The 144179-nt window shown below is 42.8% G+C and overlaps 1 protein-coding gene across 1 annotated transcript; it reads right to left on the reverse strand.

The window, feature by feature from the left end:
* Positions 1-17587: 17587 nt before the first annotated feature.
* On the reverse strand, positions 17588-107044 carry prss59 (serine protease 59, putative). Its single transcript, XM_068041647.1, has 11 exons — positions 106978-107044; positions 93654-93920; positions 87233-87441; positions 77376-77557; positions 71566-71798; positions 64299-64434; positions 44054-44168; positions 41047-41248; positions 38751-38841; positions 28398-28594; positions 17588-17845 (listed from the first exon to the last, which is right to left on the reverse strand). Exons 1-11 carry the CDS (start codon positions 107042-107044, stop codon positions 17736-17738), a joined length of 1809 nt encoding a protein of 602 aa, XP_067897748.1. The 3' UTR covers positions 17588-17735.
* Positions 107045-144179: the final 37135 nt, after the last annotated feature.

The raw sequence follows: 144179 nt of genomic DNA on the forward strand, positions 1-144179 counted from the left end.
GTGCATATAAAAATTGATAGTGAAAACAATATTGAAAAAAAAAATGGAAATTTTCTTTATAAAAAGATTGGGACTGTCTGATGGCTAAGCTGATCAAGATAGTGGCCTAGCGAGCCACTCAATTGTATTAAACTGCTACAGAAAAATGGAAAAAGAATAAAACTGGATGGACCACTGGAAATGATAAAGGCACACCCTGCCCAATCCACCCTGTAAAGTCCTCCTCACTAACATCTGGAGACTTGTGCAAAAATTGGGAAATCTGTCCCACAGACTAGTCAAGCAACAGCCTGACATAATCAAACTCACTGACTCGTACCTACAGCTAATACCCCAGACTGGGCATCCCTGGGTATGTCCTGTCCCACTGATAGGACAGGCCCACCAGAGGTGGCAGCACAGTGGTATACAGTTGGGTGTGAGTGGCCCTGGGAGTCTTCAACATTGACTCCAGACCAGGTGAAAATTCATGACATCAGGTCAAATAAGGGCAAGGAAACCTTCTGCTGATTATCAACTACCACCTTCCCTCAACTGATGAATCAGTTCTAGTCCATGTTGAACATCACTTGGAAAAAGCACTGAGGGTAGCAAGGGTACAGAACGTACTCTGGGTGGGAGACTTCAATGTCCATCACCAAGAGTGGCTCAGTAGCACCACTACTGACTGAGCTGGCCGAGCCCTGCAGGACAGGTCTGCCATACAGGGCCTGCGGCAGGTGCCAAGAGAACCAACAAGTGGCAAAAACCTACTTCAGCTCGCCCTCACCAATCTACCTGTCGCAGATGCATCTGTCCAAGTTAGTAATGGTAGGAATGACCACTGCACAGTTCTTGTGGAGATGAAGTCCTGTCTTCACACTGAGGATACGGTCCATCATGTTGTGTGGTAGCTCACCACCACCTTCTCAAGGGCAATTTGGGATGAGCAACAAATGCTGGCATTGCCAGCTATGCTCAGATCCCATGAATGAATAAAAATATTGACAAGCTGAGCCACAGATACTTGGAATGTCCCTGGTTTGATGGCCCTGATCTCAAACAGTGCTGTGATATGTGTGCTTTAATTGACCTCAGTGGCTCTGCCTTAGGGAGGGGAAAGAAAACTGTTGGTTAGAGTTCCCATTCCTGATCACAATTCAACAACATCTGCTAGAATTATATACATGGGGATGTGGGTTCAGTGATTGGGTTCAGTTGTGATGCCCCTGTGGATGAGTTGTCTACCAGAGCTCATTCTGTCAGCTCATCCGTGACAGGTAGCCGCTTGACCATTAGAGGTGGGGGACATGGGTGAGGCATGACTGCGGTGGGTATTGCATATACGTGTTAAGGGAGTGGTCACTAAACTTTAGCCACACTCCTAATATTGGAATAAAATAGAGTATTGCACATGAACAATTGGAGGAGTTCTACCTAAATTCATAACGGGAAAAGTGTCTGTCTTTGGGTGGAAGGAACAGAATTGTTACTGAAGTGGCCTGAAAGCAAGCAAATTGAGTATATAGGATAGTGAGGGCAGTGAGATAAATGGATAAAGTAGCAAACAGACTGCAGAAAACCAGATCTATCCTGAATGGAAAGTTCTTCAAATGCTGAGCCACTCTCATGTGGTGCCTAGACATTTGTTACTATTGATGACCAGACCATCAGTTATGTTTCTGTGATACTGGATATCTGTGAACGATGAGGCAAGGTGAGGGAGAATGGGAAGAATGAGACCCCTAGAAGGAACTGGAAAAGAGTTTGTGAAATTGACTAAATGCAAGTTTGAAAAGATCAGTCTGAAAAGGGTTTTGAAAGTGGGAACAGATGAAGATGGAGTGATCCAGAAAGAGAAGCCTAAAATACAGGGCTGTGATGCTGAAAGTTCTGCCACTAATGATGAAGCGAGGGAGAGAGGATGCATAATAGTCCAGATTCAGATTTTCAGGCTCTTCATGATACACTCGACATATGTTCCAAGGCTGTAATGCGTGTTGGGACTGGGTTAACATTCATAAACATCTAATGCTTTATGCTCACAGTTATGATATTATCTCAATCCCTGATGTACAGAGATTACATGTTGGGACCAGTGTTTTCTGACAAATAAATCAGAGTACTGGCTGAATCCACAGATATAGGAACATAGGAATAGAAGTAGGCCCCTTGAGCCTGTTCCACCATTCAGTTAGATCTGATTCTTAAATCCACCTATCTGCCTTGATCCGTAACCCTTAATACCCTTGCCTAACAAAAATCTATCAATCTCAGTTTTGAAACTTTCAATTGACCTAGTCGCTACAGTTTTTTTGGGAAGAGAGTTCAGAGGCTGGATTTTCAAAGACTGTTGAGTGCAGGAATGGAGGCGAACACGATTTTAAGATCATGTTCATGGAACTCAGCATTGGATCCTGCCGCCTCCGGAACGCTACGCCATTATTAAAGTGCCGACAGCAGCGAGGGAACAGTCCGGGTGCATGTTTCTATTTAATTGCCTGCTGAGCTCATTAAAGAGCTCATTAAGAGGCTTGTCAGAATTAGTTCACAATTTCTGAAGGCTGGAAATGGGGAAGACACCATGGGGGGAATATGGCAAGGTTGGGAAGACGTGAACAGTGTGGAGGGCCATGAGGGCTATAGGAAGGTGTGATTGAAATAAAGCAGAGGCCGCAAATAAAGTTCAGCTACTTCAGATGTGCCTCAGTGTACCTATTGCTGCAGCTGGAGGAGTTGAATTTCTCATTTGTAAGTGGCAGGAAACTGGAGAGGGACATAAGCCTGCTGGCATCACAGGGGCAGGTGAGGTTGGCCTGGTGAACGCACAAAGCCCATATGAGGGAGTTCAGAGGGGAACAGACATTGGACAGAGCAGCCAGGATGGGCTGTGGCAGGTGCAACCTCCTGGACACCTGGAGGCCAGAGGAGCACAGCGGAGGCTGCAAGGGGAGGAAGGCATGAGCCAAGACATCGGGTGCACAGCCCAAGAGTCAGCTACCTGCAAATGACAGAGCATCAGTGTTATAGGAGGCTGTGCCTATCCAGGCAGATGGTCTAGGATCTGTGTGCACTGGTCCACAATGACCTGAGGCCTCGTGGCCCCCATGGCAATCCCCTACTTGCAGCTGTCACCGTTGCCCTGAACTTCTGTGCAACCAGTTCATTCCAGGGATCAGCTGTGGCATCTCGCAGTTGGCATCTCCTTAGGCAGGTCACTGTTGCTCTTTTCAGGAGTGCAGGGACTACACCCACTTTGACACAGATGGGCCTGTGCTGGCACAGAGGGCATTTGGGACCAGCCTCCATCACTAGATTCCTCCAGGTGCAAGACATCATTGATTGTGGCCATGTAGCCAACAAGGCATCCAGTGACCAGCCAGTGAGATCCAACAACAGGAAGGGCTTCCAATCCCTCAGCGTCCAAATGGTCCAAGGCCACAACAAGAGCTTCCTCCAATATAAAATAAAAACAAAATGTGTTGAAAATACTCAGCGGGTCCAGCAGCATCTGTGGAGAGAGCAGCAAAGTTAATGTTTCAGGTCAGTGACCTTTCATCAGAACTCCATCAGAAGAGCTTCCTCTATGCATGCACTTTCCCGGCAGCTGTCATGACTCCCTCCTCCTCTGCCAGTCCAGGCTGCCTTGGTCCTTCACTGCATCCCCAAAGTGCATGCATGGCTGGCTTCAACAGGACAAGGGAAATCCCTTGAAGAGATGGCTCCTGACCCCTCTATGGGAGCCCCAGACAAGATGCACAGAGGCGACACAACCAATGCAACCTGCTCAGCAGGCCAACCATTGAGCAGGCCATCGGATTTGTGAAGATGCGATTCTGGTGCCTGGATTGGTTTGTGGCACCCTCCAACACCCTCCTGCAAGGGTCTTGGTCATTGTGGTGGGCTGCTGTGCTCTCCATAAGATGGCCCTCCAGAGAGATGTGGACCTTGAGGACAGTGAGGCCCTGGAAGGAGACAGCTCATTGGGGGAGGAGCAGGAGGTAAGAGAAGAGGTGGAAGATGCAGCGAATGGTATAACACTGTACAGAGAGGTTCCCCTGCTGCAAGACTAGGTGGCCTCCTCTTGCCACCCTCTGGGAAGAGGACTTCCCTCCTGTCCCTCATAGTCACCAACAATGGTACAATGTTAGCAGTCCTCCAGCGCCATGCCTGTAGCCTTCTTTAAGCCACATTTCAGTAATAACTGTGATATCATACTTCCAAATATCTATCTGTGCCCTCAGCTTATCTGACTTATTCACTAGACTCCTTGCATTGACGTTTATGGCACTAATCACTGAACAACTTCTTCATTGTCTGCTTTCTACTTTTTGTTTCCATGACCTTCCATACTTGTTCACTAATTTTCTACTTTCTATTTCCTTGTCTTCCTTCTGAATCTTCGCTCAAGCTCCCACACCCCTGCCAAGCTAGCTTAAAATCTCCCCAACAACACTAGCAAACCTCCCCACCAACATGTTGGACTGGGCCCTCTTGAGGTGCAACCCCTTTGGCTTGTACAGGTTCCACCTCTCCCAAAACTGGTCCCAATGCCCCAAGAATCTAAAACCCTCCCTCCTGCACTATCTCTCACAGCCATGCATTCAGCTGTACTATTCTCCTATGAGTACTCACCAATATTCAGAATTGAATACTGGTTGGAGAACAAGTTGCAGTCACGGGACTTCTGCACAATCTGCCTGATCTTGCTTGACTATCTGGTGGTCTCCCATTCCCTATGTGCCTGCACGCCTTTAAATTGTGGCAGTACCACCTCTGGAAATGTGCTATCCACATTTCTAGCTCTCAGTCTGGCAGATGCCGGTTGCTATTCAAGCTACAAAACCCAGTACTCAAGCTCCTCTAATTGGCAATATGTGCTGCGCATGTAATTACCCAGGATACAAGGAGTATCCAGGAGTTCCCAAATGGAACAGGATCTGCATTCCATGGGACAGAGGTACATTGCCATACATCTATTTATTGGACTTAATTAAACTGAAGACTAGTTTAAAAAAGAATTCACCAGCTACTCACAAATCAGAACCTTCCCTTGTGCTGATGTCACTTTAAGTTTTATTTTACCTCACTGCTGATGCTGCTGTTCTGCCCCCAAACTCCTTCCGGTCCATGCTCCTTTCCTCCAAGCTCTCCAATTCAAGGGGAACCAATGAGGGATCTGGATGAGATCATTTTATGTGGACATATTTCTTTTTAGAATTTCAAAATATCTCCATTGATGTTTGAAACATCAAGTAAGTTCACTTCTTGAATGTTTTTTGCCATTCTTGTGGAAGTTTATCATTAAAGGAGAAACTATAGGGCTGTATTTAACATCGTTGCGGAGCCGCCGCAATATTGAATGCAGCAATTAATTTAAATGGTCGGGGCGGACCGCCGCCCGGATGATGTGGATGGGACAGGCCGTCCTCCCCGGCAACAACATCTGTCACCATTGCGCAGGTGCCAACACCATTTTTAAAGGGCTTCCAGCCCTTACATTTTGTTTAAATATTTAAAGATATAGGCATTTTAAATTTAATTAAAAAAATTAAATAAATGTTTCTAGCCCATCTCCCACCCTCTCTCCCCCCCCAATAGCCAGACAGCTCATTCCTTGCTCTCTCCTCCCCTCCCCCGCAAATAGTTACCTTGTGCACCTGACATTCCCACCTCAAAGTTCACAAACTTTTATCTTTAACCCTTCCCACCATCCCAATCATATTAGTTTGCCCCCGCTGCCGCACTGAAATACTTACCTCCTACCCCCTCCCCACTAGTGTCCTGCATTGAAAGGAACGGGAGTGTCGGCCACCGACAACAATTTTGGAACGGGACGGCCGGCGGGAGCAGATAAGTGATTAATTTGTTTATTTCTATAAATTTCAATATTTAAATGGGGTTCCCGTCGCCGAGGGGCAGGGGCGGGGGGGGTGGGGGGTGGTGGTAGGGGGGTGCCACCACATGGCCTCGCCACCTCCAGCAATAAGGAGCCGGGCCTTCCCAGCTTCAAGGTCCATGGCGGGCCTCTCCCGGAGGCATTTTCCGCCCACCCCTCCCCACCCCCCGCCATGACCCCCGACATTGGAGGGGCTGTAAAATCCAGCCCATGGTGTGCCACTTTGACACTTCGTTCATTCGTCTGTTAATTGCTGTTGTGAAGAGAAATCCAAAATGTTAAAAGAAATGAACTTGTATTTGTATAACAAGTTAGCATGTTCATTAAATATTTCAAAACCCTCCACATGAAATTAATTACTATTGAAATGTACTGACTTATAGTATAAGCAAATGCTGAAACGAATTAGTACATTGCAAGATCCCCTTTATATATATGAGATGAATGACCATTCTGCCTGACTAACTGAGTATCTCTGACATTTTCTCTTTTTATTTCAGATTTCCAGCATCTGCATTATTTTATTTTTGTATTAGTGTTAAGATTAATTTAATCACTGCTACTTCTCTTCCAGGAATGCTCACCTTGAAGAAGTTCTGCTCCTCTACCCAATGAGATTTCCATTTGTCCGTTTTACCTTGTTCGCCTTCCTTCCTTTCTGTTTCCCTTCTCGTGTTTGAAAGTTATCTGCTAAAACTAATTTTCACCACTACATCCCTTTCCTCAGCAATTGCCTCCTTGTGAATTCCAGCTTAAATGCCACCCTTCATGTTTCCGATCCACCCATGATTACCGATATCTCCGCGATATTCAGCATTAGTCAATACACTGCACTCGCCATTTCCTGACTTCCACACTCATACGCTTCTACATGCATGCTTGCAACATCTCTCTTCAGCATCACCAGCTCACTCTATTTCAGAGTTGTCCTGGTCTATAGTTCCATTTTACCCTTTGCCTCATCTGGCACTTTAACAAAGAACTTTTTTTCTTTCTTTCAGGTGTCAAGGACCGTAAGCTTCAACAACTCTTGGGTTCAATTACCCCTCCAGGTCCATCTTCCCCTTCTGACCCCATCTCTCCTTCCAATCTCATCCTTTGTCATACTTTTGCCATCACCTCTGACCTCTCTCTGATCCTCTTATGCCCTCAATGAATTTCAAGCTCAGCACGAGGTTGAGCTCTTCTTCCATCCCATTAGTCTCTACTTCTTTGGTCAGCAGTCTTTCTCCACACAGTAGAACCTTTCTCCTGTCTTCAGTATCTTCATTTCACCTGGACCTCTCCCTATGGCCTCTTACTTTGTCTTGATCTGTCCATTGTGAACTTCCAGCTTGACATTGGATGTTTCAATTTCTCTACTCCTCTCACTCACTTTAACCTATGTCCTTCTGAAGTCACAGCACTCTGTTCTCTCAGTTTCAACCTTGACATTGTCATTAAACCTCCTGCTGTTGCAGAGACTGAATGCCAACTCACTGAAACATCCTCCTACCTCCCCCATTGGACCATGACCCCACCACCAAACATCAAGCCATCATGTCCCAGAATGTCACTGATCTCAACTCCTTTGGAGATCTTCCCCCACAGTCTCCAACCTCATAATCCTCCAATGCTGCCCACTCCGCTATGACCTCCTTCCCAACATTCACAAACAAGAGTGACTTGGTAGACCCATTGTTTCAACCTGTACTTGCCCCATGGAATTTATTTCTTTCAGTCTTTGCTCTATTTTTTCTCCCCTTATCCAATCCCTTCTCATCTACATTTGTGACTCTTCCAATACCCTCTGGAACTTTAACAGTTTCCAGACCCTGCCCAGCTCCTTTTAACCGTCCTTCAATACCTCCATCTTCTACCAGAACAGCCTGTGAGCCTTCTGTTTCTTCCTTGAATGAAGGCCCAAATCATTCCAATCCACCACCAACCTCCTCCGCTTCCAGCATCTCCACAGATGCTGGCTGACCTGAGTACGTCCAGTAATTTTTTTTCTTTTATTTCAGATTTCCAGCATTGACAATAGTTTAATTTTGTAGATGAATCACCAGTGCATTTGCTTTTAATGGTGTTGGTTGAGGAAGGAATGTTGGTGAACTCCAACTTTTCTTAAATCTAACCTCATTAACATGGCCAGGAATGAGAACTTCTTTGACCAGGTGATTGCTGTTGGCACAGCCACTGCAGCCACCCCATTTCCCTTTGGATTAGCATGTCATCTGGGTCCTATGATGTATGTCATGCAGACCCCCACCTGCCAACAATGAGGCATATTAATTTTGTCATATGAACATTGCTTTTAAACTGTTGCTGGAATGAGAAAGGACTTGTTAAAAAAAAATCACCAGACACTTGGCTGGAAAAACATTTGCATACTAACAGACAATGCTTGGAGAGACAAAGGACTAATCCCTGGTCTACTTAACCCAAAATGGGCTGTGATCACCAGACATTGAAGATGAGGACGTGTACATTCTAAGATGACTGCTAAGATGGCAGAATCCACAAACAGAAGTGGTCAAACCAGCTAGCCACATGACTAACCTGCTGGGCAACCTAGGGTTTTTTGAATTGTGCCACAGAGGAAGAGACAGAAGGCTGTTTGAATTGGAACCTGCAACTTGGAAGCCTTTCTCTCTCTCTCGCTTTCTCCCAAGCCACTGGACCCACGGAAGACACGTAAACCTCAAGAGAGAAAAGACTCCAACATCGAAACAAGTTGAAGCGTGAACTGGGCCCCAACGAACAGTGGGATTTACCGGAAACCAAAGACTACACATTGAACTTAAAGGACAGTAAATACCTCCCAGATATTGCCTCAAACTGTTCCTCTTTGTTCTTTCTACTTTTTCTATCTCTATCTGCATGTGTGTATATCGCGTATGCATGCTAACATGGTCGCGTCGCATATTCGTAGTCGTTAAACGGATTAGAGTTTAAGATTAATAAACTTCTACCTCTCTTGTTTAAATCTAAGAAAACCTGTCTGAATTGATTTCTTTGCCTTACAATTGGAATGCAGTAAACAAGGATTCACTAAAGGGGATTTAAAACAAGGTGTTTTTTAAAAATTAAACCCTGTTACGGTTAAACCGGGCAAAGACTGAGAGGGAACCCCTAGACCCCTCTCACCTGGTCGTAACATATAGTAGAACTCCGATTTGCCTGAATGTGTGAAACTCCTGCCTAAGTCAGTTGGGTACATCAAACCACTGAAAAAATCAGGTGAGTAAAAATATCAGCTAAGTGGTTCCACCAGGTGACAAAGAGTTAATATTCCCCCTCAGTATCAAAATGGTCATATTTTTGTTACTGTCTTACCTCTTATCAGGTAATTTTCATGCTTTTCAAGAAAATCAGGCTGGATGGATCAGGCTTAAATAGAAAAAAAAATATGAATTTCTCTAGATCCTTGGTTTGAACCTATCCAAGATCTGTTGAAGTTAAAGTCTCTTCCTTAATACCTGAAGGAAAAAGGGGCTATGATTTTCCACCCCCAATCTTATTGTTGCATCATAATGTTCACCATCGTGTCCACACCGGCTCTCTGAAACAGCAACTCCCTCAGTTCCATTCCCCTGCCTTCTTCCCATAATTCTGCACATTCTTCCTTTTCGTATAACGAATTCTCTTTTGGATACTTCAATTGAACCTGCCTCCACCACGTTCTCAGGCAGCGCATTCCAGACCTTAACTACTTGTTGCGTGAAAACGTTTTTCCTCTTGTCACTTTTGCTTCTCTTACCAAATGCTTTAAATCTGTGCCCTCTCATTCTCGATCTTTTCACGAGTGGGAACAGTTTCTCTCTATCTACTCTGTCCAGATCCCTCATGATTTTGAATACCTCTATCAAATCATCTCTCAGCCTTCTCTTCTCCAAGGAAAACAGTCCTAACTTCTCCAATTTATCTTCATAACTGAAATTCCTCATCCCTGGAACCATTCTTGTCAATCTTTTCTGTACTCTCTCCAATGCTCTCATTGTCTTTCCTCAAGCGCGGCGCCCAGAATTGGATGCAATACTCCAGCTGAGGCCGAATTAGTGTCTTATACAAATTCAACATAACTTCCTTGCTCTTGTACTCTCTGCCCCTATTAATAAAGCCCAGGATACTATAAACTTCATTAACGGCTCTCTCAACCTTCAATGACTTATGCACATATAAATCTAGGTCCCACTGCTCCTGCATCCCCTTTAGAATTGTACCCTTTATTCTATATTGTCTCTCCATGTTCTTCCTACAAAAATGAATCAATTCACATTTCTCTGCATTGAACTTCATCTGCCATCTATCTGCCCAGTCCACCAACTTGTCTATGTTCTTTTGAAGTTCTACACTATCCTCCTCACAGTTCACAATGCTTCCAAGTTTCGTTCATCTGCAAACTTTGAAATTGTGCCCTGTACACCAAGATCTAGGACATTAAAAGAGATCAGGAAAAGCAAGGGTCCTAACACTGATCCCTGGGGAATTCCACAACAAACCTTCCTCCAGCCCAAAAAACATCCATTAACCACTACACTTTGTTTCTTGTCACTCAGCCAATTTTGTATCCATGTTGCTACTGTCCCTTTTATTCCATGAGCTATATGTTTGCTCACAAGTCTGTTGTGTGGCACTGTATCAAATGCCTTTTGAAAGTTCATATACACCACATCAACAGCATTGCCCTCATCAACCCTCTCTTTTACTATTGATTTTGTCCCTAATTATTTTTTCTAGATGTTTTCCCACCACCGAAGTTAAACTGACTGGCCTGTAGTTGCTGGGCTTATCTTTACACCCTTTTTTGAAAAAGGGCACAACATTTACAATTCTCCAGTCCTCTGGCACCACCTCCCCGAGTCTAAGGAAAACTAAAAAATTATGGCCAGTGCCTCTGCAATTTCCACCCTCACTTCCCTCAGTATCCTTGGATACATCTCATCTGGCCCTGGTTTTTTATCCACTTTTAAGTACAGACAGCCTATATATTACTTCCTCTTTATCAATTTTAAACCCGTCTAGCGTCTCACTTACCTCCTCTATCGACATTGCCTGGCTTGCATCTTCTTCCTTGGTAAAGACAGATGCAAAATATTCATTTAATATCTCAGTTCATGGCCTCTGCCTCCATGTGTAAATCCCCTTTCTGGTCCCTAATCGGCCCCACTCCTCCTTTGACCACCCTTTTACTATTTATATGCCTATAGAAAACTTTGGGATTTTCTTTAACGCTAGCTGCCAGTCTCTTCTCATGTTCTCTCTTTGCTTCTCTTATTTGCTTTATCAATTCCCCACTGGACCTTCTATATTCAACCTGGATCTCAATAGTACTTTCTACCTGGCATCTGTTATAAGCACACCTTTTTCTTCTTTATCTTAATCTCTACCTCTTTTGTCATCCAGGGAGCTCTGGATTTGTTTGCCTTACTTTTCCCCTTCGAGGGAACGTACCTTGTCTGTGCCTGAACTATCTCTTCTTTGAAGGTTGCCCATTGTTCATCTACCTGTTTTCCTGCCAATTGACTCCAATTTATTCACCACAGCTCCATTCTTACTCCATTGAAGTTGGCCTTCCCCGAGTTAATTATTCTTACCCTGCATTGCTCTTTGTCCTTTTCTATAGTCAGCCTAAACCTTATGATAGAATGATCAATATCTCCTCACTGCTCTCCTACTGATACTTGATCCACTTGGCCCATCATATTTGTCAAGAACCAGGTCTAGCAGCAACTCCTTTCTCATTGGACTAGTGACATACAGTTGTAGAAAATTTTCCTGAACACACTCTAGGAACTCTTGCCCCTCATTGCCCTTTACACGACTATTATCCCAGTCTATGTTTGGATAATTAAAGTCCCCCATTATTACTACCCTATAATTTTTGAACCTTTCTGTAATTTCCTTGCAAAGTTGTTCCTCCATGTCCTTCCCACTAGCTGGTGGCCTATAGACAACACCAAGCAATGTAACCGAACCTTTTTTGTTCCTTAGCTCTAGCCAAATTGATTCTGTCTTCGACCCCTCTGGGACATCCTTTTTCTCCAGCACAGCAATGCTCTCCTTAATCAATACTGCCACCCCTCCCCCTTTTTTCCCTTTCCTATCTTTCCTGAACACCTTGTATCCAGGAATATTTGATACCTGGTCCTGCCCTTCTTTGAGCCAGGACTCTGTTATAGCCACAACATCATATTTTCACATGGCAATCTGCACCTGTACCCCACCAGTCTTATTAACCACACTCCGTGCATTCACATACATGCACATTAACCCTGATTCAGATTTTATTACTTTCTCTGACCCCACGAAATAATGTACTATTCCCTACTCTTGTGCTATCTATCTCCCCCAGTATTCTTTGTATCTAGGTATTCCTCTCTAATACTTGCTCCTGGTTCCCACATCCCGAACAAGTTATCAGTTTTGCTTCCCTCCAATATGAGCTCCCTCTCAGGTTCCCATCCCCCTGTCAATTTAGTTTAAACACTTCCCAACAGCACTAGCAAATCTCCCTGCGAGGATATTCATCCCAGTCCTGCTAAGACACAATTTGTCTATCTTGTACAGGTCCCACCTGCCCCAGAACCAGTCCCAATGTCTCAGAAATCTGATGCCCTCCCTCCTACACCAGTTTTCCAGCCAAATGTTCAATCGATTATTTCTCCTATTTTTATGCTCACTTGCACGTGGGACTAGGAGTAATCCTGAGATTACTGCTTGGTGAGGTCCTGCTTTTTAATCTCCTTCCTAGCTCCTTAAAATCTGCTTTCAGGACCTCATCCCCCTCCTTACCGATGTCATTGGTACCAGTGTGGACCACGACCTCTGGCTTTTCACCCTCCAACAGAAGAATGTCCTGCAGCCACTCTGTATCATCCTTGATCCTGGTACCAGGGAGGCAACACACCATCCTGGAGTCACATTTACTGCCGCAGAAAGGCCTGTCTGTTCCCCTAACTAACGAATCCCGTATCATTACTGCCCTTCCACTCCTCCTCCTCCCCTCCTGTGCAGCTGAGACACCTGTGGTGCCACAAATGTGGATCTGACTGCACTCCTCTGAGGAACCATCACCCTTACCAATATCCAAAACGGAAAAACGATTAGCGAGTGAGATCGTTCTCTTAGACTGCCTGGCGGTCACACATTCCCGATCTGCCTGCATACTTCTAACTTACGATGTGACCACCTCCCTAAATGTGCTACCCTGCACCAATGTTCCTAGCATGCATTGTTTTTATACTGTTAATGATGGGACATATGTTGTATGCTTACCTGTCATGATAAGGTCGTTGAAATACATCCACCCATATTTGGACAGACAACAACAACAATTTACATTTGTATGCTGCCTTTAACGCACTGGTTCTCATACTTCTTCATCTGCGGACCACTTAGGTGGTGCAAAAAACCCTGTGGATCACCTACCTGTCGTACCTCACCCGTTTTCGCTTGCCACCACAAAAAAACTCATCAGAATTAATGGGAAGAATGGTGCTGCTTTTGATGAAACACCAATGAGATGATGTCTGGTTCCAAGCTGGAGAGCTTCAGTCTCATGTCAGGCTCCATATTCAGCCGGTTCCTCTTTGTTTTCAGCACCACAAGCATTAATTTAGAAATCTGATACAGGGAGATGATAAGGACAGATGCTGTGGAAGATGGAAGTGCCACTGTTAAGCAGTCGTGAGAATTGCAAAGAGTATTTTTATGACTGGGTTGAATCTGAACTTGCATTGCATAAAAAGAGATTCAGTTTGTCAGTCCAGTGTTGTTGTTCCTTGCAATGATGATCACAAAATCTTCTGTCACTCCCCCCAAAAATATAAGCAAAGGTCAGACAGCTGCAGCAACAAACCAGCACAAAATCTCTTAACATTTGCAAATCATCTCAGTGCTTGTTACATCCTCAGAATGTGCAATCTTCTTGGCTTTTCTTCACGAATGAAGATTTTGGGAAGGTTGTGTTCATCGGTTGCAGGCCCGCTGGTGACTAGTCAGCCTATCCGTGACCGGCAGATTCTCCCACAGCAAGTACAAGTGAAGGTGTAGTCGCTGCTGGGGGCAATTGGATCTATCCTTCTCCTCCTTTTCTCTTTCATGCTGGTTCTTCGCTCAGTCTCAAAGGTGTCTGTAACACTCTTGATGTAGCATCACCAGGCATCACAATCTATGGCCTGCGCTTCTCACTGGCGATGATCGATATGGTACACAAAGAGGGACTTCTTCAGGGAGGCCTTGAAACGTTTGCATGGGGCCCCTCTGTTCCTTTTACCTGTGGTCAGCTCTCCATACAACACGATCTTGGGCAGGTGACTGTTGCCCATCCGGGCAACGTGAGCCACCCAACGCAATGGCTTTTCAGGAGGATGTCCTCGATGCTGGTCACGTTGGCTGTTTCCAGGACTTCAATGTTTGTGATGTAGTCCTGCCAGCGGATCTTGAAGATGCTGCGGAGGCAGCACTGATGGAAGCACTCTAGAAGGTGTACATGACAATAGTATAGGACCCATGACTCGGCGCCATACAGAAGATGAAGACTAAGGCTTTGTACACTTTGAGTTTGGTCTGTGCTCTGAGGCTGTGGTTGCTCCACACTTGTTTGTAGAGTCTGCCAAATGTACTGTTTGCTTTTGAGAGCCTATTGTCCATTTGCTTGTCTATGGTGGCATAAAACGAGATGCACTCCCCAAATAAGTAAATTGCTTGACAGCATTCAGCTCGATTCCCTTGATGACAATGCTTGCTGGTCTATATTCTCCTTGGGGTACAGGCTGATAACAAACAACTAAAGACAGTCTTAATGGATTAGATTTAATGGTGCTTTCAAGCAGTAGGAAAACAAATATCACTTACAATGCAATGAACAGAGAGTGTTGATGAGGGTAATGCAGTTAATGTGGTGTACTCCTCAGATACTTAAGCAGTCTGTGTCCATATGCGGCAAAACCTGGACAACATTTGCACCACACAAATGCCAGGCAATAACCATCTCCAACAAGCGAAAATCTAATCATTTTCCCTTGATGTTCAATGGCATTACCATCACTGAATCCCCCACTATCAACATCCTGGGGGTTACCATTGACCAGAAACTAAACTGGACCAGCCACATAAATAGTGTGGCTACAAGAGCAGGTCAGAGGCTAGGAATTGTGTGGTGGGTAACTCACCTCCTGACTCCCCAAAGCCTGCCCACCATCTACAAGGCACAAGTCAGGACTGTTATTGGAATACTCTCCACTTGCCTGGATGGGTGCAGCTCCAAAAACACTCAAGAAGATCGACACCATCCAGAACAAAGCAACCTGCTTGATTGGCACCCCATCTACCACCTTCAACATTCATTCCCTTCACCACCGACACACAGTGGCAGCAGTATGTACTACTTACAAGATGCACAGCAGCAATTCACCAAGGCTCTTTTGACAGCACCTCCCAAACCCGTGAGCTCTACCGCCTGGAAGGACAAGGGCAGCAGATGCATGGGAACATCACCACCTGCAAGTTCCCCTCCAAGTCACACACCATTCTGACTTGGAACTATATCGCCGTTCCTTCACTGTCACTGGGTTAAAATCCTGGAACTCCCTTCCTAACAGTTGGTGTTGGTGTGCCTACCTCACATGGACTACAGCGGTTCAAGAAGGCAGCTCATCACCACCTTCTCAAGGACAATTAGGGATGGGCAATAAATGCTGGCCTAGCCAGCAATGCCCACATCCCATGAGCGAATAAAAAAAGATGGACTTGCAAAAAGTGTTTGATAAAGTGTCACATAACAGGCTTGTCAGTAAAGTTAAAACCCATGGAATAAAAGGGATAGTGGCAGCATGAATATGAAGTTGGCTGAGCGATTGCTTGTTTTTCAGATTGCAGAAGGGTATATAATGGGGTTCTTCAGGGATTGGTATTAAGACTACTGCTTTTCTAGATATATTAATGACCTAGACTTGGGTGCACAAGGCACAATTTCAAAATTTGCAGATGACACAAGCTTGGAAGTATTGTGAACTGTAAGGAGAATAGAGGTAAACTTCAAAAAGACATAGACAGGCTGATAGAATGGGCAGACAGATGGCAGATGAAATTTAATGCAGCCAAATGTGAAGTGATACATTTTGAGAGGAAGAATGAGAAGAGGTAATATAAAATAAAGGATACAACTCTAAAAGGTGTGCAGGAGTAGAGGGACCTGGGGGTATATGTGCACAAATCATTGAAGGTGACAGGGTAGGTTGAGAAAGCAGTTGATAAGGCTATTGGGATCCTGCGCTTTATAAATAGAAGCATAGAGTACAAAGGCAAGGAGGAATATGGTGAACATTTATAAAACAGTGGTTCGGCCTCAACTGGAGTATTCTGTCCAATTTTGGGCACTACACTTCAGGAAGGATGTGAAGGCATTAGAGAAGGTGCAGAAAAGATTTACAAGAATGGTTCCAGGGATGAGGGACTTCAGTTATTAGGATAGATTGGAGATGTTTTGGCTGTTCCTAGAGAAGAGAAGGTTGAAAGGAGATTTGATAGAAGTGTTCAAAATCATGAGGGGTCTGGACAGAGTAAATAGGGAGAAACTGTTCCCATTGGCAGAAGGGTTGAGAACCAGAGGTTAAACTGAATGGCAAAAGAATCAAAGGTGACCTGAGGGAAAACATTACGCAGTGAGTAGTTAGGGTCTGCAATGCACTGCCTGAAAATGTTGTAGAGGCACATTCAATTGTGGCTTTCAAATGGATATTGAATAATTGTCTGAAGGAAAAAAAAATGCAGGGCTATGGGGAAAAGGCAGGGGAGTGGGACTAGCTGTTTTGCTCTTGCAGAGAACAAGTGTGGACCAGATGGACTGAATGGCCTCCTTCTGTGCTGTAACCATTCTGTAATTCTATGAATACCTTCAGACTCAAAAATTCTGTCTTACCTCTCCATAAGACATTTTATATCAGAACCATGGGAGAAATTCCCTGGCGTCATTGCTCAAATGTAGAGGTCCAAAAGATGTGTTGCATTCTTCTTATATTAATACATATGCTCAACTTGCAACTGTCTAAAGTTTGTTTATATGGTTTACTTCAAGAAATGTTTATTGTAGAGTAACACTCAGAAGAAAACATTATAAAAATGACTTGGTTTGTCCATCCTTTTGAACAAGCTGAAACAGTTGATTCCTGGACCCATGATCCAACCCAACACCTTATTCTAGAATCAGAATTGGAAGATGACTTATTTGAGCAGCAGTGGGAACTTTTACTTTATCTTATTCCTAATCTCTCCCATTTTTCCTCATCCTGCCAGTGCATGCCATCTTTGATTAATTTAATATCTACCCTATTTTTCTTCCTGGTGCCTATGTACTGAAAACCTGAGGGTGATTCACATAAGCCATATTAGATTTCACCTCACCTGCACAGAAAACATTTGTTCTCATTAAGTAGCAGGTCAAATGATCTCCAAGACCACATATATAATTCTATCGTCTCTCACAGTTGAGGTTTTGACTACACCATCCTAATCTGAATATCTAACTATAAAAAGGTACAATAGTACAATAGCACACACTTCCTGTTTGACATGTTGAGTTTCTTTACTTGTAGAATTCTGCAAGTATAGTTTAACACTCATTGTGCTGACTAAACCATAAATCAATATGGTTAAAGAATATATTGTGAAAAGCATTTTAATACATAATTACTAGTAATAATACAGTTTATACAGAAAGGCATTGCATGAACAAATTTTGGAGGTGAGAAACATAAGTAGCAATTGTTCTTGATGTTCTATGTGACCAGGTTGAGGGGAGAAAAAAATACAGCTAAATCCCTGAAGTTCTGAATCCTTTTATAAAGTTTCATTCTCACATAGATTGAAAACTTCATCGTTTAACCCAAGCTTTGAGTCGCCGAAAAATCTCTCCTCGTGCTTTAATGAGTTGTGGCAGGTCGTTTTTTCCTTCTGGGTACATGTCGGCACAATGGGCTGAACCTGTTTGGGTGATTAAGGGAAACATACAAACATAAAAATCCTCGAAACATTAGCTTATGTGCATTGTATTTTTGTAAAGCCCTCATTTATATTTACTGATTTAAGAACATGCCAAGTATATCCTGCATGCAGGTATACTCTCCTTAGTTTAATGTCACTGATCTTTCCTTCTGCATGGTAACAAAAAACTGTGATTCTGTGATCTTTGTTATATAAAGTCAATGATAACCAGGCAATGATACATTCAAGTGTCACTTGTAAAACATCCACCTTATTGCAATTCACCAACTGTTCATGTTTACAAGTCATACCTAATGGAGGCTTATACACAACGAGTACTGTGTTAAGCACAACAAATCAGTCGTTAAGATTTAAAAAAGCAAAAACTAAAATATTTTCCTGAAAGTTGTTTGACCAGTCCTTTCTTTGAAAGTGCTATGATTCTTGTTCAGCTAGTTTTTCTATGCATTTTTTTTTGATGATGGAACAGACGTTGGGTGTTTTTTGTTTAATCAGTTTGGAAATTAGTTTTGAGCTGTTCAAATTTTAGTGTCCCTTTCTAGAAATTAGGTAAGAGCTGAATGAGACATCACACAGATCACTTGGAGATTAAGCCTACAACAAGATGATTAACACATACCATATTGGTGTTATTACTGTAATTCTCTCTTTATTGCAATAATTTAACACTTAATTGATAATCCCAAATGAACAATTAGTTATAATTTTACTAAGTAGCCTTATACTTGCTAGCTAAACAACATTAAATTTGTCCTGTTTTTAATTTGCTATTTTTGTTGTTGTTGGTAAGCTCATTTATAACATGAAGCTGAAAGGTATAAAAGGACTTGATCCAAGATTTGTACTATTACATTAATTACATTATGGATGATGAAAATCTGGAATATTCAGAAAGTGATTACAGTACTCTTTAAATGTGCAACCCTATCAGTTTGAGGCAGACCAATCAATTGGAGACAATCTTAGCGGAAACAAGAATTCCGCACCAAATGAACAAGGTACAGAATAGAGGATAAAAGATGGGAATGTTACTGGAGTTTGCCTGTAAAAAAATAACCTGTGTTAGCACAGACTGTTCTATAACAATTCTCAGCATGGAACATTTAAATTGTAAAGCAAATCACTCTCCTGTCCATCACTTAATTTACATGTTTTCTCTATTATTGTACATACATAGTGATCACTGGAACAGGAGCCAACATTTGTGAATAGAAAAGGATACTACTCTGTCATGAACAGCTAGTGACCGGTCACATGAACAACATCAGCAGTTCTGTGCAAGATTCACAGGGAGCTGCCACAATACTTTTATACTCAGACAGTCTACTACCCCCACATTATTTGACCCTGTTTAATCCCACCATGCCTGAGCAATAGATACAATAGAAGCTAGGACACAACCAGGATCCTTATACAGCATACAATAGGAATGATGAAGTGGAGATTTAGATGTCTGAATCACTCAAGGGCTTCCTGCAATATTTCCCAGATAAGAGTCTGCTGCATAGTGCACAACATTGCATTGCAGAGAGGCCTGCATTTGGAAAAGGAAGACCAGGGAGAGGAAGCAGCCAGAGAACGCGTGCCAGGTCAGCATCTTATCAATCTGCCTGGAGAGGTGCAACCTTCTCCTGCACTGCTCACATAGAACCATGGAGGTGATTCTTGGCCTGTAGACTGTGTGTTAGGTATGGCCTCCTATGCACCACCTCACAGCCTGTCACATCAGGGATCATCTCATAGTTCAGCGATTCTATTGACCTTCTCACACATCTGCCCTGAGAACCCAAGAGTCCTTGTGCACAACAGTCCTTGATAAATTTTCCCCTCTCCCATGATCCTGCATTAAAGAACATTGAAAAAAAACTTGCAATTATATAGCACCTTTCATGACCTCAGGACATCCCAGCTAATGAAGTACTTTTGAAGTGTAATCACTGATGTAGCATAGAAAACATGGTAGTCAATATGCACAAAGCAAGGTCCCACAAACAGCAAAGTGATAATCTGTCTTTATGATTTTGATTGAGGGATAAATATTGGCCAGGGCATCAGGGATAACTCCCCTGCTCCTCTTCAAAAACAGTGCTATGGAATCTTTTACATCCACCTGAGAGAGCAGATAGGGCCTCGGTTTAATATCTCACCCAAAAGACAGCACCGCATTCCCTCAACATGCACTGAAGCCTGAACCTAGATTTTTGTACTCAGGTATCAGGTGTGGGACTTTGAATTTCTGACTCAGAGGTAAGTGTGCTACCCACTGAGCCACAGTTCAAGCTCAGTGTTCGGGCCTGATCATAGGCTGCTGTAACTTGGCTACTGCTGGGGCAGTCAAGTCCAGCTTATTTGCTGGCACCATGACAGATACTGGTTGGGGGGAGTGGGGTGCAGGGGCATGAGGGGGTTTGTCGGCGTTGGTGAGTAAATATGCAGCTGTGCTGATATTCTGAGAGAGGCCAGCACATCATGATACTGGCCCTTCCTTGGGTTGGGCTTAATTAAATCCACTGATTCATAGGATCATAGGAAATAGGAGCAGGAGGAGGCCATTTGGCCCATTGAGCCTGCTCCGCCATGCAAACAGATCATGGCTGATCATCTACCTCTACACCATTTTTCTCCACTATCCCCATATCCCTTGATTTCATTAGTATCCAGAGGATTCTGTCTTGAACATGCTCAATGATTGAGCTTCCACAGCCCTCTGGGGTAGAGAATTCCACATATTCACCACCCTTTAAGTAAAGAAATTTCTCCTCATCTCAGTTTTAAATGGCCTGTCCCTTATTCTGAGACTATGTCCCCTGGTTCTAGACTTACCAGCCAGAGGAAACATCCAATCTACATCCACCCTGTCACACCCTATAAGAATTTTTTAAAGTTTCAATGAGATCACCTCTCATTGTTCAAACCTCTAGAGAGTACAGGCCCAGTTTCTGTAATCTCTCTTCATAAGACAATCCCGCCATCTCAGGGATTAGTCTGGTGAACCTCCGTTGCACTCCCTCGATGGCAAGTCTATCCTTCCTTAGGTAAAGAGACCAAAACTGTACACAATACTCCAGGTGCGGTCTCATGAAGGCTTTATACGATTGCAGCAAGACTTCTTTACTCCTGTACTGAAATCCCCTTGCAATGAAAGCCAACATCATTTGCTTTCCTAATTGCGTGCTGCACCTGCATACTAGCCTTTAGTGACTCATGAACAAGGACACCCAGGTTCCTTTGGATATCAACACTTCCCAACCTCTCACATTTAAGAAATACTCTGCCTTTTTGTTTTTTCTACTAAAGTCGATCATTTCACACTTATCCACGTTATATTCCATCTGCCATGTTTTTGCCCATTCAGTTAGCCTGTCCAAGTCTCTTGAAGTCTCCTTGCATCCTTCTCACAACTTGCATTCCCACCTAGTTTTATGTCATCAGCAAATTTGGAAATATTACATTTTGTCCCCACATCTAAATCATTTATTTAGATTGCGAACAGCTGTGGCCCAGCACTGATCCTTGCGGTACCCCACAAGTAACAGCCCACCATCCTGAGAGTGGCCCGTTTATTCCTACTCTCTGCTTTCTGTCTGTTAATCAATTCTCAATCCATTGTAGTATATTACCCCCAATCCCATGTGCTCTAATCTTGTTTACTAACTTTTTGTGTGGGACATTATTAAAAACTTCTGAAAATCCAAATACACCACATCCACTGCTTCTCCTTTATCAATGCTACAAGTAACATCCTCAAAAAAACTCCAACAGGCTTGTCAAACATAATTTCCCTTTCATAAATTCATGTTAACTCTGCCCAATCATATCATTATTTTCCAAGTGTCCAGTTAACTCATCCTTTACAATATATTCTAATATTTTCCCTACCACTGACATCAAACTAACAGCTCTGTAGTTCTCTGTTTTCTCTCTCGCTCCCTTCTTAAATAGTGGGGGTCACATTTGCTACTTTCCAGTCTGCAGGAACCCTTCTAGAATCTATAGAATTTTGAAAGATAACCACCAATGCATTCAGTATCTCTACAGGCACCTCCTTCAATACTCTGGGATGTAGCTCATCTGGTCCAGGGAATTTATCAACTTTCAATCCAATTAATTTTTCAAGTACTATCTCTTGATTGATACTAATTTCTTTCAGTTCCTCATTTTTACAAGTCCCTTGGTCCCCTAGTATTTCTGGGAGATTTTCTGTATCTTCCTCCGTGAAGACAGACACAAAGTAATTATTTTGTTTCTCCGCCATTTCCTCATTCTCCAACACAAACTCTCCTGTCTCTGCCTACAATGGACCCACATTCATCCTTGATAATCTTGTCCTTTTCACACACCTAAAGAAGATTTTACAGCCTGCCTTTATGTTTCTAGCTAGCTTGCATCAAAATCTCTGTTCCCTTTCTTTATCAGTTTCTTGTTCCCCATTTGTTGGATTCTAAAATTCTCCCAATCCTTGGGTTTACCACTTTTTCTGGCCACCATATAAGCCACCTCCTTTGACCTAATGCAATCTTTAACTTCTTTTGTTAGACACGTTTGATTCACCTTTCCAGTTGGGTTTTTGTGTCTTTGAGGAAATGTATATTTGTTGTAAACCATGTAATACTTCTTTAAATACTACCCTGTCTACTGTCAAATCTTTCACAAAATGACTCCTGACAATGCAGCCAAGCGCCGACATCATCAGTGTGTCCCAGCTGCATACATGTGCAGAACGGTTTCTTCCTGCCAGTATGGTGCTGTACATGCGCAGCCTACGTTAGCACCTGGCTTGCCAGGACTGATCCACGCATGCGCTCAAAAACATCATCGTCTGCTGAAACCGGCCGCTCCTTCCCAGCCTCGCCACTGCCTTCCCGCAGCCACTCGGTCCAGGCCTTGCCGCTTCCCCCAACCCCTCGGCTGCTTGCACCCCACTTCACCAACGCCGCCCCCCCCCCTCCAATCCTGGACACTTGGTCCGGGCATCGCTGCTTCCCCCCCTCAGCCAATCACTCCCCACCACGCCGCCTGAAGAAGCAGCGGGTAATGGGCCGGCAAAGCACAAGGCGGGGTGCGAGTGGTAAGCAGACAGGCGTGCGAGGGAGCAGCAAAAAGCACGGTACCAGAAGGGAGCGGGGTACTGTTGGGGGTGGGATGGAAGCGGCAATTGCAACCATTGAGCGGATTTGGGTTTAATTTTTTGTTGATAAATTGAGCAGTGCTATCTTTATTATTGGCAACTGCCTTAACATCACAAATAGTGACATTTCAGTGGATAAGGCTGCATTTGCGCATGTGCCAGCATTGCACCACTTAATGGTTGCATTGTTAGCAAATGCAGCCAATCTTTTAATGTATTTTCCCAATCCACCATAGCCAACTTGCCCTTCATATCTTCACAGTTTCCTCTGTTGGGATTTAAGACACTAGTTTCAGAATGAACTATATCTCTTTCAAACTTAATGTAAAATTCTATTATTTTGTGGTCACTATTTCCTAATGGCTCCATTACTGCAAGATTATTAATTAGCCCTTTCTCATTACATAATACTAAATGTCAAATAGCCTGATCCCTAATTGGTTCTTCAATATACTCCTTCAGAAACCTATCTCGTACACACTCCAGGCTTTCATCCTCCATAGCATTATTGTCAATTAGGTTTACCCAATCTATATGTAAATTGAAGTTGTCCATTATTACTGTATTACCCATGCTACATGCAGCTCTAATTTTGTTATCTATACTGTACCCAACATCACCACTACAGTTTGGTGGCCTATAAACAACTCCCAGCAATGTTTGCTGCCCCTTGCTGTTTCTTAGCTTCACCCAAACAGATTCAATATCTTGCTCCTTCGATCTAAGATCCTTTCTCACTAATGTACTGATCTCGTCTCTTATTAACAGTGCTACCCCACCTCCATTTCCCCTCTGCCTATCCTTCCTAAATGATGAATATCCCTGAATATTCAGTTCCAAGTCCTGGTCACCCTACAATTACGTCTCCGTAATGTCAATTAAATCATACCCATTTACCCTTATTTGTGCCTTCAAATCATCTATCTTGTTGTGAATGCTGCATGCATTCAGATAGCGTGCCCTTAACTTTGTCTTAAGGAGAAATGATGACTGACTTCTTCAATAATCGTATCCTTTTGATCCACCAAACTCTCTACTATGGACTCCAGAGACTGAATGGCAGCCATTTGAGCTTCCACTGAAGCTGCAACGCATGCTAGCATGGATATCCACTGTGAGAGCCCAGCTGCCGAGTCCCAGCAGGCAACCACATTATTCTTGGTAAGCTGCACAGTGGTGATACCATGTGAGATGACACCACAGAAACTCCTCTACACTCTCAACCATAGTTGTGAAACTTCTTGGCACGTCTTCCAATACATTATATATCTGTTTGTGTGTGTGAGGCCAGCTATTTGCTCTCCTAGCTGGGCCCTTAAGTCCTCATTACTTCGCTGAAGAAAGAGAAAAGGGTGAAGAGTTAGGATGGGAGAGAAAAGCTGCACATGATCAAGTTATAGTGCGGACAATGCAGGTTGAAGTTGTTCAGCTTATTACATCTGTGCTTTGTTGAATGAAATGTTAAGTAAAATGTAGGCACCCTGCTTGGGTACACCACCAGTCTGTCCTTCCCTGATTCTCATGACCCAGCCTGGGTCAGTGATGTCCAGGGCTTCTTGCCCTGGCTGTGTGAAGACGATCATTTTGGGGTCTCGTCCACACATTCTGTTCCTCACCCTTGCATTAGGCGCGGTCTAGTCCTACAAAAAGGGTGAGAATTGGTGAGTGTGTGTTGATAAATGACTGGAGATGTACGGACATGTGCAGATAGTGTCTGTGGTGAGAGGTGTAGAAGAAGCAAGTTGGAATAAAGATAAGGAGGTGATGAATGTAGAGGGAAGTGAGTAATGTTGAAATGAGGATGGATCCCAGCCTTAAGTTAAAATTGGGACTTAAATGTTTTAATAGGTAATGTGTCCTTTCTCCATCTTGATAAATATTTGTGACAAACTCTAAATATATACTGGATGGTGTATTGATCCCAATATTGGCTACTTATACCACCCAGTATTAAAATACAACCTGGACACTGGTACAACCTTTGACAGAAAAATTGTTACTTTTGCAAAGGTAGTTTTGTAACTTTTTTTGATTAACATGGAGGAGACAAGACTTTTTCTTTTACATCTATATTAAACTTCTACCAGTGAGTGATTTCAGAAATGCCAACTGACTTGGATTGGTAACCTTCCTAGATGTTGCCTGGTAGGGCTGAAATAAATGAATATCTTTTTCTTTCAACGACTGTTAATGTTCTTAAGTGAACACTGGCACATTGTCAAGCTACGTTCCCAAATAATCCATTTTCTTAAAAAAATGTAAGAAAGTTAATTAAAGGTGCTATCTGCTGTGTTGGTACTGTATAGATTACAACGATAAGGAACACAGAGCAATGATCCATTTGACCTATTTTGTCATTTCTAAAATTATTAAATTGAGCACTCTAACAGCAATCAAGTGCTGAATACGTGTTCAAAGGAACTTCTTGCTTGCAAGCTAAAGATTACCAACAACACAGCATCATTTAAACCAATCAGGTAACTAAACAGGTTAAGAGTTATAAAAGTAAGAACATCTCATTTCAGTGTGCACATCTGAACTGCAAAATTATAGATCTGAATGAAAATCACCATTAAACACTTAACAGATTTCTCTTGGATATTTAAATCTATTATAATAGATGTCATTCTTTCAATAGCAGTATTCACATGCTTCTAATTCATTGATAAAACAAAAATGCTGTTGGGTAATGCAGGTAGTATCTGTGAACAATGACTGACTTATTCATATAATAAAAGCAAAATACTGCGGATGCTGGAAATCTGAAACAAAAACAAGAAATGCTGGAATCACTCAGCAGGTCTGGCAGCATCTGTGGAAAGAGAAGCAGAGTTAACCTGAAGGGTCACTGACTTATTCATGCCTACCTTTCATAAGTAGCAGTTACATTCTTTCAAACGTTGGAACTTTAGGACAACTTGTGAATGATATTACTGTCCAATATTTAATGATCTTACTCGATTACACAAAATCATTCATCAACCAAAGAATTAGTAAAGGATCCATTTAGGAGAGAATGAGAAAATTTGCTGCCTTGAAAATGGATTAGTGGTAACATGAATCAACTCTTAATCCTTTTGGAATGCACTAAACAATTGATGAAAGAACATAGTGGAAATCCATGCAGATAGCAGTAATATGCAGTTCTGTAGTTTATTATTTGCTTAAGATTCTTTATACGCTTAAATAATAACTTGTAGCTCTCTTATGGTATTGTTCAATAATTCTACAAGATTTGGAGTCCAGTTTCTGTGTTTAGTTTGGTCACACAGTGGCTCAAACTTGTAGTTATTTTAGGAATTTGCGTGGACAATATGGACCCTGATATTCCTCCAACTCCCTTTGATTTACCACTGCACAGGTGCAGCATGCCTGATTGTGAAGGGCCAAGTCATTTGGATGCCTTGGCTTAACCTCTTGGCAGTGCCTTCTGCCTGGAAAGTGGGTGGCATAAACACAGTTGCAGTTGGAAAAAGCAGTCAAAGGACCTCCAAGCCCGAAGGTCCATGGGGAAGCTGTAAAAGTATGTAGGACTTTACCTTCACGGGCCTATTAACAGTTTCTTCAGGTGGCCCTGGATCTGGGGTGCCCTACTAGCAAAGATGGAAGAATGTGAGGTGGAAGATCTGAAATCACCCTCTCCATCCTCATTGACGTGGCTGCCCTTACTTCATGCTTATCATAGGCACAGGTCCAGGTATATCAGTATAAAATGTTGGTTTCGCTGCTAGTGCTTCACAGTTATTATTTGCAAAATTCTTACCTTGTTAGGTCAGTTGTCATAGTGCACTCTAGGTCTAGTAACTCCACAGTATTGTGATGAAAAGTACAGTTCCAATAATATACTACATACAAATAAGCACAGGCATACACACAGAACTTTATCAGGAGTTAGAAATCTCAAGCATTGCCTAATCAAAGATACCAAAAGGCAGCTTTACAGTCATTGACTCTGACAGCTGATGAGGATATACATACTGAAGGTTCTGCAATCTGAAGGAAGTTGATGAATGTACAGTAGAATCTTCAGTAAAAGAACGTATAGAAAAAAATCTTGCATTTATAGCACCTTTCACCACTTATAACCAATGAAGTACTCTTGAAAGATAATCACTGTTACAATATAGGAAATGCAGCAGCCAATTTGCACAAAGTAAGCTCCCACAAACAGCAATGAAATGAATGACTAGATCATCCATTTTAAGTATTGGTTGAGGGAAGAAGGCCAGGAGAACTCCTTGAATAATGCCGTGTGATCTTTTACCTGAAAGGGCAGACTGGGCCTCAGTTTAATATCCCATCGAAACATGGCGTGTCCATCAGCATAATACTCTCTTGGTATTGCACTGAAGTGTTGTCCATAATTGGTGTTGGGTAATGAGTGAAAAATTAATGATATGAAGAAGGAATAGAATCGGGGAGAGGACAAAGCCTTAGGAAACACAAGGTGATGGAAAAGGCGAAGAAATAAGCCATATCATCTCCGCCACATACTCAAATTATTGTTACAATCTGTCCATGACTAAATGACACCTCAGATTTCATAAAATATTCAAAGGGATAGTGTTTCTGTTTTGGGCACATATTGCACCTCAAATTGCTCTGGTTAGGTTACAATTCAAGATTCAACTAAAATGTATTTGCCTAATGAAAAACATCATCATACCTAGGAAACACATGGGCAAGAGCCGCAAGGGATATAGATAAATGGAAAAGGCATGAGGAGGGTTACATCCGACAATGGATGAACACAGTCTAAATGTATGAAAAACATAAAATCTTCCGTGAGTCAGTGCAATCGGGCAACATAATAGAATGTAATAATTTTTTTCTTTAAATATTAAAAATATTCACTAATGTATTTAAGAGTGGTAACCTGGTGCAGCTTTATTAATTTAGCTGAAAATGGGTTTATCCCATAAACATTTTTAGGCAGATGACCAATCCTATACCTGTGAGTAACCTGATATAAATGACTGAAAATGACTTAAAAAAAGAACTATACTGAACCATTTACTAGTCAGTTTCTTAGTAAATTAAATTCTTTTTAATATGTAAAAACTTTTAAAATGTTTCTACTAGTGCCTGTGTGCGTAAAAAATTGAGATCAATTTGAAGACCCTGGTTGAACTGCCACAAATGTGTTCTATCGGTGGAAACTGGGCATCTTTATTATTTTGATCTGGGGGCATGGCCAGTTGTGTGGGCAGGACTGGCTTCTAGCAAAATGCTTTCTAAACCAGCATTAAAGCTCACGGGAACTCAATTTATTCTGTACTTACGTTTGAACTTCCACGATTGTTTGCACTTGTTTGGCTGCTTTTACCCAGATTGTGCTGATAAAACTAATGCAAACTAGCAGAAACTCTAGACCAATATGTTCCAGATCAACAATTTCATTACCTTGAATGTAAATAGCTTTATGCTTTTGGGTAATCCCCAGTATATGCCAGGGATCCATTGAGCCATTAGGGAAGACTATCCGACTCCCTTTGATGTCAATGCCTCCATAGTTTTCATTGGTGTGCTGTACAGCATCAGCAACTACAGTGTCATTAAATGTTGGACCGAATAAATCTATACATTGCTGAAGTTTGTAACTATAACAGAAGAGAGAAAAAAAAGACCATGTATTTGTAAAATTGTCTGACTTACTAAACCAAAAGATCAACAACAATAACTTTTCACAAGACTATGTCGCCACATAATTTGGCTCTTAGCCCCTTATTTTCAGTGCTAGAAGTTCATCTTGGTTCCAAAATGGCTTCTGCAGAGTGTGTGCACACTTTTGGTGCGATGCATGTCAGATGTCACTTTGGTGAGGGCATTAACATGCACACAGAAGCATCCACTGCAACTATGCAGAGTAGGCAAATTGTGGCCTCAATCATTTGCCACCAGTTCTGCCATTTTGGAGCTCAATTCTTCACTAACACTTCATCTTAAACATGTCCAACAGAGCTCACGTTCAGCAGCAGGAACAACACCCCGCCCCTCCAACCCCCCCACCAGCATTATTTAAAGGATCATCAACTATTTGCAGGTTAGTTGCTGACTGTCTGTTGCTGTGATTGTAAAAGAGTTTGGTAATTTCTACAATTCTTTAAAGTTGCTGAAGTCTACAGGGACTGGTGAGGCCATGTGCTGAAGGACTTTGCCCTGACTTCAAGGAATCTGCACAAACCACTTGCTCCCTGACATGGATGTAGTAGTAGGCATTTCTCTTGGATTATAGTGTGAGAAGAAGAATGACCAGAGGCAACACAGAGCAGGACAAGCTGCTGGAAGAGGGAGGAGGAGGAGTGGGGGAAGGAGCCTCAGCAGGAAATCATATCCACTCAGGGTGTTCAGAGAGCAATTCTCCTACCAGAGTCTCAGAAAGGAACTGTGTGTCAGATGTTTACACTTCACTAAGGAGGTCCTCACAGAAATCTGCCACCTGCTGCAGCCACAACTGCAACCTCAAAACAGGGCAAGGATGGCATTGCAGTGCCTGGGAAGGTAACCTTGGCTATGAACGTTTAGGCGCAGGGACTTTCCAGACTGGATATTTGCAACATCTCACAATTTTCCATTGCTGTTACACAAGGGAGGTCACTAAGGCTCTGTATTCCAAGACAGCTAACTACATTTCACTCTCTCTTAAAAGACAACAGCAAGCAGTGTGAGCATGCAGCTTTACAAGGCTTGCAGGCATCCCCATGGTGCAGAGTTCTATTGACTGTACACACATTACTTTGTGGGTGCCGCATGCCAACTCCAAAATGTACCACAACTGAATGGGTTTCCATTCCATCAATGTCCAGCTGGTGTGTGACAGTGGTTCAATGAATAGTGCAGGAGGGCATGCCAGGATCAGCACCAAGCATACCTCAAAATGAGGTGTCAGCATGGTGAAGTTACAACACAGGACTACTTGAATGCCAACCAGCAGAAACAGCATGCAATAGACAGGGCTAAGCAATCCCATAACGAACGGATCAGATCTAAGCTCTGCAGTCCTGCCACATCCAGTTGTGAATGTTGGTGGACAATTAAAAAACTAAGTGGAGGAGGTGGCTCCACAAATATTCCCATCCTCAATGATGGGGGAGCCTAGCACATTAGTGCAAAAGACAAGGCTGAAGCATTTGCATCCATCTTCAGCCAGAATGCCGAGTGGATGATCCACCTTGGCTTCCTCCTGAGGTCTCCAGCATCACAGATGCCAGTCTTCAGTGAATCCGATTCACTCCACGCGATATCAAGAAACAACTGAATGCGCTAGATACTGAAAAGGCTATGGGTCCTGACAATATTCCAGCAATAGTACTGATGACTTGTGTTCCAGAACTAGCCGCACCCCTAACCAATCTGTTCCAGTACAGCTGCAACACTGGAATCTACATGGCAATGTGGAAAATTGCCCAGGTATGTCCTGTCCACAAAAAGCAGGACAAAGCCAACGTGGTCAATAACCACCCTATCAGTCTACTCTCGATCATCAGCAAAATGATGGAAGGTGTCGTCAACAGTGCTATCAAGCACCACTTTCTCAGCAATAACCTGCTCACTGGTACTCAGTTTGGGTTCCGCCAGGGCCATTCAGCTCCTGACCTCATTACAGCATTGGTCCAAACATGGAAAAAAGAGCTGAACTCCAGAGGTGAGGTGAGAGTGACTGCTCATGACATCAAGGCAGCATTTGACCAAGTATGGCATCAAGTAGTCCCAGTAAAACTGAAGTCAATTGGAATTGGGGGAAAACTCTCCGCTGGTTGGAGTCATACCTAGCACAAAGGAAGATGGTTGTAGTTGTTGGAAGTCAATCATCTCAGTCCCAGGACATCACTGCAGGATTTCCTCAGGGTAGTGTCCTAGCCCCAACCATCTTCAGCTGCTTCATCAATGACCTTCCCTCCGTCATAATGTCAGAAGTAAGGAAGTTCGCTGATGATTGCACAATGTTCAGCACCATTTGCGACCTCTCAGATACTGAAGCAATCTGTGTCCAGATGCAGCAAGACCTGGACAACATCCAGGCTTGGGCTGAAAAGTGGCAAGTAACTTTCACACCACACAAGTGCCAGGCAATGACCATCTCCAACAAGAAAGATACTAATCATCTCCCCTTGATGTTCAATGGTATTAACATTGCTGAATCCCCCACTATCAACATCCTGGGTGTTACCATTGACCGGAAACTGAACTGGACCAGCCACATAAATACTGTGGCTACAAGAGCAGGTCAAAGGCTAGGAATTCTGTGGCAAGTAACTTACCTCCTGTCTCCCCAAAGCCCGTCCACCCTCTACAACGCATAAGTCAGGAGTGTGATGGAATATTCTCCACTTGCCTGGATGAGTGCAGCTCCAACAACACTCAAGAAGCTTGACACCATCCAGGACAAAGCAGCCTGCTTTATTGGCACTCCATGCACAACCTTCAACATTCACTCCTTTCACCACCGACGCACAGTGGCAGCAGTGTGTACCATCTACAAGATGCACTGCAGCAACTCACCAAGGCTCCTTCGACAGCACTTTCCAAACACGTGACCTCTACCCCCTAGAAGGACAAGGGCAACAAATGCATGGGAACACCACCAGTTGCAAGTTCCCCTCCAAGTCACACACCATTCTGACTTGGAATTATATCGCCATTCCTTCACTGTCGCTGGGTCAAAATCCTTGAACTCACTTCCTAACAGCACTATTGGTATAACTACACCCCAAGGACTGCAGCAGTTCAAGAAAGCAGCTCACCACTACCTTCTCAAGGGCAATTAGGGACGGGCAATAAATGCTGGCCTAGCCAACGATGCCCACATCCCATGAATGAATTTTTAAAAATGCAGCAAATCATACAGGTCAAAGCCTGACATTCTGGCAGTGGTCATGGTGCCTTCTTTCTGTGACAGTCCACTACACAGTGGAGCTGCATTTGAGTCACCACTACAAACCAGAGTGTGACTACTGCGTAACAAGGTCTATCCCCTTTGATGACCTGATCGTCACTCATGAAAGCAGGAGGAGGGTGAAGTGGAATTTGAGAAGGGGTACAAGGTAGGAACATACCATCATCCTGGATATTCTCCATGCTGCCACTTGCAATGGCCTCGGTCACTGCCGGCCTAACAATTCGCGAAACCATCTCCTCCAAGGGTGTCAGGAGATGCTGGTATGTCTATCTGCTGTCAGTTCTTTGCTGCTGCTTCCTGTTATGTGTGACCTTGTCCAGCAAGAGATAGGGAAGAGTATCAGTGAGTGTGTTGCAAGGTGTTTGGCTGATGTGCCTGTCATTGCTGAATAGCTGGAATTAGATGGAAGTTGAGAGATGTGGATGTGAGGCTGGCAGCATTGGTAAGTATGCGCAGGTGAAATGTAGCATCTGAATGTTAGGTATAATTGGTGAGTGAAGGGGGTTGAGCAGTGTGTGAGGTTGGTGGTGTACTGGGTAGGAGATGGCATTTGAAGATCCAGTCACTGACCTTGACTACTCATGTGAGATCATAGTACATTTTGCAGCACTGTAGCCAGGCTGTTGGGGTCAGATTCCTTGAATTGAGCTCCATGGCAATCTGCTCCCACTTCCTTCACTGAGTGCACTTAGAGGACCTCATGGCCCCTGCAGAAACATGACATCTCTCTTCCTGAACTAAGGCTTCCAGCCCTGCATCAGAGAAGCTGGGAGCCTCTCCCTGACCTACTGCTCCATTTGAGGCCATATTCCTTCTCTGAAACACTTTTAGAGACAGTTTCACCAGCTGCTGCAGCCTGAATGCATCTCCCCTATAAGAGGTGAAGGTTACCTTTAAGAAGTGCAGGATGGCTGAGACTCATGCTAGCCACACAAGCACCTGGGCCCCCTGCTGAATGTGCAACCAGTCAGCAGCATGCTTAGCACTGGGCTACACACCACAATCATGGAGATGAACATGCAGCACAAAGTTTTGCATGCTGCCTGCATCACTTTGACCAGATGCATCATGGTCCCTGCCCCTGCATCAGACCGTATCGATTTTTTAGCCCATTGTGCTTTATGTGTCTAAATGATGAATTTAATGCTTTTTTTGCCGACATCAGTAAGATAAAGAGGGACTTAAATAAAAAAGGAAAACTTGCATTTATATAGCGCCTTTCACAACCTCAGGTAGTTCCAACGTGCGTTACAGCCAATGACGTACTTTTGAAGTAAAGTCACTATTGCAATGTAAAAAACGAGGCAGCCAATTTGTGCACAGCAAACTCCCACAAGCAGCAATGAGATAAATGACCAAATCTGTTTTAGTGATGCTGGTTGTGGTATAAATATTGGCCAGGCACCAAGAGAACTCCCCTGCTGTTCTTTGAATCGTGTCATGAGATCCTTTGCACCCATTTGAGAGGGCAGGCAGGGTCTCAGTTTAACATCTCATTTGAATGATGACACCTCTGACACCCTCAGTACTGCGCTGAAGCTGAGATGATGTGAAGTTTGTAGAGTGGGATTTAGATCACATGACCTTCTGTCTCAGAGGCAAGACTGAGCCACAGTCGACAAATATATAACATATGTTTTATGCGTTGCTTTGGCCCCAATTGTTTATGCTGATTTTAACTTGTTTTCCATCTGTTTTTACATTCCTTTGTATACTAATGAGATTCTCAGGCAATTTCAACCATAGAACCGTAGAAAGGTTACAGCACAGAAGGAGGCCATTCAGCCCATCATGTCTGCGCTGGCAGAAAAACTAGCTGTCCAATCTAATCTCACCTTCCAGCACCTGGTCTATAGCCTTGCAGGTTACAACACTTCAGGTGCATGTCCAGGTACCTTTTAAATGAGTTGAGAGTTTCTGCCTCCACTACCAATCCAGACAGTGAATTCCAGACACCGACCACTGGGTGAAAAAGTTTTCCTCACGTCCCCTCTAATCCTAGTACCAATCACCTTAAATCTGTTCCCCCTGGTAATTAACCTCTCCGCTAGAGGAAACAGGTCCTTCCTGTCTCCTATATCTCGGCCCCTCATAATTTTGTACACCTCAATTAGGTCACCCCTCAGCCTCCTCTCTCCTAAGGATAACAACCCTAGCTGATCCAATCTTTCCTCATAACTGCAACTTTCAAGCCCCGGTGACATTCTTGCAAATCTCCTCTGTACTCTCTTCAGAGCAATTATGTAATTGCTGTAATGGGGTGACCAGAACTGTACACAATACTCCAGCTGTGGCCTAACCAGGGGGAGGTGGTGATGTAGTGGTAATGTCACTGGACTAGTATTCCAGAGCCCAGGCTAATGCTCTGGGGACATGGGTTTAAATCCCACCACAGCAGATGGTGAAATTTGAATTCAATTAATAAATCTGGAATTAAAAAACTAGTCTAATGGTGACTATGAAACCATTGTCGATTATTGTAAAAACCCATCTGGTTCACTAATGTCCTTTAGGGAAGGAAATCTGCCATCCTTACCTGGTCTGGCCTACATGTGACTCCAGACCCACAGCAATGTCGTTGACTCTTATAATGCCCTCTAAAATGGCCTAGCTCAGTTCAAGGTCAATTAGGGGTGGGCAATATATGCTGGCCTAACCAGCAACACCCACATCCCACAAACAAATAAAAAAATTATACAGTTCCAGCATTACATCCCTGCTTTTGTGTTCTATACCTCGGCTAATAAAGGAAAGCATTCCATATGCCTTCTTCACCACTCTATCTACCTGTCCTGTCACCTTCAGAGACCTGTGGACATGCACTCCAAGGTCTCTCACTTCTTCTACCCCTTTCAATATCCTCCCGTTTATTGTGTATTCCCTAGCTTTGTTTGGCGTCCCCAAATTAATTACCTCACACTTCTCTGGATTGAATTCCATTTGCCACTTTTCTGCCCACTCAACCAAACCATTGATATCATTCTGGAGTCTACAGCTATCCTCTTCACTATCAACAACACGGCCAATTTTTGTGTCATCTGCAAATTTCCCAATCATGCCTCCCACATTTAAGTCCAAATCATTAATGTATACCACAAGCAGCAAGGGACCCAACACTGAGCCCTGTGGAACGCCACTGGAAACCACTTTCCATTCACAAAAACATCTATCGACCACTACCCTTTGTTTCCGTTCACTGAGCCAATTTTGTATTGTATTTGCCACATTCCCCTGTATTTTTCTGACCAGTCTGCCATGTGGGACCTTGTCAAATGCCTCACTAAAATCCATGTAGACCACATCCACTGCGCTACCCTCATCAATCCTTCTTGTTACATCCTCAAAAAATCCAATCAGGTTAATAAGACATGACCTTCCTTTAACAAATCCATGCTGACTATCCCTGATTAATCTGTGCCTTTCTAAGTGGCAGTTTATCCTGTCTCTGAGAATTGATTCTAATAATTTACCCACCACCAAGGTCAGACTGACCAGCCTGTAATTATTTGGCCAATCCCTCGCACACTTTTTAAACAATGGTATAACGTTTGCAATGTTCAACGTGATTTCCTGCTGGCAAGATTAATGAATAACGGATATAAATGTCAAAGTAATTTGGCAATCTGATTTTCAGCAAACCACGCTCTGAAAACCTCTAATGAAGAACTTCTGCTGCATTCCACAGGTGCAGAGTCATCCTGAAATCGAGCATTTAGTGCCAACCTTGAATAAATAAGTTTAATGAGGGAGAAACCTTTCCAAGTCTCACCACAAAAGCAAAACAAGTAAATAGAATAGAGAAATTTCCTACCTCTGAGTATAGGTGGCATGTCCATTGGGAGATGTATTGCAGTGGGAAGAAAGGGGAGCCTGCAGGTTAGAGGACACAAGAGACAAGCTCACAGCAGTATGACCCCAGGCAACAGATTTACCATGGCAGAGTCAGTACCTGACCACAGCGATAGAAGAGTGAATGAGGATCAGGCATGTCAAGGAGGCAATGTCTGAGATGTGCTACCTGGTCCAGAAAGACTTACAGAGATGGTCAGTAATGTGTACTGCACTCCCTGGCATGAAGGTCATCACTGTCCTCCACTTTTATGTTGCGGGGTCCAACCAAACATTTTCAACAGACATCTCAGGAGTTAGTATATTCTTGTAGCGTTAGTGCTTTATGTGTTTTGATGCTGTGTTTGGTCTTTGTGTATTGTGAATGTTTCCAACAACTAAAATTTCCCTTAGTTGATGGGAGGTGTTATTGGTACTAGTATTTTGGCATATAGTTATTGGTAGGTGGTTGCACAGCCAACTCAGAGCTGCAAAAGATATAGAAATCCTGCTATCTGCATCTGCACCAGCATCAGTGCCAAGGTTCTTTGGTGATAAAGTTGTTGCTGTGGCCTCAGTACTCTCAGAGCTGATGTCTACAGCCACTAACCAAGGGGTATGCAAGGGTGCAGAACTGCCGCTGACATGACTGCCAACTGCCTACTCCTGTAGTAATCCATGCATGTCAATAGGCTAGACCATTTCTTAATAGATCTACATGAACATAGAACATTGAGTATCTCTGCATTTTTGATTTCTCTCGTAGTTGACTTCAGACATTCTCTAAGCTAGTTGCAGCCAGCCATAACTGCATGTAGCAAATTGAAATGTAATAGTTGGAATTGAAGCATTCAATTGAGAGGTACTGCTACTCACTATGCTTACATAACTGAGGCCCATACAACAGATACCGCTGGCCATACATTCAACACCATACTGCATTGTAATTATTCCTCCATGACATCCTCATGGGAGATAGCAGTATATATCTTGGTGTTGGCTTCTTTATAACAAGTATGCTTTAAATTCCATGTGAAAAGAGGCAAGTGACTCCTCAATATAGCATTGATGTTGGGCCAGCCTTTTTTTGAAAGCCGGCCCACTAAGATTGTATCTATATGAATGTGTATTCATACATGTGTATTCAGCTCAGCAAGCTGGATCACCACTCTGTACAAGTTGGCCCCTCATCAACCAGTACCACTGTTACTTTTCCTTTACCAGCGTCAGTACCTCACAAATGCTTCCTTATCCTCAATGTCTAAACCTTCCACAATGTGTATAACTGTGCTGGTGCTTGTTGCAAGTGAGGGTGGTGATGATGATTGCTCATACACAGAATTGTGGTGCTCTTCAAGGGCTGGTGATTTCACCAGCCACACCACCTTCCAAATTCTTCATTCAAAACAATGCGATCATTGTCCCCTCATATGGAATGATTTCCTTAAGGTCTCGATATCCACCACATGTTGTATGCTGTTCCCCCCTTTTATGTGTCAATCTTGCCTTTAAACATAACAGCAATGAGGATTAGGGTTGTTTGACCCATGGAATCCCTTTCCTGCTGTATATTCTGTCTCAAAGCATGACATGTACAATGCCATTTTCATCTTATTTGCTACATTTTTTCCAACATTTCTTTGAGTCAATACAATGGGCTGGATTTACAGCCCCCCCCACCTCCCGACATCGCTGGTCATGGCGGGGGGTCGGAAAATGCCACTGGGAAGGCCCGACCCGATATTGCCAGCGGTGGAAAGGCCTCGTGGCAGCTCCCCCTCCCCCGCTGCTCGGCGGTGGAAGCCAAATTTGCATAGGTACACTTATTTAAATAAATGAATTAATTACTTAGCCGTTCTCGCCATCTGTTCTAGTGTCATATTGGTGCCGGTGGCTGGCACTCCTGAGCCTTTGGATCCCCATCCAGGGATCTAAGGCGGAACACTGGTGGGGAGGGGGGAACAGGTAAATTTCTCAGTGCGGGGGTAGAGGGAGTAGCGGCGTCAAAGTAATTTCATTGGTCTAGGAGGTGGTGGGAAGGGGTAAAGTTTAAAGTTGATGAACTTTGGGGGGGGGTAGGTCGAGAGCACAAGGTCAGTGTTTTGGGGTGGGTGGGGTAGAGGGCAGGTTTTTATTTCCTTGGTTATTGGAAGGATGGAAGAGGGTCAGGATCACTTTGTTTAACTTTTTAATTTCACTGCAGCTTTAAAAATTTAAATTAAATTTAAGGGTTCAAAGCCCTTTAAAAATGGCAGCAGTACCTGCGCAAAGGCTGCTGACGCCATTTCTGGGGACAGATCGCCTTCCCCCTCCATGTCATCGGGGGGGGCGGTCCACCGCGGCCATTTAAATGAGCCACCACGCTTCACAACGTGCGGTCCGAAGCTCGCCACCGAGATTGGCAGCAAGCTTATAAAATCCAGCCCAATGTTTTCTGGCATTCATCATTTACAACTGTAATTTTCCCTCATGTCATTACTTTACAGTGATATTTGTGCCTTACATCTGTGCTCTTAATTCAGTCATTATACCTTTTTCTAGAACTCTTGGGTCATAAGGTAGAGAGGATGTTGACACCATCTGTTACATATTGTTACAGATTGCAGCTTCTTTGCATGCTAGGAAACATGCCTTCCTCATTCAAACTGTGCTTGTTTCACTCCTTTAATGTGCTTACCAATACTTACAAACCATCATTGATAAATTACTTCTTTCACAGTTGGCATTTAATCATTACTTCACCAGTTGTGCTCTCCACAGGGGGATTATCAAACTTTTTCAAAATTTTTCATGGTTAAATGGCTTGCTACTTGCTTGGGAAGTGCGAGAAGATCATTATTGCTGACTATCTTCTACTTTTTATTGTTGTCACGAACAAAATCAGGTTCTTACAAGTGACAAACTCCTGTGATTTTGTCACATTTTAAATGTACGTTTGCTCAGGAATATTGTGGATTAATGTTCCTCATTCAACAGTAAGTTATCAATAGAAACAGTCTAAGCAACAGGTCACCGAAAATTCAATTTACCTGAGAGGAAAGCCAGAAAAAGGCTGCAGTGACGATTCAGTCGTCTGATAATAGCCAAATTCTGCACATGACTGATAGGCCCACTGCCTACCTGAAACGGGGAAAAATGCAGTTGAAATGTATAAACATATAAAAATACATTTGTCTAAGCTCTTCCTGTGGCTTACTGGGTAAATGCACAAGCTAGAGTAATACTAAGCCAAATATCTCAGGTTTGACTCCCAGTCTGTGGTGAGTTGGCTGGAGCTGCAGTTGAAATGCTACAGTTGATCTCAGTGCCTGTGAGCTAACAAGAGAGAAAAAAAATGTTTCCTGCTTGTGACCAGAATCCAATGAAGCCTCCTACAAAATACATATGTGTCAACATTTTTATAAGGACAGTATCAAACTTGACTGCTACTCCCAAAGGTTCAATATCCTGCCAACACAAACTGTCTAGACTCGCTCATGAGGAATAACCACTTGGTATTTAATGGCCATGGAACTAAATTCCAACACCTTAGGAAAGAAAGGGAGAAAATTGTAGGGGCAAAAGAAAATAAAAAGCAGGTACCATCTGCAATATTGGTATGTTCTAGCTTCACAAACTTTTCAGAGACTTTGTGATATTGATAATGTGAGAGTGATACATAAAGCAGACATTTTGAGCACAAGGCTTCTGACTACAGTTCAGGCACATCTACACAATGCAGCATTTCTGAAAGACTAGCATCATTCATATCATGCAAAGTCTCAGGCTGATTTGACAGTCCTGTTCAAAATACACTTTAAAAATGAGTTATGCAACTCAGGAACTGTGCACTTTAAATTGAAAGACATAAAATATACTGTGTGAAACAGTTGAACACTGCACTACTGGACTTTTATTTTTGTGCTGTCAATTGGACTGGTGCTAGTTTTGCAGAAAGAGCGGTTTAGATTATAAAGGTAAAACATTGCTCTAAAGACCTTAATGTAATTTATTACTTTATAAAATTATCATTTTGAGAGCTGATGATATAATTTCAAAGAGGCATCCAATGGGAAATAAATGATTAATAGAAATAATCATGAACCTAATATGGTTCAGCTTTGAGCACATGCATTAATTCACATCCATTGTACAGTTATTCACTCAGTGACACTCACAGTAATAGTTCTCTTGCTGAGGTCAACTCAAACTGTTTAACAATTTATGCATATTAATGTTGAAATCAAAGCACAGGGAAATGCTATTTCTCCACTGTAAGGAACCTTTCTTTTTTAAATCCATTACGCTTACATTTATAATCTCACAATATACACAAGGTATTTCATTTCATAGTAATTCACTCTCAAAAATAAATATTCAGTTCCAATGTCAAGAAGCCAATAAAAAAACAGAAGTCATGAGATAATAAGTAAATTCAATCAAATAAGATCTGCTTTTAAAGTGTAAACAAAATGACTACAAAAAAGGAGAAAAATACAGAATGGTCAATGACAAAGATAAACTCATGAATTACCAGGCTCTGTACCTTAACTAATGTTAGACAAGCACCCAATAAATCATGGATACAATTTTGCACCACACAACTACAGAATACATGGTGTAAAATGTGGGAACTATGTGCCATCAGTACAGGAGATATCGACCTTTATGTGGCTGCTCTAGTCGCAGAGGCCAGGTAAATGCATTGCATTTTCTCCACAACTGACACAGCTTACTTCGCTGTCAAACATCTGTTCTCCTGTGGGTGTCTATAGAGCTTATCCAACAGATAATATCCAACAGGCTTGTACAAAACTGAAGATGGCAGGATATGAGTGATTCGTCAGCTTTTTAGCAATCAGAAGACTTCAAAAAGTGAGCAGCCTTGTGAAAGAGTCTTTTCTTTCACAATAAACTTGAACATCACAAGTACATGTTTGCTAACAGGGTTATTAGGTAGATGGTTTTGATCACCACTACAGACTAGCGACATTGTTTCCCCATCTCTGGTTTTTACAGGCTTTGCCAACACCTGGCAGCTAGAAATGAAGTCAGGAATCATGACTTTCAAATAGCTGTATTTCTGTGCTGTTGCCGGTACTGTAGTATTGCACAGTACTGTACCATCACATGATACAAAATTTGAGATTCCACAGCATTGTGATTTAACAGTGCAGTTTCTACAAAAGATATAGATTAAATATATTAAAAATTCTATCAGCATCCTAATTAAAATTGGGCCATTAAAATATGCAACTATTCCATTCTTCCACTATTTTTGAATTCCAAAACATAACAAAACAGATCTTGATAAAAGCAGTTTTTAAGTACTGATTGCTTTCCTACTTCCATCTGCTGCTGGTGCAGCCCAGGAGATGTTCAACATATCAGATACAAACTTGCTGTAACTTGCATCTAAACATTTCTCTTCATAGGTCTTCAGTAGGAGCTGTGAAACCTTCGCATATCTCTCATAAGGTATGCCCAGTGATGAATTCTTCATTATAGTACAGAGCACAGCAGTGGTGATGTTGACACCTTTTGGGTCCTGTTTACAAAACATTCAGGAAAAATATTATATACATTCAAAGGAAAGTGCAAGAAAATTATTAGAAGTAGACAACCATGTATTTCTTTTCTCTCCCTCCACCCAGGATGTTCCACAGCAAAAAGAAGTTGGAAGATTGACCTAATTGAGGTCTTTAAAGTTATGAAGGGGTTTGACAGGGTAGATATAGAGAAGATGATTTCATTTGTGGAGAGTCCAAAACTAGGGGCCATAAGTATAAAATGGTGACTGATAAATCCAAGGAATTCAGGAGAAACTTCTTTATGCAGAGAGTGTGGAACTTGCTGACACATTACAAATGAAAAAAATACAGAATGGTTGATGACAAAGATAAACCCATGAACTACCAGGCTCTGTATCTTAACCAACATTATACAAGCACCCAATAAATCATGGATGCAAAATTACACTACACAATTACAGAATACATGGTGTAAAATGGGGGAGCTATGTGCCACAGACATTTAAGGGGAGGCTAGATAAGCATATCAGGGCGAAAGGAATAGAAATATGTGTCAAAATAGGTAGACAAAGTAGAGTGGAGAAGGCTTATATGGAGCATAAACACAGCTTGATCCAGTTGGGCCAAATGCACTGTTCCTGTTCTAAGTTCTATGGAATTCTCCTTACTATTGATCCCCCAATTTCCCTCACCTCTGTCACTGTTTACATGACAGCCAAATTATTTTATAATGACATGCAGATCCTCAAGTCATTTTACTAGGCTACCACAAACACTCCTTCCTTTCTAGCAGGACAAGGTGGTACACAATACCCAGGAGCAGGTTAGGACAGGAGGAGGGCAAGAATACATTCATGTCTTTTCATCACTCCAGGAGGAGGTCCTGAATGTAGACAAACACTTGAAGGAGAAACTATTAAAAGGATATGGAGAAGGAGCAGAAAAATTAGACTAGGGCAGAAGGTTTCAGTGTGGAGCTTTTAGCTGCACTGGCATTACAGGCCAAAATGGCCTCCTTCTGAGGTTACATTTTTAATATGTTTTTGAATACGTGCATGGCACACCCTTGGGCTCTGACTCCAGCTCTTAAAACAATCAATGACACATTCTTTACCTTGGGTTTTATGAGGGAGAACCATTAGCTCAGAACTAATATTTGTAAAATGCTTATGTAGCTCAGATTTGATAAAGGAGCAACTCTATCTCAATAAAAGCATTTAAAAAATGTTTAAGGGTTATTGAGCCTGAAACCCCACGATCCATTAACAGCAAAAAGTTAACACTTTTCAAAATCACTTTTGAATCATAACTTTGAAATGCCACTTTGCTCAATGTTACTGTCTGTTTATTGTACTGCCTTCTGACCTTCTTTTGCATCCACTCCCACACCTTATGCTAATTCTGCTCCTGCAGCCTGCTTCCTAACCACGATACAAGCACTATACACATGATTGCAATCAGTCAGAAATTTCCACCAAATGAAATACTCCCCATAGATCAAAGAGTTGCATTCAAGGTATCTAGGAGCTGCACATGGCAGAACTGCATATAATTGTTAACTGTAGTTTAACCAAGCATCATCACTTACTTCCCCTTTTGTATCTAGAACACAAGATATCATTTCCGAAGCAAAAGATCAGACTGGTTTGGATATAGTTATGATGAGAGACAGGTTGGGTTAACATTCCCTGTACCATAACACTAAATTGGCGTCTAGAGTTGACTGACCCAATTATGAACTGATAGTATCACTGTTTAAAAACAGTTACATCAGAATATTTAAAAATCATGATTTTTCTTCTCAGGTGCCTTATTTTGTAAGCATAGTTGATCTTTACAGTAGCCTTGTAACAGAACAGACCTTCAATTACTATAACTGACAGTTTCTTTCAATAATTTCAAGCATACTTCACATGTAGTCACCAGAGGAAACTCATCAGCCTGAGTCAAACCACAGAGTTTGAGCACACAGACTGCACTCACTATAATGTAATCAATAGGTTCTGAGTCACTATTGTTCATTGGCTGATTCTGGCGTCGAAAAATGTGTTAGTTTAGTCTATCAGGTCATAGTGATCTGGCATCTACTCCAGAACATCATCATACTTTAATTCCCATAAGCTCTGGATATACATTGTTTTGCAAAAAGAAAATTAGAATTAAATAAAAATAACACTAAACATTGTTGGTTTAGATGGAGTTTAAATAACAAACCATACAGTTTTGAAAAACAACATATGTAAAAGGACCAGCTCTCCGTGTACTTGTGTCAGTAAGACATGAAAAAGAGATGTAAAAAAAAGATGTTTGCCTGAGAGTGAATGCATTTCTCAAGGTGGCTGTTAAAACATAGATTAATGGTGACCACCAAAATCCAAATTTCTTCTAATTATTTCAAAACAAATATTTAGGACTTTTGGAAGAGGCAATTCAAAAGGAGCAGCTTGGGTGTACCATAGAGATCTTGGTATATTTAAAGGTAACATTTAAATAGTACAGTGAATTGCACTTTGAACAATAACTATAAGTAAGTTAGGAGGCTTATGATGGTGAGGCAACAGCTTATTACATAATAGATGGCAATATTTGAATGAAACCACTAAGTTTCAAAAGAAAAAAAAGCAGATTTTGGTAAATTCTAGAAGAAACATAAAATGTACTTGGAACCGTTAGTGATATACAGTGCAGCTAGTTTTGGTGCAAGGCAAAGCTTGGTCTTCTGGCCCGATACACAGACTATCATTTACATTTCAGAAAATCCTGCACTCCTTATGTATACAAACTAATTCAAATAAATACCCGATGTTTGTTGTAGCACTTACCTCAAAAGCTCTGTTGTCCTTATTATATTGGACCACATCCATGAAATTCCCAGCCAATGTCTCCAATAAATAAGCAGAATCCATTTCGGATTTTATTTTAAGTGTTTCACACAACCTGAAGGTGAATAGTAATGATTTTACTAAAAGTATTTTAAAATTCTAAGAAAGCAAATGGCACAAACTAATATGTCAATTTGTATAAACTTGATCGACTTGATAAATCATTATGTTCCATGCTAAATGTTCTTTGTGCCTTTCTGTTAGATATCTACCAATGTTCATTAAAATATTTTACTGCATTTCATTGAAGATTTTATATACTGGCACAGAGACATTCAATGAAACACACCACCAATACAGAGAGTAATCAATTAGGTTTCTGAGATGCAAGGGGAGACTTTCAAGCCATGGAAGTGCAGAAAAGAGTCAGCAACCTGATCCCCAATGTTAGGAAAATGAGTTATGAGCGAAGACTGGTGAAACATGAGATTTTCTGCCTTGAACAATAGTGGCTGAGAAAAGAACTCAAATGAAAGTGGCTTAGATAAAGCAAAATTTGGCTATTACTTCAAAGAAAATCATGATAGTCGGAGATCAAGGTGCAGATTCAATGAAATAAAAGGCATATTTACAACTGTTGCCAGAAAGTTTTCCTTAACACAGAAAATGATCAATATATGGAATAGACTTCTGATTATGGGAATGCACACAAAGCCCCTGGAATAATTAGGAAACAGCTGTACGTTGAGATTGCATTAGAGGTTCTTTCCGGATGGACGAGCTGGGATGCATGGAAATGCCTTCCACATTTGTATTTTTGTGAACTTCACAATCCACTGAGACAAGCCAGCTTTTCCTTTTAGCTTTTCATAGGATGGATAGTTACAGGAATTAGGGTGGTAACTGCACATTCCAAATATTTTAAGAAAACAGCCCACATCATCTGGAACCAATCCTAGCTCATTTTGAAATATTTTGAGGGGGAGGGGAAAATCGGCAACAAGTCAAAATGTGTGAGAGAAAGACCAACATATATGCAGGAAGGGGACTGTTATTCAAATAAAATTCTGTGCACAAATTCACGTAGCATGAAAAATAAAACAAGTGAGTTAGTAGCACAAATTCAGCTTTAGGCGTATGCTGCAGACATCATTACAGAGACCTGGGGCTACATTTTTGCCCCCATATTGGAGGCAAGCGGGTGCAAAAATTCACCGCTGCTGGCCAGTATGTCAGTTTTCCGGTACCATCTGCCCCCGTGACTATTTTCCTGGAGGCGAGATTGGTGACAGAAGGGCTACCCGGCGACCCGCCTACGTGGTGGGTAGCCAATTAAGGTAAGTTAATTGGCCTTAAATGGTCATTTACGGAGGCCAAAGAATCCCCTCTCAGCATCAGAAACTAGGCAGCCTCCCAGTGGCAAACCAGGGGACCAGCACTCCAGGCAGGATTTGAGGCCCTCCCCACCTACCTGGCTACGGCTGCAGGGGCTCCCCCTTGCGATGGGGGCCTGGCTGCTAAGGTCATTTTTAATTTTCAGTGTTTAAAAGTTGAAGAGAGAGCACCCTCAAGAAGAAGGCGCCCTGTCTCTCTCTTACCTGAACTGTAGGCTGCTACTATTTTGAAATGGAGGTCCTCCTATTGGCTCTCCTGCTTTAAGAGCCTACCCACGTCCTTAATTGGACAGTGAATCTGGCCTCTGGCCACTAATTGGCCGATTTGGAGAAAATCATGGCCGGGTGGCTGTTTCCACACAGTGGGCAGAATTTAATTACCTTTCAGGAGTGAGCTGGGATGTGGGGAGGGCTGTTGATTCAGGAGGGTTGGTGGGGAATGGAGGGCCAGCCACCTTCCCGACTCCACACCGAGTAAGTCCAAGGCGGGAAAGGCCAAGGACAGCCTTCCTGTACAGAGGCTAATTAAGGCCCTTAAGTGGCCAATTACAACCAAGCAGCCTCCCTGTGGGCTGGTTGGAGTCGGTCCCGCTCCATGGGCAATCAGTAGCTCACGAAGTGCCCTCAGTGGCAAGAGCGCACCCCCCCCCCCACACTAACACTCACCTTCTGCTGCCCTCAACAACCCATAGCCCCCACCTCCACCCCTCGCTGGAGCCTACTTGTCTGACCCCGGCAAAAAGAGGCACCACTCCCCATGGGACTGCTGATCTGTCGGCCCTCCGATTAGTCAGTAGCTCTGGGAGGTGTGACCGCCATACCTTTGTACACTGGTGCCAGGCAATTAATTGCCCTGGTGCCATTAAATACAGCTGGAGTACTCCTGAACGGCCAAATCTGGGTGTCCCTTACCTTCCTGGCCCCGCATCAGGACCCCCGTTGCTTTCACAAAATTCTGCCCTGTGCAGATTTGTGACCCATATTTGACCCTGATGTCGGGATCCCAACCCAAAACGCTCCCCAAGGCGTAAAGCTGGGCATGAACAGGAGCTAAATATACCAGGCTATAGGAAGGACAGGGAAACTGGTAAAGAAGGGGAGTAGTAATGTTGATAAAAGACAATTATAGCAGAAGAAAAGATTTTGATAAGGTTGATCAGGCAGTGGAAACACTGTGAGTAGAGCTAAGGAACAGAAAAGGATACAAGATTCTGGTTGGAGTTGTCTACACACCTTCTGATCATAATGATATACTGGAGGATATCTAAATACAGAGATTAGGAAATCATGAAGCAAAAACAATGTGGTTACAATGCGAGATCATAATTTTCACATAGACTGAGAGTGAGCAGCAGAACAGCTCAAGTAGTAAAAGCAATGAATTTCTAGAATATATTCGGGATAGTTTTCTAGAACCATATGGTAAAGATTGGATTAGGCCTAATATCGGATGCGGGAATCTCGATCTCTGGCCCTGTTGGGGCAGGGAGCACGCAAACTTTATGCTACCTGCTCATCTAGATGATTTCAGTGTGCAGCTCAGTGCGGAATGTGCTGCTGACTGGATGCATGCTCAGCAGGGGGTCCAGGTGTGTGCATGGCTAGCAGGATGCACATCTCGCCTGAATCTCTTAAAGTGGAACTTCACATGCAACAGGAGCTGCTGCAGCTGTCTCTGGAAGGCTTGGCTGAAAGGAAAAGCACAGGAAATGGAGCAACAGGCCAGAGAGAGGGCTCCTAGGTTGCAGTGTTGGAGACATTAGTGATGGAGGTGGAAAGGAGGAGAAATGCCATATATCTGCAGGGGGCCAGGAGGTCCTCAAAGGACAGCCTGAAGAAGCAGTATCACTTGATACGACAGTCGCAGCCACAAGTTTGGATACTGGCATTTTGCAAACTTTTGAGAGTAATGTAGAGTCAGGATCAGCATGTTGAGTCACCAGGCATGGGTGGGTTGCAGTCAGTCTGGGGGAAAGGATAGTTTGTGTGCCAGTTCACCGAAGGGTGAGGTTGCAGATAAGGTCAGCTGCAGGTGACTCAGATGAGGACTTCGATGGAGCAGCATACAGGAGAACATTGATGGGCATGCACACAAAGATGCTTGGTGCATTGGTAGGCCTCTTTTCACTGTCAAGGAGATTGGAGGAGTCCAGCTCCAACTTGGCAAAGGGCTTCACACACAGTGGTGGCCAACTCCAAGACGGCAAAGAGAGAAGGGTCTGTGGCATTTAACTCATACTATCAGGTCTGCCCAGCTGCTGATCAGAAGGCACTCAGTTCCAGAACTTAGCTCAAGTAGCATGCTAGAGTCCGCCTTCAGGATGCTTCCCTCTCTCCCGATGACAACGCATATGACCTTTCTAGCCAGCCCCTCAGATGCCTGCTTAGTGCCAGGATAGAAGTCTAGGCTGCCCACACACCTGCAATGGTGATGAAGCCTGTTGATAAATCCTCCTGGGACTCAGAAACCCTGCAACTAGGGCTACCTCAGTCCCAAGAAGCTCATGGTATCACAGCACAATCATGCGTCACTGTTGGGTGAGCAGTTTATGTGTAATATTACATGTTAGATGCATTTTATGTATAATATTACATGTTAGATGCATTTTATTTTATCATGTTTAAACATCCAGCAACTTTCACATCTCAAGATCAGCTTTACTAACTAACCATTCCTCTCAGTGTTTAGTGCACTTGCTTTACATTCATCATAGTCTATATTGAGAATTTATAAAATCAGTTATTTAGTGTCCCTATAACTTGAATATTTCAGTGTTAATTATAGTAAAATAAAAGCAAAATACTGCGGATGCTGGAAATCTGAAATAAAAACAAGAAATGCTGGAACCACTCAGCAGGTCTGGCAGCATCTGTGAAAAGAGAAGCAGAGTTAACGTTTCGGGTCAGTGACCCTACATCGGAACTGACAAATATTAGAAAAGTCACAGGTTATAAGCAAGTGAGGTGGGGGTGGGGCAAGAGCCTATGTGGCCTGGTCCAATCTAGACCTCCTTTGTTATCTCTGAATTCCTGTGTCAACTTTTTTGATTATAAATTCCTATGCCCACATTTACAATGAAACTGCCCATGCAAACTTGTCACACAGTAATTACGTCTTCCCACGATTATACCTCAATTATGCATCACCCACTTCCTCAGCTTGTACTGTAAGAAGGCCCTGTGTTCTAACCAATTCTGCTTCCCAAACTACTGTAGGATTTTCTATTTAACTATAAATACTAATACAAAATCAAAGTAATGTATAAAGATAACAACAAAATGCATGACTTTAAAATGGTATTGAATTACATCTGCACATCTGGGTCTAATTATACCCCAACCTCCAACCTTGCTTCACCTGAAGTCTACAGTTGGTCTTGGCTCCCTCTATGAAACACCACAGAAGAACAACTCTTAAGCTATTATTAAACATCTTGATATGAAAGTGTAGTCACTGTTGTTTTTAGCACAATGCACATAATGCATAATGCCATCATTTCTAGCTAGCCTACTAGTGCTTTGATGAATGATGTGCTGATCAGCAAGTTTACTAATTAAGTTATATGGCCACATACACACTCAATGTCACCACATCTTCCAAAAATCTGAGTAACACTCTGCAGATGAACAAAAGTTGAGCTGCAATAAAAAAGGCAGCTGCAGCAGTCTCGGAGATAAATATCATTACAGTACAAGTCAACTGGACCTTAATTTTTAGTCTTTTTGAGCTGCATTATTATGACTACTACCTCATTATGATAACTAATGTCTCATTATTAGCTGTGATAAATGTCTCCAAAATACTTATAATGAGGATGTAGTGGCATTTCATTTTGTAAAATGATTCAAAGTTTGGAAGTGGTATGATCATAACAACCAAAACTGTGGCAAATTAATGACTTCAGAATTCCAATAGCCACAAACTCAACTCCTAATCGCTGTTTGAGGGTTTGTCCATTCTCAGCCTTGTTATTAGATATGGCTTTCCACAGGACGAGAACTGATAGTCGTACTTCAGGGAAATCAGTGAACCAGAATTATACCTGTACATGAGTTTGGAGTCTGTGACCTATTCACTGATCATTTCACTGGAAAGGAATTGTAAACTGACTTTTTTTTTTACAAGAGGAAGGAGAGAAGAGGAAAACTAAAATATAATGGCTGGAATTTTGTGTGGCCCACTGAGGCGGGGTTGGAGGTGGCATGGCACAGAGTATTGTAACAGAGGGGCCGCCAACGGCCTTCCCGCCCAGAGGCCAATTGAGCCCCTTTAGTGGCCTATTAATGGCCAATTAAAGGCCTCTTCCTGCTGCCGCTGGAATCTTACCAGTGTCGGGGGTGCTCTGCCACACAGGGACTTAGCCTTGTACCACGAGGTGCCCTCACTGTGGGCTTGGGGGTGGGGGGGTCCCTCCTTCATGGGTAATTTGTGGCCCAAGGAGGACCCTCACTGGGGAACAACTTTACCTCCCGCGACCCCGCTCCCCCTGGACTTCATGACCACCCCTCGCCGGAGCCTTCCAAACTGGCACCAGTGACCCTGCCTCACCTACCTCTGGTCCGAGTTTCCAGTGCTGGGCCTGGACCTGAGGCCTCTGCAGTATCCTGGTGGCGCCTCCGATACTGCTGAGCTGCCAGCCCTCTGATTGGCCAGCAGCCCTTGGAGGCAGAACCCATCTTTAAAGGGACTGGGATTCTGGCTCGTGAAACTTCGAAGTTAAAAGACCGGAGGATTGCTCCGGTGGATGGGGTTGGCACGATAAGGTCAAGGCGGGCTTTCCCCCGCCTTTTCGGCCCAGCACTAGCACAAAATCCATCTCAATATTTACCCTTACAACTACTTGATTAACTATAACTCAGCAAGTAAGCACAAAAGCACAACAGCTGTTTTCCATTGTATGTACCAGTAAAATCTTTCATGGGCCTTTCCCTTAGAAGGAAGTGGAATTTTAGAGCATTCTAACCGCAGTCCAATAAAATAACTTCCAAGCAACTAATGTTCTAAATTGCGACATTACAAAACAGTAGCAGAGAACCAGATCCATTACAAACTCCAAATAAATCCACTCTTGGTAAGACAGGAAACAAGTTTGCCTCCCACACTAGTAATGACAGGCTTGTTTTCCTAAACTCCAGTTACATTTATACACTCGAGAAAGTGGGATGATGTTGTCAAGTATAAGCAATTGGAATAATGTACTTTGGTTAGCACACCCTAGTTTAATGTTTCCATAACCAATGAAGGATTCAATACAGTTAAATGTCAGAGGCAGAGGTTCCCAAACTGGGGGTCTGCCCATGTATGGTGGGTGATGGGGAGAGGGTCGTGACAAGGATATTGAGGAGGCATGATGAGGACAGGCTGGCAGAAGAGAGCCACCATGAAATATGACATAGCCAGAGGAGAGGCATCAAAAGTCTGAATTTTCTTTGCAGTATTATGTGATATAGGGTTGTTACTGGGCAGAATATGTTAATAGACTATGAGCATCATCACAAGAAGTGATGTAATGTAATCTGTACAGAACCTCATGGAAGAGTTGTAGTGGAAGCCTTAGATGCAAGACATGTGTAAATAAACTCCTGTTACCTTAACCCTCAGACTCATACATATATTCTGTACTAAGTTAGTAGTTATCAGAATATTCTATGGTGGCAACGGTAAACTAAAAAAGATGGAAAAATCTTTGCCCTTACTGGAGAACTTCGAAAAAGTAGCTGAACTGAACCAAGCTGAGGTGTGGCCAAAATGGGGCTGAAGGTCTGCAACGTATCGTACAGCTCGAGCAGAAGCCAGACAAGGAGCAAGTCGGTACGCTATTGTATGCAATGGGGGAGTGTACAGATGACATCCTCATTACTCAAGGCATAGATGAAGAGAAGAATACATATGAAGAAGTTATTAAGGCACTTGAAATTTACTTTAATGTAAAAAAAAATGTCATTGTGGAGCATGCCAAATTTAATAAGTGTACCCAGCAGACAAGGGAGAGCATATCAATAATTTATATAAACTCGTGGAGGACTGCGAGTACAGCAGCTGACAGGAAGAGCTGATTAGAGACAGGATTGTAGTTGGTGTATTAGATGACTCCCTTTCAGATCATCTACAGACAAGGGATGATCTCATGTTAACAAAAGCGATTCAGTTGAGCAAACAAGCAGAGATTAGAAAGTTTAACCGACTTGTTGCTTGAGGGGACAGGGAGAGTCTGATTTCGAGAGTAGCAGACTCCATTAAATGCGTTAAGAAAACGAAAGGGAAAAATGGTGGTAAAAGAAAAGAAAGGCGGGAACAGCATCTAGAGGGAGCAGCAACCAATTGCAGTAGGTGTGGCTGAGTGAGGCACAAAGGAGAAAACTGCCCAGCCAGAGAAGCAGGATATTTTTCACGCAAAAAGAAGGGACACGTTCAGTCAAAGTGTTGCTATAAAAAAACATTATCTATAATTAAAGCGAAATCCCGAAAGAACAAAAAAGTTAATGAAGTACATAGGGCTGAATTTTACGCTGACCCAGCGGGTAGGATGGTCTGCCTAAGGTAAAATCCAGCCCTTGATGTCAAAAGTGTGGAAATACCTTTTTTTAGGGGAAATCCAAGGAACAAGTGAGAGTTCCTGGATGGCAGAAACTCTTGTGGAAGGCAACAAGACTAATTTTAAACTGGACACAAGAACAACAGTTTCGGTACTATCAGAGACAGAACCGTGGCTGAAAAAGAAAACTCTCAAATCAACAGCTAAAAATTAGATGGGCTTGGAGGTATTGAGTTGAAGGTCTTAGGAAAGTTAAAAACAACATTGAGTTATCGGGGAAAAGAAATTCCTGAGACTATATATGTAATTAAAAATCAAAATTGTTTACTCCTAAGTAGGAAGGCTTGCATAGACTTACAACTCATTTATAGAGTGGAAGAGCTCGAATGTAAGGAAGACCAGCCTGGAAATTTTTCAGCCAAATTTCCAAAATTATTTAGAGGATTGGGGAAGTTAAAAACGGCATACCATATTACTCTAAGGAAGGAAATAGAGCCAGTGTGTTTGTTAACACTTAAGAAAGTCCCACATCCACTTCTAGAAAAAGCAAAAAAGAAATTGATTTAATGACAAAAAAAAGAAGTCATTTCACCTGTAACAAAACCTATAGGATGGTGCTCAGGTATGTTTCCAGTTAAGAAACCTAATGGTTCAATTAGAATTTGTGTTGACCTCACACAACTGAATAAGGCAGTGGAAAGAGAAATACATCCAATGTCATCAGTAGATGAGAATTTGGCAAAACTAGGGAGGAGCTCAATTTTCACCATATTGGATGCTAACAGCAGATTTTGGCAATTACCATTCAAAAGATGATTTGGAAGATTCTGTTTTACCAAGTTGCCATTCCGAATTACATCAACACCAGAGATTAGATTAGATTAGATTAGAGATACAGCACTGAAACAGGCCCTTCGGCCCACCGAGTCTGTGCCGAACATCAACCACCCATTTATACTAATCCTACACTAATCCCATATTCCTACCAAACATCCCCACCTGTTCCTATATTTCCCTACTACCTACCTATACTAGTGACAATTTATAATGGCCAATTTACCTATCAACCTGCAAGTCTTTTGGCTTGTGGGAGGAAACCGGAGCACCCGGAGAAAACCCACGCAGACACAGGGAGAACTTGCAAACTCCACACAGGCAGTACCAGGAATCGAACCCGGGTCCCTGGAGCTGTGAGGCTGCGGTGCTAACCACTGCGCCACTGTGTCGAGGATCCTGGAAGGGTTACGTGAGATCATTTGCCATATGGACGACATATTAATCCATGGAGCCAATCAGAAGAAACATGATACAAGAACGAGAGCAGTACTACAGAGATTGGAAGAAGCAGGTCTCACATTGAACAATAAATGTGTTTTTTTTCCGCAACCAACGGTAACGTTTCTTGAACATATAATAGATGGGTCCAGTATTGGAGCAGATTGTGATGGAATTCCCACATGCCAAATGGAAAATATTAATTTTACCATATGGAACATTGCCTGAGGCTTTTTACTGGACATTATTACAAATAACTTTTAAAAAAGCGGAGCAGAACAGCCAAAAATGGCCATGCACAATTTGCATATGAGAAGCCAAAGGCCGACCGGCGACATAGGGAATTACCCAGTCTGGCCAGAACAATAGGGGTGCGCTGTGATTCAATTACTTAGAATGGGTTTTGTCAGTGGTGGTCAAACGCCATCGACACCCTTTGACTTTGAAAGAGCCAAACCTCCCCCTTGCTCCACCCCCACCAAGTGTGTCTGAAGAATTTGAATTTCAAAAAACTTTCCAGAAACTTCTGTTTTCTAACAAAGAGGGGGTCACATGACATACCTACCTGTATAACTCTGAGCTTGTGAATTGTGCCTCAGAAGGGAAAAAGACAGTAACTGAACTCCAAGGAAGAAAACAGAATCTCTCTCTCTCTCCATCTCCAGCAAAGTCGCAGGGGAGCCTCGGCTGCAGCTAAACCTCAAATTTACAGACTCTCATAGGCAACAACTAAGAGAATGGATAAAGTCTCTCTTCGGCCTTCCTAAAGAAAAGCAAGCCTGAATTGTGTGTGGCCCAGCGAGGACTTGAAGACTTTAACTTCAATTAAGGACATTGAAACTCAGTATTTGAATTCCACTTATTACGGATTTACTTCAACCTCCCAACTCTATTTCTTTCCCTCTGTTTCAATTTATGTGTGTGTGCCTCTCGTATGAATGTGCGTGTGGGTCGGCTGTGTATTTTAGTAATTTTAACCGGTTTAGAGTGATAAGATTAATAAACTAACATCTTTCTTGTTTATACTCAAGAAAACCCGTCTGATTGGTTCATTTACAATTATAATTAGAGGAGCAGGAGCAAGTGCTCTCTGAGGGGGTAAGCTCAATCACTGTGTTAAAAGGATAAACCCTGTTGCGGTCAAACCAGACAAGGAGTAAAAGGGAGCCTGAGACCCCTTCCTCACCTGGTCATAACAGAACTTTGGGGGCTCTAGTCCGACACTGTATGCACAGACAGACAAGAAATTGGAAGTGGGAAATCAAATTGATCCCAATCAAAAAAAAGATTTCAATACAGGTTTTCTTGTGGTTTGTTTTGCTAGAATACTAACATGTCTGCATCCGAACCCAATACCTCCCCAAGCCAGGGTGAAGTAACTTGAGATAAGTTAAAGGCACTATCTGTGGAAGAGTTGAGGAATATGGCTGGGCTGTGTGGGATCACTTTCCATGCCAAATCTAGGAAATCTGAACTCCTAAGACTTGTGGCCAACCATTTTTTCCTCGAACCTGAAGAGTTAGAGACAGTGTTGGAGTTGGACTCAGACAGGGTAACGGTAGCAAAATACAATTCGAACAGAGGAAACTCGAATTGGAATTCCAGAGAGAAGAGAAGAAAAAAGAGAGAGAAAGAGAGAGAGAAGAGAAAGAAAAAGAGAGACAGGAGAGAGAAAGAGAAAGAATTTTCCAGAAGGAGCAGGAGGAAAGGGAGCTACAGCGGCTTGAATTAGCTAGGGGGCAACAGAGAAACCCCAATGAAAACCTGGCCAATATGGAGGCTACATGGCCATGTGCTGAGCTTTTTTAAATTCTCCCAATTGATCCCAAAGTTCAATGAGGGAGACGTGGAAACATTTTTTGTAACTTTTGAAAATCTTTCAAGGCAGTTAAAATGGCTGTCTGAGAGCTGGACCCTCCTGCTGCGAAGCAAGCTAACAGGAAAAGCCCATGAGGTTTATTCCCTGTTGCCAAATCAAAGTTCATCAAATTATGAACTGACAAAAATGCTATCCTTGTGGCATATGAGCTAGTACCGGAAGCTGACCACCAGAAATTCCAAGCCCTCAACAAGCAAGCTGATCAAATTTACCTGGAGTTTGAGAGAAGTAAGCAGCTGCCTTTTGACCAGTGGTTGAGGCCTCTTAAAATACAGCATATGTATGAAGACCTCAGAGAGGTGATTATTCTCGAGGAATTTAAAAACTCTCTCCCACTCTCAATAAAGACCCATGTGGAGGAACAAAATGTGTACAGAGCGAGGCAAGCTGCAGTTCTGGCTGATGAGTTTGTTTTCATTTAAAAGTCTGTACCCCAAGGAAAAACCTTTCATAGTGGCCCCTACAACCCCGAAAAGGAAAAAAGGTGGGAAGGTGATAGGAGCCCAAACAGTCCTGGGAGAGAACGAAAAGTGGGACACACAGGGGGCCCTCCTCAATCCAAAAAAGTAGGAGTGAGACCCGGAGACCTGTGTGTCTCCATTATAATAAGACAGGTCACCTTAGAGCTGACTGCTGGAAACTATGGGGAAAGCCCTTAGGGTTAATCAGGGCACACCTGACCAGTGCAGGAGAAGGGACCCTGATGGAAAGCACAGCAGAGCAGGCTGTGACTTTAACTGCGGCAGTAAGGTCCAGTAGTCCTATTGCTGTGAGTGTGGGAAAAGGTACTAGAATCCCTGAAGGCCATCAGGATTTTGTATCCCAAGGGAGTGTCACCCCATACCCCTCGAGTGGGTTAAGTAAGCCCTTGATTATACTCAGGGATACAGGGGCCACCCAATCCCTCCTGTTGGGAAAAGGCCTGACCTTTCCCCCAGAAAGTGCAGTGAATGCCAAGGTGTTAGTGAATAGTATCAGAGGGCGGTATATGTCCATACCTTTATATCGGGTGCACCTGGAGTGTGACCTCGTTTCAGGACCAGTAACAGTGGGGATGGTCCCTAGCTTACCTGTGAACGAGGTTGACCTGCTCCTAGGTAATGATCTGGGGGGATGGGAGAGGGGTGAAGGTGGTAGCTTCCCCAGTAATGATAGAGAGACCGCAGGAGGTCAGAGAGACAGTTCAGTGGCAGGAGACGGTCCCCTGCATTTCCTCTGATTGTGTATTGACTCGGGCCATGGACAAACCAGCTCCACCAGAGGAGACTGAATTGACGCTGCAGATAGACGACCACGCTGTCTGTCTGAAACTTCCTTTGGAAAGTTAGAGGACCCAGGGAATGGATTAAATAAATCTTCCCTAGTTGAGGCTCAGCGAGCTGACCCAGTATTAAGAGAGTTAGCACAGGCTGCTCAAACTGAAACTGAAGCAGAGGGAGTCCCTGATTGCTACTATGTAAAGGATGAGGTGCTGATGAGGAAACAGAGTTCTCCTCATAGACCTGAGAATGAAGAGTGGACATTGGTTCACCAGTTAGTGGTGCTGCCGAGGTACCAGACAGAAATATTAAGAATGGCCCATGAGCTTACAATGGCTGTACATGTCGGTGTACAAAAAACCAAAGCCCGCAAATGACAGCAGTTTGACTGGCCAAAACTCCACATAGATGTAGTGGAGTTCTGTAGGAGTTGCCACATATGCCAGGTTGTGAGGAAGCCCCAACATGCAGTTAAATCTGCACATCTAATTCCTGTACCAGCTTTTGGGAAACCCTGCAGCAGAGGGCTGATGACTTGTGAGGGTCCCTGCCGAGAATAAAAGGGGACAGACAGGCACAGATCTGGCAGAGAGTTAGGGAGGAAGGGGACAGAAAGGGCAAAGGGGACAGGTTAGAGGAGGATTCCCAAATGAAACCCCCTACTGTCCAGTCAGCCAACCCTGAAATGTTGGAAAACATAGACACCACACCCTCCTACATAAATGCAGACAAAAGGCACACCTTACCAGGGCTGCTAACAGCACTTACAGTAACAGGGACAAAGAAAGTCTCCAAATGGACAGAGAAACAGTGAGGGTTATGCCTCACCTATTCAAAGTGCTGCATGAGCATGCAGTGGAATCTGGACAAATACCTGTGAGCAGGAATGTCCCAGAGGATGTGGGGGGATTAACGAAGGGACCCTCTCCACAGTCAGGCGAAAAGAGAAACAAAAATGCCCTAACGTGAGTAACCCTTGTATGACTCACCACAGCACTGAAAGTGAGGTCAGAGTGGAACCACATGATCAGAGCTCCAACCCAGAGCTAATTAAATCCAACAATCTCACTTCAGACTCCAACAAGAACAAAACAGAATGTTAATATCACCAAAGATGTTAGCCCATTAAGACCCAGAGCTGTCCACCATCATAGCTGTGGATGTGTAATCTATGGGATTGGGAGCAGTCCTATTTCACGTGAGAGATGGGAGACGTAGACCTGTATATTTTGCTTCTCGTTTGATAACAGAAACCGAGAGGAGATACACAAATAGAAAAGGATGCTTTGGCAGCAACTTGGGCATGTGAAAAATTTTCAGATTACGTCCTAGGACTTCAATTCAAAATTGAAACAGATCAGAAAACCACTGGTTACTCTATCAAACTCAAAGGAGCTTGCGAAATTGCCTCCAAAAGTACAGAGGTTTAGGTTATGATTGGTGAGATTTGGTGTGAAAACTGAATACATTCCAGGAAACAGTAGATCACAGCAGATGCTTTATCACATATTTCAGTAGCAAGACCACAAGAAGGAGATATATTGCTTCTTGAAGAAATAGAAGTTTTTGCTTTGATGACAAATACTTTACCTGCTACAGCTCAGAAACTGAGTGAGATCAGGAACGCACAGAAAACAGATGAAGTATGTGCAAAAATCAGGGAATATTACTTGAATGGTTGGCCAGAGTATATGCCACATAACCCTGTTCTAAGACAATATCTTGAACAGGGGGGGTCATGATGATTTACTGATCTTCGTTGAGAGATTAGAGAATTGAGATTAGATATCTTGGAGAGATTGCACCAACACCATCTGGGTATTACGAAGTATCGAGCCAGATATTCATTATGGGTGCCCAGTATATCGAAAGAAATTGAAGAGATGATATTGAGATGTATCATGTGTGCTATCAATCGGCAGGAGACGAAAGACCATTAATGTCTTTTTCTTTTCCATCTAGACCATGGGAACATCTAGGAATGGATCTTTTTGAACAGAAGAGTACAATGTTCCTAATAGTTGTCGATTATTATTCAAGGTGGATTGACGTTAAACAACTACAAGGTCAAAGTTCAGAAGCCGTAATCACATCCTTGTGAGAAATTTTTGTTATGCATGGAATTCCAGATATTGTAATATCTGACAATGGACCGCAATTTGCAAATGAATGTTTCCAAGAGTTTACAGAAGTATACAGCTTTGTCCATATCATTAGTTCACCAAGGTATCCTCAGGATAATGGTGAAGTAGAGAGAGATGTGCAGACTGTGAAGACATTGGGAAAAAAAGAATGAAGATCTTCAGCTAGCACTTATAAGTTATCAATCGACACCACTTCAGAATGCTTTAGCCCCATGTGAATTATTAATGGGAAGAAGGTTGAAGACCCAGTTTCCTACACCTACAAGTACATTCAAGTCACAAGTAAGTGCAGAAGGCTTGGAGAAAGTGAGGGAGAGGATAGAGAGTGGTCAAATCTATCAGAAAATTATGACAGATGTCACAGAGCAGGAAACTTGTCAGACATTCAACCTGGGGAATTAGTTTGGGTTAGAGACCAAAATCGGTCTGGAGAAGTGATAGACAAATCATCACATCCACGATCATATATTGTCCAAATTGACCAAGGGATGATAAGAAGAAATAGAAGGTCATTGGTGATGAGACCAAAGAAGCAGCAAATATAAGAGGACCAATCATCTCAAAGGTTTGATGAACCAGTGATGCTGCAATCATCAAAAAAACCCAGAGGAAAAACTGGATGATGAACTTGAGTCATCCAATAGTTCTACTCAAGTACTGCAGTGTTAGAAGGAGGAACTAGAAGACTCAAGATCTCAAACCCCTTCGAAGGAAAAGAAGAATGCGTTATGGCAGACTTGTGAAAACACCACAGTGATTATCAATCTGAAAAGAGAAGTCAGAGACTTTGGGGGGTGGGGGGGGGGGGGGATGTAGTATAATGTAATATAGGTTTGTTACTGGGCAGAATATGTAAATAGACTGTGAGCATCATCACAGGAAGTGATGTAATGTAATCTGTACAGAACCTCATGCAAGAGTTGTAGTGGAAGTCTTAGATGCAAGACATGTGTAAATAAACTCCTGTTACTTTAACCCTCAGACTCATTTATATATTCTGTACGAAGCCAATAGTTATCAGAATATCACATCTTTAGCTTTTAAAGAAACAGAGCAAAATTAAGTTTAAGTTCAAAGAAAAAGTACATTGATGCATCCTCATATAAAATGACCTCAGCACAGCCCTGAAGCAGTTGAACCAATCAGAGCTGCATCTGGTAGATAGTAGTCGGTTGCTGTGCACCAAAATCAGTTCTCACTGGTTCAACTTCTACTTTTTGAAATCAATGGGAATTAAAACATCCCATGCAGTGCTGCGATCGTCCTACATGAGGCTGCATTGGTGTATACTCAACGGAGTGTCAAATGGGCATCTGACCGGAACCCAACCCTTTTCCATTGAGTAGCTTAGGTTAAAATCAGGGCGCCCAATTGTTATGTGGCCAAGCTCTAATATGAACAAGGGAAGGGACTATCCTTCTTTATGTAGCCCTCTCCCTCCCAATCTCTACATATTCGAGGACCCATTTCCTCCTAATCTCTGTACATTTTCTATGACCGATTCCTTCTCGGTTGCTATTTGTAATTTGGCCTGCTCCCTCCCAATCTCTGTGCTGTTTTCTGTGCAGCACTCTTTACTCTTTACTGCACAATCTCACCACATAGAAACGTGAATAGTACAGGAAATGGGGCAGCTGCAGAAACAAAAAGGAGAGAGGAAAAGAAAAGTGGGAATGGGGAGGTTAAAGGAAAGGAAATGGAATAAAACAGAAATTGAATAGAAAAAGAGGAATAATGTACAGGATAAGAGATGGGGTGAAGAGCAGCAAAGGAAGAAACTGTGTGCAAATGAGAAGTAGGAAAGTGTAAAGAAAGTGGAAGGGAGAGAGGAAAGGAGAGGGAGAAACAGGTCCGATAAACAAACTTCTGACTTCATTTGTGGCCTAAAAATGAGGCAAGAGTGAATGAAAAAAAGACAGAGGCAGACACACAAAAGTAATGGAAGAGGAAAATAGAATGTTCCTGTTGAGGATTAGTGGAAATGAAAGAGAGACAAGGACCCTCGTGGGGACCTCATTCGTGAAGGGGAATGAAAGGAGAGACATGCTATTGAGAAACATGGAAAAAGAAGCAGGGTAAGGCAGAGATCTCCTGTTTGTGGGAGAGCAGAGAGAGAAAACCTATTGAGTGGAGTGCAGTTACAGAGGTGGACGGAAGCCCAATTTTTGGATGAGGCACATCACTGGCTGTGCTGGAAGCAGGAGGGCTTGTAACTATTAGAGCTAAGCAGGCCCTGTTATTAAAAAAAATCACCCACCTACCTGCCCTGGGCAACATGCAAAGTTGTAAAGAAAGATGTATGGGATGCATCATAGTTCAGTAACCTCATTATGAAATTCACTCAAGCTTGTGATTTATGACAGAAGGCAAATCCTTCCCTCACTTGGTGCATCTGCTTTCTAAAGTGACTCTAAAACACTTACAGTAGATACATGAATGCTCAGAGAGCAAAGCAGCAGAAAAAACTGGTCTGTCAATACTGATAGAAAACAGCCACAGATATCGGCAGCCATTGAACATATACAGGGCAAGAAAGGAGGCTTATATGGTCCTTGCTATCAGAAGCAAAATCTTTAAAAAGGGACATGGCCACATATTCCGCATTTGAAAATAGGCATTCCTTGATAGGGAAAGGGGAAAAATTTCTGCCCAAATTGTTATCATGTTAAAAACTTTAATGAAGAAACACTGCCCTCAAATGGAGTAACAAAAAAATTCACTTTGAAGAAGCATGAGCAGATATTCGAGTTATGTAGTTATAAGTGTAGTTTGGTTATCAACAGAATCTTGCAGTCATTGGCATTGACAGTCTTCCGGTACATTATCCAAGTGGGCATGTAATTTTAGACATAGAGGGCAGAATTTTCTGAGGCTCATCACCACTGGCAGGGCCTCTCATGCAACAGGCAGCTAATCAGAAACTCTCAGGTGTACAGCAATTCTCAGAAAATTCTACACAGAGTTAGTAGATTAATTGAGTTTTGAAAGTATCATAGCTGAAGCCAATCATGTTCTTACTTGATGTCCATCAGCATATACTTTACCAGAAGTTACAGGATAGCAATCAGGAGAAGGAATTCTGATTCTCGTGTTCAAATCCTCCATGGTCTCATCCCTACCTATTTATGTAACCTCCTCCAGCCCTACAACTCTCCAAGAACTCTGTGTTCCTCCAACTCTGGCCTTTTGCACATCTCCCACTTCCTTTACCCCACCATTAGCAACCATGCCTTCAGCTGTCTAAGCCCTAAGCTCTGAAATCCCTTCCTCAAACCTGTTTGTGTCTCCACTTTTCTTCCTTTAAGAAGATGATTAAAATATACCTCACCTGTCCACTCTTTGGTTCAGTGTCAATTTTGGTCTGAATATGTTCCCATGAAGCACTTTGGGATGTTTTATAGATTAAAGGCATTGTATAAAGGCAAGTTGTTTATTCTTGATTAGGCTTTTTCCCCTCCCCATCTTTGGCCCTCGGGCAGTGACACCAACTGCAGTGCACCAATTGCTATAGTTACAACAGAAGCTGATCATTTGCTTCACATTAGTGAATCCTGGTTTAAAAGTTTTGCAGTTGCACTGGTTTACTTCAGCACAATTTGCCTGAAATCAGTGCAAAAAATAAACAGGGAATCTTGAGTGCAAATTATGTTCCGTGCAACTCACGTTTCAGTGATCTTTTATGCAATTGTAAATAAAGTGTTAGAAGCCAGCCCCACACACAAAACTGACCATACCTATAGGATGAATTAATCACCTCTGCTTACACCTGTTTGCAAGCCTTCAAGAAGGACCTAAAAGTTAAGCTGGCACTTTTGAGCTCAAAAACACTAATAGGCATCTTTTAAAAGCTTTTTGAATGTAATTTTACTTACTGAGGACTAACTACTGTGCCCCAAAATAACCACCAAATAGTTCAGTATATCTTGTAAAAGCCATTTTCAGTGATTTAAAATCAGGTTACTCTCAGGTGATGGATTGACAGTGTGACTAAAGTTATTTATTTTTTCATGATTAACACATTTTCAGCTGTATTAATCAAACTGCATCCAGTTATATTAAGGAATACCTTTTAAAGCAATTTTTTTCCAAAAAATATGTTTTAAAACATGCCCAATTGTGCTGATTTATGACAGATTTTATATTATAATATGCAGATGAGTTTGAGTGGGAACTCAAAGAAAGAACACTTTTCAAAATGGGCACAATTAAATGGTGCCCAGATGGGCAACTGTGCTCAAAGCAGAAACTCTATACCCTTCAGACTGAAATATAGTAGCCAAGGTTTCTCTTTCTGTCCACTTTTAAACTCCAGAAACAGCTTAAAAGAGAAGGATTGTGGATCAGGAAGTGTTAATTTAATAAAACCACCACTCAACTCGCTACTTATATTTGAGCACCAGAATCAGCATCCAAGAAGTAGAAAGCTATCAATCCCACCTTGATTTTGGAACAGTTGACCAGAGACAGCATCTGAACTGGTCTTATCCATCCTGGAGACCTGCCACTGTGTAGTCCCATGTATTAGGTAAATGGAGAATATCTTCTCTCAAGGAGAAGTCATCTCAATGGCTTCCCCCTAATACCCTCCCCCAACCTCCACTGCCACCACCTCCCCCCCACCGCCCACCAACACACACACACACACACACACACACACACACACACACACACACACACACACACACACACACACACACACACACACACTCTCTCTCTCTCTCTCTCTCTCTCTGTATCAGGTGCTGGTGACTTGTTGAGATTTCCAGAATTCTTCATTTAAAAACAAGTCAGTGGATGGAACAATGGCAGGTGTAATTTAATACAAATGTAAAGTACTACACGGAGAAAGGAAAAATGTGCAGCATACCAATTCCAGGAGTAGTGTTGAAATAACTAAGGAGGGTGAAGCTGAAAGAGACCTAGAAGTCATAGAAGAGGCAAAGTTCAGCATGTCCAAACAATGTAGAGCAGCAATCAACAAAGCCAACAGAATTTAAAAACCAAAAAGCTGCAGATGCTGGAAATATGAAACAAAAACAGAAAATTCCAGAAACAGACAACAAATCAAGCAGCATCTGTGGAGGGACTAGATGAGATAAGAGTTCAGGAGTCCATATGAGGAAGAGGTTCAAGCATTAGAGGCATTGTAAAAAGTCACAAGACTGATCCCAGCCTTAGAGGTCTGTTACAGGGAAATATTGGAGAAATTTGGGCTTTTATGCTTTGAAAGTCGACATCTGAGTGGAGTATTCTATAGAGCTATACAAGACAGCAAATAGCATGGAAAAGGTACATTAAGAAAATTGCCTTATGTGAGTAGGACAAGTAATCACCAGTTCAAGCTAGTAAAAGTGAAATTCAGGATTAACATCTGAGAATTTTTATTCACACACTTTGAATGTATTCTCAGATAGATTAGTAAAGGCAAAAACTCCGGAATCATTGAAGAACCAATTGAATGCTGCAAGGAGGGGACTTTAAGGCCATTCTGGATGGATGAACTAAGATGGACTGACTGACCATCCTCATCAGCTGAACTTTTGAAATTGTTGATGTATTGTGATTTAGAATGCAGCTCTGTGCTGTCTTTTGAAAGAGTTATCCTGACAGCAGATTGATGTTACTGTACACAGAACTCCAATATTACCAGCCTCTGAGCTTGTACCATTACAGTGCAACCTGTTTTTAAATAAGTTCAAGTAACTTCATAAAGTGCTTCAAGTTACAATGATAGGTTTTTAGAATCTACAATACTTACTGGAAATCTCGTGTTATCTGCCTATGCTTGCTAGTATTTGCCAAAAGCTCTATTAGAGTGTCAGAGGCATCCTTCACAAGCAGAGGACATGGGGTATCATAACTTTCCAAGGAATAATTAACCATCTCCAAATATTCTGAAAAATATTGAACATTAAGTCCCAAAGTTATTTCTAGTTTTTCTGGTGTCAAGTTAACTGAAATTCAAATGCTGATTGAAATTTAGCAGTAAACGCTAGAAAAAGTGTAAATATATAAAGTTAGGTAACATGACCAATTTAAAATATCTAGTTCCACAAATGAAACAATTAAATGTTGCATGTTTTTCTTAACCAGTCAGCTACAGAGATTCAACTAATAGAGTTTCAGAATAATGATAGCCAAGCATCATCAATGAAGGTCCCAAAAAGTTTCTAATATTGAGCTCTACTTATTAAAATCAGCCACAGAAGTTCATTTAATATTCTATTATACTGTGAACTGTACTTTAGATGGGAATAATCTATTGAAAACAAATAACCAAATATATACTTTAAAAAGTATAGAACCAGATGAATTTTGTGGTAGCAAATGGAATATTTTCCAATTTTTTTGGATCAACCGTTCAAAGTCAGGTGAGATGTGTTCAGTGTTGGAGAGGGTCTTTTGGTAACCTTAATCCCATTTCAGAAGAGCATCATGCCTGTAAAAAGGTTAATTTCTGCTTTTCTATTAGTCATCATTGATCTCTCTCCGTACGTTAGCTATGGAAGTGCCCAGTGATAGGCAGTTTTTGTGCTGCAAACCCATGTCATTGATAATATAGGTTGAAAATGCCTAAAATGCCTTCATTTTAAGAGAAATTTAATTTTACTGTTTTTCCCATATCTAGATACTAGAAATAGTGCAAAGAGGAATATAGCACAAGTAAATATGTGAACTTTACAGAGAGATTTACTCAATGTAAGACAACTGATATTGTTCCATTGAAAGCAATGAGCAGCAGCAGGCTGCCTGACATAAGAGGCAAAATGACAAATTATCACATTTCTGCCTCTGCTCTCAGAGAGTGGAAATGGAAGCCAGCCAACAATAGTAGACCTTGTAAGAATATGCTTTTTGTGCTCATGAAGGTGTAGAGTGCCATTTCTGGAAAATTGAACAATGTCAGCTTCAAGGTGTCGGCTTTGGCTCAGTGATAACACACTCACCTCTGAGTCAAAAGATTCCTGGTTCAAGCCACATTCTAGAGATGCAGATATGCTGGTGGTCTGTGCAGTACTGAGAGAGAGCTGCACTATTGAAGGAGCTGCCTTTGGATGAGATGTTAAACCAAGGCCTTGCCAACTCTTGTCAGGTGGATGTAAAACATCCCATGAAGTTATTTAAATGATTGAGGAGTTTGCCTGTTGGCCTGGCCAATATCTGTCCTTCAAGCAACACCACTAAAAACAGATGATCTGGATGTTTATCTCAATGTTATTTGTGAGACCTTGCTGTGTGCAAATTGGCTGCCCATTTTCCTATATGACAACAGTGACTACACTTCAAAAGTACTGTATTGGCTGGCAAGCACTTTGGAACATCTTTGGTTTGAAAGATGTTAGATGAATTGAGATATTTCGTTCTTTATCCCAAGTCAGGTAAAGCACAGCCTATATCTATAGTGTGTTCCTTCTATCATGTCCTAATAATATGCCTAAACAACATCCACAAAAATCACATCATCTTTGTGGCAGTTTTTCCACTTCAGTATTCTTAAAGGTCTCAATGGGTGAGAAGTCCAAATTGTCTTAAGTTGATGTCAACTTTGTTTTGTGAATGAGACTGTTCCAAGCTCATTGGAAAAATAAATTTTATACGGGACATTGAAAGAGGTGATTTTCATCTCATCAATTTGAGCTGTATTCAAACTTGGTGTCTGGAGGTAATGCATTAACCTTATGTCATACCCAATACTATCTCTAGTGAGCTATATTATAGATAAAGAAGGTATAAAATAGAATCATAGAACGGTTACAGCACAGAAGGAGGTAATTCGGCCCATTATGTCTGTGCCAGCTCTCGAAAGGAGCCACTCACCTAATTCCATGCCCCTGCCTTCTCCCTACAGCCCTGCACATTTTTGCTTTTCAGATAATAATCCAATTCCCTCTTAAATGCCTCGGGTGAACCTGCCTGTAATACACTCTCAGGTAGTGCATTGCAGATCCTAACCACTCGCATTCGTGAAAAAGTTTTTCCTCTTGTCACTGCTGCTTCTTTTGCCAATTACGTTAAATCTATGACCCGGTTCTCCATCTTTCCACCAATGGGAACAGTTTCTCCCTATTTACTCTGTCCAGACTCCTCACGATTTTGAATACCTCTTTTCAAATCTCTTCTCAATCTTCTCCAAGCAAAACAGTCCCAACTTCTCCAATTTATATATGTAACTGAAATTCCTCATCCCTGGAACCATTCTCGTGAATCTTTTCTGCATCCTCTCTAATGTCTTCACATCCTTTCTAAAGTGTGGTGCCCAGAACTGAATACAATACTCCAGTTGATTAAATAAATGAGAATAATCTTGTACTTAGCAGGATCATTTAAATTCAAATAATAATCAAAAATAAATTGTAATACTGTATAATGTCAATATTTTTGAATATATTTTGAATATTTTCAAATAAACATAATGACACTTGCCAATGCAGGGGTGCAAATAATAAAGCTACATTCATAATGCTCATACTGAGCTGAGACCAGCAGCTTCAGTATGGGTTCCAGCTAAGTCATATTCCATTTACGCTACCTGGCTGAAATCCAGTTTCCTGTGCAGGAGAGAGATCTAGGCATGCATGTTTGTATGTTTGGACACAAAAGCATCAGATAACAAGGACTTCAACTCATTTTAAAAGTGTATTTTATAATAACCAGTAAAATCAGCAATTGCAAATCCACTCGGTTTCCTTTATGTCTCCTTCTCTACTTCCTCCCCCAAAAGAACTTTCTGAAGTTTGTCTTATACACCCAATTTCCTCCTCCCCTTCTTGAGGTGCGAGGAGCCACACTCCAACTTCTCACAGCTCTGTCAGAAAGACAACCACCCCATCGCACACTATATTGATACTGAGGATAAAGGAGGACCTTCATGACTTCGGGACATCCAAAAGTACTTAACAGCCAATTAAGCCCTTTTGAAGTGCAGTTACTATTGTAATGATAGAAAGGCAGCAGCCAATATATGCACATCCAACTCTCACATACATCAATGGCAAAAGTGGCCAGATCATTTGTTTTAGGTGTTGATTTACAAACATACAAAATTGACAGGCAGGAAAAACTCATCTGAGCCATTAAGCCTGCCTGTGGGATTTTTTTATTCTTTCACAGGATCTGGGCATCGCTGGCCAGGCCAGCATTTATTGTCCACCCTTTATTGCCCTTGAGAAGGTGGTGGTGCACCACCTTCTTGAACCACTGCAGTCCATGTGCTGTAGGTACACTCACTGTGCTGTAAGGAAGGCAGTTACAAGATTTTGACCCAGTGACAGTGAAGGAATGGCGATATATTTCCAAATCAAAATGGTTAGTGGCTTGGAGGGGACCTTGCAGGTGGTGGTGTTCCCATGCATCTGCTGCCCTTGATAGTAGTGGTCATGGGTTTGAAAGGTGCTTTTAAAGGAGCCTTGGTGAGTTGCTGCAGTGCTTCTTGTAGAAAATGCATACCGCTGCCACTGTGCATCGGTGGTGGAGGGAGTGAATGTTGAAGGTGGTGGATGGGGTGCCAATCAAGTGGGCTGCTTTGTCCTGGATGGTGTTGAGCCTCTTGAGTGTTGTTGTAGCTGCACTCATCCAGGCAAGTGTATTCCATCACACTCCTGACTTGTGCCTTGTAGATGGTGGACAGGTTTTGGGGAGTCAGGAGGTGAGCTACTCACCACAGAATTCCCAGCTTCTGACCTGTTTTTGTAGCCACGGTATTTATATGGCTACTCCAGTTCAGTTTTTGGTCAATGGTAACCCCACAGGATGTTGATAGTGGGGGATTCAACGATGGTAATGCCATTGAATGTCAAGGGGAGGTGGTTGGATTCTCTCTTGTTGGAGATGGTCATTGCCTGGCACATGCGTGCCGTGAATGTTACTTGTCACTTATCAGCCCAAGCCTGAATAATGTCCAGGTCTTGCTGCACGGACTGCTTCAGTATCTGAGGAGTCACGAATGGTGCTGAACATTGTGCAATCATCAGCGAACATCCCCGCCACTGACCTTATAATAGAGCAAAGGTCATTGATGAAGCAGCTGAAGATGGTTGACCTAGGACACTACCATGAGGACCTCCTTTCTGAAACTCCTCTGCCCCTGCATCACCCTCTCCTTCCATAAAACCCAACTTAAAACCAAGCTAATTGATCAAGGTATTGGTCACCCCTCCTTATACTTGTCATTTCCTTCTTTGATTTGGTGTCCATTTTTTATTATTCTTTCATGGGATGTGGGCATTCCTGGCTAGGCCAGCATTTATTGCCCATCCCTAATTGTCCTTAAGAAGGTGGTGGTGAGCCGCCTTCTGAACTGCTGCAGTTCATGTGCTGTAGATACACCCACAGTGCTGTTAGGAAGGGGGTTCCATGATTTTGATTCAGTGACAGCAAAGGAACGGTGTTGCAGTTCCAAGTTGGGATGGTGTGTTGCCTGGAGGGGAACTTGCAGGTGGTGGTGTTTCCATGCATCTGCTTCCCTTGTTCTTCTAGATGGTAGAGGTCGTGGGTTTGGAAGGTGCTGTCGAAGGAGCCTTGGTGAGTTGCTGCAGTGCATCTTGTGGATGATACACACTGCTGCCACTGTGTGGCAGTGGTGGAGGGAGTGAATGTTGAAGGTGGATGATGGGGTGCCAATCAATTGGGCTGCTTTGTCCTGGATGGTGTCGAGCTTCTTTAGTGTTGTTGTAGCTGCACCCATCCAGGCAAGTGGAGAGTATTCTATCACACTCCTGACTTGTGCCTTTTAGATGGTGGACAGGCTTTGGGGAGCTGCAGAATTCCCAGACTTGGACCTGCTCTTGTAGCCATAGTACTTATAAGGCTGGTGCAGTTCAGTTTCTAGTCAATTATAACCCCCAGGATGTTGATAGTAGGGGATTCAGCAATGGTAATGCCATTGAATGTCAAGGGGAGATGGTTAGATTCTCTCATGTTGGAGATGGTCATTGCCTGGCACTTGTGCGCATGTATGTTACTTGCCATTTATCAGCCCAAGTCTGAATGTTGTCCAGGTTTTGCTGCATAAGGACACGGACTCCCTCAGTATCTGAGGAGTCGCAAATGGGGCTGAACATTGTACAATCATCAGCGAACATCCCCACCACTGACCTTATGATGGAGGGAAGGTCATTGATGAAGCTGCTGAAGATGTTTGGGGCTGGGACACTACCCTGAGGAACACCTGCAGTGATGTCCTGGGACTGAAATGATTGACTTCGAACAACCACAACCATCTTCCTTTGTGCTAGGTATGACTCCAACTTGTGGAGAGTTTTCCTGCTGATTCCCATTGACTCCAGTTTTGCTAGGGCTCCTTGATGCCATACTTGGTCAAATGCTGCCTTGATGTCAAGGGCAGTCACTCTCACCTCACCTCCTGAGTTCAGCTCTTTTGTCCATGTTTGGACCAAGGCTGTAATGAGGTCAGAAGTGGAGTGGCCCTGGCGGAACCCAAACTGAGCGACAGTGAGCAGGTTATTGCTGAGCAAGTGCCACTTGATAGCACTGTCGATGACACCTTTCATTATTTTGCTGATGATTGAGAGTAGACTGATAGGGTGGAAATTGGCGGGGTTGGATTTGTCCTGTTTTTTGTGTACAAGACATACTTGGGCAATTTTCCACATTGCCAGGTAGATACCAGTGTTGTACTGGAACAGCTTGGCTAGGGTGCGGCCAGTTCTGAAGCACAAGTCTGCAGTACTATTGATGGAATGTCGTCAGGGCCCTTAGCCTTTGCAGTATTCAGTGCCTTAAGCCATTTCTTGATATCATGTGGAGTGATTCGAATTGCTGAAGACTGACATCTGTGATGCTGGGGACTTCAGTAGGTGGCCACGATGGATCATTAATTTGGCATTTCTAGCTGAAGATGATTGCAAATGTTACAGCCTTGTCTTTTGCACTGATGTTCTGGGCTCCCCCATCATTGAGGATGGGGATATTTGTGGAGCCTCCTGTTAGTTGTTTAATTGTCCACTACCATTCACAACTGGATGTGGCAGGACTGCAGAGATCTGATCCATTGATTGTGCGATCGCTTAGCTCTGTCTATCTCATGTTGCTTCCGTTGTTTTGGCACGCAAGTAGTCCTGTGTTGTAGCTTCACCAGGTTGACACCTCATTTTTAGGTATGCCTGGTGCTGCTCCTGGCATGTCCTTCTGCACTCTTCATATTCCTGTGATTCTGGAGTCACATGTTGGCCAGACCAGGTAAGGATGGCAGACCTCCTTAATGAACCAGATGAGTTTTTACGACAATCGATAATGGTTTCATGGTCAACATTACTGAGTACAGCTTTTTTTTAAATTCCAGATTTATTAATTGAATTTAAATTTCACCAGCTGCCATGGTGGGATTTGAACCCATGTCCCCAGAGAATTAGCCTGGGCCTCCAGATTACTAGTCCAGTGACATTACCACTACGCCACCGCCTCCCCATTATAAGCATAAATTTTGGCCAGGACATCAAGAAACCTCCACTGCTCTTCTCCAAATAGTGCCCTGGGATATTTTACATTTAACTGAGAGGATAGACAGTGCCTCGATTTAACATTGCATCTGAAAGATGAATTAACTTCAGTGAAACAGCAGCTCAATGAATAGCATAGTGGGTAAATGCAACACACGGTCTAGTACTCAATCATACAGACTAGAAGGTCCCAGATTCAAATACTACTTTGTGCCGAATAAGAGAAAACAATTAGGGTTCCTGTTCCTAATTTCTACCTCTGTTAAGTTTAGTTTAGTTTAGTTTAGAGATACAGCACTGAAACAGGCCCTTCGGCCCACCGAGTCTGTGCCGACCATCAACCACCCATATACACTAATCCTACACTAATCCCATATTCCTACCACATCCCCACCTGTCCCTATATTTCCCTGCCACCTACCTATACTAGGGGCACTTTATAATGGCCAATTTACCTACCAACCTGCAAGCCTTTTGGCTTGACTTAAGAGTTAGCTTCTTCAGGAAAGTATAGTGGAGAACTAAATGCAACACTTATAGCTTGGGTAATGACTTGACAGTACTCACCTAGAAAGTTGACGACAGCTTTTACTGGTGCACTAGATGCAACAGCAGCATGGACTAGGTGTGGGTACTTTAGTCTGAACCAAGCTGCAAGGGATCCTGGATAAGAACCTCCAAAAGCAATCCATTTGTTGAGTGTAAGATTTATTTTTACATCCACCTTAGTTCGAAAATGGGCAAGGTCCGCGAGTGCCTGATCACTACGGAGGTACCGAAGATTTGAAATGCTCAAATCCCTTGAAGAAAATTTCAACAAACACAGCATAAGAGGGTTAACATAGCAACATAGGAACAGGAGTAGAACATTTAGCCCCTCGAGGCTGGTCCACCATTCAATGAGATCAACGCTGGTCTGTGACCTAAGTTCAGATACCCACCTTTGCGCATATTCCTTCATGCTTTTGGAAAATAAAAATCCTATCAATCTCAGATTTAAAATTTACAATTGAACTAACATCAACCAAACTTATACCACCATTTGCATGTAGAAGTCTTCCCTAATTTCACTCCTGAAAGGTCTAGCTCTAATTTTTAGACTATCCCCCACTAGCCCTTGTCTCCCCAAGCAGCGGAAATAGTTTCGCTCTAGTTACCCTATCTATTCCCCTTAATATCTTGAAAACTTTGATCAAATCACACATTAACATTCTAAATTTCAAGAAATACAACCCTAGTTTGTGTAATCTCTCCTTGTAATTTAGCCCTTGGAGTCCAGGTATCATTCTGGCAAATCTATGCTGCACTCCTTCCAAGGTCTATATATTCTTTCTAAGCTGTGGTGCCCAGAACTGCTCACAATACTCCATGTGTTATCTCACCAGGGTTTTGTATTGCTGAAGCATGTCTTCTACCACCTTCCATTAGCCTTTTTCATTATTTTGTACCTGTTCATGACACTTTAGTGATCTATGTTCCTGGACCCCAGACACTCTTTGGACCTACATTGTTTCTAGTTTTTCACCATTTGTAAAGTACTGTATCCTATCCTTTTTAGGTCCAAAGTGGATGGCTTCACATTTGCCCATATTGAAATCCATTTGCCATAGCTTTTCTCATTCACTTAATCTATTAATATTTCTTTGTCATTTTATAATTCCATCTACACTGTTTACAATACTGCCTATCTGTGTCCTCGGCAAATTTAGATATGTAACTTTCTATTCCATCATCTAAGTCATTAATAAATATGGTGAATAGTGTTATGACTGAGGCTGGAAGAGTGCGCTGTCATTCTCTAGTTCCACTTCTCCACAAGTCACAGCATATATTTAAATGTTTACCCAGTAACTGATACGGCCAATCATATACTCTATTTTTATTTCAGAATAAAATACACTGACCAGGTTTCTTTACTAAACAACAAAGTTATTAATTTATTATAAAACAAGACTTATCCAGTAAAGATGCAAAGCATTAACACAGATTGAAATATGACAGTTCCCTTTTAAACACCCAACACACACACACCCATACACACACTGGTTAAAGAAAAATTTAAGAAATGTTCTCTGCAGAGATCTTTTAGAAAAAAAAGACAAAAAAAGAACTTTGGCCAAATACTTGTTAACTCTTGAAGAAAAAGGGTAAAATATGTTGTGTCCCAAAATGGCATACAGTCTGGCGGCCGAGTACATGTTAACAGGTCACTGGGATCTTTTCTGGAGCAGTTCTTTTCCATTGGCGTCGAGAATTAATCTGACAGGCTTTCCAGGATTTTCTCAGGAGAAATGCGGCATCAAGAATTTTAGCTCTCACACACTGGATTTCTGCAGGGTTTCTCAAAGAGGTGGAGAAAGATGAGCTGGGTGTTTCTTTTAGCAGGCTACAAACCCAACTGACTCAAAACAGTATTCAGAAATGAAACCCACTCTTGAGCACCATAAATCTTGACATATCACTTCTCTGTAAACAACACTCCCAAGTCACCAAGGCTTCTGTTGTTTATTTAGCTCAAGGCATGTGACATCTAGTGCTGGTTTGTTTTCAAACAAAACCTCCTAGTGGCCCTTGTAAAAGAAAACACATCCATGGAATCTTTTCAGTTTTCCAAATGAACCAATGTCCATAATTCTAAACTAGGAGTCCTTAAAAAAAATAGAAGCACTTTCCACACAATAGTTAAGGCCTCAGTACAGATCCTTGTGTGACACCACGAGTCACATCCTGACAATTAGAATACCTGCCCATTATCCCTCACTCTGGGCCGTATTTTCAATCCCCGCTGAAAACGGGGAAGGCAGCGAGCGCAATTTGAAGATCACGTTCTCGGAGGTCAGCGCTGGGTCCTGGCCCTCTGGAACACAATGCTATTTTTAAACTTAAGCCGAGAGGGAGGGAACGGGTAGGACGCCCGCGTCCAGTTAATTGCCTGTTGAGCTCCTTAAAGAGGTTATTAACAGACTTGTCAGGAGCTGGGAGCTATTTTTAAAGGCAGGGAGCGTGGGAAACACTATGGGGGGTACAGCAGGGTAGTGAAGATGTGAGCATTGTGGAAGGAGATGAGGGAAATGAAAATGGCTGTTCAATTTAAAGCAAAGGCAGCAAATAAAGCATAGCTGCCTCAAATGTGTCTCAGTGTGGATATTGTTGAAACTGGAAGAGTTAAATGTTACATTTAAGAGTGCCATGAAACCGGTTAGGAAAGTGAGCCAGCTGGCATCACTGTGGCACTTGGGATTGGCCTGGTGAGTCTTCAAGACCCAGCTGACAGAGGACAGATGGGAAAAGGCAACTCTGACATTGGACAGAGGAGCCAGGATGAGCGAGGCCAAAGGAGCACAGCAGGGGGCTGCAAGGGGAGGAAGGTGCCACCCAAGTCATCAGGTGCACAGCCCAAGAGTCAGCTACCTGTAACTGACAGAGCACCAGTACCATAGGAGGCTGTGACTATCCAGGCAGATGGTCTTGTCTTGATCCTGTGTGCTCTGATCCACAATGACCTCATGGCCCCCATGGCAGTCCCCTATCTGCAGCTGTCAAGGTTTCAGCTGCTCTGAACTTCTATGCAATGGGTCGTTCCAGGGATCAGCTGTGAACCTAGGTAGCATCTTGCAGTCAACATCCCTCATAACAGGATGCTGCACTGAATAATATTGGTGGAACTTAAATAATGGAAAACTGATCATGCAGAGAAAGAGAGAGTTGCAGGGTGATGGATGCGGTGCTGGAGACATTCGTGGTGGAGCTGGGTAGGAGATACACCATAGCAACACTCGTTGGCACTTAAGGCTCATGTCTAACATCCAGATATTCCACCTCACCCACCTACCAATGCTGCCATCCTCACACCCACCTCTCACTGCCTCCACATACATTCACTTATCCAGTTATGGGAAGAAATCCCCGAAACACAGTGCTACACAATCACTGGCATTCTGCCCTCCCTCTTGCAGGACAATGAAAAGGAACAGAGCAGGACTGACAGATGACAAATTGCAGATGGTGTGACCATGTACCTCTTACTTCCCACTCCACAACGCACTCCCTTCCTCACACCAAACTTCGTTTTCTGATTTCCTGCTTTCAGACACCCAAGAACTGTCACCTGCTCAGCCATAGCAGCCCAAGGAGGAAGACCAAGAGCAGCAGCACAGCACGAATAAATAGGCACCATCACTTTACCTGACAACCATCTGTTCATACACTAGGACCTAGAGGCAAGTATAGAGTTGGGATTGGCATGTGGTGAGTCATGCAGGCACGAGTGGGTTGCATCCAGGCCGGGGGGGAAGGACATTTGGTGTGCCAGCTCCCTGGAGGGTGAGGTCATAGATGAGTTTTGCTGCAGAGGCCTCAGATGAGGACCTCGATGGGAAGGTGCACAGGGGAGAGCTGATGGGCATGCACACTGAGATGCTGGGTGCATTGGCTTTCTTGCCAGACAGCCTCCTGTCACTGTCAAGCAGCATGGAGGAGTCTGGCTCCAAGTTGGTAGAGGGCATCATGTAGAGCTTCCCTCTCCACATTTCTGTTCCATCTCAACTGTCATGCTGCAAACCCAGATGCACTGCAACCGCAGTCCCCATACCAGTTGCAGCCTTTGTGTGGACAGGTCACCAAATCTGCTGTCCTCCCTGTCAGGAAGCAACAACACTCTTGCAAATCCAGGAACTCAGCAAAACACCTCCAAAAAAAATCCAGAGTACTTGCAGACACTTTGCAATAGCAGAAGTTATTAAAAATTACCTTACCTGCACTTTGGATGCCTGGCCCTTTAAGGAATGCTAGTGCATGGCCCATCTTGCATCTCTGCTGTTGTTGTTTAAAGAGTAATTTACAAATATGTTACCTGGAACTGTGTGGTCAAATTTTGTATTCTGACATTACATCAGCCAGTTCATCGCCTCCCGGCACATGAAGGGATGTCCCCAGATGTGCCGTTTTACTAGGGCCGTGCAGGAAGTGGCCCAGCAAAGCAGCACCAGGCCTCCATAGCACTGCTGCAATGAATTTCACACCCTGCATATCTCAGTGAGGATTCTTCAATATGACTGGTTGCAGAGACTTGCTGTTGCTTTCCTTGCTCACACACCACAGACCCCATGAAGAGGGCACCATACTGAACAAAACATTCAATTAGAGCAGTGATTCTCAAACTTTTTTGGCTGAAGGACCCTTTTTCAAATGGATTAGGAATCATTTACACCCCCCTCCATCTCAATTATAATATTATATAATGCTTAAAATATGAAAGTGCTACACATAAAGAGTGTTCTAACAATGCTTTTAAGAAAACAGGCATTTACTTTCATGCCACTCTCAGCACTCCTCCATGCACCCTCTCCTCCTAGGTGACACAGCCAGCCCATTCTGCACTGCACATGTGGCGGCTACACTCCACTCCCGCCTCCTGGCTCGTACATTCACATTATTTCACGGATGCCCTGGAAATTCACTATGGACCCCCAGCGATCCGCAGACCCCAGTTTGAGAACTATTGGATTAGAGGAAATCTTCATTGACAAGCCTGCAAGAGGAATGTGAGAAGCTGTCAGCAAGGTGAATGTCAAGTACTGATTCTTGGCTGCTGAGAACAAAATCCAGGCCAAGTGGATGTGCAATGTGGGGAATTGCATGGTGTTTCTGGATCTAGAAATTAAGATGCACCCAATTGGCCTTCCACATGCATAATTACTTTGTGGTCTTGCCATTCAATCAAAATAATCTAAGCTGAACTTCTTACCATTAAAATATAATAGCAGTTGTAAGACTGGGAAAACATGTCAGGAAAGGGGTTGATTCAATTGTCCTAAAATGTTGTGAAGTACATTTATGCAAGTCACACGTGCCATAATTACTGTATCACTTCCATTCTTCAAGTTTTTCTACACAATCTAATGGAAAAAATGAAAGAATTGCCTTCCTTTATGAATTCAGGAGCATTGAATGCATTACCATTTTAAAAGTAAAACAACAAAAATAAAATGAAACATGGCAGTGTGGTGTTGTTGAATAATAGAACACTATAAGTACCAGAGAATGGGCATTTATTGTATTTTTTTCCACTTAACTCTTGACCAGAGCTAAATTATGCAGGATGCAGCAAAGCAGGGACTGTGGCATTCACCAGCTGAGGAAAGATGGAGGGAGTGAATGTCAGATGAGATAACTACACCCATGTGGTCTCTGGTGGCCCATAGGAGCAAGCTAACTTCCAGGGATACTTCTGGTGGCCTGGAAGCAGGCTGCATAGCCCCATCTGCTCAGCTTCAGATGTCCGACCAGGTAAATAGAAAAGACAAAATAAAAAGGCGAATCCTACTCAAATATACGAAAAAGTGAAAAATAAAACAAAGAACAACCTTTACACTTACATTGTTGGCTGACTTTTTCCATAAAATCGATGTTCTACAAGTAGACAGAGGGCACCCAACCTTTCTGCAAATGTTAACCAGGCGCCATAGTCCATCCATGCTGGGTTTGCAGTCCCCTCTCCACCAATCATCAGAAAGACAGGACCCCCGGGCTGATAAAATGTATCATTGATATAAAATCGCTGGGAAAATAAAAGCAAAGATGGAGCAGTACTGGTTTGCCAAATGTATTTGTATATTACTGTAAATGTATGCACCATTCATTATCATTTCAAAAATATTAAATCCAAAAATTAATTACTGAATGAAAGACCGAAATTTTGCATTGTCATCAATAACAGCAATAAATGATGACTACAACAGTGAATTTCTCGAAAGTAATGTCCTGTCATTTTGTTGGGAAATTAACCCAACAAAAAGTAACAAGATTATAACCAAAATGGATTGACCCTCAGTCAGACAAATGTTCATATCATTACTTATGTTTTTAAAAGTGCTCCTGTATGCTATGTAAAACACCTTTTAGAGATGGACAACACAAGAATTTTGACTAATTGTACTGTCACTGTAGGCCTTTTTTAATAGTAGAATTAAACAATTTTGAGTTAAGGTCATAGGAGATAATGGAAGGAGAAAATACAATTTGACTCATATACAGTTTACCAAATTATGGGTGTTTGCTATCCATTTAACTTCTGGAGGGAAACTTTTGCGTAAACGTTCCTTGATTCATAATGGCAGTAGAAAATCACTACACTATTCAGGATTAGATTTCTGCGAATCAACCCTGCACAGTCAACATTACCCCATGCCCAATATTATTCTTGTATTACAGAATTTAGGAATGCATTTCTTATCTATCTTATAATTGAAATTATGTAAAACAATAACACTGACAGACTCTATTTTGAAAAATTTTGAATATTTTAATCATTATTTTAATAAATTTGTATTAAGTTAAAACAGAGTTAAAGGTTAAAAGCAGACATAGAATCATAGAATGATAGAATGATCATAGCACAGAAGGAGGTCATTTGGCCCATCATGTCTATTCTGATGCTCTGCAACAGTAAATCACCCAGTCCCACTCCTCCATATTTTCCCCATAGCCCTGCAAATTCTTCCTGCAACTACTTTGTATGGTAGTGAATTCCACAGGCTCACCACTCTCTGGGTGAGGAAATTTCTCATCACAGTCCTGAAAGGTTTACCCCGTATCCTTAGACCAGGACCCCTGGTTCTCGACTCCCCAACATCAGGAACATCCTTCCTGCATCTACCCTGTCAAGTCCTGTTAGAATTTTATAGGTTTCTATGAGATCCCCCCTCACTCTTCTGAACTCCAGCAAATATAATCCTAACTGACTCAATCTCTCCTCACATGACAGTCCCGCCATCCCAGGAATCAGTCTGGTAAACCTTCGTTGCACTCCCTCTATAGCAAGAACATCCTTCCTCAGATAAGGAGACCAAAACTGCACACAAGATTCCAGGTGTGACCTCACCAAGGCTCTGTATAATTGCAGCAAGACATCCCTGCTTCTGTACCCGAATCCTCTCGCTATGAAGGCCAACATACCATTTGCCTTTTTTATCGCCTGTTGCACCTGCATGCTTACCCTTCAGTGACTGATGTACGAGAACACCCAGGTCTCGCTGCATATTCCCCTCTCTCAGTTTATAGCCATTCAGATAATAATCTGCCTTCCTGTTTATGTTACCAAAGTGGATAACCTCACATTTATCCACATTCTACTGCATCTGCCATGCATTAGCCCACTCACTCAACTTGTCCAAATCACCCTGAAGCTTCTCTGCATCCTCCTCACAACTTACCCTCGAGGAAAACCCAGTTTTGTGTCATCTGCAAATTTGGAGATATTACATTTAGTTCCCTCAGCTAAATCATTAATTTATATTGTGAATAGCTGGAGTCCTAGCACCGATCCCTGCGGTATCCCACTAGTCACTGCCTGCCATTCGGAAAAAAGACCCATTTATCCCTACTCTTTGTTTCCTGTCCGCCAACCAATTTTCTATCCATCGTAATACACTACCCCCAATCCCATGCGCTTTAATTTTACATGCTAATCTCTTATGTGGGACTTTGTCGAAAGCCTTCTGAAAGTCCAAATAAACCACATCCACTGGCTCCCCCTCATCAACTCTATTTGTTACATCCTCGAAGAATTCTAGTAGATTTGTCAAGCATGATTTCCCTTTCGTAAATCCATGCTGACTCTGTCCGATTCTACCACTATTCTCCAAGTACTCTGCTATAAAATCTTTGATAATGGACTCTAGAATTTTCCCCACTACTGATGTCAGACTGACTGGTCTATAATTGCCTGCTTTCTCTCTACCTCCCTTTTAAATAGTGGGGTTACATTAGCTACCCTCCAATCTGTAGGAACTGTTCCAGAGTCTATAGAATCTTGGAAGATGACCACCAATGCATCCACTATTTCTCAGGCCACTTCCTTAAGTACTCTGGGATGCATACCATCAGTCCCTGGGGATTTATCGACCTTCAATCCCATCAATTTCCCCAACACCATTTTTCTACTAATACTGATTTCTTTCAGTTCCTTTCTCTCACTAAGCCCTTTGTTCCCCAATATTTCTGGTATGATATTTGTGTCCAACCTTGTGAAGACAGAACCAAAGTATGCATTTAGTTGGTCAGCCATTTCTTTGTTCCCCATAATAAATTCCCCTGTTTCTGACTGTAAGGGACCTACGTTTGTCTTCACCAATCTTTTTCTCTTCACATACCGATAGAAACCTTTACAGTCAGTTATTATGTTCCCCGCAAGCTTGCTCTCGTACTCTATTTTCCCTTCTTAATCAATCCCTTGGCCCTCCTTTGCTGAACTCCAAACTGTTCCCAATCCTCAGGTCTGTTGTTTTTCCTGGCACATTTATATGCCTCTTCCTTGGATCTAATGCTATCTCTAATTTCCCTTGGAAGCCATGGTTTGGCTACCTTTCACGTTTTACTTTTGCGCCAGACGGGTATAAACAATTGTTGCAGTTCATCCATGCATTCTTTAAATGTTTGCCATTGCCTACCACTATCATCCCTTTAAGTAACGTTTCCCAATCCGTCATGGCCAACTCGCACCTCATACCTTTGTAGTTTCCTTTACTAAGATTCAGGATGTTTGTCTCAGAATCAACTATGTCACTCTCCATCTTGATGAAGAATTCTATCATATTATGGTCCCTTATCCCCAAGGGGTCTCGCACCACTAGATTGTCAATTATTCCTCTCTCATTACACAATACCCAGTCTAGGATGGCCTGTTCTCTAATTGGTTCCTCAACATATTGGTCCAAAAAAACCATCCTGTATACACTCCAAGAATTCCTCCTCTACGATATTGTGATTAATTTGATTTGCCCAATCTATATGCAGATTAAAGTCACCCATAATTACAGATGTTCTTTTATCGCATGCGTCTCTAATTTCCTGTTTAATGCCATTTCCAACATCACCTTGCAGCCATGTCTCTATAATCCCGACTATATCATACCGGCTTACATCTATTTGCGCGATTAATTCATCCACTTTATTGTCCGCATGTTAAGGCACAAAGCCTTAAGGCTTGTCTTTTTAACATTACTTGTCCTCTTCCCAATATTTTTCACAGTGTCCCTGTGTGATTCTGTCCCTTGATTTCTCTGCCAATCACTTTTCTTATTCCCCTTACTGTCTTTTGTTCTCGTCTTTGATCCCCACTCCTCTGACTCCTTGCAAAGGTTCCCATCCCCCTGCCATTTCAGTTTAAACCCTCCCCAACCACTCTAGCAAATACTCCCCAGGACATCATTATGTCCTTTTTATGTTGTTCAGAAAGGTAATGTAGAACTGTATCTAAACTTTCTAACATTTCTGTATTTGCCAGTTCCACCGCAGGGGGTTCAATTTGAGAGTTCTCGGTCTCTGCCTCTTCATCCAGCTCATTAAAAGTAACACTGTCCTTATCCTCATCTTCTATCAGTTGGTACACATTTACTGGCTGGCAATGTTCATGGTCATAGTATCTTTTCAATATATTCACGTGACACACCCTTTGACTTTTCTGTCTGTCTGGGGTACGAACCAAATAGTTCACCTCACTAAGTTTCCTGTTAATGAGGTAAGGTCACTGATTTCCCAGGCAAAGGCACCTTGTTTGAAAACTGCGTGCCTTAGCTGTTCCATCCGCTGCTTTATCCGTTGGGTTTCCATCACTTACTGAGATACATTGAGATGTTCTCTGGCCATCTCACAAGCTTTTGAGATCTCTCTCAAAATTGACACATAATCTAAGAGGATAGCTTCTTCCTCAATGAGTTTAAGAGGACCCCTAACCTCATGCACGTAGATGAATTTGAATGGACTGAAACCAGGAGACACATTTGGGTTGCCCCTGGTGGCAAATAATAAGAATGTATCTCCTTATCCCAATCATGGAGATCCTCAAAACAACACTCTTTACGGTTTGGTGATATCTTTCCAAAGCACCTTGTGACTGTGAGGACGATTTGAGCTGCTTCACTCCCAAATTACACACGACCTCTTGAAATACCCTGACATGAAATTTGACCACTGGCCCAACTGCATTTCTTTTGGCAATCCATAGCAAGTGAAAAACTGAATTAACCCCTCAATCACAACTTTCACTGTGATCTTTTTCAGGGGCATTACCTCAGGAAACCGAATGGACAAATCCATGATAGAAGAAACTTGTGACCTAACTTAGTTGTGGGTAAGGGTTCAACAAAATCCACAAGAACCCTACTAAACGGTTTGTCAAAAGCAGGTATCAGAATTAATGGTGCTGGTTTCCCAATCATCTGACATGTGTGACATGTCTTAGAGAAGTGGACCACATCCTTGTGCAGCTCGGCCAATAAAAAATGCTTCATTACCCTAGCACATGTCTTCTGAACACCCAACTGACCTGCTACTGGAATCTCATGGGCAGCATCACTCAGGGATTCTCTCAGCCTCCATCTCAGAACATGCTGTTGAGGATATTTTCTTTAAATCAGGGTCTGCCCTTTGTGCCTCAATCAAAAAGGATCTGCTAAATAATTCAGCCTCGCCTCTCAAATTCCCAAAAAAGGTTTCAGTCTGCCAGACATCCAGCTTGTCCTTTATTACCACTGACTCTACTTTATCTTATTTAGCCCAATGAGCTTGGGACTTTGTCACTACACAACAACCTGGGAATATTCCAGGAAATTCTTCCTGCAAAACTTCAGTTTTAGCAACCTCAACTGGCTTTTCTGTAACTATTGGAGATGCCAATACCCTATCTCCAGCTAAGTAATTTCCTAGAAAGAAAAGGAAATTGGATGGTCACTTGAAGGAAGTAAACTTGCAGGGATATGGGAATCAAGCAAGGGAGTGGGACTGACTGGATTGCTCTGTGGATAGCTGGCATGGACTCAATGGGCCAAATGACCTCCTCCTGTGCTGTAACTAACTCTGTGACTGACTCTAAATCCACTTCTTCAACGTGCAAATCAGGATGACTACCACTGTTACAGGACCAGTGACTAAATCACAGTGTAAATTAACTTTAATCAATGGAACGGGTAAATAACTTCCCTCAATACCCTGCACTAGGACTTCCATATTCATTGAACTACTTGGAGGAAAACTCACATCCTTTGTTATCATTACTGACTTTGTTACCCCTGTATCTCTAAGCAGAACAATCGACTTGCCTGCCTCACCAGATGGACATGGGGACATCTTACTCTTGAACATAAAACTTTTATAACCTTCACGGATCTGATAATTCATCAGCACACAGAGGACAAGCCCTCTGCTCGTTATTCAAAATTACCAAGGCTACTGGATTGTCAGCAGTGCCTCCCAATGGAGTATCTTTTTTAGGACAGGCTTTCAGTAAACCTAGCACAGCTACCGGTTTGCCTTTTAACTTCCAGCATTCTGATTTTATATGCTCTCTTTTATTACAAAAATAAAATGTTTGTCCTTTTGACTCAACCTTAGTCTCTTAACTATTTTTCTTACCACTCTGAGTATTGCCTGCATCCTCTCCTTTACCCTTTCTCTCACTAAAACCAGAGGTCTTTTCATTTTCAACCTTCCTATCTCTCCAACTTCTCTGAAAGTTTTCAAACTGGGGCCTGTAACTACTGCTTCAGTGGGTCAATTTATAATCATCTGCCATTACTGCAGCATTCCTTATTTTACCAACTTCATGTTCTTCCAGGTGGGACCTTATTCCTGAAGGTATACCATTTTTAAATTCTTCCATCAAGATTACTTTCCTAAGGCTTTCAAAGTCTTGCTCAATCTTCATCGACTTATACCACCTATCAAACACCAATTCCCTTTTCTCTCGCAAATTCCATATATGTCAGGCCCTGTTTTTTGAAATTCCTTAATTTTTGTCTGTAAGCTTCTGGTACCAATTCATAAGTATTAAGAACTGCAATTTTAATCATTTCATTGTCACTTGACTGTTCCTCTGACAGTGTTGAATATACGCTTTTTCCACTAGCACACTTTGCAATGAAATTGTCCAACTTTCTTTTGGCCATTGTAACTTGGTAACAATTTTTTCAAAGGATACAAAATACATTTCAACTCCTTCCTATTTGAATTTAGGCACTGTAAATATTCCTTGTCAAAACAAATCCAGGTGTTAAATCGGATTCATCCTCAAGCCTTCCTGCCACTCCCTGTTTGTGCAATCTAAGCTTTTCTTTGTCCAGTACAAATTACCGGGCTGCTCTTTCTCTTTGTAAGTACCTTTCTTTCTCATCTTTTTCCCTTTGATTTCAAGTTTTCTCATTATAAATTATAATTGTCAGTCTCTTTCCTTCCTTTCCTTTTCTCTTTCTTCTCTTTCTCTTTTCTATCTCAGCTTCTCTAACTCAATTTTGGCTAGTTGCACTTAAACACCAGTGGAAACATCCTTTTCTTCCTCAATCTTCAAGTGAGGAGCAAACTCTTGGACTATCTCTGCTTTCCTAGGCCTTGGATTCACATTAACGCCCACATGTGCTGATATAGTAACCAAATCAACTTTGATTTAGCTGCTGCAATAAACTGAGAGTCAAATCTTTTCTGTTATCAAATTCTGGTACATTGATGGTGCTCATGTCTATTTCCCACTGAACACAGCCAAACTAAATGTGAAACCTTGTTTTTTAAACTCTGGAAATATCCAGTGAACCTATTTTACAGCCTAATCATGAACAATTCGAATGCTACATGAGCCCCCAATTTGTTATGACCTCAGTACAGACCGGTAACTTTAAAACAAGAAATATGAACTTCCCAGAATGATTAAAGAATTACACATGATTTCACATTTTAAGACTTTTACTATAATAACTGAACTAGAAATCAACATTAACTAAACTGTACTTTGTAAGTAGCTAATACACTAAATTACAGGGAAAAGGATTTCCCATTAACTTATTAACACACAAATACCCCAGACCACATTTATACATTACACAGTGTTCTCAGTGAAAAGGTATCCTTGCAGTTAAAAGTTCCAAACTCCTCCCAGCTGCAATGGATTGGGTCTTCCAGTGTCCTTCTCAAAGCCAATGTCCTCTTCGTTCACTTCTTCACATTTGACTAGACTTTATTAATAAGGCAATATTTGGTGACCCCATTTTCTCCTCCGCACACCTTGAGCTTTTGAACTGGGTTTAAATCTTAGCAGCCTTTTGCTGTATTGGTGATTTGAGAACAGCTGTTTCCCCAGAAAACAGCCCATTGGTTTCTCTCTCTTTTAGCCTGCTCAGCTGACTGCTGGTCTTTGTGTCTTCCTTTCAGCCTCCAGGCCTAGGAAAGCCTCTCAAATCTATCCAGCTCAAAAGTCAATAGTCGTTTGCCTTTTTCAGTTCTCAGAGACCATAAGTCTGACCATAGCAAAACCACCTGGGCCTTCTTTTGTTTCCGGGTGTTAAACGTTGACACTCAAGTCTGCACTTTACAGCCCCTGGCTCCCAGTTTACAATCTGTTAGGCTGGGAGAGTGAAACCTATTGTCCTTTAGGTGGTACAATATTGCACCCTGCTTTCACAAGGGTCCTTGGTCTGTGTTCCTTGCTCTCATGGTAACCAAGACCTCTGGCCTATCTCTGGACAGATTTTGTGTGAGGTCACATGCTTCCTCTGGATGTCCATTTTACACTGCATTACAGATCACAGTTTTAAAAGCATAACCATACTATAAAGCCCAACAATCATAACAGTCATGATGTCGTTGCTTCTTTTGCCAAAAATCTTAAATCGGTGTCCTCTAGTTCTCGATCCTTCCACCAACAGGAACGGTTTCTCCCCCTATATACTCTGTCCAGATGCCTCATGATATTGAACACCTTTGAACAAATCTCCTTTTAATCTTCTCTTTTCCAAGGAGATCAGCCCCAGCTCCTCCAATCTATCCACATAGCTGAAGTTCCTCATCCCTGGAATCATTCTCATGAATCTTTTCTGCACCCTCTCTAATGCCTTCACATCTTTCCTAAAGTGTGCTGCCCAGAACTGGACACAATACTCCAGTTGTGGCTGAACCAGTGTTTTATACAGGTTTATCATAACCTCCTTGTTTTTGTACTCTACGTCCCTATTTTTAAAGTCCAGAATCTCATATACTTTATTAACTGCTTTCTCAACCTGTCCTGCAACCTTCAATGATTTGTGCACATATATCCCCAGGTCCCTCTGCACCCACTTCAGAATTGTATCCTTTATTTTATATTGCCTCTCCTCATTCTTCCTAACAAAATGAATCACTTCACACTTCTCTGCATTAAATTTCACCTGCCACTTCTCTGCCTATTCCACCAGGCTGTCAATGTCGTATTGACATCTATCACAATCCTCCTCACAGTTCACAATACCTCCAAGTTTTGTGTCATTCGCAGATTTTGAAATTGCGCTCTGTACACCCAAGTCTAGGTCATTAATATATATCAAAAAAAGAAGGGGTCCTAACACCGACCCCTGGGGAACCCCACTATATACCTTCCTCATGTCTGAAAAACAACTGTTCACCATCACCCTCTGTTTCCTGTCACTCAGCCAATTTCTTATCCATGCTGCTACTGTCCCTTTTATTCCATGGGCTCGAACTTTGCTGCCAAGCCTGTTAGGTGACATTTTATCAAATGTCTTTTGGAAGTCCATGTACACCACATCAACTGAATTACCCTCAGCAACCCTCTCTGTTATCTCATCAAAAACTCAAGCAAATTAGTTAAATATAATTTGCCCTTAATAAACCTTTGCTGGCTTTCCTTAATTAATGCACATTTGTCCAACTGAATGTTAATTTTGTCCCAAATTATTGTTTCTAAAAGCTTTCTCACCACTGAGGTTAAATTGACTGGCCTGTAGTTGCTGGCCTTTTTTGAACAAAGGTGTAACATTTGCAATTCTCCAGTGCTCTAATACCACCCCTTTATCTAAGGAGGATTGGAAGATTATGGTCAGTGTCTCCGCAATTTCCCCCTTACTTCCTTTGATAGGTTTTTGAATCATACAACTATATTTATCTATTAAATTTGGTAAAATATCTCACAAAATCTGCCAGAGGAGAATTTTTTGGGAGCACAGGAATCGCCACATTGCAGTAGCAATTATTTTGTTCAAAATCAATGACATTTTCTGAAAATATAGCGCAGAAGATCGGTATACATATTCTCTTCCCTATCCACTGCCTATTGTATAGATAAAAGTATGTACATCTTTTAACAGGGAACATCCAATAGATTACCCTGGACAAAATACCCTGCATATCATTTATTATTTACTCCAATTATCTGTATTTCGAAAATGAGTATTCATTCATTTGCATTAAAGTTTACCTGTTTCCACACCCTCCCATCAGCGGCGTTGAAATGATCCAGTCTCTGGAGGAACCATTGCTCAGTTCCTTCAAAACGCAGTTTATGCCGTAAAATTCTGAGATATCTCGAATTATGAAAACCGAAAGCACACCATTCACAGGAAACCAAAAGAACAACTGACAACACAAGACGAGTCATCCTCATCACCGATATAGCCACACTACACACTCAGGGTCATAGACATTATATGAAGATGTTTATCATGATGATGAAACCTCTTGGATCAGTTGGTGATACAAGTCACTAGAACATTGTCATCTGGAAGGTGCATCGTGTACATTCATTTCAACTTACTGCTCGTGATTAATAACGTAACACTCTGAGCGGAATTACCAGTCAAAGTGATAATCACAATTGCACTGCTTCAGCATCATAATTGTCTAAGTGACATCACAAAGCTGTTGAAAGGAAGTTCTAAGGATAAATATGTTGTTAAACATTGACTCATTAAATACAATAACAACAATTTATATCTATATAGCACCTTTAAAGTAATAAAACATCCCAAGGCCTTCACCGAAGCGTTCTTCAAAAAAACAAGACCCCAAGCCACAAAAGAAGATATTAGCTCAGATGACCAAAAGTTTGGTCAAAGATGTAGGTTTCAAGAAATGTCTGAAAGGAGAAAAGCGAGGTAAATACCTCCCATACAATTCTCTCTTACTCCTCCCCAAAATGTTTCTGTATTAAAATAAGATTTAGACTTCCGATTTGGAATCTGATTAGTTTCCCATTTGCTCCAAGAGTGAAAGTGACAGTCGCCACGGGATTCCCATGGCGCACAATCCTTAACCATTTCTCTTTAATTCCTAACTCCTCAGTAGCTGTCTAGTTATTACCAAAAGTAAACACTTTTGTGGTTACCTCACAGGAAACTAAGTGGAGATAGGTATCATATCCTACTGTTTATCGTAGTACATTCTGTTCATGGCCACATTGTATTCTAAACCAGAGCCATACTTACAGGTCCAGAGTTTATAAGTCTGCTACCAGCCTATTGAAAACAGATTTGACATAAAATGCTTTGAGCAGGCCAATCAATGCCTGAGATCTAAATTAAATGACTGCTGTAAAAGGCCATTAAAAAAATAACCTGCACTTACATAGCATTTTTGCACATCCTCAGGACGCCCAGAAGAAGCTCACAAACTTTTACTTTTGGAAAATGCAGTTATTGTTATTATATATTACATAGAAGTACATGGAATTTACAGCACAGAAATGGGCCATTTGGCCCAACCAATCTGTGCCAGTGTTTATGTTCCTCACAACCCACTTCCCACCCTATTTCATCTGATCCTATCTGCATGTCCTTCTGTTCCTTTCTCTCTTATCTACTTATCTAGATTCCCCCTAAAGCCATCTCTGCTATTTACTTCAACTACCATATGTGATAGCGAATTTCACCTTCGAATCACCCTCTGTATAAAGAAGTTTCTCCTGAATTCTTTATTGCATTAATTAGTGACTATCTTACATTGATGGAACTTAGTTTTGGACTCCCTATAACATCTTCTGTACATCTACCCTATCAAACCCTTCATAACTTTAAAGGCTTCTATTAGGTCACGCCTCAGCATTCTATTTTCTAAGAAAACAGCTCTATTCTGTTCAGTCTTTCCTGATAGGTATAACCTCTCAGTTGTGGAATATTGCTTGTAATTTTTTTTTGTTTGTTCGTGGGATGTGGACATAGCTGGCTAGGCCAGCATTTATTGCCCATCCTGAATTGCCCTTGAGAAGATGGTAGTGAGCTGCCTTCTTGAACTGCTGTAGTCCTTGGGGTATAGGTACACCAACAGTGCTGTTCAGAATGGAGTTCCAGGATTTTGATCCTGTGACAGTGAAGGAACGGCGATACAGTTCCAAGTCAGGATGGTGTGTGGCTTGTAGATGGCATACACTGCTGCCACTGTGCATCGGTGGTGAAGAAAGTGAATGTTGAAGGTGGTGTATGGGGTGCCAATCAAGCAGGCTGCTTTAACTTGGATGGTGTCGAGCTTCTTGCGTGTTGTTGGAGCTGCACCCATCCAGGCAAGTGGAGAGTATTCCATCACACTCCTTACTTGTGCCTTGTAGATAATGGACAGGCATTGGGGAGTCAAGAGGTGAGTTACTTGCCGCTGAATTCCCAGCCTCTGATCTGCTCTTGTATCTACAACATTTATGTGGCTGGTCCAGTCCAGTTTCTGGTCAATGGTAACCCTCAGGATGTTGATAGTGGGGGATTCAGCGATGGTAATGCCATTGAAGATCAAGGGGAGATGGTTAGATTCTCTCTTGTTGGAGTTGGTCATTGCCTGGCGCTTGTGTGGCACAAATGTTACTTGTCACTTCTCAGCCCAAGCCTGGATGTTGTCCAGGTCTTGCAGTATATGGTCACAGAGTGCTTCAGTATTTGAGGAGTCCAGAATGGTGCTGAACATTGTGCAGTCACTAGCGAACATCCCCACTACTGACCTTATTATGGAGGGAAAGCCATTAATTCTTGATAAGCAAGGCGGTGGAAGGTTGTCGGGGGTAGATGGAAATATGGAGTAATCAGTTCAGCCATGAACTCATTGAATGGCAGAGCAGGCTCGAAGGGCCGAGTGGCCTACTCCAGCTCCTAATTCGTAGGTTTGTATGTTCGTAAGAAGCAGCTGAAGATGTTTGGGGCTAGGACACTACCCTGAGGAACTCCTATAGTGATATCCTGGGACTGAGATGATTGACCGCCAACAATCACACCCGTCTTCCTTTGTGCTAGGTATGTCTCCAACCAGTGGAGAGTTTTCCCACTGATTCCCATTGACTCCAGTTTTGCTAGGGCTCCTTGATGCCATACTCGGTCAAACGTTGCCTTGATGTCAAGGGCAGTCACTCTCACATCAACTCTGCAGATCAGCTCTTTTGCCTATATTTGGACCAAGGCTGTAATGAGGTCAGGAGCTGAGTGGGCTTGGCAGAACCCAAACTGAGCAGCAGTGAGCAGGTTATTGCTGAGCAAGTGCCGCTTGATAGCACCATCGACGACACCTTCCATCACTTTACTGATGACTGCGAGTAGATTGATGGGGCGGTAATTGGCTGGGTTGGATTTGTCCTGCTTTTTGTGGACAGGACATACATGGGCAATTTTCCACATTGCCATGTAAATGTCAGCTTTGTAGCTGTACTGGAACAGTTTGGCTAGGGACATGGCTAGTTCTGGAGCACAAGTCTTCAGTACTATTGTTGGAATGTTGTCACGGCCCATAACCTTTGAAGTATCCAGTGCCTTCAGCCATTGCTTGATATCACGTTGAGTGAATTGGATTGTCTGACCACTGGCATCTGTGATGCTGGGGACCTTAGGAGGAGGCCAAGGTGGCATTTGCATCCACTCGGCACTTCTGACTGAAGATGGATGCAAATGTTTCAGCCTTGTCTTTTGCATTGATGTGCTGGGCTCCCCCATCATTGAGGATGGGGATATTAGTGGAGCTTCCTCCTCCTGTTAGTTGTTTAATTGTCCACCACCATTCATGATATTCTTCAGTGTCTCTATATCCTTTTTGTAATATGGGGCTCAGGGCGGCACAGTGGCGCAGTGGTTAGCACCGCAGCCTCACAGCTCCAGGGACCCAGGTTCGATTCCGGGTACTGCCTGTGTGGAGTTTGCAAGTTCTCCCTGTGTCTGCGTGGGTTTTCTCCGGGTGCTCCGGTTTCCTCCCACAAGCCAAAAGACTTGCAGGTTGATAGGTAAATTGGCCATTATAAATTGTCACTAGTATAGGTGGTAGGGAAATATAGGGACAGGTGGGGATGTTTGGTAGGAATATGGGATTAGTGTAGGATTAGTATAAATGGGTGGTTGATGTTCGGCACAGACTCGGTGGGCCGAAGGGCCTGTTTCAGTGCTGTATCTCTAATCTAATCTAGAACAGTACACAGTAGTCCAACCGTGTTCTAACCAAAGCTTGGTATAAGTTTAATATAATTTCCCTGCTTGTCAATTGTTTTTCTCTAGAATAGAAGGCAATTGAGGCAACCTGTTTATGTACTGTAATAAGATGAATGAACAGTTAATCTCTTTTTGGTATAGATTTCTATTAGTAACTTTGAATGTCCAAAAATATGATTTATTCTCAGTTTTCGCTGAGAGTTTGTTGACTATTACAAGCAAACGATGAGGCAGAAAAAGACATGGGGTAGCATCTCTACTTTGGATGCTGTTGTGAGTTGCTTGAACCTCTGTGTTTGTATAGACTGTACACAAACACTGGTCACTCAAGGTGAGATCAGTAACTCAATACTGTGGGTTCTTTATTGATTACTGAGAGACTAGCAATTACGTTGAGATGTTAACAGTAGAGATGTATCTTCAAGACTGACTAACACTCAGAAATACGTGGTGTGTCACATCATAGCTCTTAGATGACCAACATGATCTTGTAGCCACACTTATTAAAGGTGTGCAAATACAACATCTCCCTTTTTCCAAAAGGAAAAGGATGGGGAACGTACTTACAAATTTAAACATCACCCCAAAGCACTGTTCCCATTAACTATTGGTACAAGGACTAGGGATCACAGATTGAAGGTTTTGGATAAGAAATGCAGGAGGAATATGAAGAAGAACTTTTTTGACACAGTCGGTGATAATGACCTGGAACTCATTGCCCACAAGGGTGGTGAAAGTGGAGACAATCAATGACTTCAAAAGGAAATTGGATGGCCACTTGAGGAGGTAAATTTGCAGGGCCATGGGGATTGGGCAGGGGAATGGAACTGACTGGATAGCCCCTTGGAGAGCCATCGTGGACTCGATGGCCCAAATGGCCTCCTTCTGAGCCTTAAATGACTATATGATTCTGTACAGAAAAGTATCAGGAGATAACACAAAAAAAGAGAATAAGAATATGCAAAAACATCAATATCAAAAACATGAAGGTGGTTTGATAACAATGCCAGATTTCGAAGTAGGGTAGCAGTTCTCAGGTACTGGAACAAATGTTTCTGAACTAGATTTCATAGAAGAAAAACGTGTAAACTCTGTCTGAGATATAGTCTTCAATCTTGTACAGGTTGCAATGGAATCTTCCATGGACTTGGGATATTGAACAGCTCTGAATTGGCCTCGGTTATGACGCAGTGCAGCGCCAGTAGGAGTAGTCACATTGTAAGAATGTGGTTCTGGTCCTATCACTGGTACATGACATTCTGTAACAGTATCCAATAATCGATCAGGAAGATGCAGGAGGAATATGAGGAAGAGATTTTTTGCGCAGCAGGTGGTAATGACCTGGAACTCGTTGCCCACAATGGTGGTGGAAGCAGAGACAATCAGTGACTTCAAAAAAAAATTGAATGGGCACCTGAAGGAGGTAAAATTGCAGGGCTACGAGGATTGGACAGTGAACGCGATGTCATCCTGAAGCCCTGGCCAATAGACAGTGTCCCTGGCCAATTACCTGGTGCGTTCAATGGCCATGTGCAATTGGGTAAGCTGCTGGAGGATATTCGCACACTGTGATATGGGTATCAGTAATGGTATCCCCTTGAAGGTGCCACCATGCACGATACCCAGCTCATCCCTGAATGCCCAGAATGACCTAATGGACTTGGCAATGTCCTGAATGGAGTCCAGCCAGCCGTGCACAATGGTCTTCCAGAGCTCCTTGAAAGTGGGGTCTGTCACCCTTCCTGCTCGCAGCTGGTCACACTTCCGCTGTGCAAACTGGACTTTACATCCCCTAACTCGATGTCAACAAAGTTGACTTGCCATTCTACTAAAACGTCTTCAGCATTCGCCGGGGTGGGCAATCAGCTTAGTGTGTGGTCTTCAGTTTGCCTGGCTTGTATTTCACTTCACAGTCGTAGCCTTGTATATTCACCAGCAGTAGCTGGAGATGTGGGAGTGCTCTCATCAGTGGCTTATGTCAGATTATCTCTAAAGGCTTGTGGTCAGTTTCCACCACAAAGCATTTGCCAAAAATGTACATATGGAAGCGTGTGATGCTAAAAATGAGGGCTGGAGTCTCCCTATCAATATTTGAATAGTTAGCTTCAGCTTGTGACAAAGCTTTGGATGCAAAGGTGATCAGTCGCCACTTCTGAAGGAGGCAGGCACCAAAGCCCTTATGTGAAGCGTCCACCTCCAGCATGGTGATCTCTGCAGGGTGCAGGGTCATAGAACTGCAGTACTGAAGCACTCTCAGTCAGTGAGGCAAAGACATATTGATGGTCTTCATGCCAGAGAAAGGGGGTGTCCTCCTTCAGGTGATCTCTCAGTGGCGCCGCCTTTTGAGCAAACCCTGGGATAAAGGGGGAGAGGAAATTGAAAAGACCGAGGCATCACTGGAGGCATATGGGGTTAAGTGCTAGACAGGTTTTAGGTGAATGTAAAAGCCCGTACCTTTGGAAACCCTGTTCAATGCACTGATGGTATTCGTAACGCACAAAGTTTGAAGCTTTTGCTGACCCGCGATGATGGTCTCAGATTTGCTGCCATCTATCAATAAGGCATCAACCGTGTCATCTTTGGGTTTATCCAAAAGATCCTTTTGGTAAAGTTCCATCGGTGTGGATACAATCACAAACTCAATGATGTGATCTGTCAGTTCGTTGTCAGTAAACTCACACTCTTGGCCTTTGGCACAATGCTTTTTGTGAACATTCCTTTCTGTGGAGGAGAGAAAGGAGAGCATTTCATTTCTTCAGTCCCTTCCTCTCCTCCACCACCCTCATCATTGTAAAGATTTTAAGATTCAAACTGTGATCAGCTTTCACTATCCAATAGATGTCTGTCCCAATGTAACCAACTTATCCAGCATTCTTTTTTATTTATTTGTCCTTTACTGACAGATGCTGTATTTGAATACATGCCGGTTACCAGTTGACACAGGGAGCTGGATTTTCATTACGGAGGTGGGAAACAGGAGCTGGGTCTGTTTCTGGGTCAGAAACCTGCCTCTGGTGGGAAACTGATTCAGATTCAGTTTTTTACTGCGGTGAGGCCTTAATTGATACGGAGACAGGTTTCCTGTCCACTTAGAGCAAGTGGGGCCTGGAACGGAGGTGGGACAGATGGTGTGTGGGACTTGTTTATACTCACATGGCAACAATCACTGATGCTGCTGGTTGTCCCGAGGGAGAGATCTGCGGTTTGTGCCAAAGCCTTCCACTGCACCAGAGGGAGCGATATGTTACAGGGGAGCTGCAGGCCCGGCACAAGGGGCAGGGCAGACCCTCAGTTCATTGATGCCAACCTGGACCTAATGCTGGAGGCTGTGAGGAAGAGGAGGGAGGTCCCCTTACCTGAAGATGACAGGAGGAGGCCGCCTTATCATGCAGTTTGGGCAACTTTCTGTTCAGTGTTAACCCCACCGCCTCCTCTTCCTCCTGCTCTCTTACCTCTTGCATCTCCCCCGAGGGCCTGACTGTCCTCAAGGTCCTCACCTCTCTGGAGGGACATGAGATGGAGAGCACAGCAGACCACTGCAATGACAGAGGCCCTTGCAGGAGGGAATTGGAGGGCACCACCCAACTGGTCCAGACACTAGAATCACTCTTCCGAGGCCTGGTGGCCTGCTCAATAGTTGGCCAGCTGAGCGTGGCATTGATTGTATTGCCTTGGTGCCTCTGAGGTTCCCATATGGGGGTCGGTAGCCATCTTTTCAAGGGATTACCCTTGTCCCCTTCCATGCACTTTGAGGGATGGAGTGAAGATCCAAGGCAGGCTGGTCTGGTGGAGGATGAAGCAGTCATGACAGCTGCCAGAAAAGCAGACGCACACTTGGAGGAAGCTCTTGTTGTGGTCGCAAGCCAGTTGGCCAACTATTGAGCAAGCCAGTTGGACATTGAGGGATTGGAAGCCCTTCCTGTTGATCAATCTCACTGACCAGTCACTGAGTGCCTTGATGTCTACATGGATGCAATAGATAATGCCCTACACCTCGGGGAATCCAGCGATGAAGGCGAAACCACAATGCACAGGCCTATCTGTTTCAAAGTGGATGACTCTTGGAAGATAGACCCAATGTCTTGGATAGTGCCTTCTTCCCCTTGCAGCTCCCACTGTGCTCCTCTGGCCTCCTCCTGTCCAGGAGGTTGTAGGTTGCATCTGCTGAAGCTCTGTCCAATGTCAGAGTAGCTGTTCCTATCTGAACTCCAACAGCTGGGCTTTGTTCATTCACCCTCCGTTGCAAACCTTAGCTGCCCCAGTGATGCCAGCAGGCTCTCATCACTCTCCAGATTGCTACGATTCACCATATGAGAAAAGCAAGTCTTACAGCTCCAGCAATGGCTACTGTGTGGCAGCTTTGGAGCAGCTTAGCTTTATGTTATGCTTCAGTTAATCAGCATTTCCTGTAGCCCTCATGGCCCTCCACATAGTTCACATTTCTAAACCCTGCCATGGTCCAGACATGCCATTCTTCCCTTTGAGACTGGAAAATGGTAGTCATGGTGTTCCCAAGGGTCAATGCTGGGATCACTGCTTTTTTTACAGTATATAAATGACTTGGATATTGGAATATATAGTTGAATTTCAAAATTTGCCGATAACACTAAATTTGGAGGTGTGGCAAATGGTGAGGATGATATGAACTGCCTGCAACAGGACATAGAAACATAGAAAATAGGAGCAGGAGTAGGCCATTCGGCCCTTTTAGCCTGCTCCATCATTCATTATGATCATCGGTGATCATCCAACTCAGCAACATATTCCCGCTTTCGCCCCAAACCCTTTGATCCCTTTAGACCCAAGAGCTATATCTAACTCCTTCTTGAAAGCATACAATGTTTTGGCCTCAACTGATTTCTGTGGTAGCGAATTCCACAGGCTCACCACTCTCTGGATGAAGAAATTTCTCCTCATCTCAGTCCTGAAAGGTTTACCCCATATCCTTAGACCAGGACCCCTGGTTCTGGGCTCCCTCACCATCGGGAACATCCTTCCTGCATCTACCCTGTCAAGTCCTGTTAGAATTTTATAGGTTTCTATGAGATGCCCCCTCACTCTTCTGAACAGCAAATATAATTCTAACCGACTCAATCTCTCCTCACATGTCAGTCCCGCCATCCCAGGAATCAGTCTGGTAAACCTTCGCTGCACTCCCTCTATAGCAAGAACATCCTTCCACAGATAAGGAGACCAAAACTTCACACAATATTCCAGGTGTGGCCTCACCAAGGCCCTGGATAATTGCAGCAAGACATCCCTGCTCCTGTACTCAAATCCTCTCGCTATGAAGACCAACATACCATTTGCCTTTTTTACCGCCTGTTGGACCTGCATGCTTACCTTCAGTAATTGGTGTACAAGAACACCCAGTCTCACTGCATATTTACCTCTCTCAGTTTACAGCCATTCAGATAATAATCTGCCTTCCTGTTTTTGCTACCAAAGTGGATAACGTCACATTTATCCACATTCGACTGCATCTGCCATGCATTAGCCCACTCACTCAACTTGTCCAAATCACCCTAAAGCCTCTCTGCATCCTCCTCACAACTCACCCTCCCACCTTGTTTTGTGTCATCTGCAGTTTGGAGATATTACATTTAGTTCCCTCATCTAAATCATTAATATATATTGTGAATTGCTGGGGTCCTAGCAGTGATCCCTGCTGTACCCCACTCGTCAATGCCTGCCATTTAGAAAAAGACCCATTTATCCCTACCCTTTGTTTTCTGTCTGCCAACCAATTTTCTATCCATCGCAATACACTACCCCCAATCCCATGCGCTTTAATTTTACATGCTAATCTTCCATGTGGGACTTTGTCGAATGCCTTCTGAAAGTCCAAATAAACCACATCCACTGGCTCCCCCTCGTCAACTCGAAGAATTCTAGTAGATTTGTCAAGCATGATTTCGTAAATCCATGCTGACTCTGCCCGATTCTACCACTGTTCTCTAAGTGCTCTGCTATAAAATCTTTGATGATGGACTCTAGAATTTTCCCCACTTCTGACGTCAGGCTGACTGGTCTATAATTCCCTGCTTTCTCTCTACCTCCCTTTTTAAATAGTGGGATTACATTAGCTACCCTCCAATCTGTAGGAACTGTTCCAGAGTCTATAGAATCTTGGAAGATGACCACCAATGCATCCACTATTTCTCGGGCCACGTCCTTAAGTACTCTGGGATGCATACCATCAGTCCCTGGGGATCTATCGGCCTTCAATCCCATCAATTTCCCCAACACCATTTCTTTACTAATACTGATTTCCTTCAATTCCTCTCTCTCACTAAGCCCTGTGTTCCCCAACATTTCTGGTAAGATATTTGTGTCCTCCTTTGTGAAGACAGAACCAAAGTATGCATTTAGTTGGTCAGCCATTTCTTTGTTCCCCATAATAAATTCACCTGTTTCTGACTGTAAGGGACCTACATTTGTCTTCACCAATCTTTTTCTCTTCACATACCTATAGAAACTTTTACAGTCAGTTTTAATGTTCCCCGCAAGCTTGCTCTCGTACTCGTTTTTCCCCTTCTTAATCAATCCCTTCGTCCTCCTTTGCTGAATTCTAAACTGCTCCCAATCCTCAGGTCTGTTGTTTTTTTCTGGCAATTTTATATGCCTCTTCCTTGGATCTAATGCTATCTCTAATTTCCCTTGTAAGCCATGGTTTGGCTATCTTTCCCATTTTACTTTTGCGCCAGACAGGGATAAACAATTGTTGCAGTTCATCTTTGGGGGGTGGGGGGGTGGGGAAGGTCATATATTCACAGTAGGTATTCTGGGCGGGAAAGGGCAGGAATGATGTGAAATGCCATTGGTGGTGGGGGTGGGAGAGGTCATGGAAAGTTTTCATTCAGTTTTATTAACATTAAATTCACTGTATCTTTAAAAATCTAAATGGTCATTTAGGGTTGTAAGCCCTTTAAAAATGGCGCCGGCACCTGCGCATTAGCACAGGACACCATTGCCGGGGACTGGCTTTTAAAATGTGGCAGTGACCGCAGCTCCCCCAGATCCACAATGTTCATCAGGAAGTAATTGTAGGGCCTTCAACTATTTGAAGGCCCTTAGTTCATCTTGGCCAGGTCCACCATATTGCTAACACAAAAGCAAAATACTGCAAATGCTGGCTACATGAAATAAAACAGAAAATGCTGGAAATATTCAGCAGGTCAGGCAGCATCTGTAGACAGAGAAACATAGTTAAGGAACAGAATTTTCCAGACTTAGAAAATTTTTGCCCATTTGGTTTTCAGGTTCCAACCCCATTCACAGCAACAGTGCACCGTCTGGTTCTGGAAGGCTGCCAATTAAGAAGCTGCCTCCGGCATTGCCATCAATTAAAGATGGCAGCCGTGTGGTTGCGGGAGGTCGATTCAGCGCACCCCATTTGCAAGGGCAGCCGGCAGCCTTCACTGGGCTGAAATTTCTACTCCTGCCGCCGAAATCGGCAGCAGGTGAAAACAATGCGTCGCAGAGCCGCTGAAATATTAAGTGCAGTGGCTCATTTAAATAGCTGGGGCGGACCCACCCTCCGATGATGTGGAGGGGGTGCGCTGTCCGTCCCTGGCAATGGCGTCAACTGCCTGTACGCAGGCGTTGATGCTATTTTTAAAAGATTTCAAGCCCTACCATTCCACTTAAATATTTACCAAAGACATTTATTTTTTAAAAATTAAATACATTTATTCTGCCCCTCTCCCAGCCCTCAATAACAATTAAATTAATTACTTGCCCTCTCCCCCCAAAACATGTACCTTGTTACCGGACCATCCCCCCTCCCCAAACTTTAAACTATAACCCTTCCCACTATCCCCTCCACCAATGATATTACCTTGACCCCGCTTCCTCCCCTCCCACACTGAGAAACTTACCTCCTCCCCCATCCCCATCAATGTTACGCCTCAGTTTCCCAGAGTGCCGGCCAGCAGCATGAAGATCGCATCGGGACAGACGGTGGGAATGTCGATCTCATTAATGCATTTATTTTAATTAATTTAAATATTTAAATGGCAGTCCTGTCGCCAAGCGGCGGGGTGCTGCCACGAGGCCTCACCACTACTGGCAATATTGGGCTGGGTCTTCCCGGTGTCGGGGTGTGTGGCGGCCCTCTCCTGGAGGCATTTTCCGGCACCCCCCCCTTCCACCCCACGAGGACCCCCAACGGCGGGGGTCTGTAAAATTCAGCCCACTGTGTCTGCACTGAGAATGTTACTGAGGGGAATATAGCAGGAGTGAGAGGGGTGCAATGGAGGTGTGATCAGTCTGATGGGAGCAACACCCCAGTACTATCGGATGCATCAATCTGCAGGAGTTCTTCACGTAATGGCAAAGCTCTGCTAGTGAAAGAGATCAGCCTTGGCATGTTTTGCCATTTTGTGTTTGAAAGCGTTGAACTCTGTCTCTGCTCAGACCTCGTACGGTGCAGTTTCTTTCTCCGAGTTGCCAATGTGCTGAAAGAGCAGGTGAGATTTTTCCAGCCACCCAAGTGGTGGCTAGGAGGGGAGGAAGCCAGTAAAATGCTGGGGAACTGCATTAGAACGGCTTCCCGATGCAGTCCCACCACCAGGGAAGTTTCCCAGTGGCGGGAACGGCAGCAGCTCATCTGTCTGCCGACTGGAGGCAGACGACCAATTTAGTCAATTAAAGGCCCATCTTCCTGGACTGTCAGCAGTTGCTGGATGTGGAGCAGCCCTTCACCGCATGGGGAGGCTGCCAGCTGCATGGAGGAGGCCTCCCTGCGGCCTCCATGGTAGGGGGGCGGTGGCTGGCATCAGAGCTGGAGGCTCCAAGGCCCAAGGAGGGTGCCACCAGTGGCAATGGCCACCCCCGCACCCTGAGCTGGCACTGAAGGTGTACCCCCTTCAAACACCGGGGCCTACGTGCTTGTCCCTGGCAGAAAAATGAAGTGTCTTCCTCCCCTGCAAGGGCACCACAAGATGGAGACACCCTTTTATTATCCTGGCTGCCTCAGCAGCGGCCATTTCTCTGGGTGGCGCTGCTGAGGCTTCTGAGCTGCTGGCCCTATGTTTGCACTGGCAGCGTGGAGCTCCTCCCACCGCCCTTAATTGGATGGCAGACTCGGCAGTGGCCAAGTAAGAGTCTGCCTCCGGAAAGATCTCCTATGGTTCCGCTGCCCGCTTGTCTGAGCTCAGGACCCACATATGGTCCCAATATCTGGACTTACCCCTTTCTGAGAAAATCCCAGCCAGCGTAACGCCCATGCGCCTTTGGGAAAATTGCAATGGGGAACGATTGTAGTTAATTGCCTAATCATCTCCCTCATTTGGCTTCCTGCCACTGTCGGGTGGGTTGCTGACATCGGACTCAGCACCCTCCCCCCACGACCCCGAGAAAAGCAGCTGGAGGCGGAAACATGGCAGCAAACCAGCCTGATACAGTTTTAACTTTTTCCAGTTCTGAATAAATATTATCCACCTGAAACATTGGGTGGATTCTTCCCAACCCCATGGAGGCGCATTTGAAGGTGGGACCACGAGAAAAATTGGAGATAAGGATGTCGGGTAGGCTGCCCGATGCATTCCCACCTCCCAGCAATTTTGCCGAAGGTGTGTGAACTTTGCCCAGCAGCATCCACTTAGGACAATTAAATGACTAATGAGGTGAATGGGATGGGGTGGACTCGGCCAGGATCTTCCCACAAGCGGAGCGGACCCCCACTGCGTGCAGTGCATGGCTGCTCTGTGGAGGCAGTTCTGGCAGCAGGCCAGGGGACCATTGGAGCCTGAGGCTCCATAGCCTAATGACGGGGCCATGGGAATGAAAGGCCAGATCCATGGCCGAAACGAATACCCCAAAGGGGTATCCCCTCCCTTCCAATAGCCGTACGGCTTTGGGCTTCTTCATTTTTGCAATTTTAGTAAAACTTCCATGACTACCTCCATTTTGAGACACCCCTGTGCTCTCCTTTCTGCCTGAGCAGTACCCACCTCTCGCCCGGTGGGGCTGCCAGCCTTCCAAAACTGCAGACCCTCTGATTGGGCCTGCAGCCTCAGGAACCAACCCCCTCCCCTAACCACCCCCCACCCCCACGATGTCCTTTATTGAATGGCTGAGGCAGCCAGTTAGGAGGCTGTCTCCTGGAACATCACGCCGGATTACGCACCACAGACCCGTATGGGGTCAGAACCCAGAAATGGTCCCAACTCCTGAAAATAAATTATCAAAAGATTCCACCCATTAACTTTGTTTCTCTCTCCACAGGTGTTGCCTGACCTGCTGAGTATTTCCAGCATTTTCTGTTTATATTCCACTATATTTCTCCTTTAGACAGCTGTGTATGCACTATATAATATGCAACAAATAAAAATGAGCTTTTGGCGTCCATACCATAATACAATAACCAAGAGGTGAGCATATCTGAAAAATATTTTCAGCATTTGAAAGGATCATTCTGTAATTTATCCAGTAAATTTGTGCTTGCTTACATTTATCCTTTCAGAAATCTGTGGATTCATAATGGGTCATCTACCATAACCTTAGCCGATTTAAATATTTACAACTTACCTGCATGCTCAAAAATTGTTTTAGTTGCAGGAAATAATCTACATCTATAAAGGTACACTTATCTGTACAACCATGATAGGAACATAGGAGCAGGAGTAGGCCACTCAGCCCATCGAGCCTGCTCCTCCATTCAACATGATCATGGCTGATCATCCACTTCAATGCTTTTTTCTCACACTATCCCCACATCCATTTATGTCATTGGTATTTAGAAATCTGTCAATCTCTACTTTAAACATAGTCAATGACTGAGTTTCCACAACCCTTTGGAGGTAGAGAATTCCAAAGATTCACAACCCTCTGAGTAAAGAAATCTCTCCTCATCTCTGAGCTAAGTAGCTTCCCCCTTATTTTGAAATTGAGTCCCCTGGTTCTAGACTCCCCAACCAGGCGAAACATCTTAGCTGCATCTACCCTGCCTATCCCTTTAAGTATTTTGTAGGTTTCAATGAGATCACCTCTCATTCTTCAAAACTCGAGAGAATACAGGCCCAGGTTCCCGAATCTCTCTTCAAAGGAGAGTCCTGCCATCCCGGGAACAAGCCTGATGAACCTTTGTCACAATCCCTCTATGGCAATAACATCCTTCCTAGGGTAAGGGGACCAAACCTGCACACAGTACCAGGTGCAGTCTAACCAAGGTTCTATACAATTGAAGTAAGACTGCACTACTCCTGTACTCAAATTCTCTTGCGATAAAGACGAACATACCATTAGCCTTCCTAATTGCTTGCTTAATGATCTTGAGTGAAGATTTAGCATTGATCTAGAATTGTTTAATTCTCTCTTGCTGTTGTTGGTTTTAAAAGAAGCAGATACACCAATAAGGTTATAATTGTGACCTGTTGGATACATCCAAACATTATAGACTGAGTAGACACTGCAAAAGCAACAGATTGAGCTTAAAAGATATATCAGTTACAGAGCAAATAACTTTTGCGTTTCCAAAATGTATTTTGGTGGAAGCCAAAAAAGCATTTTTGAGGACCACTGACTGTCATAAAGGATATGAAAACATCAGGCCTACATCAGACTGCAAATGTTTAGTTTCTAAATATAGATTTTGCAAAATAAATTCAACACTGGTGTGAAGTATATATCAGTTCTAAAACTTCTCCAAATCAGTTGAAGCAAAGACAACATAAGTCATTACAAGTTATTAGTAATCAACTGATTCTGAAGAAAAAGACTTTCAAATATATTCCCTTTTAGAGTCTTTCTTTGGCCGCCTTATCTCGAGTGACAATGGGTAAGCACCTGGAGGTGGTCAGTGGTGTGTGGAGCAGCGCCTGGAGAGGCTATAAAGGCCAAATCTAGAGTGACAGGCTCTTCCACAGGTGCTGCAGAAAAATTTGTTTGTTGGGGCTATTACACAGTTGGCTCTCCCCTTGCACTTCTGTCTTCTTTCCTGCCAACTGCTAAGTCTCTTCGACTCGCCACACTTTAGTCCCTCCTTTATGGCTGCCCGCCAGCTCTGACGAACGCTGGCAACTGACTCCCACGACTTGTGATCAATGTCACAGGACTTCATGTCGCGTTTGCAGACGTCTTTAAAGCGGAGACATGGACGGCCGGTGGGTCTGATAACAGTGGCGAGCTCGCTGTACAATGTGTCTTTGGGGATCCTGCCATCTTCCATGCGGCTCACATGGCCAAGCCATCTCAAGCGCCGCTGACTCAGTAGTGTGTATAAGCTGGGAATGTTGGCCGCCTCGAGGACTTCTGTGTTGGAGATACGGTCCTGCCACCTGAAGCCAAGTATTCTCCGGAGGCAGCGAAGATGGAATGAATTGAGACGTCGCTCTTGGCGGACATACGTTGTCCAGGCCTCGCTGCCATAGAGCAAGGTACTGAGGACACAGGCTTGATACACTCGGACTTTTGTGTTCCGTGTCAGTGCCCCATTTTCCCACACTCTCTTGGCCAGTCTGGACATAGCAGTGGAAGCCTTTCCCATGCGCTTGTTGATTTCTGCATCTAGAGACAGGTTACTGGTGATAGTTGAGCCTAGGTAGGTGAACTCTTGAACCACTTCCAGAGCGTGGTCGCCAATATTGATGGATGGAGCATTTCTGACGTCCTGTCCCATGATGTTCGTTTTCTTGAGGCTGATGGTTAGGCCAAATTCGTTGCAGGCAGCAGCAAACCTGTCCATGGGACTCTGCAGGCACTCTTCAGTGTGAGATGTTAAAGCAGCATCGTCAGCAAAGAGGAGTTCCCTGATGAGGACTTTCCGTACTTTGGACTTCGCTCTTAGACGGGCAAGGTTGAACAACCTGCCCCCTGATCTTGTGTGGAGGAAAATTCCTTCTTCTGAAGACTTGAACGCATGTGAGAGCAGCAGGGAGAAAAAAATCCCAAAAAGTGTAGGTGCGAGAACACAGCCCTGTTTCACGCCACTCAGGATAGGAAAGGGGTCTGATGAGGTGCCGCTTTGTTGAATTGTGCCTTTCATATTGTCATGGAATGAGGTGATGATACTTAGTAGCTTTGGTGGACATCCAATCTTTTCTAGTAGTCTGAAGAGACCACGTCTGCTGACGAGGTCAAAGGCTTTGGTGAGATCAATGAAAGCAATGTAGAGGGGCATCTGTTGTTCGAGGCATTTCTCCTGTATCTGACGAAGGGAGAACAGCATGTCAATGGTCGATCTCTCTGCACGAAAGCCACACTGTGCCGCAGGGTAGACGCGCTCGGCCAGCTTCTGGAGCCTGTTTAAAGCGACTCGAGCAAAGACATTCCCCACTATGCTGGCAGCAACAGAATAATGCTGTCCACTGTGGAAAAAGTAACCTGGGTGAGTAGGCTGAGGCCATGGCTGTCAGCCAGCATCACAGTACAGAAAGATCATGGCTTTTATGACACTGCAATGAGTAAAACTCCTAAAAGGATACTGTTCCTGTGACTTTCCCTTATTTGATATTAATTCAGGAGAAACAACTGATTAAATAACAGAAGGATAAAAAAGAATGGAAACAACCACAGGGAGGAAATACTAAGTAGATATTCATATTTAAATGATTTATTCTAAAACTGTGAGGATTGAGTACATCAAAAACATTCTCATAGTTCAAACATCTCTGACTAAAACCAGAAAATCATTTTATATTTTTACAACATAAATTAAAATTGCATGCACAATGATTTGTATTACTTTACCTCATTTGGTATGCATAAGAAAAAAACTCACAGAGCACACTATTAACATACATTTTACTTTGAATCACCCTCTGTGTTGCTATAATCATGACGACTTAAAGAAAACTTTTTTTTTATTCATTCATGGAATGTGGGCATCACTGGCTTGGCCAGCATTTATTGCCCATCCCTAATTGCCCTTTAGAAGGTGGTGGTGAGCTGCCTTCTTGAACCGCTGCAGTCCATGTGATGGGCAGTTTGAAAAGTGGTTGCTATGCCATACAACAAAAAAGTGCTTGTAATCTTCTTTAAGTTCAGAAAATAAATACTGATATATCTTTGACTATGTAAGTGGCTTCATATTATTAGTTTTCTTTAGAAAGGGGTTTTGGTACATTCTGAAGCAGAAATGTGTTTTACACTTGACATTGTAAAATGTTACATAAATAAATAAGTACTGCACAAGCAATATATTTTTTCTTTATTGTATCATGCTACATATTCTACACTATTTTCATTTTGAATTGGAACACACATTTTCAGCTATCAGCTGCATCACACTAATAGATTTCTGTGGAATGATCTTGGTACTATATCGTGATGCGATACAACATGACTTCCACGGAGTTCTGTAAGATGCATTTCACCGTGTGCTATCCATTGCTGCTGATTCATCCTGAGTCATTAGGATTTTTAACAGTGCTGGATAAATGTATAGCAGCAGAAAATTTCTTCAACCCAGTTAAAATTAAAACATTTGAAATTGTTTCACAGATATTGAAGCAGAAAAGACTTTCAAGAACATTTCCTTTTGGAATGGAAACAGCAAGGCACTACAGCTTATGGTGGGAAGAAAATATCTAATAATATTGTTTTCTCTAACTTTGGAAGTAGTAATAAATTCTGGGCCAAATAGCCCAAAAACACGACTTCCAAGCAGAATGTCACAGATTCAGGTCTCCTGATCTCACTCAAATTTATGTGCGACCACTACATATTCTTCGACAATGTTACTGTGAACAGCCTTAAAAGTCAAAATGTTTCATCATAAAGAAGAAAATGGGAATTCAATCTTACCCCTGCCACATATGTGAGCTTAACACAAAACTATTCTGATTCTATGTATAAGTTCCACAATCAGAACTGTCACGCCTTCTAATATAAATCACATACAAATACAAGGCCTTCATTTGAGGAAAATGTGGGAGAAGAAATTTTAAAGAAAGCTTTAGAAAAATATATTCTTCCTATCATCTAGATGTACAATAGTTTGAGTGAGTAATAATTCAAATACAATTTCTAAACCCTTAAGGCAAGCTTGGAAAGAATTGGCCTGACTTTATTACACCTTTAAACAGGTTTAGCTGTTTCTGCGAATAGTAACTTTAACTCCTTTGAGTGAAACAGCCTCCTCCTTGGTGTCCATATCACGGTGAACTGTGCCACGTACAGTCAGAATCTGAAAATATATCAAGGCGATCAGTAATTCCAATTCCAAAATACATATTGCTGTGATACTGTATTTATTAGTATGTTAAATATAATCATTTAAATATATGTTTATGCTAATCTGTATGTCATCACAGGAAATGATGCAATATCACATGATTCAGTTCTCCTGCACAGTTAGTTAACACATGTAAACTGACGCAACAAGTCTCCATTAAAACATTTATGCCTGCCCTTCAGCTTCAATTGTACTCGTACAGAAAGAGATAATACAATATGGTGGCAGTGGTAGTGAGCCGACAGCATTGGAAGTCATGATTGAAGACAATTTTGGCACACTCCCAGTTTTGCCCTGAGCTGGTAAGTAAATTATTCATAGTTTCAGCCACAGAGATCAGTGCAACATTGAGTTTTGGCATGGATCCCTTCCCATCGTTGCCGCTCTCGTGCGCCATTAGCTGACCCCGATGCCAGGGCCCCTTCTGCCTGCAAGCTCACAACACCGTGGAGATTATTCTACAGGATGGACACAGATATGAGGCAATTATCGCAGGGAGACAGTGTTTGCAAGCCTTCAGGTCCAAAATGCCTGTCGGTACAAAATCTAAGGCACCCAGGCAGAACAAGGTGTGAAGTAACTGCAGGCTCTCCAACCAACCACATAGATGCCCAACATATGCAGTAACACAGCTCAGGCCATGGCTCCTGCTCAGCTCTGCAGACATCGCAGCTTGCTGCAATTTTTAAAGCAGGGGGAGAAAAGAGTAGAAGGCTTAGGCAATGGCAGCCAGATTTCCAGAGATGGAGTGGAAAGCACCTGATGTCCTAGGTGAGTTCAAAGTGTTTAAACAGAGGATTAAACTATACTTCCTAAACCATTAGGACATGGATGCAGAGGAGCAGGCTATAAAAATTAGGATCGCCATAGGAAACGAAGGTCTGTGCAGAATCAATACCTCTGGTTTATCTGATGCTGATCAAAAGGATCCATCAAAGCTATGGGCAACATTAGAAAGTCAGCTGAAGATTAAAGTTAATTTCAGAGCACACCGACTGGAACTCATGTCGTATAGACAGAAAGCCAACAAGAACTTGGATGGCTTCGTTAATCGATGCAGAGAGAGAAAGCACGAGAATGTGAATTCTCTGATACTGAACTCTTGGAATGAATTATGGATTTGGATATCACCTTCACTTCTATTGAAGACCTCCTGCAGAAGTAATAGGGACACACCATGGAGATTATTCTACAGGATGGACACAGATATGAGGCAATTATCGCAGGGAGACAGTGTTTGCAAGCCTTCAGGTCCAAAATGCCTGTCGGTACAAAATCTAAGGCACCCAGGCAGAACAAGGTGTGAAGTAACTGCAGGCTCTCCAACCAACCACATAGATGCTCAACATATGCAGATATGTGCAAAGCATGCAGGCCTAGAGGGCATTGGGCCAAACTTCACAGAAGGTTCAGCAGCAGGAACATGGGGAGAAGCCAGAATGAGCAGCATTCAAACTGCAGGAGTACACCATCCAGAGGCAGGGAGGCAAGACACTTCCAGCCTGACCAAAATGGAAGAGGTGGATTGAGGGGAAGACACTACAGGTGTCATCTTAGTGGAACAGGTCTATTCCGTTAACAAAATGGAAGCTTTTGCAACACTCCAGATTGTCTGCCCCAATAAGGCTGGATGGCATTGACTGAGAGTGAAGATTGACACTGGTGCAAGTGCCAACACTCTACCTTTCCGCATCCTTAAGGACATGTACCACAAGGTTTCTATGTCTGTGGTCCAACCCATAAGCGTGAAGCTTATGGCATACAATTGCTCGACAATAAAGTGCTTAGGTTGCTTAGACCTGGAATGTAGGTACCAAGAGTCAACATGGTCTATTCCGATATTCTACATAATGGATGTGTCAGGACCAGCAGTAGCAGGGTTACCGGCGTGCAATGAACTTAACGTGGTCACCATCCATGAGCTGACCCAGTCAGAAGACCACAGCAGTCAAAACAGATGCATACAAATTGGATCGGTAGAAGACCTCCAGAGGTTGTACCTGGACTGATGTGACATGATTGGGAATTTCCACGGGGACCCAATCCCACACCTCAAGGAAGGTGCCACACAGTCAATCAACCTGCCACGAAAATGCACATGCACATTCGAGAAAAGTTGAAGATGGAACTGAATGGAATAGAAAAACAAGGCATCATTCGATGAGTGCAACGTCACACAGACTGGTGCAGTTCCATCACTACCACAATCAAGAAGGATGATTCATTTTCACTATGTTTGGACACAAAGAGGCTAACCAAAGCCTTAAAGAGATGTCCTCATAACATACCAATGCTAGAAGAGTTAATATCAATGCTAGAAGAGTTAAACCCAATATTTGCTGGACTGAAACCTCTCCAAATTAGATGCAAAAAATGGATATTGGTCCGTACACTTGTCAAGAAGGTTGCAAGAGCTAACAACATTCAGAACCCCTTTCGGCAGGTACTGTTTCCTTTACTTTTTTTACCATTTGGGTCAGCCAGGATATATTTCAACAGCATACAAACCGGATAACGTAACGAGTCCTGGGCTGTGTGTGTACTGTGGACAACGTCTCCATAGTAGGATGCACGGAGGAACAGCATGACAGAAACCGACACTTATGAATGGAGACCGCCAGATGCAAAGGTTTGGTTTTCAACAGCAAAAAGTGCTCTATTAAGGCAGATCACATAAATTTAGTTGGTGCCATTTACTCAAGTTCAGGTATCGGCCTGGATGCTGGGAAGATCAAAGACATCCAGTCAATGCCGACAGCGCAAGACAAGGACGGCCTCAAAAGGTGTCGAGGTCTATTCAACTTCCTTGCTGCTTACATACCAAGCTTCTTGGAGAAGGCTTCTCCCCTAAGAGAATTGCTGAAGAAAGACTTGTCATTCTTATGGCAGGACGATCACCAACATGAGTTCAGTGCGTTGAAAGAAGTACTGTCTGTCCAGTCATGTCTTCAATATTATGACCTTCGGAAGGCAATGACATTAGAAGTGGATGCATCACAGAAAGGTCTTGGTGCATGTCTTCTTCAAGATGGCAAGCCTGTTTCATTTGGTTCAAAAAGTCTGTAGCCAGCACAAGCAAATTACTCCAATATCGAATAATAAACTCTCACTCCTGTCTTCAGATCACCAGGTTCCACACATACTTATTTGGAAAAGAATTCACGGTCAACACACATCATAATCCACTCGAGATGATCTGGAGAAAACCATTTACGAGTGCACTGCCTCGACTGCAGAGATTACTCATCAAGATTCAGGGCTACAACTCTGATGTCAGATACAAACCCGGTAGTCAGACACAAACCCGGTAGTCAGACAATCCTATCGAACGCCCTAAGTAAACTGCCCAAACCTGGGAAGACACAAAAAATGCCATTTGACTTCCAGGTGGACAAAGTCTGTGCAATTGGAGGACATCTACAACGTAGATCTCATATGTTTTGCTGAAAACAAGAGAGAGGAACTCCAGAGGTGGAGATTTCTCAAGACCCCAGACTCCAAGCTCCATGGCAAATCATTATGGATGATCCCTACAGATCTAAGAATGTATTGGCCATACAGAGACAAAATCGGTATATCCAATGGAGTACTATTCAAAGGACGCCGTGCTCATCCCAGGTACACTTCAGTCTGACATACTTGGACAGCTCCACCAAGGACATATGGGAAAAGAAAGAACGAGAAGACTTGCTTGCAAGTCAGTATTCTGACCTGACATCAGCAAGGACATAAACTAGATGGTGAGATCTTATGATGCATGTCAGAAACACCAGGCTAGTCAACAAAAAGAGCCTCTCCAATGACATACCATCATCAACATAGATCAAGATAGCAACCGATCTGTGCTCTGTGGGCTGAGAAGACTATCTGCTTGTGACTATCACTCCAAATTTCCTATCGTGCAGAAGCTTCAAGACGCATTGAGTACGGCAGTGGTCAACACTGTTACTGCCATCTTTAGTCTTTTTGGTGCCCAGGTCTTTTTGGTGTCTGACAATGATCCACAATACACCGGAAAACTGTTCCAAGATATGTGTGAACGATGATCCATCAACCATGTCACATCATCATCTAGATATCCTCGTTCAAATGGGATGGCTGACCATATAGTCAGAGCTGTTAAATTGCTGATCAAAAAGTGTTCAGAAACTGAGCAAGATATCCAAGTTGCATCTTCGTGCAACGCCATTGGACGCTGGATTGCCATCACCTGCTGAGATTCTGTTTAGTCGGCTAGTGAGAACCACACTACCAAGTTATCATCTCACCAAGTCATTCTTGATCACAGACCACTATCATTGCTAGGCCCCCACCTGCCAAGAAAGAGGCACATTAATTTTGTCATGAACATTGATTTTAAACTGTTGCTGGATGAGAAAATGACTTGTTAAACAGATCAGTTGTGGCTGAAAAAAGACATTTGCCTATTAACAGACAGTACTTGGAAGGACAAAGGACTATTCCCTGACGCATTCAACCCACATTGGATCTTGATCACCAGGTATTGCATGTAAGAGGAGCATTCCAGAGACTGCTAAGGTGATACAATCCAGGACTGGTTAGACCATGACTAACTGGCTGTTTCAGGGTCTTTTGAACTAGTCTCAGAGAGTTTGAACTGAGAAAGACTGTTTGCTCCAGGACTGAGAAGATCTCTCCAGTCTGCTCCCATCTCTTTCTCACAAGCCTCTGAATCCACTGAAGACACATGAACCCCAAGAGAGGCAAGCGAACAAGGCTTAAGTAGTATACTGGGAAAAGCAAGATCTATCTACAATCAAGGACTCTACAGTGAGCTCGAAGAACCATAACAAAAACTCTTCAGATATTACCTCAAACTTTTTCCATTTTATTTCTTCTGCTCTTTTCGCATGTGTGTATCGCATATGCATGCTAGCATGGGCACATCGTGTATCCATAGGCATCAACCGAATTAGAGTTTAAGTTTAATAAATTTCAACTTTTCTTCGTTAAACCTAAGAAAACCTGTTTGTGCTGGTTTCTTTGCCTTATAATTGGAAAGCAGTGAACAAGGACTCACCAAGGGGGAGCTAAAAACACAGTGTGTTTAAAATTAAACCCTGTTACAGTAAGACCAGGTGAAGGCTGAAAGGGACGCCTAGACACCTTTCACACCTGGTCGTAACACCAGTTACATCAGAAACAAGATAGGCTGAAAGACACATATGGAATGTGAGTGCAGAATTACCACCACTATATGTTGGCCAGAGGTGAGGGTCCCTCACCTGCAAGGACAGACATGGACCCCAGTCTAAGGTGTGCAAAGAACTAAGTACGTATGAGGTGACAACACCAAATGGTGCGGAGGAATCAATCTCACCTCAGGGAACTCTGCTAGCCATGCCCAACTAGCATGGCCTATGCGTAACCACATACGTTTTGAGGATGAAGCAATACACCGACAATCCTACCAAACACAATCTTCCGGAGGAGAGGACGGACAGTTTGAGAACACACCCACGTCATTGTCACAAAGTCTGATCGAGTCAGCTGACGACCAGAATGGTTCCAAACATAGACAACACCTTGAAGAGGACTGTTCCAAATGTCCTTGTTACAGATGAATATTTTATGAAAATTGCATTAGAGTTGCCAAATTTCTTATATCTAATAAGGTTGTTTATTCATGTACATATTAATGTTGTGCTATATAGGGTTGTCATTTAAGGAAAGGGGGATGTTTTGATAGTGTATTTGTTAGTATGTTAAATATGATCATTTAAATAGAGGTTTATGCTAATCTATATGTCATCGCAGGAAGTGATACAATATCACGTGATTCCGTTCTCCTGCACAGTTAGTTAGCATGTGTAAGCTGAAGCAAGAACAAGCCTCCATTAAAGGTCTGTGTTCAAACCTTTACGCCCGCCCTTCAGCTTTGTTTGTATTAGTCTAGAAAGAGATCATTCAATACATCTGTCCTCATGTTACTTAGATTCAGATCATAAAAAGAAATCATAATTTAACATATAAGGTTGCAGTTACACTACATCCACAATGTCAGAAAGCTTGGATATAGGCATAGACGTCTGCTTGAAGTGGCTGTTTCAAAATAGTAAATGTAACGTCTGAGCATTTTTTAAAATGCTATTTTCAACAGGGTTACAATAGCTAGGCTGTCAATGTGAACTCAATTTGGTGTTAGATGTTCTCTTAGATGGGGTTTCCCACCATTCAGCTTTAGTACATATGGAAATCATATCAGAATCTGGGATGCCTGAGTTATCATGCTACTTTTGCACTGATGTGCACCCAAAGTATTTTGCACTGACACAAACTGGTAATACAACTGAAGCCAAAGATTACATATTAGAGTACACCTGAAATTACTGTTCTTTTAGCATTAACAATTAAGCACCCACAGAAAAATTGCATTTCCAATACATTATGATACAAAAATATTGCACCTTATAAGGCTGACTCCATGGCCCTTTTCCAGTTACATTCACTGCGCGGACCCGGAACAAGTACTCGGAGTTGGTGTTCAGGTTCGTTGCAACGAAGTTTGTACGTCTGATTCCAGAGAAGACTCCAGCTTGATACTGAGGTATAGCCATCTCCTTGTCAACAGAAATGATCTCTTGGAACTGCAGTTCAAAAAAAAATACAGTGTGTTCTTCCACTGGAAACATCCATCTCACCTATTTAAAACAAAAAATATGTGGTGAACTGAAAAGAACTATCAGTAGTTGATAAGCCCTGAGTGTACCGAATAATACACCAGTACACGATTATGGATTTGAGTATCAAGGATATCTACTGCTTAAGTCCATCTACCACTTCAGGAATGTATTTTCTTGGTTTGACTACCAAAAGGGAAGTGGAATGTCAATGTGAATTTTCAATTGCAGAACAAGAGGAAACTTGCAGTCCTGTAATGCAGCATGGCTTCATTTTACTGATGCAGTGTAGTATAGCTTGTTGATACTCGCTTGTTGGGGCGGCACAGTGGTTAGCACCGCAGCCTCACAGCTCCAGCGACCTGGGTTCAATTCTGGGTACTGCCTGTGTGGAGTTTGCAAGTTCTCCCTGTGTCTGCGTGGGTTTCCTCCAGGTGCTCCGGTTTCCTCCCACATGCCAAAGACTTGCAGGTTGATAGGTTAATTGGCCATTATAAATTGCCCCTAGTATAGGTAGGTGGTAGGGAAATATAGGGACAGGTGGGGATGTGGTAGGAATATGGGATTAGTGTAGGATTAGTATAAATGGGTGGTTGATGGTCGGCACAGACTCGGTGGGCCGAAGGGCCTGTTTCAGTGCTGTATCTCTAAACTAAACTAAACTAATCTAGACTCTTATGTGAAAAATAAGTGCTGGAGCACGGTGCGAGCTGGCAACCGTACCCCAGCAACAAAAAAAAATTTCAACATGGCGATTTATGTATATGAATCTGAAACTTCTTCAACTGAGTCAAAACAAAAACAATTGCAAAGCTACAGATCTGCAATGAGCCAAGCCTACTAAGACACAGTTCATCAATTTGTGGCATGACTGAGGTGGCACACGGGTTTGGATCTGCTGGTCCCATGCAATTTAGCTAATGAGTCCAACTGCTTCACTATGGAAACCATCAGGCAGAGGCCTGGTATTTATCGACAAAGAGGAGAAAATCTCTGGGAGACTCATCCACAGGATACTCTCAGACACCCACTAATGGTCACTTTCTGAGCAGCACAGACAGTGAGTTGCCACTTACTTAGCCTTTATTATGAAGATATCCAACAGAGAAAATTGAAAATAAAAACAAGCCTCCCATTTTTTAGGCACTAATCAGCCTCTTAAATATCAAAAAAAATCAGATCTTAGATGTGCACACACATTTCCGCTGGACGTCATCTTGGTACTGTAGTTTGAAAGCATGCACCTAACAACCACTGGCATCATGCAATGCAAGTAGACATGATGTCAGTGTGCAATGCTAATTTGATGCCAGCGTTGCCACTTTTGAATGCCATGCTCCAGCCAATGCCCTCTCTTAACCTCTCACAGCTGAGCAAGCGTTCAACAGTATGAGCACTTCCCTCCCCCCTGACCACCACCAGCACCACTTCAAGGAATCATGAACTACTTACAGTTTAGTTGCTGGATTATTATGGAAGGCTGCTGACCGCCATCTGCAGATAGCCTTGGAGCAGCTCTGGAGCTAGAAGGCCTGGCTTCAGACTGCGCCATCTCAGTATTGGTGGCAGCAGTCTGCGCTGGCTGGCTGACAGGCAACGGCAAGAGCACTGGTGGAGTGGAAGCATTAATACTGCCATCTTCAGACTGGAGAGCAACTCCATGGAGCCACTGCCACTCTCCTGGGGCGGCACCTCAACAATCCCAGACATCTTTTGGAGAACAGATAGATGGACTGTTGTGATGCCCTGGAAACCCTTTTGAACACTGGCATCCAGAGCCATGATGTCAGAAGTTTGAGCTTCCACTGCAGTACTCACACCTTTGGTGGAAGCTGTGTGAGCTGAAATAAAAGCTGTGACATCTGACATCAGATTCTGCATCATGCTGCTTTCCACAGATGTGCTAATGGAGGTGGCCACACATTTCGTGTTGAAAAGGGTGGGTTCCAAGCTCAGTGCAAAGCCCTTTGCCAGTTGGTTCAGGATTCCTCCATACCTCTTGACATTGAGCACAGGCTTTCTGGCAGGCTTTCCAGTGCATGAAGTATTTGGGTGTGTACACTCATCAGCTTCCTTAAGCAGCTTGGCTCATCAAAGTCATCACCTGAGCCCTCCAGCAGAACTAATTTGTGACCTCGTCCTTCAGTGAGCTGGCACCTGCGCTATCCTATCCCCTGACCTTGGCTCCTGTGAACTTGTGCCAGCATCACAAAATCACAGAATTGTTACTGCACAGAAGGAGGATATTTGGTCCATCGTGTCTGTGCTGGCTTTCTGAAAGAGCAATTCATCTAGTGCCATTCCGCCACCTTCTCTCTGTAACCCTGCAGGTTCTTCCTTTTCATATAACAGTCTAATTCCCTTTTGACTGCTTCAATTGAATCTGCCTCCACCACACTCTCAGGCAGTGCATTCCAGACCTTAACCACTTCCTGCGTGAAAATGTTTTTCCTCATGTCGCTTTTGCTTCTTTTGCTAATCACTTTTGTTCTTGATCCTTTCATGAGTGGGAACTGTTTTTTCCTATCCACGCTGTCCAGACCCCTCATGATTTTGAATACCTTTATCAAATCTCCTCTTAGCCTTCTCTTCTCCAAGGAAAACAGTCCTAACTTCTCCAATCTATCTTCTTAACTGAAGTTCCTAATCTCTGGAACGATTCTCATGAATCTTTTCTGCACTCTCTCCAATGCCTTCATATCTTTCCTAAAGTGCGGCGCCCAGAACTGGACGCAATACTCCAGCTGAGGCTGAACTAGTGTCTTATAGAAGTTGAACATTACCTCCTTGCTCTTGTACTCGATGCCTCCATTAATAAGCCCAGGATGCTGTATGCTTTGTTAACCACTCTCTCAAACTGTCCTGCCACCTTCAATGACTTGTGCACATATACTCCAGGTCACTCTGCTCCCCTTTTAGAGTTGTACCATTTATCTTATATTGTCTGTCCATGTTCTTCCTACCAAAATGTATCATTTACATTTCTCTGCAATGAACCTCATCTGTCACCTGTCTGCCCATTCCACCAACTTGTCTCTGTCCTTTTGAAGTTTTGCATGATCCTCCTCACAGTTCACAATGCTTCCAAGTTTCATATCATTTGCAAATTTTGAAATTGTGCCCTGTACACCAAGGTCTGGGTCATTTATATATATCAGGAAAAGCAAGGGTCCCAACACTGTCCCCTGGGGAGCTCCACTGCAAACCTTCCTCCAGCCCAAAAAATATCCATTAAGTACTGCTCTCTGTTTCCTTTCACTCAGCCAATTTTGTATCCATGTTGCTACCGTCCCTTTTATTTCATGAGCTATAACTTTGCTCACAAGTTTGTTGTGCGGCACTGTATCAAATACCTTTTGGAACTCCATGTACACCACATCAACAGCATTGCCCTAATCAACTGTCTCTGCTACCTCTTCAAAAAACTCCAGCAGGTTAGTTAAACCTGATTTTCCCTTAACAAATCCACGCTGGATTTCCTTAATTAACCTGCATTTGTCCATGTGACTATTATAATTTGGTCCCGAATTATTGTTTTTAGAAGGCTTGATATCACAGGCTTGAATCTTCAGATGTGATAAGGGAGGGGGTAAAAGAGGAGGTGGCATTGCACTGTTGATTAAGGAAACAATTACTGCAGTAAGGAGGGATGATATCTTAGAAGGTTCCTCTAACAAGGCCATATGGGTAGAACTTAAAAACAATAAGGGGGCAATCACTTGGCTGGGAGTTTACTACAGGCCTCCAAACAGTCAGGAAGAGATAGAGGAGCAGATATGTAGGCAAAACTCAGAGAGGTACAAAAATAATAGGGTAATAATAGTAGGGGATTTCAACTTCCCCTATATTAGAGGGGATAGTATTAGTGCAAAAAGCTTAAAGGGGCAGAATTCTTCAAGTGCATTCAGGAGAGCTTTTTGAGCCAGCACGAACAGAGTCCTACAAGAGGAGGAGTGGTACTGGACTTAATCCTAGGGAATGAAGCCAGACAAGTGGTAGAACTGTCAGTGGGGGAGCATTTCGGGGATAGTGACCGTAACTCTGTAAGATTTAAGGTAGTTTTGGAAAAGGACGTAGAGGGATCGGAAATAAAACTATGGAATTGGGGGAAGGCAGTTTTCAAAATGATAAAACAGGATCTGGCCAAAGTGGACTGGGAGCAGCTTCTTACAAGAAAGTCTACATCAGACCAGTGGGAGTCATTCAGAAAGGAAATAGTGAGGGTTCAGGACAAACAAGTTCCCATAAACGTGAAGGGTAGGACCAACAAGTCCAGGGAACCCTGGATGTCAAGCGATATAGAGGATTGGATTTGGAAAATAAAAGGTGGCTTATGGCAGATTCAGAGCGCTGAGAACAGTGGAGGCCCTAGAGGAGTATAGAAAGTGTAGGGGAGTAGTTTAAAAAGTAATTAAGAGAGCGAAGAGGGGGCATGAAAAATCACAGGCAGACAAGATAAAGGAAAATCCCAAGGCGTTTTATAAGTATGTTAAGGGCAAGAGGATAACCAGGGAAAAAGTGGGGCCTATTAGGGATCAAAGAGGCAATCTGTGTGTGGAGCCAGAGGACGTAGGTGAGGTTTTGAATGATTACTTTTCATCTGTGTTCACTATGGAGAGGGACGATGTAAGTGTAGGGATCTGGGAGGGGGATTGCGATATACTTGATCAAATTAGCATTGAAAAGGATCAAGTACTTGCTGTATTAGCGGGCCTAAAGGTGTATAAATCCCCAAGCCCAGATGAGATGTATCCCAGGCTGTTATGTGAGGCAAGGGAGGAGATAGCAGGGGCTCTGACACAAATTTTCAAATCCTCTCTGGCCAGAGGAGAGGTAGCAGAGGACTGCAGGATAGTGAATGTAGTACCATTATTCAAGAAGGGTAGCTGGGATAAACCAAGTAATTACAGGCCTGTGAGTCTAACGTCAGTGGTAGGGAAATTATTGGAAAAAATTCTGAGAGACAGGATTAATCTCCACTTGGAGAGGCAGGGATTAATCAGGGATAGACAGCATGGCTTTGTCAGGGGGAGACCATGTCTAACTAACTTGATTGAATTTTTCGAGGTGACTAGATGTGTAGATGAGGGTAAAGCAGTTGATGTGGCCTACATGGACTTCAGTAAGGTTTTTGATAAGGTCCCGCATGGGAGATTGGTTAAGAAGGTAAGAGCCCATGGGATCCAGGGTAATTTGGCAAATTGGATCCAAAATTAGCTTAGTGGAAGGAGGCAGAGGGGATGGTCGAGGGTTGTTTTTGCGAATGGAGGCCTGTGACCAGTGGGGTATCACAGGGATTGGTGCTGGGACCCTTACTGTTTGTTGTGTACATGAATGATTTAGACATGAATATAGTAGGTATGATCAGTAAGTTCGCAGACGACACAAAAATTGGTGGTGTTGTAAATAGTGAGGAGGAAAGCCTTAGATTACAGAATGATATAGATGTGCTGGTAAGGTGGGCGGAGCAGTTGCAGATGGAGTTTAATCCTGAGAAGCGTGAGGTGATGCACTTTGGGAGGCAAGGGAATATACATCAAGACAAGGGAAGGGAATATCCAATGGATGGTAGGACCCTAGAGAGTACAGAGGGTCAGAGGGACCTTGGGGTGCTTGTCCATAGATCACTGAAGGCAGCAGTACAGGTAGATAAGGTGGTTAGGAAGGCATATGGGATACTTGCCTTTATTAGCCGAGGCATAGAATATCAGACCAGGGAGGTTATGATGGAGCTGTGTAAAATGCTGGTTAGGCCACAGCTGAAGTACTGTGTACAGTTCTGGTCACCACATTATAGGAAGGATGTGATTGCACTGGAGAGGGTGCAGAGGAGATTCACCAGGATGTTGCCTGGGCTGGAACATTTCAGTTACGAAGAGAGACTGGATAGGTTGGGGTTGTTTTCCTTGGAGCGGAGAAGGCTCAGGGGGCACCTGGTTGAGGTATACAAAATTATGATGGGCATTGATAGGATAGATAGGAAGGAACTTTTTTCCTTAGCGGAGGGGTCAATAACCAGGAGGCATAGATTTAAGCTAAGTGGCAGGAGGTTTAGAGGGGAGTTGAAGAACATTTTTTTTCACTCAGAGGGTGGTTGGAATCTGGAACACACTGCCTGAGGGGGTGGTAGAGGCAGGAACCCTCACAACATTTAAGAAGTATTTGGATGAGCATTTGAACGCCATAGTGTACAAGGCTACAGGCCAAGTGCTGGAAAATGGGATTAGAATAGATAGGTGCTTACTGGCTGACATAGACATGATAGGCCGAAGGGACTGTTTCTGTGCTGAATAACTCTATGACTCTATGACTCTAAGTATCCCCTCCACCGAAGTTAACTGACTTACCCATAGTTGCTGGACTTATCTTTACATTCTTTTTTGAACAAGGGTGTAATATTTGCACTTCTCTAGTCCTCTGGCACCACGCCTGAGTCTAAGAAAGACTGGAAAACTATGGCCCGTGCCTCCATAATTTCCACTGTCACTTCCCTCAGTATCCTTGGATGCATCTCACCAGTCCTGGTGGCTTATTAACTTTAAGTATAGACAGAATTAATTACCTCCTCTTTCACTGTGGTCTGGGTAGCATCTTCTTCCTTGGTAAAGACAGATGCAAAATATTCAATTAATACCTCAGCTATTCCCCCTACGTCCATGCGTAAATCCCCCTTTTGGTCCCTAATCAGCCCTACTCCACCTTTTACCACCCTTATACTATTTATATGCCTATAGAAAACTTTGGGATTCTCTTTTATGTTAACTGCCAGTCTCTTTTCATACTCTTTGCTTCTCTTATTTGCTTTTTCACTTCCCCTTTGAACCTTCTATATCCATTGTAATATCTACCTGACATCTGTCATAAGCAAACTTTTTCTTCTTCTGTCTCAGCACCTGCAGATCTCCTCTTTCTCCTGGCCTCTAAAATATGTGTAGTGTCAGTATCTGAGCTGGTAGCTGTGAGAGTAAGATTGATGACTGTGTCCCTTCATTTTCATTGTCTTCCTCCACCTCCACTGACCGGGAAGTCTCCAGTTCTTGGGTATTTAAATGAAAAAGGACCAAATATTGAGTTGTCGTGAGGGAAAATGAGAAAATAAGAAGTACCTGCTTACACCCTCTGCATCCTCACTCAGAAGAGATTGAGGTGAGGGAGAAGTGGGATGAGAGAAGAAGGATTAGGTATGTGGATACCCGCATCATCAATCACTTCAGCACCATCAGTGGCTACAGTTTCAGTGATGTCCCTTTCCGTGATAACCAGCACAGTCTCCTCCATGGGGGATAAAACATGCAGGCGCACTTGTCCTCCTCCAGTTATTTGCTGTTTCCTGCAGCTATGTGCCATCTTCTTGTGCAAGAAAGAGAGAAATGTGTCAGTCTATGCTCTGCAATCTGTTTGGATGATGGGGCAGACATGGTTGAATAGCTGCTCATGTGTGTGAGGCTTGCAACAGTACCAAGTGTGTGCGGGTGAGGCAAAGCACATGAATGTTAGGGTTGAGTCCTGAGTGATACAGATTGGTGGTAGGCGAGTGATGGAGGGGTTTAGTGAAATGCGCAATAGATGACGATATTAGTGCAGTTGGTAGGATATTCCATTTGAACATGAAGTCACTCACCTTTACGACTCATGCCAGATCATTAAACCTCTGTCTGCACTGCATCTATGTTCGATGAGCAATATTACTGACATTGACCTATTTCTTCTCCTGCTATTTTTTCATATTGCCTCCTGAGCATGTGTCTGGAGGTCCTCCTGACCCCTACGGATACAGAACATCTCTCCTCCTTTCCACCCCTTCCACCAAAGCCTCCAGTGCACTGTCTGGTGCTCACTCTTATGCTTGGTGAGCCATTGCTCAAAATATTATAGCAGTGATTCAGTTTTGAAAGAAACTCTCACTTGTTATAGCCATACTGTCCCTCCCCTTTAAGTAGCACTAGACATTGACAATAATGTGCCCTTGCTGATTCCTGCAGCAAACTAACAGTGCGAGGAGCACTGGGTGCATGCAAAACTCATTGAAAAGACCAGGCAGTATGAATTTACTGCACTGCCTGCAACATTATGAATCGGCACAGGTTAATCATGCACCATGATCTCTGCACCAGTTTTCAGGTCTTATCCAAGTTCTTTCCCACTAAGTTTGCAATGCTGTCTGATTAGACCTGTCAGGTCTAATTATATTTTAATGAAATCATTTAGCTCAATCTGATTTATTTTAAATGAAATGTCACCATAAATGAATTAAAAGGATGTTATACAAGATGCAAGAGTTTCACTATCTATAAAATAATTTCAATAAGTTTAACTGAACAAGACAAATGTTACCTTTGCAGAAGTTCCATCCACAGTGTGCTTATATATAGTAGGAGCTTCAGATAGTTCACGTCTTAAGGTAGTCACAGGTTCATTCGGAAAACTTGGTGCTGATATTTGTGCCGCATCATCATTTTCTGTATCAAATTGTACACGATTATCAAACAATTGAAGTTTCCCAACATTGCATGTTAGTATAACATTCTGCATCTGAGAGAGCAATGGAACATTTCTTGTACCTTTGTTTATAGTAATGTTCTTTTTTGATGTGTATGCACGTTGTTGGTTCTTGTAGCCAGTGCTAATGTGGTTGCTATTCCCTGGTCTCAATTTAGAACAGGTTCGGTGGCCATTTCTTAATGTTCGCATCTTTGGAAAACCAATACCGCACAAATGATTTGAAGAATGACTCTTGTTGGAATCCTTGGTGGATGTTTTTGAGTTAACTTCAAAATTAGTTGTAGACTGTGATTGACATCGAGTAAACTGTGCAGATTTTACACTGTAACCAGTTTGAGCTTTGGAGTTACTTCTTATGAAACTTTTGCTTTTTGATAGCAACTTTGGATTCCTGTAGTAAGGTCGGCCCCCGAAATTGCACCTGGACCTTGTATTATGAAGGACATTATTTGTATTCCAGAATCGCAAGGGGTTAGAAATATCAGCATTGTGAAAAGAAGCACTTTTTGCACTGTAAGAAGTGGTCCCAAGCAAGCAATGCATTTCTTGTTTTCTGCAGTCCAGTTTGCATCCATTTGAACTGCATTGTTGTTGTTGCTGGAAAGTATGGGTGCTTTTTTCAGAACATTCTCTTTCGGATGATAAATTCAAATTTTTGCAGACAAAGTTATTTCCAATATCACCATGTGACCTCATACTTGAAAAGGTGTTGCATGTATTGTTGGATACCTGATTCTTAGACAAACCATCACTGACAAAACAGTTTGAAGGAATGCTTTTCTCACCATTAGAACAAGTGTTCTTGCATGAGTGTTCTAATCCATTCTTAATACAATCTGTCTGAGATGTTTCTGCATTGGTAAAAGTACAAGGTACACACAACTGGTAAAGTGGTGCAATGTTTTCACTACCCTCTCTTTCCAAAGACAAACAAGAACTATTGTAGGAAGAGCTAATTCCAGTGTCGCTGTCTGGCATCCGTACAAAAGGAGTGCTGAAAATATGATCTTTCAACAAGTCTGCATTGTCATGATCATTTGGATGTTTACTATTTGCTGTTGTAGGAGAGGATATACCATTTGAAAACAATGTTCCTTTCTGACTTAAGTCGACAGTGAAAACATCTCCACTGATAGCACTCTGCCATGTAGATATAGCCTGTGTATTTTCAGAAATACACATGAATTGTGTTATTTCAGCTGGGCTTTGACATTCACCTGATTCTTGACTTTTGTCAATACATTCCATTTTGGTTGGCATATTTGAAGCATTGCAGCAGGGGTCAATTCCATTAGGATTGCAAAGGGTGTTGTTTGTATCCTTGAATTCATGGTTATTGATGCATATACAATGAAAACCACCTGAAGAAATACTTCCATCAGGTTTAGAACACCACAAAGGAGGCAAACTGTGATTTTTACTGGCTTGAGTTTCACTGCTATATTGTTGGTTGTGATGACCAGCATTTGACATAGATTCACAGCAGATCATACAGGATGCATCTGAAGCCACATCTATCTTTGATCCAAATTGCTCACTACATTTGCTAGAATTTGTAACACAAGTAGATGTGTCCACTTCAGTTTCGTTTGAAGTGGCATCCATCTTAGATGTACATTGAGAGTTACATTGGCTAGAATATGCAACATGACTGCACAAGTCTGCACTGGCTGAATTTATGGTAACATTATTCTCAGATGAACATTTTGGCCTACACTGGGGAGAACTTGCAACATTTGTATGAGAATCTGCACTGGGTGCATCCGAGTTGAAAGTAGCTGTACAAGAACGTGAAATACATGAGCAAAGGTCCAAATTAGGAGCACTTAAGGTGGCATGAATTTTAGAAGTAAATGATGGGCAATGAAGGTTAGGCAATATCTCCTGTACATTGCAAGTAGCTTTCATCTTTTTCATTTTGTCTGAAACATTCAATACTTGAACCTTTTGGAAATCTCCACTACACAAATGTTCTGACTCATTTTCACGTATTTGTGATGGAAGTGCATTAATTGCAGCTTGTATATGATCGACATTTAATTCAAAGTCTTCAAAAGGAATTATAGCTAATGACTTACTAGGAGTCACATGAAGCATGATTTCAGTCAACCGTTTGTTTATCTGTGCAGACGTTTGAAGGAATATAGCTGGGCGAGTTTCCTTGAAAGCTTCTAACGCATACAATATCAATCCTTCTAACTTTAACATTAACTTTGATGCTGATTCAATGAAATTGTCAACTTCATTTTGTTTCTTTGCATTCTCACTTTTCATTATATCCTTAATTGTCTGCTCTTGCAGTTTAAGTGCTTCTTGTAATGAATTAAACTCCTTGGTCACCTCTGCATTTTGTTGCAAGCCATTTAGCTCAATATCAGTTTTCAGTAATTTCAGCTGCTGAACACATTTTTCATAATTTGCTTTGACTAAAACAAAAGAGTATCTATATTAGATAATTAAAAAGTACTTTCCAAACCACAACATTTTAGCGGAATTTTCAGGACCTGGTCATCATAAGAACAGAGCAATGCACAACTATGGAAAGCTAAAGTTACAGTTAGTAGGATAACTGAGAAAATATGCTAATCCTATTTTACAAAAATTGTCTTTTAATTCATAATTAAATCAATAAAAACCTACCATAATTGAAAATCAGGCAAATAAATTACATTTGTAGAAATTAATAAACTGGATTGAGGTGAAATTGGTCGGTGGTGCAAAACGGGCATTGGCAAGTTTGTGGCTTAATTTACATGCAGCCTGATTTTCTTTTCCATTGGCTTCAATGGAAAGTTTTGCTAAGACTAATTTTACCCCCAGTGACTTAAATTGAGGTTATTGTCTTAAAAGTGCAACTTCCTATATAAATCCTAGCTCATTCAGGTAGATTAACAACAAGTACCACTGATAAATTCAATTAGGTGTCAACTGTTTGCATTGCATGTACCTTCAGTGAATTGAGAGACATTCTTCTGCATTTCTGCTGCTTCACATTGAAATGCCAGGTCAAGAGAATATAAACGATGATTCCTGTGGGTACTCAATTTGCATTCATCACAGATAGGCAATTTATCCTGTACACAGTAATGTTTCAGATCTGTAAAAGGATGGTAGAAACACTTAATCTGATTGTCAATGTACGATGAAGGATCTATCAAAACATGAGATAGAAATGCCTTATTCTTGTGAATTTTTCGAAGACATTTTTCACAGAAGTTCAGATTGCAGTTGATACACTTTTTCATAGCAACACGATTGTCTTTTTCATCACAGAGTTGGCAGAAGACCTGCAGTTGCTGGGGGTTTATTCTTCCTTTTGTTTTTCGCTTTTTCTTCTTGACATTTTCAGCATCAGTATTAAGTACTTCTTGTCTGTACCTTGCCACAGTACTGTTTAGCAAATAGTTCTCTGGGAACTTAACTTCATCTTCTTGGTTGAAACAAAAATTTTCCTTGCACAAAGGGCACTTAACACTTATTTGACCTCTTTTCTCATGCTTGATTTCTTTGCTAAGACAGATGTCACATAAACTGTGATCACATGGCAACAAATATGGGTTGTTATAAAGTTTTCCACAGGCTGGGCAAGTAAGTTCTTGACATAAAGTGCCAATGATTTTCTTCTTTTTCATTTTGTTCATTCCTTATTTTCCTGCATGACATTTATTGGAATGGGTCTGCAAGAAATAAAGTTATGTTAGAAGAGCTTATTTGAAATATTCATCATATGAACTAATATTTCATTTACATTTTTTTTAATTTCCAGTAAATTAATCTGATTTCATGACCATAAAGCACTTAGGAAGTTTAAGAAAATTTCCATCCCAGAAATGTAAAAATAATGCTTAATAACACAATCCTAGAAGTATTTGTTGGAAGGTCAAAGGCAGGACGAGCAGAGTAGTAATCTCAGGATTGATACCGGTGCCACGTGCTAGTGAGGCTAGAAACAGGGAGCGAGTGCAGCTGAACACGTGGCTACAGAGCTGGTGTAGGAGGGAGGACTTCAGATATGTGGATCATTGGGATACCTTCTGGGGAAGGTGGGACCTGTACAAGAAGGACGGGTTGCATCTGAACTGGAGGGGCACCAATATCCTGGGCGGGAGGTTTGCTAGAGCTCTTCGGGAGGGTTTAAACTAGTTTGGCAGGGGGATGGGAACCGGAGCTACGGATCAGTGGATGGGGTAGCTGTTGAACAGGCAGATATAGAGTGCAGAGAGTCTGTGAGGAAGGTTAGACAGTTGACAGGGCAAAGTTGCAGCCAGTATGATGGGTTGAAGTGTGTCTATTTTAACGCAAGAAGTGTCAGGAACAAGGGTGATGAACTTAGAGCATGGATCAGTACTTGGAGCAACGATGTTGTGGCCATTACGGAGACGTGGATATCACAGGGGCAGGAATGGATGTTGGATGTTCCGGTGTTTAGATGTTTCAAAAGGAATAGGGAGGGAGGTAAAAGAGGTGGGGGAGTGGCATTGTTAATCAGGGATAGTATCACAGCTGCAGAAAGGGAGGTCGTCGAGGAGGGTTTGTCTACTGAGTCATTATGGGTGGAAGTCAGAAACAGGAAAGGAGCAGTCACTTTACTGGGAGTTTTCTATAGACCCCCCAATAGCAACAGAGACACAGAGGAATAGATTGCGAGGCAGATTTTGGAAAGGTGCAGAAGTAACAGGGTTGTTGTCATGGGTGACTTCAACTTCCCTAATATTGATTGGAACCTCCTTAGTGCAAATAGTTTGGATGGAGCAGTTTTTGTCAGGTGTGTCCAGGAAGGTTTCCTTACTCAATATGTAGATAGGCCGACTAGAGGGGAGGCTATGTTGGACTTGGTGCTTGGCAGCGAACCAGGTCAGGTGGCAGATCTCTCGGTGGGAGAGCATTTCGGTGATAGTGATCACAACTCTCTGACCTTTACTATAGTCATGGAGAGGGACAGGAGCAGACGGGATGGGAAAATATTTAATTGGGGGAGGGGGAATTACAATGCTATTAGGCAGGAACTGGGGAGCATAAATTGGGAACAGATGTTCTCAGGGAAATGCACGACAGAAATGTGGAGGTTGTTTAGGGAGCACTTGCTGCGACTGCTGGATAGGTTTGTCCCGATGAGGCAAGGAAGGGATGGTAGGGTGAAGGAACCTTGGATGACAAGAGATGTGGAACAGCTAGTCAAGAGGAAGAAGGAAGCTTACTTAAGGTTGAGGAAGCAGGGATCAGACAGGGCTCTAGAGGGTTACAAGGTAGCCAGGAAGGAACTGAAAAATGGACTTAGGAGAGCTAGAAGGGGACATGAAAAAGTCTTGGCGGGTAGGATTAAGGAAAATCCCAAGGCATTCTACACTTATGTGAGGAACAAGAGGATGGCCAGAGTGAGGGTAGGGCCGATCAGGGATAGTGGAGGGAACTTGTGCCTGGAGTCGGAGGAGGTAGGGGAGGTCCTAAATGAATACTTTACTTCAGTTTTCACTAGTGAGAGGGACCTGGTCGTTTGTGAGGACAGCGTGAAACAGGCTGATATGCTCGAACAGGTTGATGTTAAGAGGGAGGATGTGCTGGAAATTTTGAATGATATGAGGACAGGTAAGTCCCCGGGGCCAGACGGGATATACCCAAGGATATTACGGGAAGCGAGGAAGGAGATTGCCGCGCCTTTGGTGATGATCTTTGCGTCCTCACTGTCCACTGGAGTAGTACCAGATGATTGGAGGGTGGCAAATGTTATTCCCTTGTTCAAGAAAGGGAATAGGGATAACCCTGGGAATTATAGACCAGTCAGTCTTATGTCAGTAGTGGGCAAATTATTGGAGAGGATTCTGCGAGACAGGATTTATGATTATTTGGAAAAGCATGGTTTGATTAGAGACAGTCAGCATGGCTTTGTGAGGGGCAGGTCATGCCTCACAAGCCTTATTGAATCCTTTGAAGATGTGACAAAACACATTGATGAAGGAAGAGCAGTGGATGTGGTGTATATGGATTTTAGCAAGGTGTTTGATAAGGTTCCCCATGGTAGGCTCATTCAGAAAGTCAGGAGGCATGGGATACAGGGAAAGTTGGCTGTCTGGATACAAAGATGGCTGGCCCATAGAAGACAGAGGGTGGTAGTAGATGGAAAGTATTCAGCCTGGAGCTCGGTGACCAGTGGTGTTCCACGGGGATCTGTTCTGGGACCTCTGCTCTTTGTGATTTTTATAAATGACTTGGATGAGGAAGTGGAAGGCTGGGTTAGCAAGTTTGCTGATGACACGAAGATTGCTGGAGTTGTGGATAGTATGGAAGGCTGTTGTAGGTTGCAACGGGACATTGACAGGATGCAGAGCTGGGCTGAGAAGTAGCAGATGGAGTTCAACCTGGAAAAGTGTGAAGTGATTCATTTTGGAAGGTCGAATTTGAATGCAGAATACAGGCTTAAAGACTGGATTCTTGGTAGTGTGGAGGAACAGAGGGATCTTGGGGTCCATGTCCATAGATCGCTCAAAGTTGCCACCCAAGTTGATAGGGTTGTTAAGAAGGCGTATGGTGTGTTGGTTTTCATTAACAGGGGGATTGAGTTTAAGAGCCGTGAGGTTATGCTGCAGCTCTATAAAGCCCTGGTTAGGCCACGCTTGGAATATTGTGTTCAGTTCTGGTCGCCTCATTATAGGAAGGATGTGGAAGCTTTAGAGAGGGTGCAGAGGAGATTTACCAGGATGCTGCCTGGACTGGAGGGCATGTCTTATGAAGAAAGGTTGAGGGAGCTAGGGCTTTTCTCATTGGAGTGAAGAAGGATGAGAGGTGACTTGATAGAGGGGTACAAGATGATGAGAGGCATAGATAGAGTGGATAGCCAGAGACTTTTACCCAGGGCGGAAAAGGCTATCACCAGGGGACATAATTTTAAGGTGATTGGAGGAAGGTTTAGGGGAGATGTCAGAGGTAGGTTCTTTATACAGAGAGTGGTGGGTGCGTGGAATGCACTGCCAGCGGTGGTAGTAGAAGCAGATACATTAAGGACATTTAAGCGACTCTTGGATAGGTACATGGATGATAGTAGAATGAAGGGTATGTAGGTAGTTTGATCTTAGAGTAGGTTAACGGGTCGGCACAACATCGTGGGCCGAAGGGCCTGTACTGTGCTGTACTGTTCTGTTCTATGTTCTAAGGTCAGGAATTAAAAGGCGGTAATTTAATGCAAATACCATATACCAGGACTGGCTAACCCACTTCCCATGAGCTGTATGTATCTCTTCGGTAAACAAAGTGTGGCTCTTTGGGTGCTTTATCTAGCACCAAGCCATGCACCCAAGCTCAATGCAGAAGATCAGAGATGCAGAACAACCCAAAGGGGGCAATATTGAAGAGTGCTGCAATGTCGGAGGTGGTATCTTTCTAATAAGATGTTAAACCATGGCCTGGTCTGCTCTCTCAGGTGGGTGTAAAAGATCCTATGGTACTATTTTGAAGAGCAAGGCAGTTAACCCGGTGTCCTGCCCAATATTTATCTCATAATATTTATCAACATCATAAAAACAAATGATCTGGTCATTATCACACTGCTGTTGTGGGACCTTGCTGTGCGCAATCTGGCTGCCGCGGTTCCTATATTCCAACAGTGGCTACATGTTAGAAGTACTTCATTTGATGTAATGCACTTTGGGATGTCTTGAGCTTTACATCTGTTTCAAGGTGGTATATAAATGCAAGTCTTTTTTTTCCATTTGACTTAATAAAACAGGCAGTCTTTCTTGAGTTCTGATCTGGTAAACCAAGAAAAGGGAAAATGAGGAGTGGCACAAGCACAATCCTGCAGTGCAATACTGGCTTCCATTGCTCTGAGTATTTTTCAAATGCTGCAGAGAAAGTTCAAAATTTTTTATCGAACATCCCGTGAAAAATGGGCTCTTACTCCTATCGATAAAATTAATCCTGTACAGACTTTTTGTATAAAGGTTATGTAAAGTTAACATTTTATAGCAGCATATTTTCTATATATTCAACTGTTCTAATACTAAATTAGAACAATTTGCAACCTTTCCCCTCCTTTTTCTCGCTTCTATTTCCTCAAGGAATTTGCAAAGACATTGTGAAGGCAATTCACACCCAACTTGCTGCCAACACTGTTCTGAATTGGCTGCCATGAAATATATCATAGTATCCTGGAAGTAGTCTTTGCATTTTTCCTACTTTCTCCTCCCATGGTTACCATTAGGGGATATGTGTACCACAGGTGGAAAACTGCAATATTTGAAGTTCTGTGGCCTCTGTGGCAGAAACAAGACAGATTGGAGAGAGAATATGCATTTCACATGGAGAGGGAATGAAAGAGGAAGGTGAAAGAGATACAAAGAGAGGAGAGGTAAAGGACAGGAATGGGAGAAGGGGACAGGTGGAATGAGAGAAGGAAACAAGAGAGACACGGAAAGAGAAAATGAAAGTGAGAAGAGGTTGAGAGAGATGGAGAGAGAGAGAGAGATAGAATATAAGAGAGAATGTGATGGAGACATAATCAAAGTGAGTGATAGATGAGAATAGGAGCATAAAATCCAGATTTCAAATGCAGTTGCCACCAAAGCATGTCAAAAATCAGACTGATGTGTTAGATTTCAAAATTTTTTGCATAGAATCTTTGCACTGTTCAGAGTTACACTGAGAATAACATGAGAATACTAATAAAGAATATTTAAAAGATATATGGTAACTGAAATTATAACTGTTGTCATAGTCAACAATGAGATATGAATATCTCCATTTATAAAGTTGACAATAACCCTCTTATGATTTTATCATTTCTGAACCTCATCTATGGATATGTTTTAATAACTCACTTCTGGTCATGATATATCCTCTGTTTATAGAGTGGATATCTCTCAGCACGTTTTAACACTTTTTCTGTGGGACGAACTTAAATCATGCAACTAAATGTGTCATTATTGATGGCAGGCTTTTACATTCAATGCACATTTAAAAACAAGAAAAATAGCATTACTTCTAAAATACTGAACCAAGTTAAATGTGTGAAAATATTTAGGAAAACCTATCAAATAGTGAAAAAAAAATCAATTTATCAGCCACATTCAAGTCCACTAGCCTTGGTCTCTCTTTCTACAAATTAGCATAAAATGACTCCTGATGACTTCATACCCTTGTTACCATACCAACCACACAACAAAGCAATCAAAGTATGGAAATACCGCGCCAAGCAAGGAAAAGAATAAAAATGCTACACACATCAAAGGAAGTCAGTGAATAAAATAGATTTGACAGAAAATGACAAATTTTACAAACCTCTTCTGTTGAGCCAATGACTTTTCAAATTAAGACTTTCAACAGATACTAAAATTTTAAATTCACAAATCCTGTCAGAAATTACCACATAATATAAAACTACACAACAAACAGAACCAACTCGATCGTTAGCTTCAAGACAAGGTTTTCAGACATCAACCTGCAGTAAACAACCCACCAAATGTAAAGGACCAACAACTTCCAAAGTATATGGGCTCTAAACGACATTGGAGAATTTATAAAGCAACTGAACATCCTAACCAATCAACAGATAAAGCAGCAGGTACAAAAAAAAAGGAACAAGGAGAATTTCTAAATTTTCTTCCTGACTCATGTTTCATTCTTCAAACATTTTCTAACTACTTATAAAATTGTCAAAATGATCCCCTTCTTTATAAAAATCCATCCTTGGCTCATAGATGCTCACAAACTGCTGTCTCATCTCTAATCTAAACTTTTTCTCCAAGGCCCCTTAATGTATTATTGCCACATTACTCTTCACTCATCTATCCCTCTAATCATTTTCTGACAGAATCTACAGATCAATCAGAGACTGTTATTTTGACTATGGGTTGCCTCATGAGTTTCATTGATAAATCAGTTACTCACAATGGGCATGACAAGAACGCATTGCCTTCCCAAATTGGCCAGGGACAGCGCATCTCAAATCTACACCAGTGGGGCCTTCACGAGATCAACAAATGTCCTTGCTGATAGCAGAAACCAGGTCCCACCAACACTGAATCATGTCCACTAACTACAGTACCTGGTGGGCACTGGTAACGCTAATGCTCTAAGATAGCTGGAATTATATACCAGGTCTGCATATACTAAATAGTAACTCCTTATGCTGCTAAAATCTGCATCACTTTAAGGATCAATTTCCGAAACACTGGGCTGAATTTTCAATGATCTATGGCAGCAGGACTGGAGGTGAGAGGAGGGTCCCAAAAATGGGAGGGAAATCCCATGGGGCCAGCAACACAACATCGTCTCGCCTCCACAGTATTATGGAGAAGTCGGACAGCAGGAATGGTTGCCCGCCCGACCACAGTGGGTAAACCAATTAAGCCTCTTAAGAGCTTAATAACAGGCACTCTCCCAAAGCCAACTGGTTTTTGATCCGGTGCATAGGGTGCCGGTCGCATCAGGAGACCTCCCAGCGGTAAGCCGAAAGACATTGAAGCCGACGTCTCCAATCCATTTGGAAGCCTCCGCTCCAACATTCAGCTGTAGTTGCTGCAGGGCCCGTTACTGTGGTGGATTTCCCCTGATCTCCGAAGGCCATAATTCTTCTGGCCTTCCTACTTACCTGATTTGTGGCTGGCAACTGGGAATGGAGGTGCCCTCATGCCTCCCTACATACTTCAGCTGCTCCCACCTCTGACAGTGGGAGCTGCTAATTTTTGACTGCTGGAAGGCATCCTATTGGCCCTCCAGTCTCAGGAGCCTGCCCGCCATCCTTAATTGGATAGGGTTCCACAGCTGGCCACTTAATTGGCTGCCTCCTTCAAAATTGCACTCTGGGTCCTGCTGCCGGTATTTATGGGTTCCTCTGACTGGCATTTTATCCCGACTGTTGATTTGGGATCCCAGAATGAAAATTCAGCCCACTCTCTTTGGCAGCTTCTCCAGGTCCATCTTTTCCAAATTAAACCTAATCCAGATCCCCTTCTCAGTGCGGGTTGACTGCCTGCCCACCTTCTGGCCTAGGTAAAGCTGGAAATAGTGGGTTAGAGGTGGGTTTGGGTTGCAAATTTGATTTTAAGACGTTAACCCTCCACCCGATCCAAACCACTCATTTTTCTTAAGGTTAAATTTTTCCCATTTTTGCCCAGTAAACAAACTGCAAGGGAATAAGAGAAAGAAACATTCTTACAAAGCCACTGAAGAAATCACAGAATGTGAACAGCATTAATTTACATAACAACAACAACTTAGATTTATATATAGCATGTCTAACATAGTAAAACATTCCAAAGCACTTCACAGGACTGTTATCAAACAAAATTGAACACCAAGTCACATATTAGTTCAAAGAGGTAGATTTTAAACGACATATTAAAAGAGAAGAGAAAGATAAAGAGGCAGGCAGTTTAGGGAGGGAATTCCAGAGCTTAGGTCTTGGCAGCTGAAGGCACTGCCACCAATAGTGGAGCAATTAAATCGGGAATGTACGAGAGTCCAGAATTGGAGGAGTGCAGAGATCTCAGAGGGTAGTAGGGCTACAGGAGATTATAGACACAGGAAGGGGCAAGGCCATTGAGGGATTTGAAAATATGGATGAGAATTTTAATGTTGTCCCTATCTACGTCAACAATCACGGGGTAATGGGTGAATGGGGCTTGGTTTGATTTAGGTTACAGAAATAGAAAACTTATGGCACAGAAGGAGAACATTCAGCTCATTATGTCTGTGCCAGCTAAAAACGAGTGTGTTGTGTTAGTGGCTCTTAACACAAATGTGCCAAATACTATAATAATGATTGGTAAACTAAATAAAGGGTTCTTTATTGAAGAATAAAATTATTCTAGGAGAGCTCTTCAATACAAGTGCTACCTGCTGACTAACGCTACTCCAACTATTGTATCACATGTTAACTTGCAACACTTCATGTGATGATGTATACTAAACTATTTACATATTCAAAAAAGTAGTATGTTAATCAGTATTAAAGCAATTCAAGCAATATCACAACAGAGTGATCCATCTTAAATAGAAACATTACCTAAGTTATAAGCTATGTACATAATGAAACAGGATCATTGTAAACAGTATTTACACATGTATGGACTGTCACATTAATTATTCTAGTATCTCTGAAACGTATAGGTGGTCTGCTGATTCAACCTGATCTGATAACAGTGAAACTTTATTAAGATCTGGAATTGTCAATTCTTTTCTTTTTACTCACAGGTCTAGATTGACAATTATCTTGTATTTGAGCATTGTATGTGTCATCTTCCTTAACTTCACTCTCAGAACTTGAATGTGAACCTGTTCTTGATGCTTGATGAATTATGTATAAGTAGTTGGCAATAAGAAAGAAGTCATCACCTCTGACAATAAATAAGTCAGTCCATGCTTTTGGATAACTCTCTCAGCTGGCATCTATTCCTCCTCAACATCACTCTATTTGGGTGATTACCTCGTATGACTGTGGCTCATTACAGATTTTTGACACTTCCGCAGGGAACCATGTCTTCACTTGTGCGTGGATCACTCTGAACATGCAGAGAAGGCAACTCCACAACTGCATGTTTGTCATGTATGATTTTCATTTTCTCTTGTCTTATCTTGGACTGATGATGATCTGATCCAATGATAACTCGGAAGAATTGTCCTGACTTGCCTTCCAAACATGATCTCTGCTGGGGATGGTACTCCTGTATCTAGTAGTGTTACTCGTAGGTGCAACGTTGCTATTTGAATGTCTTGAATAGTCTGCTTACATTTCAAGATCAGTGACTTTACCATCCGCACCATCCTTTCTGCTAATCCATCTGACCTTGGATAGTGTGGAGATGAGGTAATGTGATTTACAGCCCACGATGCACACATTTCTTGGAATAGTTTACCAGTGTACAATGGACTGTTATCCAACACCATCTCCTTTGGGGAACCAAAAAGACTGAAAATTGCACTCATCGGCCAGAATTTTACCCTCGGCAGATGGGAGCCATCCACCGACCGTAAAGTTTGCAGTCCCCAGGCCCTTGATTGAACTGAGGCGGGACTTCCACCTCATTGAGACAGGAAGTCCCACCTAATGGAGCTGCCGGCCAATCAGCGGGCCAGTAGCTCTTGGCCGGCAGCTCTCTGTCCCAGCAGTGCAACCGGAAGCGGTGGCCACTGCTGGAACTGCAAGCCAGCTAAAGGCAGAAGATGTCGGGGAGCCCGAGAGAACGGGTAAGTTTTTGGGGCCTCGCCAGGGGCAATCGGTCAGGCCCTGGTAAGGCAAGGGTGGTCAATTGGGGGAACGTGTTGGGCGTTGGGGGTTGTTGGGGCATCGGGGGCAGCCCTCCATCGGGCACAGAGTTACTAATCAGGAGGGTCCCTCCCACAGGCCGTCAGGAAGCGGGCGGAGACCCTTAAGTGGCCGTTAACTGGCCACTTAAGGGTCTTGATTGAGCTGGGGAGGGCGGGCCATTTTTCGCCCCCACTGCCCCTGCGTAAAATGGCGGCAGAGGTGGGAGCAGGTCGGGAAGGGCCCCCCAAGCCTCCCGCTCCATTTTACACACCGCCACCATCCCGCTCTCTGGGGGGAGTAAAATTCCGGCCACCATGTTTTCTACTGATGCACTTGATTAATCCCTCTGTTGGTGAATAATAAGAAATGCGGAGAAGGAGTTGGTAATATGTAAGAAGTCGTCATCTCTGATGGTAAATAGGTTAGTAGTTATTCCCGACCATGGATGTGATGGAGCATCATGAGGATGGAGTTACTCTCTGTGTTGGCTCAGCTGATGCTCCTATCATGCATCGCACATCCTCACTGCTCATTCTATGTCATTATTGATCCCTAGCCAACAAACTATCTCATGTACAAGTCATCTTGATCTTTCAATGCCTATGTGACCTTGATGTAATTGGGTACGGATGTCTTGACAAAGTGCTTTTGGTATCAATATTTGTCTGCCCTTGAAAATGACTCCACTTGATATCCCTAATTCGTCACGATACGGCCAAAAGGTTCTGAGGTCTGTGGGAACCTCTTGCATTGTATCTGGCCATCTACTGATGATGAGCTGCCATAATGACCTGAGGACAGGACCTCTGGAAGTCTCTCTCTGGAGCTCTTTGCATTTGTTCTGTTCAAATCACATTAGGTCAATGTTGTACACAGCTTCTAGTCCCACATCTACTTCATCCACTTGGACATCTAATGGTATATCTTTTGTCTTCTTGGGGTTGTGTAACCTGCTCAATGTCTCAGACATAACCATGAAGTTTCCAGGTTTGTATCGGATCTCACAATCCTACCTCAATACATTGATTAGCAATCTTTGGAGTCGAGGTGGCGCACCGGTGAGTGGCTTTTGCCAAATAATTGCTAGTAGCTTGTCATCAGTTCAACAACAAAATGTTTGCCAAACAGGTAGGTATGGAATCTAGTAATACCGAACACTAATGCCAGTGTTTCCTGTTCTACGTTCGAATAGTTCACCTCAGCAGGTGACAAACCTATAGAATCAAACGCAATTATCTATCTTCCTTTAACAGACATGCTCTGAAACCTGTAATGACCAGGTGAGAAAGGTTTCTAGGGGTCTTTTACTGTCTTCACCTGATCTTATTGTAACAGAGTTTAATTTTAAACACACTGTGTTTTGAGCTCCCCACTTTGTGAATTCTTGTTCACTGTTTTCAAATTATAAGGCAAAGAAATGAGCACAAACAAGCCTTCTTAGGTTTAAAGAAGAAAAGTGAAGTTTATTAAACTTTAAACTTAAATTCTAATATGGTTAAAGCCTACGGATATATGACGCGCCCATGCTAGCATGTACACGTGATGCACACATGCAAATAGGAACAGAAAAAAGAAGAAAAATAAAATGGAGAGGTTTGAAACAGTCTCTAAAAATGGTTTCTTGTTACTATTTCTGTGGTTCCAGCTTGTCGTAGAGTCCTTGATTGTAGACAGCTCTTACTTTTCGTTGGGTCCCAGTATTCTTCTTCAACCTTGTTCACTGTCGGAGACTTTTCTCTCTTTGTGTTCATATGCTTTCAATGGTTTCCAAAGCTGGTGAGAGCAAGATGAGAGCAGACAGGAGAGAGGTGTTCTCAGTCCAGGAGCTAACAGCCTTCTGATTTTCAAACACTCTGTGGCAAGTTCAAAATTCAAACAACTCCAACAGTCATCCAGCCATGTGATCAAACCGGTCTGACTACGTCTGTTTGTGTATTCAACCATCTCAGCAGTTAACCTAGAATGCTAGCCTTTACACCTTCAACATCTTATAATCAAAAGTCCATTGTGGATTAAATTGGAGCAGTGAATAGCCCCTTTGTTCTTTGAAGTACTATCTGTGGATATGCTAATGCTCTCTCCAGCCAAAGTTTCCAATTGTTTTTTTAAAACAAGTTCTTTCTTCACCATCAGCAGTTTAAAATCAATGTTCATATGATGAAATTAATTTTCCTCATTCTTTTGCCTGATACCTCCATACCTTGTAACGAAATGCACTTCATTACAGGGTTAGAGAGAAATATAAGATACAGAAAGAAAAACCATGCATTACTCTCATTCATTTCCATTCATTCACCAATCTTAAAGCCTATCAAAAATGGTCTTTTCTAGGTGCCAGGGCTGCTTTAATTCCCCCTTTTTTTCTCAGGAGAGTTAGTAGTTCCGAAGAAGGGTCACTGACCCGAAACGTTAACTCTGCTTCTCTTTCCACAGATGCTGCCAGACCTGCTGAGTGAATCCAGCATTTCTTGTTTTTGTTTCAGATTTCCAGCATCCGCAGTATTTTGCTTTTATTATAGTAGTGAGCAGGTCTATCCTGAACACTCTGAGTCATGCAAGGACTTTGACTTTGGGGAATGGTGGTTCCTTTTTCCTCTGACTGTGGGGGAGGATTCTTTGTTAATCTCCCCTTTGTTCTCTGGGACATTCCTACCTGCAGGTATTTGTGCAGACTTGACTGCATTCTCCTGTGATACTTTGACGAGGTGAGGCATTACCCTCACGGTTTCTGTGCCCCCTAGAGGTCTCTTTGTCTCTGCAGGTTCCTGCAAATGCTGTTAGCAACTCTGGTGGGGTGCTTCTCGAGTCTCTATTTATACAGGAGGTTGTAGGGTTTAACTTTTCACATTTTTCGGGTTGGTTGATTGGACAGTAGGGGTTTTCATCCAGGATTTTTCCTGAACTTCCTTTAACCTGCCCTTTTGGTCACTTTTTCCCCTTCCCTTTCTAAACTTTTGCCAGCCGTGTGCCTGCCTGTCCCCTTTTGTTCTCGGGGGGTGGGGGGTGGGGGTCCCTTAGAGTTCACCAGCCCTCTGCTGGAGGGTCCTCCTAACACCGGTACAGGACCTGGGGTGCATGTTTCACTGCAGGTTGGGGTTTCCCCTCAACCTGGCACATGTGGCAACTCCTGCAGCACTCCACCACTTCTTTGTGGAGTTTTGGCCAGTCAAACTGCTGTCTTATGTGGGTTTTGGTCTTTTGTATACTGGCATGTACAGCTACTGTAGTCTTGTGGGCCCTTTTTAATATTCCTCCCTGGTACCTCTGTGGCACCACTGGTGAACTACTGTCCATTCTTTGCCCTCAGGTCTGTGAGGAGAACTCCATCTGTCTGGCGCAAAAATAAAATCAGAAAGGTGGCTCAACTGTGGCTTACAAATGAAATTAGGGGATAGTATTAGATCCAAAGATGAGGCATATAAAATTGCCAGAAAAAGCAGCATGTCTGAGGATTGGGAGCAGTTTAGAATTCAGCATAGGAGGACAAAGAGGTTGATTAAGGGGGAGAAAATAGAGTATGAAAGTAACCTTGCAGGGAACATAAAAACTGACTTTAAAAGCATCTATAAATATCTGAAGAAAAAGATTAGTGAAGACAAATGTAGGTCCCTTACAGTCAGAAATGGGGGAAATTATAATGGGGAACAAAGATATGGCAGAACAATTAAACACATACTTTGGTTCTGTCTTCACAAAGGAGGACACAAATAACATCCCAGAAATGTTAGGAAACCAAGGGTCTAATCAGAGGGAGGAACTGAAGGAAATCAGCATTAGTAAAAAAATAGTGCAGGGGAAATTAATGGGGTTAAAGGCTGACAAATCCCAGGGCCTAATAATCTAATCCCAGAGTACTAAAAGAAAAGGCCCTGGAAATAGTGGATACATTGCTGGTCATCTTCCAAAACTCTGTAGACTCTTCAGCAGTTCCTACAGATTGGAGGGTGGCAAATGTAACCCCACTATTTAAAAAAGGAGGGAGAGAAGAAACAGGGAATTACAGACCAGTTAGCGTTACATCATTAGTGGGAAAAATGCTAGAGTCTGTTATAAAGGATGTGATAGCAGAACACCTGGAAAGCGAAACTCAGATTGGGCAAAGTCAGCATGGGTTTACGAAAGGGAAATCATGCTTAACAAATCTACTGGAGTTTTTTGAGAATGTAACTAGTAGAATAGATAAGGGAGAACCAGTGGATGTGGTGTATTTGGATTTTCAGAAAGCTTTTGATAAGGTCCCACATAAAAGGTTAGTGTGCAAAATTAAAGCATGGGATTGGGGGTAATATACCGGTATGGATTGAGAATTGGTTGACAGACAGGAAACACAGAGTAGGAATAAAAGGGTCTTTTTCCGGGTGGCAGGCAGTGATTAGTGGGGTACCGCAGGGATCAGTGCTTGGGCCCCAGCTATTCACAATATATGTTGTGACTTGGGTGAGGGAATTAATTGTAACATTTCCAAGTTTGCAGATGACACAAAGCAGTGGGGGGCGGGAAGTGAACTGTGAGGAGGATGCAAAGAGACTCCAATGTGATTTGGACAAGTTGGGTGAGTGGACAAATGCATGGCAGATGCAGTATAACGTGGAAAAATGTGAGGTTATCCACCTTGGTTGTAAAAACAGAAAGGCAGATTATGTGAATGGTGATAGATTGGGAAAGGGAGAGGTGCAACGAGACCTGGGTGCCCTTGTACACCAGTCGCTGAAAGCAAGCAATTAGGAAGGCCAATGATATGTTGGCCTTCATTGCAAGAGGATTTGAGTACAGGAGCAAGGATGTCTTACTGCAGTTATACAGGGCCTTGGTGAGACCACATCTGGAGTATTTTGTGTAGTTTTAGTCTCCTTATCTGAGGAAGGATGTTCTTGCCATGGAGGGAGTGCAAAGAAGATTTACTAGACTGATTCTTGGGATGACAGGATTGACGTATGAGGAGAGATTGGGTCGACTAGGTCTATATTCATTGGAGTTTAGAAGAATGAGAGGGGGTCTCGTAGAAACAAGGTGGGGGTTTGCCTGACAGACCCTCTTGTGAAGTATCTACTTCGAGTGTATTTTATTTCCTTGGGTCATAGTATTGTAAACATGCTTCAACGGAAAGTGACTACTTTAACAAATCAAACACGTGCTGATGATCTTCATGCCACAAGAATGATGTATCTTTCTTGAGAAGTTAATGCAGTGATGATTCGTTCTCAGAGACATTCAAGATATATTTAGCTAAGAAGCTAAACAGGCCCAAACACCTCTAAGTCTTATTTATCTTGAGGAGTAGGCGTTGATTGTACATCCTCAAATTTACTGGGATCTGATCGTATTCCACTGGCAGAATAAATCGAACTGAAAAAATTAAAATAACTCACATTGATAGCACACTTTTTGCTATTAAACACAAGACCTTTTCTTTTAGCCACCTTCATTAAAACGTGAAGATTCTTGTCATGCTCTTCCTTGGTACCTTCCATGACTGCTATGTCATCTGCAATGCAAACACAGCCAGGAATGCTCTTTGTAATGAGATCCATATGTTGTTAGAGCAGGTCTTGACTCACTAACAGACCAAATGGTAACTGTAGAAAGCAATACCTCCCAAACGGTGTTCTGAATGTTGTTACCTCCTTTGAATCTTCAAAGAGGTGCACTGACCAGTATCCATGTTTTGTATCCAACTTTGAGAAGAACTCGACTCTAGCAAACTTTGGATTGAGCTCCTCTAAAGTTGGTGTCTTGTGAGGACACCTTTTGAGTGCTCAATTTAATCTTCTGGGTTCCATGCATACTCTAATGGTACCACCTTCCTTAATTACAGTGGTTATAGAGCTACACCAATCAGTGTGCTGAAGAACATGGCAAATAATCCCTTGTCGTTTCATCATGTCAAGCTCGGCCTTTAACATGTCCTTTATGTGGATACTGCACTTTCGTGGTGGATCTATGGAAGGAACTGCATTGTATTTCAGGTGAAGAACAGTGTCGCCTGTAAAACTGCCCACAGTGTCAAATATATCCCGGTATTTCAGTTGCAGATCTTGAATAGACTCAATAGCGTCACACTTGCCTTGATTATCTAGCATTGGCGCTTTACTGATCTCGTGAATCGTCATGATCTGGAGTTCACAGCACGCTGGCAGTCCCACTACCGCTGGACTATTGGTGTCAACAGTGTAGAAGACTTGTAGCAACCATGCAGAACTTCTATACCTGCACTTCAACGTCAATAGTCCCACGCAGTAGATTGGTGAACTGTTATATGCAGTGAGTCTAGCTCTTGTTGGTTGTAACATAGACTCTCACTTTGCTAGGTACATGTCTTTGAGTATCCACAGTGGTAAAATGTTGGTGCTTGCCCCAGTATCCATCTTCAGTTGTAGCTTGTGCTTGCCACTTTTGTTAGGGCATATAATTTCAACTGTGGTGAAAGCTTCCAGTTGCGTGATTGCATCCACATGTTGCGCGACTGTCACTGTATGGAAAGCTTGTTCACTTTCTAGCTTGAGTTTGCCTCTTTCACCATTTTTTTTCCTGTCCAGGCCTCTGCCTACCTCATGGAAATGCCTGTGCTTGAAAATGCTACTTGGTGAACTCTTTTTTTTTTCTTGCCTCTAGGCAGTGTCTGTTTTTTGGTGAGCTGTGGCTTGCTATGGCTTCTGACAACTTCTTCACTGCCAGATTTTCTACACAGTCTTGCCCAGTGTCCCACATGCCTTGCAGGTAACTCTGAATGCAGGACAATTATGTGGCTGATGCATTAGACTACATTTTCTGCATGCCTTGGCTACCTCACCTATGGTTGTTGCTGCTCCAAATGCTGGTATATATTGCCGGCTCACAGCTATGGCTTTGTATTTTCTGTCTGCCATGTTTGAGTAGACTGTTGATGTTGTATCCCTTTTTCTAATCAAGCAGATCCTTTTGGAATGCCTCCATTGGAGTCGATGCAATTACCAGCTCCATTATTCGCTCAGAGAGTTCTGCATCTGAGAAATGGCAATCTTTGCCTTTTTCTCAACGTCCACTGATGAACTGGTCAATAGTTTCTTTGAGCTGTTGTCTATAGCCATCAGTTCGAGTCGATGGATTCTGAAGTTGACTTTGACTCATAATTGATCTTCCAGCATTGTCCAGAGTTTAGATGGGTCTTTCTGGTCTGCTTCTGACAGTCCAGAAGTGTTGATGCAATGGAGACCTTCATTGCCAATCACTATCTATATTTTTATTGCTCGCTTGTCAGGTTCTATGACTGCAAGGTCTAAATAGTTGGAAGTCATAAAGGGCGTCCGGGACCTTCTAATGCATAGCTGGATATTTCATTGTCATGGCGTCAAAATTTCTTGATTCACAAGAACTCTTTTGCTAGGGCTTTTTCCCTTAAACAACTGTTCCTTTAATGGCTTTTCGTTGAGGAAAAACAATGCAGATATACTGTGCCAGACCACTTTTTCCAAATCACATCACAGCTTAGTAAAATTCACGTTTCCTCAATTTATAACTTTTACTCAGCCTATTTTTTTCCATTTCTATAACTTCAGGCAGGATAGAGGGGGATGTAAAAGGGGTGGAGGAGTTGCATTACTGGTTAAGGAGAATATCACAGTTGTACTGCGGGAGGACACCTCAGAGAGATTATGCAGCGAGGCAATATGGGTGGAGCTCAGGAATAGGAAGTCACGATTTTGGGGGTTTACTACAGGCCTCCCAACAGCCAGTGGGAGGTAGAGGAGCAGATATGTACACAGATTTTGGAAAGATATAAAGGTAACAGGGTTGTAGTGGTGGATGATTTTAACTTCCCCAATATTGACTGGGACTCACTTAGTGCTAGGGGCTTGGATGGGGCAGAATTTGTAAGGAGCATCCAGGAGGGCTTCTTGAAACAGTATGTAGATAGTCCAACTAGGGATGGGGCCATTCTGGACGGGGTATTGGGAAATGAGCCCGGCCAGGTGGTCGAAGTTTCAGTGGGGGAGCATTTCGGGAGCAGTGACCATAATTCCAAAAGTTTTAAGGTACTTGTGGATAAGGATAAGAGTAGTCCTCGGGTGAAGGTGCTAAATTGGGGGAAGGCTAATTATAACAATATTAAGCAGGAACTGAAGGATTTAGATTGGGGGCGGCTGTTTGAGGGTAAATCAACATCTGACATGTGGGAGTCTTTCAAACGTCAGCTGATTAGAATCCAGGACCAGCATGTTCCTGTGAGGAAGAAAGACAAGTTTGGCAAGTTTCGGGAAGCTTGGATAACACGGGATATTGTGAGCCTAGTGAAAAAGGAAGCATTTATAAGGGCTGGAAGGCTAGGAACAGATGAAGCACTTGAGGAATATAAAGACAATAGGAAGGAACTTAAGCAAGGAGTTAGGAGGGCTAAAAGGGGTCATGAAAAGTCATTGGCAAACAGGATGAAGGAAAATCCCAAGGCTTTTTATACATGTATAAAGAGCAGTGGGTAACCAGGGAAAGGGTTGGCCCACTCAAGGACAGAGATGGGAATCTATGCGTGGAGCCAGAGGAAATGGGTGAGGTGCTAAATGAGTACTTTGCATCAGTATTCACCAAGGAGAAGGACTTGGTGGATGATGAGCCGAGGGAAGGGAGTGTAGATAGTCTCAGTCATCTCATTATCAAAAAGGAGGTGGTGCTGGGTGTCTTGCCAAGCATTAAGGTAGATAAGTCCCCAGGGCCTGATGGGATCTACCCTAGAATACTGAGGGAGGCAAGGGAAGAAATTGCTGGGGCCTTGACAGAAATCTTTGCATCCTCATTGGCTGCAGGTGAAGTTCCAGAGGACTGGAGAATAGCCAATGTTGTTCCTTTGTTTAAGAAGGGTGGTAAGGATAATCCAGGAAATTATAGGCCGGTGAGCCTTACATCAGTGGTAGGAAAACTATTAGAGATGATTCTTCGGGACAGGATTTACTCCCATTTGGAAACAAACGAACTTAGTAGCGAGAGACAGCATGGTTTTGTGAAGGGGAGGTCGTGTCTTACTAATTTGATTGAGTTTTTTGAGGAAGTGACGAAGATGATTGATGAGGGAAGGGCAGTGGATGTTGTCTATATGGACTTTAGTAAAGCCTTTTACAAGGTCCCGCATGGCAGACTGGTGCAAAAGGTGAAGTCACACGGGTTCAGAGGTGAGCTGGCAAGATGGATACAGAACTGGCTCAGTCACAGAAGACAGAGGGTAACAGTGGATGGCTGTTTTTCTGAATGGAGGGATGTGACTAGTAGTGTTCCGCAGGGATCAGTGCTGGGACCTTTGCTGTTTGTAGTATATATAAATGATTTGGTGGAAAATGTAGCTGGTCTGATTAGTAAGTTTGCGGACGACACAAAGGTTGGTGGAGTTGCGGATAATGATGAGGATTGTCAGAGGATACAGCAGGATATAGATCGGTTGGGAGACTTGGGTG

Source organism: Heterodontus francisci, chromosome 11, assembly GCF_036365525.1.
Source record: "Heterodontus francisci isolate sHetFra1 chromosome 11, sHetFra1.hap1, whole genome shotgun sequence".
NCBI classification, from domain to species: domain Eukaryota; kingdom Metazoa; phylum Chordata; class Chondrichthyes; order Heterodontiformes; family Heterodontidae; genus Heterodontus; species Heterodontus francisci.

What these genes read in the sequence shown, in the direction of transcription:
- prss59 (XM_068041647.1), bottom strand. Translation starts at nt 107,044, where the DNA reads ATGTCTGCAGAGCTGAGCAGGAGCCATGGCCTGAGCTGTGTTACTGCA. An exon ending in GGAAAAAGTCAGCCAACAAT is followed by an intron (nt 71,799 to 77,375) that starts GTAAGTGTAAAG and finishes ATTTTCTTCAAG; the next exon opens with GGATTTGAGCATTTCAAATC. An exon ending in TGCACCAGCAGCAGATGGAA is followed by an intron (nt 38,842 to 41,046) that starts GTAGGAAAGCAA and finishes TCCCCGTTTCAG; the next exon opens with GTAGGCAGTGGGCCTATCAG.